Genomic DNA, 108835 nt, shown 5'->3' with positions numbered 1-108835 from the left:
AGAAGAAAAAAAATGTATAACATACCCTCAGCCTTAGATTAAATCGTCTGTGTCGATGCGTAACGCTTGTCTGGGTTGCGAAGCGTAAAGCAGTTGCCACAATCTGACAGGCAACATTTGAATATCAGAATTAGCATTTGTGATTCCCTTTAACCATACATCCTGTTAGGCAGAACACAGGGATTTTGACACACATAAAAGACATAAAATATACAAGTGGAAAACTGGCAGATATGTGTGATCAAACCATGAAAGCTTTAAAGCCCTGGAATGTATTTTGAGAGAAAATGTTAATCTTCAATGCCTTACAATTTCCATAAGCACAGCTTGCTTACTTAGTTATGTGTAAAATTTAGGCAGATCTATTGACAGAAATGGAATAACATGTATAATATACAATACAAACCTTAATGGTGTGTAAAGACCTTACATAATAAACCAATATGTTTTTATTACTTTAGAATGAGCAGTTTTTATCTACCTACACCGCAGGTGCACTTACATGAAAATCGCCGCCATGTTTGTACAGTAGCCCTAAACCAGATTGATCTCACGGCAAAATGTGTTATAGTCACGAAATATTTGATTAATTTATTCGTGTCCATGGCACAAACTTCTGTTTTTTTCGTGCAAGATTTCTATAAATAGTTTTTTTGTGTCCGGGCACGACTTTTTTTTTAAACATTTTATGTATTGATTTCTTATTGCTTTTCCTATTTTCTTACCATTGTCACTTGGGGTTGGGGGTAAAATCACTTTTTGTTACATTTACCCAAACCCCAGCTCCAGGTGAGAATAGTTTTAAAAGCGGAAGAAAAACATGTGACACGAAAAAGACATTTGTGCTCAAGGCACGAAAATGCTGAATTTCGTGCCATGGACACGAATAAATTAATCAAATTTTTTGTGACTATAACACGACTTTCTGTGAGATCATGTTGCCTTAGGAGCACGTTGTCTCAGAGGATGACTTGTTTGTCCTGCGGCGGCTAGTGTAGCTTTACTATGGCCCTGTCCCAAATGGCACACTCCGGACTTGTGGTACTCCTCAGAGTCCACACTTTGATGACATCATGTAGTGCAGACTTTAGAGACCCTTGAAGTCCACATGGGTGCACCGGAGTCGTATTTTAGGACAGACTCGAGCACCATGCTGGAAATAGGAAGAGAAGTGGCCCCTCAGTGTGAACTCCTTCCTTCCGTCGTCTGATGGGTTGGTTAAGTGTAAGGCCTGCTGCAGTGCGGGCTTTGCCGAAGACCGCATCAAGGGGGCAAAGGGGGCGCTGATGAGCACACTACGAAGCAAATAAATGACAGATGGGACCATAGATATGTATAAAGGCTAGATGTCACCTGCGCTGCTGGCCAATTGAGTGGAACGTCCGCATTTGGCGGCCATCTTACCACAGGCAACTCGCTCACTCGTAGCATTGAGTTTAATGGTGCAGGTACTTTTAAATGACCATAACTTGCTTAATTTTCTACCTATTTTCAAACGGTTTGGTTTGTTATACACGTCAAAGATGTACCCATGACACTGTATACTTACAATAAAAAAAATTCCATGAAACATGTTAAAGCATCCAGAATTATAGCCACGTTAATAACGTTTGTAAGAAACCAAACCGCTTGAAAATTGTTAGAAAATTGAGCAAGTTATGGTCATTTAAAAATACCTTCACCATTAAACTCAATGCTATGAGTGAGCGAGCCGCCTGTGGCAAAATGGCCGCCAGGTGATGACGTTAGAGACTCCGCCGTAAGACATCTAGCCTTTATACATATCTATGGATGGGACACCCTACGGACTCGTAGACTAAGCGAGCCCATGCAATTTAAGGCCACAAGACCAAAAGTCCACATGAAGTGCGCCATTTGGGACAGGGCATGTGACCTTTGGACTGAGCCGTTGGGTGCAATTCACAGTCTGACCACTAAATGCCGCTAAAACTCCCTGATTGCACCTTTAAATTCGGCATTAAAGATTTTTTACAACAACAATGGATTTTCTTTGGAAGATGAATTTCATGAGGTCTCATTCCTTACTATGATTATTTTTATGGTTTTGGTCCAACTTTACCCCAAAACAATGCATTCCAGTGTAGGCCACATAATTGAATATTGTTCTGGAATTACAGTATCTAAACAGATTTGAGTGAAAGAGACCCTTTGGATCTGGCAAATGATCTGATGCAATAGTGATGTAACACTGTTGTGGAGGAAGTGTCGACTGATTTTGTGTGAGGGGGAGAATTATACCAAGATCATATGGCACTGAATTTATGATCAGCTCTGATGCTGAAGGTTTTTTCGAGGTTACTGCGTCATATAGCCACAGGTAAAGGAGGTCGGGGAGTGCATTATGACTGGAGAAAGAAATCGTTGAATATTTCATGAAATGCGCTCTTAAAAAAGAGACAAAAATGTCAGCCGAGACCCTCAGAGTCTGAGCTATGACAGTTGTGTTTCTTGCTCCATCTGATGTCTATTTAAAAACTAAGGAAGTATTATAAGCTAAACTATATTGAAAACATAAAATGTTGAATTGCTAGACAAGGCTATTTTTTTCCCAATTGTATTAGTCACAAAAGTATATTAAAAACAAATTGATCCTAAAATTATAGGCTTTGAAAAGGTCCTAATATGTACCGTTTAGGTACAGATATGTATACATTTGCTACCAATATGTATATCTGATGTGATGCATTAATATGTACTCTAGGTGCAAATGTGTACATTTTGAAAGGCTGCTGCCCCAGTGACAGCTAGGTACCATTTTTTGATATTTTTTCTGAAAGTGTATGCAAAATTGTCCTATACATCTTCTATAAAATAGCTGACCCGCTTCCAGATCTATTTTATCAACTGACACTGCAAGAGTCTGATGTCGCAACCGCTCAGAGTGACGGGCGTCTGCATCCTGCCAAACTGTCCTCCTCCTTATCACCTTAACAGCTGATGAGTGATGCCATCCATTGCTGCGATACGACTTTATCCCCCAATGGATCACCGCTCATGACACACCATCCTTCAGCTTTATAAGATATAGAGAGTGGCTGGATCCAGACTGACACCACGAGTATGAAGTTGCCAATTTGACATACAAAGAGTGGAAATATCTGGACTGTGTTAAATGATTGTAACCTCCAGTCGGGGACATGGCATTTGTTTCACTTCAGAGAGCCTGAAATCTGTCCTCTGACATACAGCAAAGCCTGGGACTAGGTAATGTACAGATGCTTACAGACATGTTTTTATATATTATCTCAAAAGGCAGTCTGTTTTTTCCAACAGACCATCAGATCCGGGACAGGCCCCATGGGACGGTGTGGTTGCAGAGAAGCTGTACATTGACACATGTGTAAAAAGCTCCCTGCCAAGGGGCATTTCTGTCACACCTGGTACTGCAAGTTCCCTCAGTGATGTTGGCAGAGCTTTTATTACTTTTATTAGATTCCTCACCATCTCCAGCTGTACACCATGAGGCATTGGGGGGGGGGGGTATCACAGTTTTAATGGTATTTCACATTATCTAAATTGAAGGTAGTATTTGAATTCCCACTATGACATGCAGTTGGATGCGAAGTCAAGTGTGGCATGTTTACTTGTTACGCAATACAAATATGGTGGAGGTGTTTTAACCATTTTCATCTTAGAATTTCCGCAACGTGTTAGTTTTGGCATATTAAAAGTTTTCTTGAGTTGGCCTGAGAGGTTTGTTCAGCTAGCAGTTGACACAGCATATCCTGGAGAGCAATGCGATTATGTTATCAACCAGAGGAAAGATTTTCAAGACTTGGTTTGACAAAGCCTTGCCTGAAGGTTTTATAAGTTATGGATAGATTTGGTTGATTGGTTGAGCAATGTTATGCAGTTGCTATCCAGGGTGGGTTGATAGATAGCCAGATAGATAAAGAGACAGACTAATGGAAAGACACAGACAGACTGACCAACGAAAAGAGACAGATAAAAATAGGAAAGAGGTAGACAGACTGACTGACAGAATGAGAAAGACTGACTGATGGACAGAGACAGACAGACAGATTTAAGTCAGTCAGACAAATGGCAAAGAGGCAGGCGGACAGACTGATGGAGAAAGGGAGATAAACGGATGGAAAGAGGCAGACAGACAGACTGGTGGAAATAAACAGACAGACAGACAGACTGATGATAAAAGACAGACAGACAGACAGTCAGACTGATGATAAAAGTCAGACAGACAGACAGACATACTGATGGAAATGAACAAACAGACGGACAGACTCATGAAAAAGACTGAAAGACTGACAAACTGGTGGAAATAAACAAACAGACAGACAGACAGACAGACAGACAGATGATAAAAGACAGAAAGACAGACAGACAGACAGACTGATGGAAATAAACAAACAGACAGACAGACAGACAGACTGATAATAAAAGACAGACAGGTAGACAGACAGACAGACTGATAGACAGACAGACAGACTGGTGGAAATAAACAAACTAACAGACTGATGATAACAAACAAACAGACAGACAGACAGATTCATGATAAAAGGCAGACTGACAGACAGACAGACTCATGATAAAAGACAGACAGACAGACAGACTGGTGGAAATAAACAAACAAACAGACTGATGATAACAAATAAACAAACAAACAGACAGACAGACAGACAGACAGACAGACATGTGATAAAAGACAGACAGGCAGATTGAAAGGTAGACAGACATACTGGTGGAAAAAACAGACAGACAGACTGATAGACAGACAGACATACTGGTGGAAATAAACAAACAGACAGACAGACTGATGATGATAAAAGACAGACAGGCAGACTGACAGACAGACTCATGATAAAAGACAGACAGACAGACAGACAGACAGGCAGGCAGACAGACAGACAGACAGACTGATGGAAATAAACAAACAGACTGATGATAACAAACAAACAGACAGGCAGACTCATGATAAAAGACAGACAGGCAGACTGACAGACAGACTCATGATAAAAGACAGACAGACAGACAGGCAGGCAGACAGACTGGTGGAAATTAACAGACAGACAGACAGACAGACAGACAGACTGATGATAAAAGACAGGCAGGCAGACAGACAGACATACTGACTCATGATAAAAGACAGACAGGCAGGCAGGCAGACAGACAGACAGACAGAGAGACATACTGGTGTAAATAAACAAACAAACAGACAGACAGACAGACAGACAGGCTCATGATAAAAGACAGACAGGCAGACTGACAGACAGACTCATGATAAAAGACAGACAGACAGACAGACAGACAGACAGACAGGCAGGCAGGCAGACAGACAGACAGACAGACTCGTGGAAATAAACAAACAGACTGATGATAACAAACAAACAGACATACAGACTCATGATAAAAGACAGACAGGCAGACTGACAGACAGACTCATGATAAAAGACAGACAGACAGACATACTGATGGAAATAAACAAACAAACAGACAGACAGACAGACAGACAGACAGACAGACAGACAGACAGACTGGTGGAAATAAACAAACAGACTCATGATAAAAGACAGACAGGCAGACTGACAGACAGACTCATGATAAAAGACAGACAGACAGACAGGCAGGCAGGCAGACAGACAGACAGACTGGTGGAAATAAACAAACAGACTCATGATAAAAGACAGACAGGCAGACTGACAGACAGACTCATGATAAAAGACAGACAGACAGACAGGCAGGCAGGCAGACAGACAGACAGACAGACTGGTGGAAATAAACAAACAGACTCATGATAAAAGACAGACAGGCAGACTGACAGACAGACTCATGATAAAAAACAAACAAACAGACAGACAGACAGGCTCATGATAAAAGACAGACAGGCAGACTGACAGATAGACTCATGATAAAAGACAGACAGACAGACAGACAGACAGACTGGTGGAAATAAACAAACAAACAGACTGATGATAACAAACAAACAGACAGATAGACTCATGATAAAAAACAGACAGGCAGATTGACAGACAGACAGGTGGAAATTAACAAACAAACAGACAGACAGACAGACTGATGATAAAAGACAGACAGGCAGACTGACAGACAGACTGGTGGAAATAAACAAACAGACAGAAAGACTGATTAGAAAAGACAAACAGACAGACTGAGAATAAACAGATAGATAGACAGACTAATGATAATAGTCAGACAGACAGGCAGACATACTGACAGACTGGTGGAAATAAACAACAGACAGATAGATTGAAAGAGCTGCTTCACTGTAGCCTGGTAAGTAATTGAAAGTTTTGGTTTAAACAAATGCAAATATTACATTTGTTTTTAAATGTTTATTTTTTTAAATGCTACCCCACAGATTTATTGTATATGATGACTTTGTAACTCTGGATATGATGAGATGAGAACCTTTTTTTAAGAAATGCTTTTCAAACAACTCACTGCGCTGTCCGAGTGCATAAACGTTTCGGCTCTTCACGCGTTTGTAATTTTTTTATCTCTTGTTTGTTACAAACAAAGTATTTTTAGAGTACAATAGTACTTTTAGAGTACATTTTTGTAAATTATTCTTTGAGATAATACTGATCATGTAGGCTATCCATTTACAGCAATTAAAAGACTGCTATTACTTCCATGACTGAAATAAAATTATTTTTAAAGAGAACCAAAGGTTTTAATACAAAAATAACAATTTCAATACAAATAAAAAAGCAATTTTTTAACATCAATCTTAAACTGGTGGTCTTCTTCCTCCACTTAGTTTTTCAGTTCACAAATTCCTCCATCTAAATAAGCAATCGGCACGGTGCCAGCGCAACTGGCTTTTAGAAGGGATGGGAGATGAGACTCTCGTTGGTTTATTGCACGTTAAACCCAAAACACACCCATTACTCATTACAAGAACAGGAACAACCCTTTTAGACCATGCGCTAAGATCATAAAAATATGGCCCATCGACTGAATGAGACTGACTAATGGAAATAAACAAAGACAGACAGATAGACTGATAGCAAAGAGACACACAGACTGAAAAAAAACAGATGGGTGGTAAAGAGACAGACAGATTGGTATACGAGACATAAAGCCACAGAGACAGACAAGCTAGTTAGATCTCTGAATGCTAGAAACAATCACAACCACATGAAACTCAATAACGACTCCACATGATAATAATGAGTCCACACAATTCCAATCTTATTTTTGGAGTTAACGTCATGCATTTATTTCCAGCACTACCAGCAAAACTTAGGAGTATTGCACAGTCCCTTGAAATAACTGCCTTGAGCAATATAAAATCAGCAAATACAGTGGATATGACCGTATACGTAAACATTGATATGATGTTACATACCCCCATACAGTTTGATATATTGAGTGTAAACCGAAGTGCTATTTTACAGGAGTGTGTATATTTCTGCCTAAGAATGAAACGGTTTTAGGTATTAAAGGTGCAGTGTGTAAATTTTAAAGGGATCTCTTGACAGAAATGCAAAATAATATACAAAACTATATTATCAAATGTGTATAAAGACCTTTTATAATGAACCGTTATGTGTTTATTACCTTAGAATGAGATGTTTTTTTCTACATACACAGAGGGTCCCCTTACATGGAAGTCGCCATTTTGGGCCGCCATGTTTCTACAGAAGCCCTTAACGGACAAACTTTTTTTATTAAGTTGTCTCCGACGATGACATGTTTGTCCGGTGGTGGCTACAGTAGCTTCTCTATGTGTTTCAAAAGCCAGGGGTGAGCAGTGGACTGAGCCGTTGGTTGCAATTCACAACCTCACCACTAGATGCCACTAAAATTTACACACTGCACCTTTAACGGTTTTGTCTTATCTGCACCACATCTAAGAACAAATTCAACATGATTCTAATGCAAAAATACATGGAAGGAAGAAAAGATCAGTGTTATACAGGCAGTAAGTTCAAAACCTGATCATTAACATATTGTCTTGCCTTTAAATAACCACAAAAGAGAATGTTTTTGGAAGATCTATTTGAATCATTACACATCTACAGGAGTTACATTTATTCCAGACCCAGAAATATTTAATAAATCAATCTTTTAATATTCAAGAACTTTGCCCTAAAATATAAAAAATGTATTTAACCAATTCTAGTTTAATATTTTGCAAATATCAGGTTGATAATAAAACTTTAATTATTGTAATGCACTATTCACACATTTAAGCACATTTTATCCATCAATATCATTTTTTTCCTAGTAGTGCCTTGTTTTTAGGTTGTTTTCAGGCCTCTTTGAACCTTCCCAGTGGCCTAGGCAGTAATCCATCCTTAAAGCAATGGGAATAAATATGCATACAATATCCTGTATATATATTGTATGAAATATATTTATAGACTTTGTATAGTATCTATATAGCATTTTTCTCTTTTAATCTCTATATTCTCACTATATTTAGATTTTGTGATGACAGACATTAGATGTGAAATTAGATGATGCAACCATTGATCTCACGTTGATCCTGCAAGCTGACAATTTGAATACGACTAATGCCAAAAACACTATAAGCAAACAGTGTGGTGCATTTCTCTGTTAAAGGGTAAACATGTTTTTGTCCATCTTGGTCACAAAAACAAAAGCGTACAGCTTCTAAAACCTCAATTCTGAAGTGGTGACAGATGTACTAAGGTTCAAGCGTCATTGGAGGGAGAATCCGGTCATGGCTTGTACGTTCTTTGAATGTCTTTTTGCTTTTACTCTCGTGGTGTCGGGCAATAAGTTCTGAGCACCCGTGTCTCTTAAAACCGGACCTAGACAGTTTCCTCTAGCCCATCTTGAAGTCTTAGGCATTGGGGCAGTGGTTAGAGAGGCAGACGGATGTGCATGGCTGAGCTGTTGGGCCTGGCGGCCAAGATGTAAATGGCGCTTTGCCTTAGGAAGTTGTCCCAGGTAAACGGTCTAAAACACACAAAGAGGGGCATAACAGAGTTAACAGAGAGCCACAATGTATCGACACACAGCAACACATACTTGACGTGTTGGTTCAACTTAATAAAATTAACTTGCATGGTTGCATAAAAATGTTATGTTCATTCAACTTAAAAAAATATTAGTTGGCACTACAATTGTTTGAGTCAACTAATACTTTTAAAATTTTAAAGCAACCAGATAGCTTACTTTTTTATGTCGAACCAACAAATCTCTTTTACAGGGTATTTTTATATTGGCAATATGGCCTTCAACCTGATTTGTCCAATGAGATCATAACTTTTAGTGTTAATAAATTAAGCTGTATAATTTATACTCTATACACTAACATGGGAGCACTTTTATATATTTCCCTTATAAACACGCCCATAGGGATATTTCCTTTATAAAGCCAATTTTCCGAAGCTGGTCCCATTTTTAGGCTTTACTATCCTTGTGCTGACATTTGGTCCCAACACACATATTAAAACGTGAAACACACTAACCTGTTGTCATTTTCCATGGCTTTATCTCTGCTTCTCTCACTGCTGGAGCTCGCTGGACTGCTCTCAGATATTGGTCCTACATGACTGATGCTGTAGATGAGAAAAGAAAGATGAAATACAGACTCTTGAGCACATGGGGTTTTACACTTGGTTTTCAAACTCTTCATCTATGATACTTCAAAACTCACAGATGGTACATAACCTGAGGACAACACTTTGGCTGATGTTTTTTTTTACAGATTACAGTTGGGATAAAGGGACAGTATCAAGTACTGGATTTTGAAATAACTAAATTGGCTAGGTGAAGACTGGATGAACAACATTCTGAATCAAAAAATTGTTTTCCTTTTAATTTATAAACTATAATTGGATTAATATTGTAAAACAACAACAACAACAACAAAACGAGAATAAATAATATTTTGGTGCTATTTTTAAAGGTGTAATGCATAATTTAAATACTTTCTTTAGCTATATATGCAAGAACATTTAGGGCTCTCTGTACTGTATGCAAATATATACACTAAATACAGTGGCGGCTTGTGACTGCTCATCTGAGGGGCGCAAATTCAAACGCGTCTACAGCAGGCACTTACAGTATTTTGACAAAACACATGATGCACACACAATCTCTCAAAGCGCAGAACACATTATGACCCACACACATGACGGGCTACATACATATTGTGACGAACTTCGCACCGAGCGCCCTCGAAAAAATAAGTCACCGGCCGCCACTGACTGCATATATACTGTATTTTGTTTAGCGTGAACTGAAATGATTTGACTAATTTCACCCAACTTTGCAATTTAAAATTGCAAATTTGTTAGGTAAAGTGTACTACAGCCATAACCAGTACATTAAAAAACAAACAAAACATCTATATAACATCATATTTATGCATGTGGTAGACACATTTATCCAAAGCATTTCACAGTGCATTACACGGTATACATTTTACCAGTATATGTGTACCCTGGGATTAAATCTGATGACCTTTAGTGCTGCTACTGGACTTTAAAAAAAGATTTGATGGTTCAACTCTTTTCCCGCCATTGACAAGTTATCTCGTCAATAAAGAGAAAACATTTCCCTGCCAATGACGCTTTACTGACGAGTTTTTATGGTAATCTGTAATCATGCTATTATCCACTAGATGGCACTCTTACCCAATTTATAAAAAACTGAAACAAAAACTAATTTAAAAACATTTTAAACTCTGTGTATGTTTTTGATAATAGTTCTGAACCTAATCTCTAACAAAATTCTTTTACAAAAATGCATTTACTTCAGCTTTTTTTATCAAAATTGGGTATTTTTAAAGAAACCTACCCATATTTAAGAGGTTATAAAAAAGAACAAATGAAGATAGGATGAAACGTTTTTTTCCCGTTTTGTCTGTTTGTTTGACAGCTGAGGGTCTGTTCTTTTACTTGATATATTTTATATACTTATAGAAGAAAATTTTCCTGGAATGCATTTTGTGAAATGGCTGGCTGGAAATGAGTCAAGTAAGTTACTTGGTTGCCTTAAAATTTTAAGTGAATTCAACTTAATTATTTAACTTAATATTACTTGACTCAACTATTTTTACACAACTTTTTTGAGATAAATAAAATGTTTAAGTTTCTAAAGCAACTTTTTTTCAGTGTGGGTGATTATATAATGATAGGTCAATAAAAAATAACTTTCTTACTTAGTATTTTTGTAAAAATAATGATATATAATGATAGGTCAATAAAAATGACTTTCTTACTTAGTATTTTTTACTAAAAATATCTAAAAAATTTTAAATTAAGATGTATTTTCTTAATGAGCAAAATGACCTAAGAAAATAAGTCTAGTATTTAGACAAAAATATGAAATTTAAGCGAATTCGTGCTTAAAACAAGCAAAAAAATCTGCCAATGGAATAAGAACATTTTTCTTGAATTAAGTGTTTATGAAAAAAGTAAACTTATTTTAAGAAAAAAAAATCTTATGCCATTGGTAGATTTTTTTTATTTAAGAAAATTAAATAAAATTTATATTTAATTAAAAAATTTTCTTAATTTAAGAATTTTTAGAAATTTTTACTGAAAACAAGTCAAATAAACTCAAGAAAGTCATTTTTTGCAGTGTACATTTGGTGTCCCAAGTCATTTTTGTTTTCTTTGCTTCTTTCAAATGGTTTTATTTTTTATATATTTTTTTGTTATGTTAATAGATTGGAACTGATTGTCATAGATCAAGATGTTAAGGCCATAACAATTTAATATTTTCTGTCTTTTATAGCTAAAAATTCTTATGTTACATACTGTCAACACTGTTACTCTAACTGGATTGACACTATGGAAATTATTATTTTCAGCTTTTTAACAGAAAATGTTATATTGTTATGGACTGTAACATTTTGCAAGCCATGATAATAAGTACAGAATATTTTAAATAATTAAAAATATAACCATAAAAAACAGGAAAAAATACTTTGTACATCAAGGGGCAGTTTCTCAGGGTTTAGATTAAGCCAGGACTTGGCCTTAGTTATTTTAGGAAATTTAAAGAGTTTTTAAAAAACATACCTTACAAAAACCTTTACTTTTGTGCATCTTGAGACAAAACAATGGTAATATGTTAAGATATGTCAGTGCAAATTGTTTTTTAGTTAAAACAGCTCAAACATGCATTTTAATCTGGGACTAGACTTAAGCCCTGTCCAGGAAACCGCCCCCAAATGTAAAATTATATATTCACCCTAATGCAATGTTCTACCAATTGAGCTACAGGAACATAAACAAAGCTCCTCTCTCCTCCAGAACTGGAGCTGCTATGATCTATGACCTCTATCTGCTTTGATCTCAATGCCTCGGTTGATTTTAATGAGCGTAAATTAGACCGAAAGCTTAGCCAAGCCACGAACACATCCATACATCCACACGTACCCGTGAACTCATTTAACCTGCTGTGCCCCTTTAAGCTGATGAGAAACATTCTTAAGGCTTTCCCTGAGATGAATAAAAGCCCTTCTTTTGATCCAGATAATAAGAGGGCAGTGTCTAATCTAATACAGCTCCAGCAGACAAAAGAAACACCATTTTAGAGAAGAATGGCCATCAAAAAAGCCTTTAACTAACCAGTTTGGATTACTGCTTAGATATTGTTAAACTTTGATTCTTTGGCCCCTGTTCTGGTACACACAGAATGAACTGAAATATTGAAATGATATGAAATGATAATGATTTCAATGGTGATGATGTTACAAAGAAGTGTGATGTTTCTTGGAAAACCCATGCTGATGAAGTAACTTACCCCACATTGCAAGGGAAACACAATCCTGTAAGCCTGCAGCGTGAATTGTTGGTGGATATGGGATGAACAATGGAAAAAAACAATAAAGAATGGAGGATGATGTCAACACAAAGACTGTCCTTTACACACAAACATACAGTTACTGCACAGTACAGGTCAAAAATAGCCATATATTCTTAACGCAGGGCCGGCGTCAAGGGGGGTTCATTCGCGGGCTGTGCCCCCCCAAACAGGTTGCTGTGCCCCCCTACACAGTTTTTTATTAATTTAATATATATCAAGAATAATTAAAATAAATTAAACATTAAACATTGAAGGTTTCATGACTTTTAATGTAATCAAATGAAGAAGATATAGTTGATATATGTTTTCTTTAATTAAATTAGACCAGTTTCTCTGATTGGTTGTATTGCAGCGTCTCATGCCTCTTTATGTCTTTAGCATATTTGTTACTTTATGGATTTTATGGATAGTGTAAAATATGGATATTAGAACATTTAGAACGAACCGGCACCGCCTGCTCCATCTGACTTCATGCAAACACCGATTGGCTCAAACTCGGAGATTAAAGGTCGAGGTGGAATTTTCAAATCTACAGGACACTGTTTAAAGGAAGTTTAATGTTCGTACACGCCGGGGCTTTTAGGACGCGGTGTGCGCTGCGCTATGAAACCCATTCATTTTAGTGGCTTGCGCCGCGCGAGGGCGGTTTGTTGTTGCGTCGAGCCAAGCGTGAGCGCCGCGGTCAAAGTTCTAAATAGTTTAACTTTTGCGCATAGTTTGTGATCTTCTGCACTTTATACGGAAAATGAGCTGACAGTCTGTATCAGTTGTATGAGTGTGTGCTTGCACTGTATTTGTTGTTTTAATGCCTTGTTTTTGCAAGTTATTGTTGCTAATTGCGTGCCCCCCCCCCGTTGGAAGCCACGTGCCCCCCTGTTAGTTATGGTCTGGTGCCGGCTCTGTGTTAAAGATACATTCACACGGGGCGAAAGCTTTAACGCTTGACGGAAGACTTGTCTGAAGCGTGGCCAACAGCCAATCACAGTGGCCGTAACACATGCTCCGGTCTTCCATAAATGTAATTGGCTGGCTCTGCCTAGGTTATTTGCAATGGCAATCTGATTGGGTGACGCACACGTTGCCGCTTAAAAAGTTGAGAAATGTTCAACTTCTGCCGTGAGCAACGGCAGTGACGCGGCGCCGACGGATCCACAATTCAGTTCAGCAACGCATGACGTCACCCATTAGAAGTGAATGGGAAGCGTTAACGCTTACGCCCTGTTATTTATGCAAATATTACATTAAGACTGTTGATTGGCTGTTGGCCATCCTTCAGACAACCCTTCCGTCAAGCGTTATAGCTTTCGCCTCGTGTGAATTCTGAATTACGATTTAACCATCAAAATGTGTTTTCTCAAACTCTGTCCTTATCCTGTTTAAACCGTATATCTGAAAACGTTTTCCTCTTCCAGGCCACAGATGGGTTGCCCCGGTGGTTATATCATCAACTGTGCGTTATGCATTAATTCAGAGTCAGAACTGACAGCAAATTCAGTGCCTAAATGATTCATATTCCCTCTGCAGGGCTTCAGAATGCAAAGTTAGCCTTTAATTCGTGAGCGGAGATGTGAGATGCATACTAATGAAGTGAGAGCAGTTAGTATTGGCTGCCTATGAAATGCCCAGCTCGCTTGATCCGATTTATTACTCCCGGAGGCCAAACAAATTGGACAACTTACCGAAAAAATTGTAAGGATTTATTTGAAGTCATTGTTTATTATGCAACTGGCTATGGTCCTTATATTTAACCCTTAAGTAAATGATAGACTCACCTGACATTGCAAGACTGTGAGTCTTTGTTCATCTTGTGAAACCAGGAGGTTTGGGCCCGTTTGGCTTCTCCAACAGTGATGATTCCATCCTTGTCCTGATCCAGACTCTGAAAAACAGCTCGCGCCCGGTCCCTCTCCTTCGCTGTGAGAATTCTTACCAGCGAATTCTGGATAAAAAACAGAATAACGACCATAAATGCAAGCTGGATTTCGGGAAAGGCTTGACTGGTGTAATGATTCCGAATGGTGGACAAGATAACAGACCTTTACTATGACCTACACGTCTACATCAGGAAATACAATAAAGGTTCATAAGAAAGAAAAATCAGATATAAGATTCTCTAGACATTATTTCTCCAAGACATTAAGAATAAATGGAGAATAAAATTCCTCAGACACCACGAAACAAAATTTTATGGATTCAAATGGAAAACCACCGCATACATTTGTCTAAAATGGATGCATTGAAAAACAAGCTATGTCCCAGTTCACCTCAGTGCGAAATTTTTGCAGGACTGAAAGTGACTCATGGTAAAGAAAGTCAGACCACTCGATCTGGCCCTTTTTCTCTGGATCTAGAGCTGCAAACTGGGCCAGCACCTCCTCTTCCTCCTCATCAGTCAAATCTCTGTCAAAGAGCTGCTTGGTCACAAAGTGCCTGTATTGCAGGAGTTCATCTGATACCAGGCATGATTCTGAACACAAAGTAGGCGAGAGGGAAGTCAGGGCGTCATCGATCAATGGAAATAAGACAAAGGCGTAATTACAGAACTGAAATGAGAAATTAGCAAAGCTTTAATTAGCTACCTTACTTTACAAAGACAGTATATTCAAACCATGATCCTGATATAAACACCTGGAATGATCTTGCACTGCTTGAAAGTCTCCATTAGACTGTACATCTCCTCTTCTGTGAGCAGCAAGTTCACATTATCCTGAAAGATAAGAGACAAAAGACTTTCAGTTTGATGTAGGCACAGAAAAAAGCGAATCACTTTAAAGAGAATATTGCATAGCAGTGCTTCCCTTGATAGCTTATTCCAGTAAAATGGCTATTTTGTGGGATAAAATGACTTTCAGATCTTTGTGAAAGCTATTACTTATTCTATTGCAGAAATGTATTTTTAGATCAGCGTGTAAAAAGTAGAGCTCTCAATTAAACATTAAAATATTACAATTTATATTTCAATAATTGCCAGATATATCAATATAGAATTGTATAAATAGAAAAATGTATAAAATAAGTATTTGACACATCATTTTTATCAGTATGGGGATTTCAAAGTGGGCTATTGACAAAAAACCTCCACCAGATGTAGCCATCAAGCCAAATATCGAATTCAGAACATTTAAGTATACAACTTAAGTCATAATAAACACTGTGAAACCACACAGGGAATAAGCATTGAACACATGAAGAGAACAAGATGCAAAATGACATAGAAAAGATTACAAAGATCTTGAGAGAATTCTTTGCTTTTACCCATGATGAAGTCTTTCCTGTGTGCCTCCTGGGTAATTAGAAGCCTTTATAGGCCATCAATTAGGACTAAACCAGCTGATATTAATTAGTACTGATAGGGGGCAGGGTTTCTCTCTCAATACTGACAGATTTCAGGTGATCTCCTGGCTTTCTATGCCATTTTGCACCTTGTTCTCTTCATGTGTTCAATGCTTATTCCCTGTGTCGTTTCACATTATTAATTATGACTCAACTTGTATACTTAAAGGACAAGTTTGGTATTTTACACTTAAAGCCCTGTTTTCAGATTGTTTATGATGAAATAGAACGGTTTTGCCTGAAATTTGGACATATGATGCTGGCCCGAGAATTTTCGGGTGTTTGTTGTATCTCCATTAACCTCTACAATGGCTGCATATGTGCACTGGAACAATCCTTCCTAAAATGCATTAAACTTTTGTTTACAAAGACATGAAACTCGCCAAGTGGTCAGGGGTGTTCACTGACATGCTCACACAAAAATCGATGCTTTCCAACAGGTTTTATCATAGTTTTTGTACAACTCCATTGACTTGTATTAGATGTGCTGTGAGGTACGGTATTACTCCGCACCGGGAACGTTGTTTGTATTCTTGCAATTGTCAAAGGTGGATTATCGCCACCAACTGGGCTGGAGTGTCTATTATTCAAGCTCTCAACGGAAGAATGTATGTGTGTGAGGCGTTTGGAAAAATAGGTCCACAAGTTTACAACGAATGCTAAAACACCTGTTGGAAAGCATCTTTTGCAGCGATTTTTGTGTGAGCATATCAGTGAACACCCCTGACCACTGGGTGAGTTTCACGTCTTTGTAAACGAAAGTTTAATGCATTTTAGGAAGGATTGTTCCAGTACACCTATTCAGCCATTGTAGAGGCGGGAGGTGACACAACAAAAACCGAAAACTCTCGGGCCAGACATGTCCAAATTTCAGTCAAAACCGTTCTATTTCATCATAAACAATTTGAAAACAGCGCTTTAAGTGTAAAATACCGAACTTGTACTTTGTATGTTATGATTTCTTTGTATGAATTCAATATTTGGCTTGATGGCTAAACTTGCATTTGTTGCAGCAATGGGCTCGCACTGCTCACGCAACCAACATATAAAACAGACATCAGTTTGCGTGGCTCTGTGTGTCTCATAAACAGAACTGTGTCGCGTGGCATCAGACATCACTTTTGGCCATTACTGTATAATTTTACCAAAAATATCATTTTGGATTGAACGGCTCCTTTAAATTGACAGCTGTGAAATGAAAAGATCAAGTGTCCATCTTGCACAAAGCCTTTGAAACATTCTCTCTTTAGAAACAGTAATAATCTCTGAATTACAGATAAAGATCAACCTTCCAATAAAGGACCCTAATGAGAGACAGGCCACAGAGACCAAACGTTGACTGCTTCTTTCATATCAAATGCAGTATGATATATATTTTACTGGTTCAAGCTTTGCTTGCAAACGACAGCTTTTATAATCCAGTATCCGAGGGAGAAGCTGTGTTTTCAATCAGCTGTTCCCAGCTTGATGAGAATTCATGTGAACACAAGAGCAGATGGGAGGCTGCATCTCAGAGCTACTGTACATCCATTGCCTGTCAGTGTCTCATATGGCTATGGGTTGTGTACCACAGCCGAGAGTGTTAATTTAAATGAGAATGGAATTTAGTCTCACATCCATTGTTTATTTGAAACCTGTTCTCTGAAGACATGGGTCAAAATAGCCAGAATTAAAAACAGACGATACAGACAATACTGGGATTCGTTGTAGTCTCTAGAGCCAGAAACATACTCTGTGTTCTGATAATGCTTATTGGACGATGGTATCGCAGGAATGAGCCCAGTCCCGATGCTTTTACTAGTGACTATCCAGCTGATGTACATTCCCTGTTGGATAAGAAAGTGTTGATAATGTATGGCTAGTGCAGCAATCTCTATAGGGCAGTAAACGTTTGCTCGTATCTCTATCAGAGTGGAAATGGCGATCTGTCGGATTATCAACCTTCATGGGCCCTTGCCGGTATACTTCCAATAAACTGGATGTTGTCACTGTGTGCTGTCATATTTGCTTATATGACAGTAAGGCTATATTTAGAATAATACTCAGCTTTAATTGCAGTATATAGTAAGTATTGTATATTGGACAGAGAATGTAAATTTTCTATATTTGAAGAGTTTCGTTGCAAAACGAGATAAATCCATTTTTTACATTTTTGTCAAAACATGTTTATTATTATGTTGTCATGTTATTATTTTGTTTTATGGTGCTACTTAGCTGTATTTTTTAAGTTATGAAGGTTTTAAATCAAAACAAACCAACTGCAGTTGCATTGAAATTAATTGGAATGCACAACCAAAAAACGCGATTTCTGAACAATTAAAAAAACGGTAATTATCTCGTTTTGCAATGAAACTCTTCATTTATACTTCATTTGTACCTGTTGAATGCTTTATTTTGATTGGTTGAGAAATGGTCCACGGGTGTTGATTATTTTACTGTAAAACGCACACCTAACCTGTCAAAAACAACTATTATTTGAAAATAATGCACAATGACTTCGCGTCGTGCCGCATAACCATTTTGGGTGTGCATTATTTGTTAAAAATGGTTTTGGCACTAATATGAACTCTTTAGGGAAGAAATGCACCAACTAAGACTGCTATGGACCATGTTATGACCATTATTTCTTGTATGCCTTTGTGTTCTTCATACAACAGAGAATGTTGCAAAGGATACTGTATCTCACAATGCAATGTGCTTTATTTTGATCTCTATTTTGATTACGTACACCAGTATTGTGTTTTTACCCATATTTCTGTCTGATTTTTCATAAATAATGTATATGAAAGCAATAAAGCACTTTTAAATGTAGTATATAGATATAGATATGTTGTGGAGCACAGTTTTCTGTAAAATAAGAACAATTTTATCCATTTACTCCAAAGTATGTGAGTAGAGGACGCTTTTAAATTCAGGCATGCCCAATTTGCAAAAATACTAATTATACTGCATAGCATGTTTGTTCAAATTCCAAAAGAATATAATTCCACACAAAATCCGAAAGATGAAGCCAGCACAAATTCAGTGAGAAGCACAGTTGGATTCGTCATAAAATAGACCGGCAGCTGTTTCGGCACAATAAAGCCTTGCTGGGTGACATTTCCAATCCACAAAACATCCCAAGATGTCAGAGCACACTTTAACAAGGGGGAAAATTTCACATATTATGTCCACAGTATTGCAAGACAGGGTCGGCTGATAGGACAAAACATGGCTGTGTATAGCAAATCCATTCCTATACACAGATTATTCCTATTGATTTTGTGTCCCAACCAGAATTTGTAATTGGTCCAGTGTGAAAAAGATAGATTTGAAAAGGAAATAAAGTGGCAAATTGAGAGCAGGTGGCAAGCGAGGAGTGAAAATTGGAAAATCAGGAATGGAGAAAACATCAGAAAATCAGAATACATAAACAAGGGAAAGGAATTTTATGTTACATTCCCTCACCTAAATTTTTCATTGTGATGTCCATGATGTTCCCAATTATCAGTGATTGTTTTTCTGAATGATATCAAAATTGTTTATCCCCACACCAGGTGCCTGTCATATTGGTTCAAGCTCCTTTATGGGGTTTTTAGTGCAGAAAGGCTGCCTGTAATCATCTCAATTGTTCACAGCTAATCACAGTGATAATTTAATTAACTGGACAGCGTTGCCGGTGACAACAAATACCAAAATCAGTTTGACAACCTGCCCTGGATTATTAAAATTAATTTTCCACCATGGTCTTCCCGCTAAAGCCCTTTGATGTGAAATTTCATGCCTGTGTTTTCAATACCTCTGCCATAACCCTCATGTTTGTCCCAATGCAAAGTAATACACTAGAAGATATTGGATGGTATTACATGATTTGAGAAGGAATTTAAACATCTGTTTTCCTCGAATTTTATACAGCATTTTAAATCTCATGTCAATATATGTATTCCTTAAAGGGACATTCCACTTTTTTTGAAAATATGCTCATTTCCAATATGCCAGGACTTTGCTGCCGTAATATGGATGCAGCAGGCGTAGTGATATTACGCACTGCCCGAAAATAGTCCCCTTGGTTACTTTCAATAGCAGGGGACTATTTTCGGGCAGTGCGTAATATCACTACGCCTGCTGCAGCTATGTTACATCACATGCACATGGAGAGGCACCAGCAGGGACAAAAATAAACACTCAGCAAACAAAAAAGAGCTTTAGCAAGTTAACAATTTGCCAGTATTTTGTACAAAATTGTAAAATCAACATATCTTTTTATATTACTTTAACTTAAGAAATTAAGTTAAACAATTTCAACTTGTTTTATAAGTTATGTCAACTTACCGCAAGTCAAAACTTAAAATAGTAGGTTGAATTGACTTGTAAAACCAAGCTGTTTTATCTTCATTCTGCACTTTTGTGTAATTTTATTATGAACTGAAACACAATACACAGTTCATATCAAATTGTAAGAGCATACAAAATGTCTGCTAAAGGAAACATCTGATTCAACAACTTTTCCATTAATAAACACTTCCAGAGGTCCGTGTAAGTCCTCACATTAAGTCATGTAATAGAAAATATGAGAAACAAAATCACATTGGGGTTTGCATAAACCTCTACATGTACATACTAAAAGATAGGAAAGAAATAGTTATTTAACGAACCTTTAAATTAAAGGCAGAGGCGGACACTACTTGAGTACTTTGAGTAAATTTTCCAAGCATCTGTGCTTTATCAGAATGTTTGTCTTGGGAAAAAATTTACTTTACTTTACTAAAAAATATTCACTATATTCTAAAGCATAGAATCATACTGTGTATTCCTTTTATATTGCATATTAAAATTAATTTAATACTCAAATACATAAAAATTGTGTACTTTTACTGTACATTCTTGAGTAAAAGTGCAAAAGTACTTTTACTTAAGTAAAAGAAAAAAAATACTAGATGTTTAATGTACTTAAATATTAAATATAAACCAAAAACTTGAAATTATGAAATGTAGTGGAGTAAAAATTATGATAATATGCTTTGGAATGTATGTTTTCCAAAGAAAAACACTGATAAAATACAAATACTTAAGTATTTTTACTTTCTACATAAAAGTAAAATTTTAAGTAGTGTCCACCTCTGCTTATCTTAGGAATAGTTTACTCCAAAATTAAATTTTTATCATAAATCACTTACCCCTGTGTCGTTTCAAACCCGTAAGTCCTTTGATCTTCTTCAAAATAACTTTTTAGATTTTTTAATAAAAACGTGAGGTTTTTGACTGTCCCATAGACTGACGAACAAGTTCACGCCATGACCTCCTGACATTAGCCTCTTTCACACAGTAATTCTGGTAAATTACCATGAATTTACCAGAATGAATTTACCAGTAAATACAAAAATGTGCTGTTCACACATGCAGTGACGTTCCGTCTTTTTACCAGTTAGACATCATTCACACATCAGTATCAAATACTGGTAAACTCGGAGAGAAAGCGGAAGTTACCTGTGGCGCACGGCCGGCGAGCTCCGTCCGTGTCGTATTTGTAAACGGCGGGTTATGACTTAATATCCACGGTCCGTATTTTCTTGTTTTCACATCTGTGGCAAACGGTCGCGAAGTTGCTCGTGACCAAACAACATTGCGTAAGGCAGCGTCAAACGGAACCTGCGCGTTTGCACATTAGGCTTCACAGATGGTGTGCTAAGGACGTCGGCAATTTGGCAATTAGATGGTAAGCTGTTTTAAACAACTTTGGTGAAGAAATGTGGATGTTAACTTCAGCTGTGCTCGACTTTTAAGCAACATGTGTGTGGAAACGTCCGTAAACAGTCTGGGGGAAACCGCATCACCTGTATAAAAAACTTTCTGATTGGCCCGATCTGTCAGCACGGTCTGACGTCGTCCGTTCTAAATGCCGGTAATGCTATATTTTTCGTTCACACACAGCGCTTACCGGTAAATTACCGTTAATCTTACAACCTGTCTTACTGGTAAATTGGGAGCACTGATTTACCGGAAAGGTTCTGTTCACACATGACATGTTAACTGCAATTTACCAGTAAATTACCAGTAAAGACTGTATGTGTGAAAGGGACTATTGTCTGCTTGTAAACGCGCCAACGATGAAAACAATTTTTTTGAAAAAAGTCATTATTTTCGCTTTCTTCTTTGTTTTTCACAAAAGTGTGCTCATTGCTCTTTCATCAAAACTATCTAAAAATGTATCCCGAAGACGATCAAAGGACTTACAGGTTTGGAACAACATGGGGGTCTTACCATGGGTTAGATTTGGGGTTTGGGTTAGGATGTCACTTTAACTATTGCTTTATATAATTTTTTTCCAGACTTTTAAAACAATTGTTGGGTTAGAGTTGGGTTTGGATGTCATTTTATGTTACAGCAAGTCGTTCTAACCCCAAACCCCAAAAATGGTTTGAAAATAGGAAAAACAATAACCAATAGGTAACCAATACATGAAACTGACACAGAAAAAAAAGTCTGTGGTGCAGACACGGAAAAATGCAGAGATCCGTGACAATGACCAGGATAAATGAGCAAAATTCGTGAGATCAGGTTGGAAAAGGGCTTAGGACTAGCCTCAAGCATTGTCTGTGAAACCAGAGGAAAATTTCAGGGGGTATTTCAAGTAAACAATTTAGGTCGAGGGGGTCCGGCTTACAAAAATGCTTGAAAACCCCTGCTTTGGAGAAACAGCAATTGTTCTTCAATGGCACTGCATGTTTTAAAGAGTGTATTTGTGACAGGAGCAGTTTCACCAAGAGGCAAAAAGTGATTCATCTCACATATAGTGTACTGCATTTTACACAATACAGGCCCATTTGCAAAGAAAAAGTAAGAGTTTTTTTGCCCAGTTAATTTTCTCAATTCACACACCATTGGCAGGTGTGGAAACGCAGCAGGCGGTAGCGAGGTCAAAGTGAGAAAACCAGACGTGCAAGCTGCGATCGAGTCCTCCGAGGAATTGCGCTCCAGACACTGACAACAACAAGTGCCTTGCGTATTATTTAGACTGAGAGATGTTTCCACAGCTGTTAATACAACATGAACTAAAACCCATTTGTGAGTCTAGCCAGTGCATCAGGAATGTGTGTTTGCAACAGGCCCTGACCATATTCAGTGTTACCAAAAATCTCACGCTCTCCAAACGGGCAAACGAACGATTAAAGCAGCCTGCACGAGTGAGATAAGCTCTCTACTTAACTCTGAAGGACGCTTGCACGCTTTGACAGGCCACTCTGTAATTTTAGTCCCAGACACTTGTAACATCGAGCTGAGAATTGGCACTTTGAACAGAGCACCGACCCTCTGGCGTAACACAATCATCTTGACAGACTCATCTCATTGGTGACCTTTGGATAGTGCTCGTGTATTGAAAGGATCTGAGGGTACGTGCAAAGCGCAGGAGTCTATATATTTGGTGGGTATAATTGAAGCGCTATATCACCAGTATCGTTGCTGGGCGGGGATATTAAAGTCAACAGGAAATAAATAACGGACCCTATTCTTAATAAACATGGGTGGTTTTTTTGTGCGTGATTCATCAATGCATGTTATTGTAAAGAAAAAAAATCTTTCATAATCTGCCATCGAAATGTAATAACGTTTTTAGCCTTTGAAATTACATTTCTTCACCAATATAACCATACAGACGAGAAAGAAATTATATAAGCCAATGACATCACTTGTGTGTATATGTATTTTTTGGTGAGGGTTAAGAAACTCACGCAGTAATAGCAGCTCCAGCCGCTGGTGGTGTGAGCAGATTCTCTCATCTCCTGCAGGGCTTCTGTACTCAGGTAACCCATCTCCCGCAGACAGCCGTCATGAAAAACCCGCGTACACATCCGGCAGGGGAACAGATCATCGGCTGTCCAAACCTCACACACGTCGCACATCTCATCGTTGACGGGCTGATCAGAAAACAGACACAAATTATTCTCCACATAGCAACGGGACCGTTATCGATCGGGTGAGAACACCCGTGAATCACAGAGATTCGGACAAAGACTTCAATAATCAACATCCATTCTTCTCTACATTAGTTCCCTTCCATTAAAGGTCACCAAATTTAGTAATCTCACTTGACATTCAGTACTCATTTAGAGTCTCCCATGGAGCATCTGCATGCGGTTTACTTTCATGTCATGATATGTGGATGTCATGCAGGTTTGATGAATGTCATGTAATATAATGATCCCCAGTAAAATATTAAATATTATTTTAGGTGTTACAGGATTTAATTTGCGAAATAGAATGGAAGTGGTCAACCAATGTTGCTTTTAAAGTCCAAAACAATGCTTTATTTTTATATTTAAGTACCGATATTATATTTACACAAAGTTAATCTTAATGTTTGCACATTTATTTATTTGGAATATTTGAGATAATTGTTAAAGAGCCCTTATTATGCTGCTAAAAATACTGTTTTTTTTTTTGCGTATTTGGTGTAATGCACGTGGTTCGCGTGGTTTATGGTTAAATAAAAACACAGTGGGCTCTATTATACACCCGCCGCAATGCAGCGAAATGTGCGACGCAAGTGTCTTTTTCTAGTTTCAACCCGGCGCAATTATCATTTTCATGTTAAGCGCCACATTGTTTAAATAGCAAACGCATTTGCGCCCAATTTTGCACCCATGGGCGATCTGGTCTGAAAACGAGGTGCACTGAAAAAAATGATTCATTCAATTTACTCAATCTTTTTAAGGTAAGTGGTTGCAATCAATTTATTTAAGCTACATTTAAACAAAAAAATTAGTAAAATTAAATTAAAGTAAAAACTTTTGTTTAAATCTAGCTTAAATAAATTGATTGCAACCACTTACCTTAAAAATTGAGTAAATTGAATGAATAATTTTTTTCAGTGTGTTCAGGTGCATTGTTGGCGTGTTGCTATTTTGAGACTACGCCATTGACCAACAAAAATATGTTTTTTTATTTAAAGAGCGCATTAGTAATATGCGCCTATTAACGGGACGACAACGGGGGACGACAATGCTTTTAAATATTAAAGGATTGAATGTAAAAGACTATTATTGAGTCTCTTGGACATAAATGAGGACCGATTATAAGACGTTAGAAGGCGTAAAGAGCTGCTTCACCTGTAGCCTGGTAAGTAAACCAATGCTTAGCTTTAAACAAATGCATCTGTTTTTAAATGTTTTTTTTAAATGCTACCTCACGGATTTATTGAATATGATGACGCTGTACCTGTGGATATGATAAGATGAGAAACATTTTTAAGTAATGCTTTTTAAAAAATCCATGGCGCTGTCCGAGTGCTGAAACAGCTCTCCGCACGTTTGTAAATTCTTCTTATCTCTTGTTTGTATTTTCAGAGTACAAACCTTTTCTTGCATATTTGCTAATTATTTTATGAGATTACAATGATTATGTAGGATATTAATACATTTACAGCAATTAAAAGCCTGCTATTTTTACTTCTATTACTGAAAGAAAACGGCGTTTAAATGTTTTAATAAAAACTTAAAATTTTAATAAAAATGAAAACAACACAATTTTATTACATTATTCTTAAACTGGTGATCTTCTTCCTCCGCTAATTTTTCAGTTTACAAATTCTGCTTTCTAAATAGAGATTAGGCATGGCACCAGGCGCAAATAGATTTTAAAGGGGATGAGAGCTGAGACTCTCATTGGTTTATTGCACGTTACGGCCAAAACACACCCATTACTCATTATGGGGAATATGACCAACCCTTTTAGGCGCAAAAGGGTTGGCGCATAAACCATTTTTCCCGTCGTTAAATTAGCAAAAGTTACCGTGCGCTTAAGACAATGTGCTTAGATCGTTAAAATAGGGCCCATTATCTTCCACCTACCATACATTATTGTTGCGCCTCTATGCTCCGCATTACTGAAACGCATAAATTTCTACAAAGCTTATCAGTCTAAAAGCGTGGTTGCTCCAATTGGCCGGCTATTCAGTGCATTGTGATTGGCCTGTTTAACACACAGTTGAGTGATGGTCATGCTTTTGTTGTTTAGAGACCCACCAATCTGTGGCATTTATCGGCAGACCTAATATTAAAGAATCAATAACCAATTAAGTAGAAAAGTAAAATATTTATCAAACCGATTATCTGTCTGTAAATAAAATAGGGCCATTTAGTGCGTTCGACTTTAATTTAACAATCTAAACCTACTACTGTATAACAAGTGCTTAGGCAACGCCTGTGGATAACTAATGATATAATCTACATCTAGCAGATTTTTGTGCTGTCTCACTCCAAGCTGATCATGACTGTGATACGCACACGACAGCTTATGTAAACTAAAGAGAGTAATTGACAACCTGCCACATTAACTCAGGTTTAAGACATATTATATAGGCACAGACACACTGTGAGAATCCTTTTCATCACCTTTATTTAAAAAAAGCAATCCTTTGGGTGTCATGAGTACCTTATGCGCTGTACATTGTCAGAAAATGGTCAATAAATGATCCCTAGTTGTCAAAAAAGTCAATTGGTCCTAAGATGTGTGGTAAATAGGTGCTTATTATGAACTCTTTAGGTGCAAAGGGTACTGCCCCAGTGACAGCTAGGGACAAATTTTGACCATTTTATTCTGGCAGCGTATTGTAAGTATTCCACCAGCAAAAATGTAATACTTCAAGACCAATATTAAATATTAAAGGGGATCAAATCTAATAAAAGCCTTAAACAATCGTTTTTAAAATCACTTCACAGAAAGCATCACTATTTAGCATATTAATCTAATGAAATGAAAAGCACAGCTTTACTTAATCCAATTCAAATCGTTCATGGCTATGGCACCAGGCAACCAGGGATCAAAAATACCTTTTCCGAAAAATCTAGGCAAAAAAATCTTTACTTGCGAAGGCAGCAGGCACACTCAGTCTTTGCTAATCAAACTGTGACATCTGTCTCTGAGAAGAGTGTGCATTATGATATAAATGAGGGAGAGGTGCTGTATCAGATTCTGGTTTTTAGTTACTACGCTCTAAAAAAATCCTGGGGCCTCATTTATCAAGCGTGCGTATGCACAGAAGTGTGCGTTAAGTGTGCATAGGAACAGTTTTATGCAAAGTGTAGAATTGATCAAATTGCACCAATATGTAGAAATGTGTGTAAGTATTCACACACCTCGGAGCATGTGTACGCAGAGGTAGAATAGCGATACTACACAAGACCGTCCATCCCCAGCGTTAAAGGAACACTTTGTCTATTTATTATCCACCCCCATGTGTTAAAAATGATTACTGTTAATAAAGTAACTGCAAATCAGTGTTGAAGTTAATAAATTAAATTAGTGTCTAACCCTATATAAGAAAGCTCCGTCAAATGCTTGACACATGCTTATCTTGCATTATTGGAAGACTTGGCAAATCATCCATTCCGTCGGGAGCGCGTTTTCAAAGATCGCGCCGATGATGCTGGCTATATGCGTCTGTCCAAGGAAAGTTCTGTCATTGTCTGTCCTCCTACAGTTGCACTGATTTCACGTCGGTGTGCTGTGACACGTTTTTTTTTTTTTTTTTTTTTGCTGATAATTTATTGTGAAACCACTTTTTTATTTTTAGAAGTGTTCTCATACCCAACTGAATTAAACTCACTGGTAAAATGTTCCCATGCAGATTTGTTTTCTTTTGTTAGTCATTCCTCCCTCACTAACTGAACCAAACAGTATGTGTTATTAGGATTTATACAACAGTTCTTTCTGGTTCTCGAATCTGATTGGCTAAGAGCTATGCGATATTGTACTGATAACGGCACAGTAACCGCTTCACTTTCGTATCATTCCGCCACCTAGTGAATGGAGGTCCTAAACAGGCTCATCTCTGAATGGAAAAACACAGACGCCCTGTTTTTAAACACTCTCCGTGTGTCTCATTAGTTTACTAGCTCATAAATCAGTCTGTGAATCCCCAATCGGAAGTTATTATTCCGGCAAAGATCAGCGCTCTTGGATGTTACGTTAAAGTTAATGGGAGAAATGTCTTGTCACATCGTGTGGACGATTAACACTTGGAAAGAGGAATGTAAACACATTTTTTTCTGGAGCTATATCTCTTATCAGAACGCGAAAACACCGTGGAACTGCAGGTAAGCACCGCAGCTTTTAAATGTGGACATTGATCATTTATTTAATCGCGACGTGACTATTAAAACATGTTATGAGATATCGCCACTGGTATATTTATAAGCAGCATGCAAAAACATCTCTCTGACACTTATAAAAAACAGTTTTATATAGTACTGACAAGAACGAAGTCTAATAATAACCGAGTGCTCGTATCGCGTTAAGATGAAATGGTAAACCAATAGTAACATTATAGAAGTATAGTTTTATTAACTTTTACCTTGCGCCAAAACAATAACAACACAAAAGACACTAAATATGAATAAGAAAACAAGTAATAGTTTCATCATGATACCAAAAACTGCTGATTTGATCAAATTTTTGACCATCAGGCCAACATGATAGCCAGGGTATCTCTGTCAGAGATGTAGCACAGAGAGGGCGGTGGTCAGCGGGGCGAGTGAACACTGACGTCCGCTCATGCTTTGGTTCTCATACGTACCGAATCTCACTAAGCAAACGTTCAAACAGGCGCTATCTTTACTAATCGACTGTAGATTTAAATATAATACATATATATTCTCGACTGAACTAATCTTAAAACTACACTTTGTGACCAAGAAATTGTAATATTTAAAATCAGCGAATACGTCCATTGAGTTAATATGAGATTCAAAGCAGCCGAAAGTGTTACCTGTCATTCTGGCCGCCCTCAAATCTGTGGCGGAAGAAGTAGTTCTCAAACAAAGAGGCTTTTAAAATTACTCCGTTGTTGTTTTCTAGTTTTCGTTTTTCAAACGTGTGCCGTCGAACTGTTGTATAAAAGCAATATCGCTCTCGGGGTCGTGTGATATAGCTTTATATCATCACGGCTGTGATTAGGCCAGAGGCACGAGGCCATAGGCCTCACAATCCTACTCGAGCGATATTGCTTAATTAACCTCATTCACCAGTAACTCAATTTCTGTGTCTGTAAAGTTCCTCTTTTTCACTCTCTTTGCCATCATTGCGATGAGGGAAAAAGCACAACCACGTGACTTATAACGGGAGGTGTTGTCACCATATATGGTTCATTGGAGGCGTTTCGGAATGCAAATGACCATGAACGTGCACGAGCATGGTTCTTAAGAAAACATGGGATTTATCATCAAGGATTACTTACTGATGTGCGTACGAACCCCGTGCGCACGTTTGATAAATCCTGATTTCTTTGTACTTAGGCACATTCTAAATTTCATTCGTAGGTACAAATATAGAACATTTTCTACGCAATGTTGATATTATTTAAAGTGCACCTATTTCATTGCTTAAAACAACGTTATTTTGTGCATTTGGTATAATACAATGTGTTTGCGTGGTTTATGGTTCAAAAACACATTATTTTCCATCTACCGTAAATATTTGTAGCTCTAGATTTCATTCTCTTCCTGAAACGGACTGATTTGGTATAAAACGCACGGATTAGAAAAGCTCTGTGTCCCTGATTGGCCAGCTAATCTGTAGGTTGTGATTGGCCTGAATACCTCTGACGTCAGCCGGAAATGTGACGCTCCTTACCACGTTTGAAAGATTCGCTCACAATGCAATGCTAACAGCAGTTAACTTACAGGTTGTTACGGCGGGAGGAAATATGATAATGTTGGTCTTTACTACATCACCAATCCCAGGAAATAAACTGTTGCCTACAATCCGTGTGTTTGTTGTAGTCCAAGAAAAAAGATTTACGTTGAAAACAATAACTTGCATCATCGTTTACTTTGGGGTTTGTATCTTTTGCATATCATTCACATATACTAATACACACTTACACATCAAAAGAAATGTAAAATAATGAATCGGACAATAGGTGCCCTTTAAACAGCCATTTATGAGCACAATTTATTCATATTACACTTTTAAGCAAATATTTCAAAAACTCACAGTGTACACAGTGGTCCCCAAGCTTATTGAATCATTGACAGCAAAAAAAAATTCTCGTCCATGTTTGGTCACCTGGGATTTTGTTATGGAGATAAAAATTAGGATCGATAGTTTTGGTAATTATTAATTATTGTTATATTAGTGTGATTTTGTGTTTATTTCTCTATGGCATCTGTGAGCGTTTGGACCAAGAAGCGGTGTATGACATCAGACTTAACATGCAGATAGTTGATTATTAAAAGGACACTCAAAATATGCTCATTTTCCAGCTCCCCTAGAGTTAAACACTTGATTTTTACCGTTTTGGAATCCATTCAGCTGATCTCCGGGTCTGGCGCTACCACTTTTAGCATAGCTTAGCATAATCCCTTGAATCTGATTAGACCATTAGCATCGCGCTAAAAAATAACCAAAGACTTTCAATATTTTTCCTATTTAAAACTTGACTCTTTTGTAGTTACATCAAGTACTAAGACCGACGGAAAATTAAAAGTTGCGATTTTCTAGGCAGATATGTGCGTAACAGTGCGTAACAGAGTCCTGCAACGGGTCGGGTACCCGCGGGTACCCGCATAAAACTGTCTCCAACGGGTGGATTGTGACATTCCTAAAATTCACGGGCGAGGCCGCGGGCGGATAATTAACTCCGCGCGGGCGGGTAGTAGTGCAAATGAAAATATGTGCAAAATTTGTATGTCTAAGGATGTGCACACCAAACTTTGAAACACGGCTGTTTTTTCAGCCAAGCGCTTTTTAGCTGTGATACTTAAGCTGTGAGCCGGTTGGTTGATGTGATACTTGTCCCGCCCTTCCTCCACTGTGATTGGACGGCCGTGTGACAACTGACAACTGACATTGACGAGCGGAGCATTTCACCCAAACTTTAATCTCTTTCAACTCTCGACGCTCAGCGCCGAGCGCGGAAAAAACGCTGACCGCCAGCTTAATCATGTCACCACCACTACAACAGTGCGCGACCAGTTTGTTGTTTCTTCTCGTAGCCTATAGTTGGAGCGAGCGTTGCAGGACTCTGGCATAAAGTTTTGCTGTTGATAGCCGGAAGCTGAACGTCTTCTCTTAGAAAGCATTTCGAGACGAGACTTAGGAGCACAGCAGGGGTTGTGTAGGTAGGTTGTTCTTTTTCTTGTTTTTTTATTAATATGTCTATTTCTGTATAGTTATCAGGTCCCATTTGTGCCGATAGGCTACTTAAATGGCACAAAACAGAGCGCACTTTAGCATGTTTCATTAGCCTATTCATGACGCTGTTGTGATGTTGAGAGAGGTACGAGATAAAAAATAAAGTACTTTAATTGGAATGATTTTAGCGTGTGTGATTTATGCGGGTACGGGTCGGGTAACGGGCCAAATATTAACAGGTCCGGGCGGGTGCGGATTTAATTTTGATATTATCACGGGTGACGGGTCGGATCTGGTGCTGAACTTTGCGGGTACGGACGGACACGGGTCTCCAAAAATGGACCCGTGCAGGACTCTGGTGCGTAATATCATTTGGTTATTTTTGAGCGTGATGCTAATGGTCTAATCAGATTGAATGGATTATGCTAAGCTATGCTAAAAGTGCTAGCGCCAGACCCGTAGATCAGCTGCATGGATTCCAAAACGGTAAAAATCAAATGTGTCCCTTTAACATTATATTAACCAATTTATTTATTTATGACAGTACAGTTTTTTGAAATTCTCAAAAAAAAACACACAAACTCACGAAACCATCCCAAAATGCATTTCATTTCACCTGCTCTTGAGCTTTATAACTGCAGAGAGAGAGAGAGAGAGTGGCTCTTCTCTTATCTCACTATTAGGACCGACGAGCTTCAGTGACCCCAATTAATTTGAGACTGAACCTGGACGCCACAGTCGGGTTTCTCCTGCACAGGCGACCCGCTGCCCACGCACTGTCAACAAACCTGAGCTGCCATTTAGTCTGAACCGAGATCAGCCTACCTAACTCAAAATCTTGACATTTTCTAGGGTACGTGAGTCATAAAGCGTCTCTCAGCTCTACAACACAATGAACTGAAGAAAGAGGCAAACTTGTTTTTATGAGTATAGATTTCAGTTGAGTCATCCACTTTCATGTATTTTTAGCTATTTTATGTTCGAAATGACAGGATGGGAAGGTCAAGAGAGGTTTTGTTTTGAGTATTAGGACTGCTGCTATATCACCTCATAAAATAAAGTATAAGAGACTTAATGGCTTTTTAAGGATGGTTAATACTTATAAGTTAATTTATTTTGACAGAGTCTGTGGTAATACACATAGTATTATACATCTACAATTTTGAACTGTTTATAAATGATTATACCACGGGGCTGTTGAATGCTTTATTCTGATTGGTTGAGAAATGTTCCAAAGGTGTTGATTTTTTTTCTGAAAACGCGCACCTAACCTGTCGAATGTTTTAAAATAACCACCAAAGAAATGTTTGTAGTAACCGTGGTTTAAGCGAAATAATTGACTCCAGTCCTTTGAATTATTAAAAAATAATGTACACCCAAGTATGCATTATTTTCTAATAATTCAACGGCCAGTCATCAATTATTCCTTACATATGACACGAAGGTGTGAACAATGCTATGAGTTAGGTTGGGCTACCTTTTCTCTGACCAATGTTCACACTATTTACTTCACTTGGTGACTGGTGACCGGATGGGCATGTCCAGCAACACAAGAAAGTTTAACTGTATGCAAATTAATTTGAGTTTGGTCAATTAAAGTGAATCTTCCTCTATTTCTCAACTACCCATCTAAGATCAATTTGACAGTTAAGATATTTTTCTGCATATATTACCTGTTCTCTTTGCCCAAGTGGAACATCTACTGGCTGGTCGTCGTTGACGTCTCTCTTCGGCCGCACAAACGCTGGAGGAGTGAGTTGATGTGACTTCTTTAGGTCCTCTGGCTCCACCCCCTTCCCATCTCGGAGACGCCCCCAAGCCTCCTGATTGGCCTTATTCTCCTCTTTAGATGGGGCCGAGGCCTGCTGAGTAGATAAAGATCCTGTCTTGTCCTTTTCTTTCTGTTCAGCATGATCTGTGTTAGGCTGATGAGATCCCTCTGCAGATCCATCTCCATTCTCAGTCACAATCTCTTCGGTGTGACCTGCAGAGGCTTGAGGCGCTCGGTCCTTCAAACCTTGTTGAAAGGCTGACACCACCGCGTTGCACTTCTGCACCTTCTCCACCTGCTGTTTCTTGGACATCAGCACACCCATGGCTGCAATGGAGCAATAAATGAGATAGTAAAGGATAAGTCCATTTTCTTAAAAAAAAAAAATCTCACCACCTTGTCATCCAAAATGTTGATGTATTTCTTCGTTAAGTCGAGAAGAAATTATGTTTTTTGAGGAAAACATTCCAGGATTTTTCTATTTTTAATGGACTTTAATGGACACCAACACTTAACACTTAACTCAACACAACAGTTTTTTTCAACTGAGTTTCAAAGGACTCTAAACAATCACAAACAAGGCATAAGGGTCTTATCTAGCGAAACGATTGTCATTTTTGACATAAAAATATGCACTTTTAAACCACAACTTCTCATCTGTCTCCGGTCCTGTGATATGCCAACACGCGACCTCATGTAATTGCGTAGTGACGTAGAAAGGTCAACATGTTACATATATGAAACGCACATTTGCAGACCATTTTAAACAATAAACTGACACAAAGACATTAATTAGTATCATTCCACATACAACAACATTGGAACGATCCTCTTTCTCCACACTTGTAAACACTGGGTCTGTAGTTTCGCATACATCATCCGTGACCTCTTGACGTGATGACGTATTGCTTGAGGTCGCACTTGGCGCATCGCAGGACCGGAGAAGTTGTGGTTTAAAAGTGCATATTTTTATTTTTATTGTCAAAAATGACAATTGTTTCACTAGATAAGACCCTTATGCCTCGTTTGGGATCGTTTAGAGTCCTTTGAAACTTCGTTGAAAAAAACTGTTAAGTGTTGAGTTAAGTGTTAAGTGTTGGTGTCCATTAAAGTCCATAAAAATGAGAAAAATCTTGGAATGTTTTCCTCTAAAAACATAATTTATTCTCGACTGAACAAAGAAAGACATCAACATTTTGAATGACATGGTGGCGAGTAAATTATCTGGATTTTTTTTAAGAAAATGTACTAATCCTTTAAATCAATGTCAATCCATCAAGAATAGAGCCCACACGCTTAAGCTTTAAATTACAGATTACATAAATATATTGCTATTGCCTTGGTGTCTGTGCCCTACAGAATTACACAACAAGATATAAAGCTTACATTAAGACCCATTTGTTTGACTCTGGCTCTAAATCACATCGCAACATAACACACGCCTACAAGGCGATTTTTTTAAACCAGCGAATGTGTTGAAAACGCCTTTCTAACATGATCCTCAGATATCACCAGACACACGATTCGTATGATTGATCACAAAATACCTTTGATCACAAAATGACCAAAAAATCACAGATCATCAATCATAGCTAATGCCACATGTGATTGCAGTGTAAACAGGGAGCAGAACCAATTCAGAAATGATGAATTACAAGATTTTGTGAATCAAAACCGGAGTTGTGCGAGAGTGACAATACATATTCGATTGCTGAATTTGAACTGAGGTAGCAAATAAGACATAATTTAAAGTTGTACATTTTAAAGGTCCAGTGTGTGTTTTTATAGTAGTTTTAAACATAGGTTCAAAAGGACCCTAAACATTAAAGGATTAGTCCATTTTCTTAAAAGAAAAATCCAGATAGTTTACTCACCACCATGTCATCCAAAATGTTGATGTCTTTCTTTGTTCAGTCCAGAAGAAATTATGTTTTTTGAGGAAAACATTGCAGGATTTTTCTCATTTTAATGGACTTTGGTAGACACCAACAATTAATACTTAACTCAACACTTAACAGTTTTTTCAACGGCGTTTCAAAGGACTATAAACGATCCCAAACGAGGCACAAGGGTCCCATCCAGCAAAACGACCGTCACCCTTGACAACAAAAACAACAAATATACACCTTTAAAGCACAACTTCTCGTCTAGATACGGTCGTGATGCGCCAGCTGACCCCACTCAATACGTCATGACGTCAAGAGGTCACAGAGGACGAACGCGAAACTCCGCCCCAGTGTTTACAAGTTTTGATAAAGAGGACCGTTCCTACATTGCTGTATGTCAACTGATACTAATTAATGGCTTTGTGTCAGTTTATTGTTTAAAATGGTCCGCAAATGTGCGTTTTATACATGTAACACGTGACCTCCCTACGTCACTACACATTTACGTTAGGTCGCGCTGGACCGGACCTAGACAAAAAGTTGAGGTTTAAAAGAGCATATTTTCTATCTTTCCTGTCAAAAATGACAATCGTTTCGCTAGACAAGACACCCACGCCTCGTCTGGGATCGCTCATAGTCCTTTGAAACTCCGTTGAAAAAAACTGTTATGTGTTGAGTTAAGCGTTAAGTGTTGGTGTCCATTAAAGTCCACTAAAATGAGAAAAATCCTGCAATGCTTTCCCCAAAAAACACAACTTCCTCTCGACCGAACAAAGAAAGACATCAACATTTTGGACGACATGCTGGCGAGCAAACCATCTGGATGAAAATGGAATATTCCTTTAAGGCCTGTGATGGGACATTTTATAAGACTTTTTAACAATGTAAAATAAATCTTTGGTGTCCCCAGAGTACATATTTGAAGTTTTAGCTTAAAATACCATATAGATATTTTATTAAAGCATTTTAAATCACCACTTTGTATGTGTGAGCAAAAATGTGCCGGTTTTGGGTGTGTCCTTTAAAATGCAAATGAGTTGATCTCTGCACTGAATGGCAGTGTCGTTCTGACATGAGGAGCCAGATTTCAATGACCTATTTTTTAACATGCTTGCAGAGAAGGATTTACCAAAACTAAGTTTACTGGGTTACTCTTTGACACATTTTCTAGGTTGACTGAAGCACTGTGGACCCAATTATAGCACTTAAACATAGTAAAGTCAGATTTTCATGAAATGTCCCCTTTAAAGCGACCATTTTGAGTGGCTCCTTCACCTAAAATTTGGCAATAGTTTTAAGTTAACCTCACAGTCTGGAATTTGATGAGAAGCTGTGCAGAATGATAAAATCATTGGCAAAAATTATTTCATCATTGATCCGTATTGGTGGATGTGAGAGACTGTAAGTTTTGAATGCTTTTATCTTCTAAATACAATTTTTTTGTTTAATGTTTTAGAGCTCACTAGTTTATAGTTATCCAAGAACTGGAATCACGCACTGAAAATAGTGGGTGTGGCTTATGTTTTTCTCTGCGAATTGATTGGATATAGAAAAGTAGGCATTTCATTCAGAAATTGAACTGGCACCAGACTGACGGTACATTCACACGGGGCGTAAGCATTAATGGTGACGTCATGCGTTGGCGAACTGAATTGTGGATCCGTCTGTGCCGCGTCAGTGCCGTTGCTCGCGACAGAAGTTGAAAATTTCTCAAATTATTAAGCGGCAACGCGTGCGTCAGCCAATCAGATCGCCTTCTGCAAATAAACTAGGCAGAGCCAGCCAATTACATTTATGGAAGATCGAAGATCATGTGTTGCGGCCACTGTGATTGGCTGTTGGCCATGTTTCAGACAAGCCTTCCGTCAAGCATTAACGCTTTCGGCCCGGTGTGAATGTACCGTGACAGTTGGAGGAGGTGGAGTTAACGAATGACCTGTCCAAGCCGTCTAGCTGATGTCATCAAAGAACAATCGCCACAAGACGGCAGAAGTATATTTTCAGATTTTTAAGTTTTTGAGGGAAAGTTAAGAAAAAAACTCTTTCACCGCCAGCGTTTTTTAAAAAAGTTGCCAGCCAGCGCCAGCGTTTTTCATGATTTTCACAAACGTTTAATGCCTTCCAGAAAATGTTCTTTTTCAAATATATAAAAATACAATATATCAAATGAAAGAACAGACCCTCTGCTTTCAAACAAAAAAAACCCGTTTCATCCTACCTTTTCATAGAGATCCCATTCAGAGCGATCTTTAAAACAGACACGGACATGCAGCAGCTTGCCATAGGGCAATACTTCCCTTGCCACCTAGTGGATAATAGCGGTATTGCGGAAAGACGGAAATAATCGTCATTGTGACATCACAAGAAGAGCCAAATTTTAATGACCTAGTTTTTCACATGTTTGCAGGGAATGGTTTACAAAAAAAGTAACTAGGTCGATCTATTCACATTTTCTAGGTTGATAGAAGCACTGGGGACCCAATTATAGCACTGACAAAAGTCAGATTTTCATGATATGTCCCATTTAAGGCTAACATATTCACACTAAGGGCCTAAAAACGTCAGTTTTGTTTTCATGGGGACTTTAATACTTTTCATTTGTGAACGATGGTGGAAGAACGCTGAAGCACTGTTTCACTGGGTTTAACAAATTCTTGTGTTGGACATCAAGCTGTGATTCAGCCTGTCCAAAGCAGAAGTCAAATAAACTTGAATGCTAGCTCGATCTGTTCATCCCTTAATCGGTGTAATGGTGCAAAACCTCTTCAAATGTTGTTCCATCATCTTCTAAATGCAAGGCGAGTGCAAATACACAGCACACATATTGCCTTCCACCAATTCAAACCTTCAAACCATCAACCTAACTCTGACCATAAGGCTCTGACCAACACCTCCCTCCCTCCCTCTCTCTCTCTCATTGCTGTTATCCCTGTAGGCACAGATCTGTTAAATCACTCCTCAACTTGGCCCATCTTTCTTCTTACCGTCGTAAACGGAAATGCCTACGAAGAAATACGACGTAGATTTTTTACCTAAGGGAGGGGTTCCAGTGGACCAATCACAGCGCTTGTGGTCCGAATAGAACGGATGCATTGTTAAAATTTTGCTAAGATGCGCGTCAGGCTACGCAGACCAACGCATAGCCTGTGGCGGAGAACCTACACACACCTATAAATTACACTTTAGTCTTATCCCATCAAAGACTGGAAGTGGCATATAGATTATTGCTGTAATTACTTTTTGCTTAGCCATGTCACTCAGCGTGTGTTGCTGCAGGGCGGATGCCTCATCATCTGGCTGAGAGAGGTGTGGTTTAATGATTTGTCACTGAATTAATGCATATAATTTCTGCAAGGTCTCTATAGGCAACAAATACACTCACTTAAAGGATTATTAGGAACACTTGTTCAATTTCTCATTAATGCAATTATCTAATCAACCAATCACATGGCAGTTGCTTCAATGCATTTAGGGGTGTGGTCCTGGTCAAGACAATCTCCTGAACTCCAAACTGAATGTCACAATAGGAAAGAAAGGTGATTTAAGCAGTTTTGAGCGTGGCATGGTTGTTGGTGCCAGACGGGCCGGTCTGAGTATTTCACAATCTGCTCAGTTACTGGGATTTTACAAAGAATGGTGTGAAAAGGGAAAAACATCCAGTATGAAGCAGTCCTGTGGGCGAAAATGCCTTGTTAATGCTTGAGGTCAGAGAAGAATGGGCCAACTGATTCAAGCTTTTCAACTTTGACTGAAATAACAACCGAGGTATGCAGCAAAGCATTTGTGAAGCCACAACACGCAAAACCTTGAGGCGTATGGGCTACAACAGCAGAAGACCCCACCGGGTACCACTCATCTCCACTACAAATAGGAATAAGAGGCTACAATTTGCACAAGCTCACTAAATTGGACAGTTGAAGACTGAAAAAATGTTGCCTGGTCTGATGAGTCTCGATTTCTGTCGAGACATTCAGATGGTAGAGTCAGAATTTGGCGTAAACAGAATGAGAACATGGATCCATCATGCCTTGTTAGCACTGTGCAGGCTGGTGCTGGTGTAATGGTGTGGGGGATGTTTTCTTGGCAAACTTTAGGCCCCTTACTGGCAATTGGGCATCGTTTAAATGCCACGACCTACCTGAGCATTGTTTCTGACCATGTCCATCCCTTTATGACCACCATGTACCCATCCTCTGATGTCTACTTTCAGCAGGATAATGCACCATGTCACAAAGCTCAAATCATTTCAAATTGGTTTCTTGAACATGACAATAAGTTCACTGTACTAAAATGGCCCCCACAGTCACCAGATCTCAACCCAATAGAGCATCTTTGGGATGTGGTGGAACGGGAGCTTCGTGCCCTGGATGTGCATACCCGACTGCAAGATGCTATCTTATCAATATGAGCCAAGATTTCTAAAGAATGCTTTCAGCACCTTGTTGATTCAATGCCATGTAGAATTAAGGCAGTTCTGAAGGCGAAAGGGGGTCAAACACAGTATTAGTATGGTGTTCCTAATAATTCCTTAGGTGAGTGTATATGTGACCTAGTCTGTGAAAACCCAGCAATTGCTGTTGTCTACATAAAATCCTAAAATATATTCAGTGAAAAAATAACCTTGATTTCTTTAATATTGACTGAGTAAGGTTGACATAAATCAAACTTTTTAACTTAAAAATATTACAAACAACGTAAGTTGCTCTGGATAAAAGTATCTGCCAAATGCATAGAAAGTAGAAAAGTAAGCTGCATTGCCACTAAAGTGCACGTAAATCTGAAATCTGACTCGGACGGAAAGTGGAATATACCGGTGCGCCCAGGATCAAGTTTGTTCCTCAAAAGCATTTATTGAATCAGTCTGGGAAAGTGTAAACGTAATTTTGCTTCCCGGCAGACCTGCGCACCCTGACGCCTGAAAATTGTCTAGAGATCAGACAATCAGATTGAAATTGACGGTTATATGCAGCTATTTGGTATGCAATATGCATCAGACAGTCTAGGGCGAAAACAATAACCGTTACTTAGACATTCCCCGTGAACAGTCTATGAATACATATCAATGAATGAAGGTCCTCGGAGGCATTTGATAAGAGAGAGGTCATACCGGGTCACCTTTAAGAGAATAAAATAAAGATAAAAATAAGATCTCTGGCTTTTATTGATAAAGACTGAAAGCCTCATGATGATAACTCTACAAGCGCTCCAAGTGTGCACATAATCTGTAGTAATATGATAAAGGTGAATGTGAAACATTTCAAATGACTTTTGTAGGCGAAAATATAATTGTTTTTAATTTGTAAATCTAAAATTATATTTAAAAATATATATTTTTGAAATGCATAACTTTAATACTGTTTAAAAATCATCTCAGGGTGAAGCATCAAAAAGCTGCTTAATAAAATCACAAGAGGGTGATTTTGCAAATTCTAGCCAAGGGTCACATGTTGAAATGCTTAATTTATTATTTAAAAAAGTTTAATAAATAATTAAATAAATGCATTATTATTATTATTATTATTATTATTATTATTCATAATAATATTATTGTAAATGTGGAAAATATCAATAAAAAATAGGTGTGTTTTTATTTTTATATTTTGGTCAATATAGCTTGAATTAATGTCCTTCTGAAAACATTCATATAGTAGTATAGCATGTGCACTTTTACTCTATTTTCTTAAACATATAAAAATTACAAATGTGCTTTTTCAGTAACAGTTGTGCTACTATAAGATGTTTTTTGACATTTTGCAATTTCAAAGTAGAGACATTTTTCTATTCCCAATCAGTATTTGACACCTCAAGGAAAGCAAATAAATGATTTTCATTAAGAAACTCTGCATACACAGCATACAGTCCATTGATTTAAACTTAAAACTAAATCATTTGATCTTATAGCGATGAGTCTAAAGATTTTGGGATGCATCTTTGTGCTCACTGAAGGATGCACCTAGTCAGCACTTTCACCAAAATAAATAAGCTTTTCTCGAAAACTTTAAAGGAGTCACTGACAGCTCATGAGCTGCTCGACCTTCCTGACGAATTGCACTGTAAAAGAAATTTGCTGTAGTCTTTATCTTGACAGAAACAAACTACACTTTCAGAAATAAAGGTACAAATGTTGTCACTGGGACAGTAGGTACACCTTTGTACCCAAAGAGTGCATATTAGTACTTCAAAGGTACATACTCAGTTTAAAGTATTTGTAAACCACATTCACACAGACCTCTGGTCCCAGAAAATACCCGTAAAATTGCCAGACAAGCGTCTGTGTGAACAAAAACTCGTTCCGTTAATCTTCTGGGATCGTTGCCGGAAAGAGGACCTAGTAAGATACGCGGGTAACCCTCTGTGTGAACAAGAAGCCGCAAGAATGCCGTAATGGGCGTGTCGAAGTGAGGACGCGCGCGTCATCATCACAACAAAAGTTATGGTTCAGCTCCTTACAACGAGAGATAACATGCATATACACATTCACCACGAGAAATGTTGCAAACTAGATTGAAGCAGTTATCAGGAAATGATAAATGAGACGCATAAACAATGACGCAGGTGCCGTAGTAAGGACGCGCGTGTCATGGCAACATAAAGTTGGTTCAACTTGTTAAAATGAGGGATTTACAACATTCACGACGAGAAATGTCAGCAAATTGGACTGAAGCAGATATCAGGTAAGTTAGCTTATTACTTACTGCGTTGAAACGGAGATCATTCAGCAGCATAAAAGAATATCGCGTCACATGCTCAATTGAGCTATAATAAACGAAAATACCCGCGTGTCATCCCAACCAGATATATCGTTCAGCTCCTCAAAATGCGGGTTTTAAATGCATATAAACAATCACGATGAGAAATGTCTGAAAACTGTATTAAAGCAGAGATCAGGGAGCTTGTCAAATATCCACTCTGAAGCTGAGATCATTCACCAGAATAGAACTGTGCGTTCACGCGATCCTTTGTAGTCTTATCATAAACAAAAATGCACGCGAGTTGTTTCTGGAGAGAGAAATAATAAATAATATGCAAACTTCAGACGCTGCGTAGAAGAGAGGGCGGGACTTTCAACAGGTCACGTGTCTTTCCGGGACCGACCTCATGTCAGTGTGAATGAATAAAATATCAAATTCCAGGAAGCCTGTCCCGTGTATCTTATGGAATATCTGTGTGAAAAGGGCTTAATTGGTACATATTAGGACCTTTCTGCCCCAGTGACAGCTTTGTACCTTTATTTTTGTCAGTGACTTATATAACAACCTCATGCAAAGCCAGGGCCGGCCCTGGGCATAGGCGGAATAGGCAAATGCTAAGGGCATTAATTATTATTTTTTTAATATATGTATATAAACATTTAACTATAAATATTTAATTTTGCACAAGAAAACAGCAGTTATTAATTAATTATTAGTAGCATATAATCTCGGAAGATCGTGCTTGTTAAATAGCTCTGTGGCTATACTGCACTGAAGCGGCAGTTTAAAATATAAACCCAGAATTCAGCAAACGTCAAGAACAAGAAAACGGAAACAACAATCAGACAGAGACGCGGAATTTACATAATGTTACACAGACCATGTTTAAATTTCAATGTTTCTGCACAGAAATACCAACTTGTTCACTTTGTTTGGTATTAAGCTGCGCATTGGAGTGCTGGCCGCGGTGCTGAAGACGCGCTCGGACGGAGTACTGATGGCAGCACAGATATTTACGTGCAACCTATTGGAAACTATTATTCGTTATTATATAATTATTATTCGTTATTTTACTTTATTACTTCCACTTAAGAAGAGTGCTGCGCTTTTTATTTCAATATTTCTCTTTATATAAATACTATTTTGTACTTAAATCTATAATTTTTCATTATTTTACTAACCCAACTAACTCATCTGCGCTTTCCGATAGGTTGCACGTAAGGGGAAAAGTATAGCTTTCTTCCCCTTGAGAAGAGTTGTGCAATTTTAAACTTTTTTTAAAAAAATATCTCTTTACAAAAAAACTGTTTTCTTCTATTTAAAAGCTATAATTTCGTTATTTTACTAACCCAACTAATGACTCCTTCGCTTTCCAATAGATTGCAAGTAAATATGTGTGCATATGTGCCATCAGTACTCTGTCAGAGCGCGTCTTCAGCACCGCGAGGAGCAGACAGCACTCAAATGTGCAGCTTATTAATACCAGACAAAGTTCGTATTTCTGTCCAGAAACGTTTTAAAATTTAAACATGGTCCCTGTAACGTAATTTAAATCCGCGTCTCGGTCTGATTGTTGTTTCCGTTTTCTTGTTCTTGAATTCTGGGTTTATATTTTAAACTGCCGCTATAGTGCAGTATAGCCACAAAGCTATTTAACAATGAGCACAATCTCCCGAGACACTACAACATGCTATTAATAATTCATTAATAAGAGCTGTTTTATTGTACAAAATTAAATATTTTAAGTTAAATGTACAGTGTTAAAACATGTAAAAAAGACAAGATTTTAACAATGTCAAGATCAAATGCCTGAGTGACAGGGTATTGTGTGTATGTGTGCGTGTGTGTTTGTGAGTGTTTCCAAAATATTTTTTAAAATAAAGAAAAACAAGACAAAACTGTTCAGTTTGTTTCTGTGTAAGTTTATGAACAAAATGATTTGAACACAATTGTGATTCTGTGATTCTAAAGGGCACCAGATGAAATCTTGCCTAGGGCAGCAAATTGGCCAGTTAACCAGAAATCCTCATCAACCTTTATCTGGTTTTTCTTTCAGATTTTGGTTCCCAGAATGCTTTGCATGAGGCTGCTATTTTAGTTGAATTCTGTAAAGACAAAGACTTGTTAATGTTTAATGATCATAACTTAGCTGCCAGTAATACTGTAATTTCTACAGAAATGTTTTACAGTGTGGTGATGAAAGAGAAATTAAGTTGAGGACCATAAAACCAGGCATACTGCTGGGTGTCTCTCCATGACATGTGACATAGACTTAATGCAGCTGTTCACATAATTATCTTCAACAAATTTCTTTTTAATCTACATATTTGTTAAGTCCTAGCAGAGATGTTTCATTCTAATTCTCTTTCAAATAAACCAATTAAACTAAATTAGCTTTTTAACTAATGTGTCTGTTTAGTTAGACTTGGAGAGAGATCGACATATTGTGGTAAACAGAAAAACAGTAAAATATAGACAGCTCCAGAAACACATCAGCATTTCTTAGCTTCAAAAAGTAAAGACTGAGAAACCACAGTTAGGATAATTAGATATTTTTCACCATAAAAATAGATTAACATTTACTTTCAATATTGGGATGGCATGCCGTAACTGTGAGATATTTTATCTCAAAACTGAGGTTGAGACTTGGAGTTAATAGGCAATTTATTTAAAGACACCTGGGAAAGCATGGTATCTTATTATCATGCGGTATAAAGGATGTGTCTGCACAGATGTTTAGCAGAACAGTGTTGTGTTTTAGGAGATTTAGTTTATATACAGACGACTTTTTCACAAGTGTGCCCACTCATTCAGTCAAACGGTCGATGGAAAGCTAACTTGGCTTGCTGTCTTCGAAGGGGGCTTGAAAGCTCAAACCCCCACATAATGGAACTGCACGGAGAAAAGAATATGAGGATGAGAAGGGATGCTGGAAAAATTGTCGCTGGAAAGCATAGAGACTGCAATAATGATTGACAAGACTAAATGTTTAGGCTCCTCCCAAACCTATGTTTAGAACTTCATTTTAAATGTCTCTGTAACACGTATGACTGATCTGTAAGCAATAAAACTCTTTGACTTTGCAACTCGATATAATTTTAATGGTGTTTTAAAAAAAGATGCAACATTTACACAATTTTAAACTTATTTGCTGTAGTAAATAATCTTAAATTGTCAAAAACTGCAATTGTTTTGTAATGTTGTCTAAAAATTCACTTAATTTCCTATATAGCTCACTCTTTTATACCCATAATGCATTCTGATGTACAGTTATGACACTACCTTACCCATAATTTAATGTGGAAAGTGGAACATAAATTAACAGTGAACAATAAAGGGCCGTTCACAGTATAACATAACATAACAATAACTATAAAATATAGTTTTAAAAATCGTTCTATATTTAAGAGAAAAGCGGAGTTCACATCACAACTATAACGATAAAGATACAATGAACGATATCGTTGGAATCACTTTCTGGGCGATAAGCCATTGACAGCCAATTAAATCGAACTTCAAGTGCACGCGCATTTAAAATGACAGATGACAGTGGAGAAGCTTATGCTGCGGTCCATAACATAAAATTACCTCAGGTATCCAGTGAAGATGCAGTTGCTGTGAATTCACTACGTAATGCTTTTTTCTACTACACTGAATACGCCAAAAGGTAAGATATTCGATTACAGAAATGACTAGATTCGCTGTTTAGAGTTACGCAAATGTGGCATGTGTTGAGGACATCTGTGTTACCCGCTGTGTAAATAAAACAAGAACAGCATATTTATACATTTAAAGGCAGAGTAGGCAGTTTTAAGTCTAGAAAAAGTCTAAAACACTTTTTTACAAATTTGTTTAAACTGTCTTTATATACCAATACATAAGTTAAATGTAAGTACTTTGAAAAAGAGAGTATAAAAATTGAGGGTCTGTAGACCTCTCACGACTGTTTTAAACACAGCTAATTATTTCTTCTAAAGCCACGCCCCCAAAACACATGAACGCGCAAACTCCCTTTTAGCGATGAGAAACATTCACATGTTGAGAATTAGGAACACCATACCAGTTTTTTTCCAGACTTGCAGTTTGTGGCGGCAAATTCGCGACACGCATGTTCGTATGATTACCTTATTTTCCGGACTATAAGTCGCTCCGGAGTATAAGTCGCATCAGTCAAAAAATGCGTCATGAAGAGGAAAAAACATATACAAGTTGCACTGGACGATAAGTCGCATTTATTTAAAAAAATATTCTTTTTGGGGGCATTTTGTTTGTTAAGTCTTTGGGTGCGTCTCATTTCTCTGTCTTACCCCTTCCCCTTACCCCTACATCTCAGTTTTGCGCGTTCATGTGAGGCGAAGTGGCGTCTCAATTCTTCGTTTGATTGAGGGCTAGGGCCAAGGCGTAGGGATACACAGCCCTTGAAACGAAGTGTGATAAGGACCACACTTGAAAGAGAGGGGTAAACCTAAACGTAGGAATTTCTCAGGAGAGCCGGCATCAAGATGTTTTATGGCTGAACGTTGAACTGTCAAGGAGTCGCACAAATGAAAGTAACGTTATTTTCAGCAGTTTAATTATGATTATATTATGACATGTTTTATGATACTTTTAATAAAATGTTTAAGCGGTTTTAATTGTAATGTTTTTGTTTTGAATCGCTAGTTAAGACGCTAGCTAGCAGCTAAGTTATGCGCTATATGTTGAGCTAAGCAATCGATACCACACCTGAGACGACGGTATCTTCTTTGTTTGTGTCAACGCTTGTCTGTTTACGTAGTAGCCAGTTAGCGTCAAGGAAAGGTGACGCAAACGGTAACCGAGTGGTGTCTCATTTTTAGACGAATGATCTGTCTTACCTCTTCCCCTTCACTCGGTTTCGAGGGGCAAGGGGAAGACGAAGACAAAGGGGAAGGGGTAAGACAGAGAAATTTGATTGGCCCTTTCTCTGTTGTCTTTAAGTTAATATTTCAGTTAACAGTTTTTTCAGGAGTAGGCTACAGGAGCAACATATAGCGCCCTCTCGTGGCTGTAGACGGTAATATTTTTTTTTGGTTCCTGTTAGTCAGTATAAATTAATTTTGACATATAAGTCGCACCTGACTATAAGTCACAGGACCAACCAAACTATGAAAAAAAGGGTGACCGGAAAATACGGTAAATGCAACTAAAATGAGGTTCAGCGGAGCGCGTCGACTGATGCCAAGGATGTTTGTACAAAAACTGTCATGTGCGAGCGATACATTATTTTGACGGAATCTATTATTCTAATACAGAAGTTGAAAAAGACATTTAGGAATATACACAATAATCAAAATTCATGCCACATTTTCAAATTCAGTCTTGACAGATAAATTGTTTCTGCCTAAAATCTATTTTATGCTGTGTCTGGTTAAATCAAAGTGTTTACTGGATGATGTCAGTTTTCATACACCCACTACGATGCGCTTTACACCAGCTGGTTAAAAGTCATGAGAAAAATGGCAGCTCATGCATCTTTTGTTTGCAGATGCCACTTTTAAATTTCGTAAGTTTCAAAAGCATGCCAAATTCTCTCTACATTTTATTAGCTTCTTCCTCACGCAGCGAATTGTGTTGCTACATGGTGAATATTGCATGAGTGAGCAATATCAGTCTCTGTATGAGTGTGTCTGTATGTTACCCTTTGAAACACAATGCACCTGCAAGTTCAGGAGTCTTTGTTTTCCGTCTTGTATGTTTCACAAATTCAGTCGTTGCCGACCGGAATTCCAACACAGTGCCTTTCATCCTCTGTGCCTGCAGATAACTGTTGTGTGAATAGGAGGATGGCTACAAAGCTTTCTCTTTCCATGGGAATGCTTTCCATTGATGCGAATATTCCCAGAGCAGCAAAGGGCTGGAACTAATCACGCTAATGAGTTCACTCCAACCACCTTCAGTCAGTGAGCAGAATCACAAACTCCTACCCGAGACCAAGCGGACAAAATGTAAAAATAAAACAGCCAATGAGTAATAAAGTGATTAAGCTCATAATCACATCTCTTTTAGGTTTATCACTAGCACTGGTCTCGCTTTGTTTGTCCTGTACATACAAAACAATTCATTGCTCTCATTTTAACTTTGCACAGGTATCATTTTTTCCTAAAATTGCTTAGGGGACACAAGTGAGTGTTGACATAATGAAATAATGCTGATAGTATAGTTCAGGTCATTTGGTATAAAAAATAGAAATGTTTCTGTGTCTGAGAAAAGTTATGGTTTTGTGTCCTGTCTGACCTTGGACACTCTGTGACCCAAAAAATAAAGCATGCTGGCTAAACTGTGAGTAGAGAGAGTTTAAATTCCACTCGCACGCTGGCTTGTGGGCACAGAGGCGTCGCAATGTAGAGGAATTTGAATGTAAATGCCTCTGGAGAGGAGCCCCCACGTTGGCATTCAGTTCCTGTCAGGCACAGAGTTTGTGCCAGGCAATCTTCAGAGAGAAGCTGACAATAAGCACTGTGAGAAAGACAGGGAACAGGGAATATCTGCAGCGTTTCAAAGCTGATACTCATGGTGCATTGTGGGTAAGAGGGCGGACGGGAATAAACTGAGAACGGAAAGGTGAAGGATGCATTATTTCACTAAAGAAAAAGTTAATCCAGAAATTAAAATTCAAGTTATTTTGAATCTGTATGACTTTCTTTCTTCAAGCGAACACAAAAGAAGAAAATTTGAATGTGGCTGCCCTGGCTGCTTGTTTATATCCAGTTACACAATTTAATAGATAAATATAAAACTGCAATAAATGTGGAAAGTGCAAGATTTTTAAAGCCATGTGAGAGATTGTGAGTGTAAACAATTAATTGACATTTTTAATTTCAGTTTTCCCCAGAGCTATCGTACTGTAAGAATTATAGTAGTAAGTCAAACATACTATATTTGAGATACTTTTATAGAGCTTTTTAAAACTTTTTAGATATTTAAGCCTTCAAGCAATATTCACTGTAATATAAAAGAGCGCTGAGTACATGATATGAGTACATGACATGATATGAATTACATTTTTGTAATTTTCTGATGCTTTTTCTTATATCAAATATTTAAATTCTGGCTTTAATACATATAAAAACCAACATTAAATAAAAAATAATGCATTTAAAATTATTATCGGGTCACCACTGTCAATTATACTGTACCATTACCAATGCTGGATATTTTAGGACAATTATTGTTTCGAGCTTTGCAGAAGCGCTCTCTTCATGTATAGTTTTTTGACTAAAAGGGATACTCCAGCCAAATATCAAAATTACTGCATGATTAACTAAAATAGCAATATTCGTTTATAAAATTTTACCACAACTTCTCGTCTTGCACTAGTCGTGTAACGCACCAGCGCAACCTCATCTAAAACTTTATCACGTCAAAAGGTCACGGATGACGTATGCGAAACTACCGTCCCAGTGTTTACAAGTGTGGAGAAAGAAGACCGTTCTGAGGTTGTTCAGTATGTGAAATGATACTAATTAATGTCTTTGTGTCAGTTTATTGTTTAAAATGGTGCGCAAATGTACGTTTCATATATGTAACATGTGACCTTTTGACATTCTTAGGCAATTACATGAAATCGCGTTGGCGAGTAACATGACTGGTGTAAGATGAGTAGTTGTGCTTTAAAAGTGCATATGTTTTTATTTTTCTTAGACCCTTATCAGTCCCTCCAGAAAAACGCGATTGTGCGATCACGCGATATATTGCATAATCAGCCAAAGTCCGCATATTTATGCGGGGCTGAAATTTTTTCCAAATACGACGCACTTTCGCCGCATTAATTACATATTTCCGCGCACAAAATATGCGGGGGTTGCATGATTTTACTTCGTATTTGAAAGTTACTTCGTATTTATTTATTATGTCTTTATATTTAGAGTAATGAGTGCACTTTTCCTTCCAGCCATACAACTAACTGGCTTAGCGATATTTCCAGCAATCACAGGATGGCGTTGCTACACAAATTTGACGCTGTGAGAATGAAAGGGACATGTTCTTATATTGACCAAATTAAATGTGTTAATGTACCTTTCGCGCTCTATGGCAGGCAGGATGGACAGATAAATACTTGACATGTTTAATCTGAGTGATTTCATAAGTTATTTACGCCTGCCGGCTGTGCAAAACCGTTGCCCTGTTCCGCTACTTTGAATGGAAGCCAATGGAGGCGCTGCTTTTTTAACCCCCGAAAAGGGGCGGTGACGAAATTTACAGTCAAGTTCCCGGATGTGCCGGTAGTCCGTATCATAGAAGAACCGTTTTTAGTGCCATATAGCACCGGTGAAGCACCAGTGAAGCACCTGTGTAGAACCATATAGGAGCCATATAGAACCACTATAGCACCAAATATGGTTCTACATAGCACTATATGGTTCTACACAGGTGCTTCACTGGTGCTTCACCGGTGCTGTGTGGCACTGGAGATGGTTCTTCTGTGATTGCGAGCGGAGAACCACTTTTGGTGCTATATAGCACCATTTGTTTTTAGAGTGTGGTGTAAGATGAGTAGTTGTGCTTTAAAAGTGCATATTTTTTATTTTTCTTGCCAAAAATTACAATCGTTTCGCTATATTAGACCCTTATGCCTCGTTTGGGATCGTTTAGAGCCCTTTGAAGCTGCACTGAAACTGCAATTTTAAACTTCATTGAAACTGTAAACTGTTGGGGTCCAATAAAGTCTATTAAAATGTGAAATAAAATCCTGGAATGTTTTCCTCAAAAAACTTAAACGATTAAACAAAGAAAGAGATAAACATTTTGGGTGACATGGGGGTGGGTAAATTATCTGTATTTTTATAAGCATTTTCCAAATAAGCAGTGTTGTGCTAATATATAGGTATGCAGTTTTTTTTCTTGTTTAGTTTATAGTAAGATTGTTCAGGGCTCTGTTCGTTGCTTGCTATAGCTTTTTTTTGTTATATTACTAAGATGTTTGTTTATAACGCATTAATACTTAAGGAACGTACCAAAGCTATATGTATTTTCTAGCTGGGAGAATTATATGCATTCATGTGATCACCCCCTCGGAATTTCAGACACCCCCAGCGCTCGGCTGGCGCTGGCACTTAAAAGCTTTATAATGGTAGAAAAAAACAGGGATCAGGGAACAACTGACTTTAAACCTTAAAAAGTCTCTTAGGGGTTAATAAAGCTCTTTTGTGTGTAATATCCATATTTTAAATATTTAAAAACTATAATAACCAACTTCCGGTAACAACGCCATCATGGACTGGATTTAACGTACACTCTAAAAAAAAAAAACGGTGCTATATATAGCACCAAACTGTTGCTTTGGATCGTAACCATAGAAGAACCATTTTTAGTGCCATATAGCACCGGTGAAGCACCTGTGTAGCACCTGTGTAGAACCATATAGGGGCCATATAGCACCACTATAGCACCACATATGGTTCTACAAAGCACTATATGGTTCTACACAGGTGCTTCGCTGGTGCTTTACTGGTGCTATAAGGCACTAAAAATGGTTCTTCTATGATTACGAGTAAAGAACCACTTTTGATGCTATATAGCACCGTTTGTATTTAGAGTGTAGTGAGCGTTGGTTGTGCGGTGGTTTGCGTTAGTACAAGATGCCCTTGTTACCAAAAGCTAGTTATTATAGTTTATGAAGTTTTAAACATGTTTTTTGTACCTGCAGAAGACCTTTATTAACCCCTTTGAGCCATGTGGATTATTTCTTGTTAAGGATGGATGCACTTTTTTGGAGTATAATGTTGTTTCCTGTTTTCTACCATTATAAGATTGGAAGAGCATAAACATTTACTAAAATAATGTGTTCTTCTGAAAGATGATGGACATATGTATCTCGAATGGCTTGAGGGTGAATAAATCATGAGGTAATTTTGATATGGCTGAATACCTACAAAATATTACCTATACACATTGAACAACACAGTGAGCCAATATCTTATTAAGGTGCCTGAAAGCCATTACTATAATACAATACACTGTCAGAAAAAGGTCAAAATATGGTACTCTTTCAAAAAGTACAGCTTGTACAGCTTGGGGGTGCATATTAGTACCTCAATATTGATACCAAATGTATAAATATCTATGCAATATAATAGCACCCAGTGACAGCTGAGATACATATTTTAACAAATACATAAAAAAGCAATTTAAATACTCTACTATCAGATTTCAATTATCTATCTGTTGTATTTCCCCCGAGCCTGGTTAATGTGTTTCCCTGGTGAGCGCTAAAGATTGTTGAAAAAGTGATATATCAGAATAATGCATGTAATAACATCTAAAATATGTGTGAAAACAAGTAAGCACTATCATAACAACACCCCTTTCTGTTTACTTTAAATAGTAACACCCAGTGGTCGATGTTATCGTCACGCTTTGTTTCTTATTACTGTTGATATGTAAAATAAATAATTATCTGTACATTAGCCATCGTGTATCACTTCTGTGTGAATCAAATGGCAACTCAAGCCACCCTACTGACCACATACAGTAACACACTGCTCAGTCCTCGCGCCGTGACGTCATATGTGATGCACTACGTAGGGCTCTCATGAAGAGACACCGCAACTGATCTAGCAAACTTGCATCTGCAGTGCTGCCTTAAGAGCGCACATACAACTTCATTTGACGCAACTATGTGAATACAATAAGTTAGTGTCTAAAAAGGCAAAGGTGACATGGGTTGCACTGCGCGTTCATTATTGTACACCAGACGTGTCTCGTTGCAAAGTTATTTCAAGCATTTAAGCTGCCCGTTTAATGCTATTTATCTTAGATTTCAATGATGTAGCCTATGAACTCTCTCGCGCTCTCGTTGTAAGCCGTCTTTCAGCATTGACCTACATCGCAGGGGTGGAATATAGGCAACACGGGGTATTTTTCTACACACACAAACACACACAATTTATGCATGAATTACTCTTTTCATATTTATAGTACGTCCCTTACCAGCTATGCTTGCACAATATATGCATAGCCTAATAAAATTCAATGTTAATTAACATCATCCAACTGGCGTATTATCCTGTAACTAGCCTGTTCTATTGAGTGATGCAGTTGAGAGAAAACTAAGACAGACCTGGGATGAAATCGGGATTTGCTCCGGGACTTCAGACTCGATTTCTTCTGTTCCTCTTACGCACTGCAAACAGTCATTTCAAGGCTTCGCTTTCGTCAATGAAGGGTGTGCGTCTCTGACCGTAAGGGTTCAGCCTGGTGTTGTGTGAAATCTCCTCAAGCAAATATTCCGCAGTTCAAGAAAAACAACGTGGTTTAATGAAGCGCGAGTACAAAGGCGCGGAACCCTGGACAGCTCCAGTGCTGAATCCCTCACGCTGTCTAATGTATGACAACTAGTATCAGTTTACTCAAGGGTAAATGAAGAGAACCGTGGTAAAAGTTGTCTACTGCTTCATATGACTACTAGATTTGCAATGGTCCAGTCTTTTTTGAGCCTCTTCAGCGGAACTTGTTTTCAACCTGAAAATAAAGACGTTTCATTGGTCTGTTAAAAATGACGTTCGCACTCGAGATCCTCTGAGCCAATACATACAGTGTGGATGTGTACAGTTATATTACTGCAGGTTTGTAAATATTGACGATACATTTTTTCGCGATTTGGGGGTTTATTTATGCTTGCTGAGATGTTGATGCTATATATCGAGACAGTTGGGTTCCTGATGGGTGATATATAGAATACATTATGAGATATCTTATATAGATGTGTAGTTTATGGTTAATTAAACACTTTTTAAATGTCATTCAATACTTAATACAGCTTATACGTTCTTAATTTGTGAACCTTCAGCAAATTAAAACAAGCATTTAGAAAAAAATCCAGATAAGACTAGCATAAGTTGGTAGCTGGTTTTAGCTGATGTAAGATGGAAGTAGCTGGTTTAAGGTGGTCCTTCCAGCCTGGCAAAGCTCACCAGCTTCACTCTAAAAATGTCGGGGTATATTTGACCCATAATGGGTAAATATTAGACAGTACACACTGCTGGGTTAAAATTGACCAAATGCTGGGTTGTTTTAACCCAACTGCTGGGTTATTATACCCCATGGTTGCATAAAAACAACCCAACATTGGGTCATTCTTAACCAAGCATGGGGACATTTTAACACAGAATGTGTTCTGTCTAATATTTACCCATTATGGGTCAAAATAACTTAATTTTTAGCAATTTTTAGAATGCAGTCCAGCTAGACCAGCTTAAAAAGTGACCAAAACAAAGCTAGACCAGCTTGCTACACCAGCTAGAACCAACTTATGCTGGTCTGAGCTGGATTTTTCAGTAGGGATTGAAACAATGTAAAAAGGTAACATGCACAGATATTGAAACAATATAGCTAATATTGTAAATAATGACTTTTATTGAATTGTAATGTTGACAATTCACTTGAAAAAAATTTAAACTAACATTCAAACTCACTTTTTGAGAAAACAAATGTTTGTGACAACTAACATCGGCCAACGCTATATCTCATGAGAATTCGTACATATTTTACGAGCAGTTTGCTCATTCGTAGTAATTCATACGACCACATTCGTAAGTTTTTGTATGATTTGCCTTGACCTCTTTGACATTGGGGTTAGGTGCGGCGTTAGGGGTTTGTTGTCGTTGTTTTCATGAGAATCGTACGTTTTTTGCGCGATTAACTTCGTATGAATTCATACGAATTGGCCAACTTGTAAAATATGTACGAATGCTCATGAGATCAGGCTGAATCGGTCTTCCTTTTGCCAAAGATGACAATATAGGGACAGTCAAACAGGCATCCTCAGGTTAAAATTTACTTACAGTTTATTCAATTTTAGAAAAATACACTCTGTATTATTTTTAACCCAGCGTTAGGTCATAAAGGGTCGAGCCCAGCCATTAAAATGTTTATAATTGACCCAAAAATAGGTTAAAACAACCCAGCATTTTGGATTGAAACAACCCAGCGTATAGGTTACATTACAAACCAACGAGATGGGTTTGTCCCGTCCTGACCCAAATGCTGGGTTGAAAATAACCCAGCTTTTTTAAAGTATAGTCATGATAAATGTGCAGTTTACACATCAAAGCATATGTAATCCACATAGCCATATTTAATATGCAAAAACGGCAGACGTTTATCTAATAATAATCATGTACTGTAAATCCTTGCGGATTTACCAAATGTTGCTTGAATATTTAAAGATGTGAAGACCTCAATTTGTAAGTATAAATAATAACTGCGACCAACGAAAGATATATGGTGCTTTTTTCTGAATCAATATCCTGAATACAGTTTTATCAATATGAGTCTCTTTCAATCCTGCGTTGGCTGTTACGTTCAACACTTCCCAGTATGTGGTCCCAGCGCATGCTGGGTCAAATGGAGATGCATACATAATTAATGGTGAGGTAAATGCACATTGAACAATGGTTCCTTCAGGGACCACTATACCTTACTGTCAAAGGAAATGAAAGAGAAGATTGAGCTCTCATATATTAGACCCTGTGCCAAGCCAAACTTTCACTCAGCTATATATATTTGTGGTCTTCAACATGGAAAACAACAGGAAAAAGATGATTTCTTCAAATGAATGCCACTTTATCGATGTCAAAGGTGAATGGGGTGGTCAAAAACCACCAAGTATATGATATAAAACAGAAAAAAATACTAAATAATAATTGACAACACACTGTAAAAAATGCAGTGTTAGAAGTTAAAACAACTTTGTATTTGTTAAAAGCATAATGTTGATGAACATAAAGGGTAATTTTAAAAAATGAAAAAAAATTAACACTGTTGTTAAGTATAGTTTTTTGTTTGAAGTCACCATTAGTTTTGCTTTTAACATTGAATGTGCTACTGTAGCTATGTTTGTGGTCCACGGACTCAAACCACATTTCGGTACGAAATGGTGGGTTTTTCTTTTAGCCCACTCAGCAACTGCAAAATAAATCAGTAAATGCTAAAAAAACAAAAACAAAGAGCACCCACATCATTTATTTATGACGCAGTGCATGCTGGGAACCTAAGTGCTAGCGTGTGGACATTATGTTATCACATATAACCTGTGCAGATGTTGTACAATACAAAACATTACTGGAATGCCAACACAGTTAATAATAATTGTGAACAGAATGCTGTGAAATTACAGTAATTTCCATGTCCTTATGACCTGTTTACAGTATAGTACAGTTTGTTTATTTAATAGTAAAATTATTACTGTAAGTTATTAAAATACAGTAATTGCTGTAAATGTATAGCATTAAGTATCCACTAATATACTGTAAATTCACAGAATTTTACAGTAACACATTTTTATATACAATATAATTATTGAAAAGTGTGTTAGGATGAATATATTAAAACATCAAAGTATTGAATTCTGTTACTGTCATTTTTCTTTCAAAACATCTACAGTAACATTCACATTAACTTGCAGTTTGCCTGGTAGAATTGCAAAACGTCAACATGTTGTCTTGGCAAATGTTTTGCTTCAAAGCATGACATACAGTAGACATCACTATCGATATCTTGTTATGCTTGTTGACAAACCCCTACATCACATTCAACCTCAGATTGGACAAAACGACAGACTAAATGGTTCAAGGGCAGCCAAACTTTCAATTTCTCAACAAGCGCTCCGGCTCTCTTTAATATAGACGAATGTTCCTGACAGGAATACAGTCGCTGTGGAGCCAGGCTCAGTGCTTTCACAACGAAACGCATGGTATGCAACAGTTGCACCAGCTCCATCACCATTAGCAGCCCATCCACAGTGCGATCACTCGGCCATTAGCGCTCATTTGACGGGACTCTGGGGAGGAGCTGGGCATCGAGCTTTCTGCTAACAGTACGATGAATGAGGATGCAACACTATAACTGATACTAATAATGGAGGCTTGGCTTTGGTTGTTGACTGTATGTGCAATATGAATACCTATGAAATGCATATGGACCTGTGGTGTGGTGCTATGGTTTGTGGCTGTGCTCGTTTATTTATTTTTCATGCATTTGTCAGAAGCATTTATGCAAGGTGACTTACGGTAAATGTTATATATTTTTTTACACTTTTTATCAAACCCATGACATTTGCACTGCTGACACAATGCTCTAACAATACAGTTACAGGAGTGTTTTTGTGTGTGTTTATGTTCTTGATGTTGGTTATAGACAAATAAAATGTCTTTAAGTTTGCATTCATTGGGGTTCAAAAGTCAGACGGACAATCTGAGATTTAAAATTTAGTAAATGTAAGAATTTTGGTATATTGTATATATTATGGTATATAGTGCAGATTTGTATTTTGCACAATGACTGCTAAGCTGTAAGCAATTAGAATATAAAGAATAGAAAATATTACACTGCAGTACGATACAAATTTACATTGAAATGTTATGTGTACAAAGTAAAAACCCCTTCAAATCCTTTTAGGATTCATTTTAGATCAAGCAATGCCACTGTGAGGAATCAATAACTATTGGCATTCTGTCTTCACTGTATAGCTATACATGCAATAGGTATAATGAATAGGTATAATGTTTCAAACACTACGCAATATTGATTTTCAGGCAAAATGTGATATTGGGCATTTATCATTCTGTAGTATATTTGTGCACAATAATAAACTACAGTTATTACTTTCAGAGCTTCAGGCCACACCACTGTTTCAGGAAGATCCCTGCAATCCTACATTGGTCAAAATATGTACCCCAGCTGTCACTTCAAAAAGGTCCTTATATGTAGCTAGGTACAGATGGGTGATTCTCACGAAAACTTGATTTAAAAATGTCAAGCATGAAAATGTAAAAATTGCTTAAATTTACTTTTTTCCCCACCAGACATTGAAAAACAAAGTCTGGAGGAAATGGGAACATTAATTTAAAAACTTTTACTTATCATTTAACACTTTTTGTAACATATTTTAAAAAATTAGTCCTAAAAAATCTCATTACCGCAACAGTCAGAAAACATCAACACTGACATATTTTCAAAATGACATGACAAACCTGAAGGAACATAATTTGGAGATTAGGCACATGCATTTAAAATCAAATTATTATGCTTCTATTAATTTAATTAACATTTAAGAATCATCCGTTGCGGTAATGATAATCAAAATGTCATGTAAGCATTCGGAAAAGACAATATTTCAAATTAAATGTAAAAAAAATGATCTTACCTGGTAGCCATCTTGAAGTAACTGGTCCATGTGCTTGGTCACTCAAAATCAAACTTTATTAAAACTCTGTATGTGTGCTTAAACTGTTCTCAAAAAGTGTTGCGGAGGATGAGAACATCAGGCATGGACACATCATTTTCCTAATTTTTCTTCATTATTATTATACATGAATATTCAGTAAATATTTTTTCTGTCATCTAAAGTAGTCTAGCAAAACATCCATTAATTTTTTTTCTTAATATTTTGTGTTAATTTGATTAAATTACAACATAACGCATGTTCAAACACAGCCGGACACATTGCGGTAATGAGAATTTCAGCAGAAAATGAGATAAAATTTACAATTATAAATTCTTATGTTGAAATCACATTGTGCAAGGTAGAACACAGTATTGTGTTAATTCTGATGCTTTTTAATGTTACTATATTACACATTTTACAGCTAAAATCATTAGTGCCGTGGTGTTTCAATGGTTTCGTGAGAATCACCCAGATATGTGCCTTTGAGATACTAAAACGTAGTAATATGAACTTAATAGGTCAGGTGCTGTACTTTTGCATGCTGCAAAACATGCCAAAACCCATTTCATATCATCTAGCATAGCCTATAAAAGAGTTAAAGGTCTATTTTAGTCCACTGCTCCATGTATTTTTGACACCATTGATGTTATCTGTGACTATTAAAAAAGCTCTGACGGATAAAAAACACAGAAAGCTGAGATAAAACACAGTCTTTTGCACAGTCTACTGCATCTGAAATAAGTCAAAGATATAATTTATGTAAAAAAATAGCCAGCAGTGTTTGATGATTAACTTTGTTGTCATTTGCTGGTGTTATTTGGATTCTCCGTTTTCCATTTTTAGGCATCAGATGAAATAGTCTGCTTTACATTGATTGATCTCCAGTATTAGACTGCTGCAGGGGTATAAGTCTAGCACCATGAAGAAATCAGAGCAAAAGCCATGACGAAAAAATTAAAGAATTCTGATCTGGCACCCAGTGAGACCAGTGCTGTGAAAATCTCATGATTCTGATGCCAAGTTTGTTGCCTAGCAACTCCGTCTCTCCCTCTCTTTAGTCTCTTATAGTTCTGTCCCATTTGTGAAAGGAAAAGTTTGATCTAACAGTAAATGTAACTTTTCTTTAACTAAAACGTGTCTATTCAATTGCCTTAATTCTTTCTAATGTCAAATAACATTTGGTGTGTTAGATGTACCTATCTGGTTTCTATTTACTTCATCTTTGATGTATTATTATTCTTTTTTTAGGGCCTTTTATGCCTTTATTTGGATAGTGTTGTAGTAGAGAGTTGACTGGAAAGTGTTGGGTGGAGATAGGGGAGGACCACAGAGACGGGAATCGAACTCGGGTTGCTGTGAGCGCACTGGCACTATGTCGGTGCACTAACCACAGGACTATATTTAGTTTATTATATATATATATATATATATATATATATATATATATATATATATATATATATATATATATATATATATATATATATATATATATATATATATATTTAAGCAATGTCGCTCGAGTAGGAGTGTGATATGGCTCTATGTAGGCCGAGTGCCGGAGGCAATCACAGCCGTGATGATATAGAGCTATATCACACGACTCCGAGAGCGATATTGCTTTTATACAACAGTTCGACGGCACACGTTTGAAAAACGAAAACTAGAAAACAACAACGGAGTTATTTTAAAAGCCTCTTTGTTTGAGAACTACTTCTTCCACCACGGATTTGAGGGCGGCCAGAATGACAGGTAAAACTTTCGGCTGCTTTGAAGCTCATAACAACTCAATGGACGGAAAAGCCGTTACTTTATATTACCGTTTCTTGGTCACAAAGTGTAGTTTTAAGATTAGTTCAGTCGAGAATGTATATGTATTATATTTAAATCTGCAGTCGATTAGTAAAGATAGCGCCTGTTTGAACGTTTGCTTAGTGAGATTCGGTACGAATGAGAACCAAAGCATGAGCGGACATCAGTGTTCACTCGCCCCGCTGACCACCGCCCTCTCTGGGCTACATCTCTGACAGATATACCTTGGCTCTCATGTTGGCCTTGTTTGTTTATGATCGTCAAAATGAGATCAAATCAGCAGTATTTGGTGTCATGATCAAACTATTACTTGTTTTTTAATTCATATTTAGTGTCTTTTGTGTTGTTATTGTTTTGGCGCGAGGTAAAAGTTAATAAAACTACTTGTATAACGTTACTATTGCTTTCTCATTTATTCTTAACGTGATACGAGCACTCGATTATTATTATTATTAAACTTTGTTCTTGTCAGTACTATATAAAACGGTTTTTTATAAGTGTCAGAGAAATGTTTTTGCATGCTGCTTATAAATATACCAGTGGCGATCTCTCATAACATGTTTTAAGAGTCACGTCACGATAAACTAAATGATCAAGGTCCACATTTAAAAGCTGCGGTGCTTACCTGCAGTTCCACGGTGTTTTCGCGTTCGGATAAGAAAGATAGCTCCAGAAAAAAAACGAGTGTTTATATTCCTCTTTCCAAGTGTTAATCGTCCACACGATGTGACAAGACATTTCTCCCATTAACTGTAACGTAAGATCCAAGAGCGCTGATCTTTGACGGAATAATAACTTCCGATTGGGGATTCACAGACTGATTTATGAGCTAGTAAACTAATGAGACAAACGGAGAGTGATTCAAAACAGGGCGTCTGTGTTTTTCCATTCAGAGATGAGCCTGCTTAGGACCTCCATTCACTAGGTGGCGGAATGATACGAAAGGTGAAGCGGTTACAGTGCCGATATCAGCACAATATCGCATAGGTCTTAGCCAATCAGATTCGAGAACCAGAAAGAACTGTTGTATAAATATATATATATATATCACATATGTACTTCTAGGACCAGTAAGAGGTTAATTAAAAAAATCTTGATAGTAAGGTTCCATTTATTAACATTAGTTAAATTAGTTCAAATGAACTAACAATAAACAATAGAGCATAATCTTAAAGAAAAGTGCATAGCGCCATTAGATCAAATACTAATCCATATAAAGATTTTTGTAAGGAAACATTTTTATTTCAGGCTTTATAAATTGCGGTCGTGTTCATGAGAGAGTTGAGGTCAGACTGAAGGCTGACCTCTGACCCAATGTTACAATGTCGCTTCACCTCAAAAGACATTTAATAACTGTATGGATTAGTTTTTGATTGATAGCTGCACTTTTTGGAGTTGGGACACTATCCAATGCCATTAAAGCTGAAAAGAGCCAGGATATTATTTAATTATAACTATAATGGTGTTTGGCTTAAAGAATAAAGATATATCACCTAGCTTGAAGGTGAGTAAAATATGGACTAATTTTCATTTTGGGGTGAACTTTATTAAAACATTTATTTATACATTTTTTTAATCAAACATTAGCTAAAAACACAATGGCGTAATTAAAAGTGATCAGCTATACTGGTAGTAGCTAGCATTAACAAAGACAAAAAAAATGTGTTGGTCAGTGTTCATAATAATGCATTAAAGGGCACCTATTGTCCGATTCACAATTTTTCATTTCCTTTGGTGTAAGTGTGTATTAGTACATGTTAATGATATGCAAAAGGAACATACAAAAAAAGGAAACGATGACGCGAGTTATCGTCTCCAACGTAAATCTTTTTTCTTTGACTACAACAAACACACGGATTGAAGGTAACAGTTTACTTCCTGGGATTGGTGATGTAGTGAAGATTGACATTATCATAATTTCTCCCGCTTTGACTCACAGCCTGTAAGTTAACTCCTGTTAGCATTGCATTGTGAGCAAATCTTTTAAACATGATAAGGAGCGTCACATTTCCGGCTGAAGTCAAAGTTATTCAGGCCAATCACAATGTACAGATTAGCTGGCCAATCAGGGACTCAATCTTTTCAACTCGATGAGTTTTTTACAAAATTAGTTCATTTCAGGAAGAGAGTGAACTCTGAAGCTACAAAAATGTACGGTATGTGGAAAATAATGTGTTTTTGAACCATAAACCACACAAACACATTGAACCAAATACACAAAATAATGTTGTTTTAAGAAATGAAGTAGGTTAACTTTAACTAGGCTAATTTGTTATGTATGTGTGGTAGAGGATGAAGGTGAGATGACGGATGACAATATAAACATTAACATTAATGATAGAAGATGGCAAACATATAGACGTTTCATCGGATGCACGTACGATGACGCGATTATGCATCTGGTCGGAACTTTACTTCCGGTTTCAGTTTTTTTAATGGTCTGACTAGTTGCTAAATTGAACTTTTGAACAAATACCTCGTTGAAAATAACAAATGTTTTGGTTTCCTATAATCTACATGTTGTAATTTATTCTTAGCGGAGTTTACCGGAAGTTACGCTATGACCACGAAGGCCTTTGTTTATGTTGTTACTGCTAAAGAAGAACGGACATACAAGACGAGACACAGGTGAGGGACTGTGAAGGATCATGGGAAATAGAGTCAAGAGGGAGATGACTGGGAAAACAAAGGTAAACAGGCAGGGAGACAGTCAATATAAGGTGATTTATTAATCAATACAAGGTGCATTTAGCAATATAAGTGTTACAGTAACACTTATGTTGATAAATGCACCTTATATTGAAAGGGGTTATTGTTTTTCTAGTGGTGCACAACAAGACTTAAATAATAATAAAGATATTGTTAATAATAACAATATTATTAATAATGATAATATTCATTATAATCTTTTTAACGATAACAACAAATATTTTTATATATAGTAAAATATCCTGCATTATATTTACAAATGATTAAACCAAAAGCGTGAATTGATCAAATAAATTAAATTGTTTACCCAGAAGCTGTTGCAAAAAGATCCATCTAGCTATGTTTCTATGATCAAATAAATACATACATCCATATATACATAAACATACATAGCCACATGGTTCTTCATATACTGTACATAAAGTAAAGTGCCGTTTCCCAGCATCCTTGGAGTCAGGAAATGCTTCTCTGCTTGGCCAAATCAAATGGCACTGTAATAGCATTATGGCAGCAATGCTGAAATTTGATAGAGACAACAGCAATATAACCTCCTTTTCCTCTTCATCTCCCGATTTCTGCCAAAGCGGTTCAGTGTTTCAACAACTCTCGCTTTGACGGGGCGAGACTGAATTAACAAAGCTAAACGAATTTTCTATTAAGAGGTTATAGTCCAATGTCCAACGGAGAAACATTAAGTCAGTAAATAGATGATTCGATGATGGTTTTGTCATTGTTATTACTTCCCCGTGTTTGTCTTTATTAATTTGCACTAAGGAGATTTTAGCGTGTGACCATCTGTTTTCATAACCAGAGATAAATATGCGACACTAACCATTTATTAATGAGATTTAGATTTTTTTTGTATGATAAGGACATTTATAATACATCACGCACTCCTTCATGAGACAAAATATATAAATCATTCAATGTTTGTGCAGCTGATTAGATTTTGAGAGGTTATTTCATTTTAACCTCAGAATGACCTTGTCGTTTCTTGCCACTAACATGTTTTATAACTGTAATATTACAGCAACGCATCTTACTACCAAGTTTCTCAGTGCAACTGTTAATTCAACGACTGTCTTGGGACTGAAAAAAAACAAAGTTGTTTCGTGAGTGGGCGTGCGTCAATGACTCATTTCAGAGATAACAAGAGATTTTTTAAAATATTCACTTTTGCGCGCTGAGTAGCACATCATTTTCCTCAGAGTAATTGGGATCGGACTCAGTGAAATGTGATAATTAAGATCTGCTGTAAGCTTTAAAAATGGTCAAAAGACATAGACAAGGTATTGATTCATCCAAAAAGGTGGAAAAGGCTTAAATTGGCCATTTCCTCGAGCTGCTAGACCGCCTCACACGCATCGTCCTCCCCAGTTCAATCTGGCAAGGTGTTTTATTTGCACCTCTGCCGTTCATAAACTCTCCAGCGCCTATCTGCCGTACTTTTACCATCCGCAGTACATCAACAGCGGTGGGTCTGTCTGGAAGGATTTGATTGGATAGGTGACATAAACTGGATCTGTGAATGTATAACCTTGACTTGAGTGTAAATGAAGGACAGTTTGGTCAAGATAGCCTGACATTAAGGAAATGTGGAGCATTGAAAATCATTACAGGTCAGGCCTTGTCGTTGCCCTTAGCATGTGTGGTCATCTTAGCTGTTAGTTGAGAGCATAAGTTGTAAAAACACCTTTTTAATAGCGTCTAATGATCAACTTAAACCCAACGTATTAGAAAAACAAACACTTAAAGGAAAACATCATCACTCCTGACTCCTCCCCCACTCGCTCAAACTTCTGTCAATATTACTGCACCCAAGATCAAAGTGGTGCAAACTAAGAGGCTGTTTACACTTGGCATTAACATGTGTTTTCATTGATCGGATCACAAGTTTCGACCACTTTCAACCACATTCAAAGGTAGTCAAAACCCCTTTCAATCGGATTGCTTTTGCTTGCGTAAACGCACATGTGGTTGAATGTGTTCGAACAGCCACACGCGACCGCCTTCCCTCCGCCCATTTATCTAATCTGAGGTACTGAGCACAAGTTTTACGTCTTTTCTGACTTCTGACGAGAACAAACGGTGAACATAGCTATTTTTAGCCTTTCATTGATAAAACTAAAGCGGCTGATCTCCGTAGTTTCATTTTGAAAGCGTGTGAAAGTTGCGCGATCCTATTTCATAAATTGCGCAAAAAATTCAGAGAAAGCTCTAACATATAGCATGTTTACTTGCTAAATAAGCAGCGGACTCCGATATAATATTAGTTTGCGTCCATATAAACTCATAATTACTCCCGTTCGCGTTTAAATGACAGCGGAGAGACTCACCCACCGTCTCGACAGACCGCCCCCTCACAGTATTCGGGACAGAAGCGGTCGAATGTGGACAAAAGAGACGAATTTAAATACCAGGTGTAAACGTGATGTGTCTCTCTTAATACACATCTTAATACCAAGTGTAAACAGCCCTAAGTGCTCTTCCGCCATACAATATAGTTCTCTTTTTTATTCGCTTAAAAATCACCACATTTTGTTTTGTGCCAACACTTACTTGTGTAACTACTTATGTAACAGTCTTTAAATTGGGAAAACATGGAAGTGTTTGGTGGCTTCTAAATTCATCCCTGTTTGGATCCTAAGGAATGAATGGAGCTAGGCTAAATGCACATTCAACAAAGATTAGGTGCACACATTGAAAAAAGATAGGTATGTATTAATTAGTTGAGGTAAAAACATAGTCAAATTTTGAAAAAGGGTGGTGTTTTCCTTTAAAAGTCCATCAACATGATGAGAAATAACTAAAATAGCAGAATCCATTGTTGGAAAATTTTTATTTGAAATGTCACTTGATTTTTAGGTTCGGCTCACGTCCCATGCGTTTACATGGAGAGGGTGGGGTTTATGACCTATACTGCTGCCAGGCACCAGGGGGCGATTCAAATGTTTTGGCTTCACTTTTTTGTTGAGAGTAGTCTCAGCCCCAGACGCCACACCCACGGACCATTGGCTGAACAACTGATGCATACGGCACACTTTACTTTAACGGTCCACCTGGAAACAACACAAATCTGTTTAATTGAAGTAATCATGGTTCACAGCATAAAGTCTTAAAAAGATGTCTAATAGTTTAGCTTGAAGCCGTTCTAAAAGAGATATGTTTGACATTATAAACTGTTAATAAATTTGTTAAAATTGGCTGACACACAAGAAAAGTGACCAATCAATACCAAAAACAGAGCATTGCACCAGGGTAACATAGATATATAACAAAATCAACAAAGATTATGATTAGATTATGATCTGTTATTGTGGAGACATCTCCACGGCCCTTAACATGACACAGCACAATGAGAAACGTGATTGGTTGCCTTACGTGTCAATCAAATGGCCTTTTGGACGTTCGTTGGCCATTCAAAGCGGCCATGGTTCCCAGTTCCCAGACCTGGCTACGTAAGATAAGGTTGACAGAGACACCAGCAACATACAAGCTAAAGGAATTCAAACTGAAATGTATTTTTTCAGTATAATGAACTTAATTTCATGGTAATTGGTAAGAATGGGTTATTTGTATGAGTTTTTATGATCTCATCTATACATTTTTGTACAATTTGCTTTCAGCCCAGTGACACTGGGTTTAGGGGGTGGGGGGGGGGGGGTCATTAGTGCATTTCCTCATAATACTAAGTTACAGTTCATGGCCCATACAGCAAAAAAAATATATTTTCAAATATAATTTTAAATATGTTTCAAAATATACAAAAAATATATGTACTAAAATATATTTGGAAATATGTTTACAGAAATGTATTTTTCACCAATATAGTTTTTGGCCATTTTTAAATGTATTTAAAAAATAAATTTTTAATTATTAATATTCACGTCACATTAGAAGAAAAACTATGTATGTTACAACCCTTAAAATAACAGATTCAAATTAAATATATTTATATTTTTGTATCTAATACATTTTTTACTTTTTTTAATTTTATGCAAACTTTTCTATTTTAGACAAGAAAAAATATATTTTTGATGTATGTGTTGTAAAATTAGAAATGTATTTGTTGCCCATGAAAAACATTTTGAAATACATGTTTAAATGAAGGATAAAACTAAATATATTTTCAAATTTAAAAATATATTTAATTAAGCTTTAATTTTATACTAGCTTTAGCATATATTTATATAAATATATTTTTGGCCAACGAAATTTAGTTTTTGCGGTATGGGGGAGACCCAGGGAAGTGGAGCTACAAATTTGACCAAAAAACAAAGCATGAAAAACATCAGCAGTCCATGTGACTGTGAAGCCATATTGTATGAAGGGTTTGTGGGGAACAGACTGAATTTTACATCATTATAGATTATTATACCCTCCCTAATCCATAGCATCAAGCCAGCATCCAGAATCAAAAATGACAAAAAAGAATGTTGGTCAATAAAACGTTTTATTACAAGTTCAAGCAAGGAAAAAAATGGGTAATGACACATTTAAACAGAAAAAACTACACATATCAATGATACATTAAATATATCAGACAATAATATAAAATAAGAGATAATTTATTATAGCATGTTAAAATTGCCACTTTGTTGGTGTAAGCAAAAATTGTGCAGTTTTTGGGTGTGTCCTTTAAAATGCAAATGAGCTGATATCTGCACTAAATGGCAGTGCCGTGGTTGGATAGTGCTGATTTAGGGGAGGTATTATCCCCTTCTGACATCACAAGGGAGCCAAATTTCAATGAGCTATTTTTTCACATGCTTGCAGAGAATGGTTTACCAAAGTTACTCGGTTGATCTTTTTGCATTTTCAAGGACTAGTTAACTCAATTATAGCACTTAAACATGGAAAAAGTCAGATTTCTATGATATATCCCCTTTAGTCTATTTCTCACATAAAGCTGTCATGTGAATTTAGAGGACTCACGGCATGCAATTCATATGCAATTCAATAAGGTGCTTTTAAACTGATTTCGACTGTATCATGAAATAATTTTAATAAGATTCCCAAATATGGTAATATCGGAGGTGTATGAAATGCATTTTTTCCAGGATTTTAGATTAGTGCCTCCGGCTTATATGGCATGAAACATAGATACGCTGGATGATTTCACAACACACCCGCTTACCTAAAGGCAGACATGCAGTTTTCAGCTCTCATTTAAATGCACATGTATTTTTGGTTTCAGCCGCTGACATCAGATACGGCTGAAAGCTGTAAGCTTCTTTGGAGCCATCAAATGTCAGACGTTTGTTAAAATTCTGGAAGCGGCTTTCGCTCAAAACTGAATTTGTCGATTATGTTTTTTTCTGAATTGTGTTAAGGGAAGCAGAAGGTGGTGGTTTGAAACAAATCATTGACAAAAAGATTCACATCTTACCAGGCAGGATTTAGAAACAGACTAGAATACAGATGCCCCCGGACACAAGTGTGAGGTGACCAGTCTGTGTTTTAACCTTTAATATTGAATATGAATTGTAAAAAAGCCTTCAATCACGCAGATGTGAGCTAGTTAGAATGCCCTCCATGTACATTTGGGCATTTTGCATAAATATTATGCTGCCCACATCTTTAATTTATCATGACAGCACTTTGGGAAGATCACAATTTAAAAACGTTAAGTGCATAATGGAGTGAAATGCAAGAGGGTTGGGAAGGACATTTGAGAGACAGATGAAAACACTATCAAAAGTTTATGTCGATACTTCAGGTAGTTTACTGTAAGACACATCCATATCCAAGTTCAGCTAAAAGCATATCAGTCCATAACTATTCAATCCATTCAATCCTATTTGAATACATTATAAACAGAATATACCGCCATGCAGTAAAAAGACAGCTACATACCGCTGATCATTATAACTGACCACACCTCTTTAAATTTCATCAGATTGATATCACAAAAACAACACACCCTTGGTATTAGTGATATTATTGATACTATTATTGGGGTATCATTATTGTTTATATATATAATCGTACACACTCAGATGTACAAGACGGTACAAAAGTTGTCACTGGAGCGCTACATTTTCAAAAAGTGTACTATATTGAATGCTATCTCATGATAATTCGAACGCAATTTACGATAATTTGTATTAATTCATATGACCACATTTATACATTTTGGTACGATTTGCCTTGACCCCTGTGACGTTGTGGTTAGGGGTGGGGTTTCGTTATTGCTTTTTATGATAATCGTACACTTCTGCACAATTAACTTCGTACGAATTCATACGAATTAGCCAACTTGAAAATACGTACAAATTCCTGTGAGAACAGGCTCACATTTTTGCATTTTACAGATGTTTTCTGTTAACCACGGCTTCCGGTTTTTACAGTGAAAGTAATTTATTTTTACAGTGTGGCGTCTGGTTATTTTAGGCTTTGAAACAATATGTGAAAAGCGAAACTTGAATAAATGTGATTTGTTTTCCATGTGACAGTGGAAAACACATCTGACCCCAACGGTGAAAACACAATATACCAAATGAGTGGAAAATACGCAATTAAGCTGATCTCATTTCCACCTCCGCACATCCTCAGCAATTACACAGCGGATATCCCGGAGATGGCACGTCGGTATTTATCATATACTTCTTCACTTTGGTTATCTGACAGAGGGATTGAATGAAGACTGAATTTAATGGTTGCATTTTAACGCCACAGTATGCAAAGATGTGATTCAGGTGTCAGTCATGCATTAGTGTTCAAAACCGGCTAAAACAGACAAAACTCGAACCCGTGAGACGTAAACTGAAAAACTCTGGACTGTTGTGCGCTTGAGTTGAAATGACTTAATATATTATTAATGATTTTTGTGAATTCATGAATGAGGGTGTGTTGCTATTGAGGTTTTAAGAGGGGAAATGTTTATGGATCCTTGTAAAGAGAAAGCATCAGTCACTTATGAGCACTAAAAAATTTCTCCATGGAAAACATTTAAACATAAAGATACAAGAAAACTTGAAAAAGAATCACTGTTAAAAGCATCCACTTTGACATTAACATTTTACAGAATATGAACAATACTTTATAAAATAATAATGACTGTACTGTTGTACACTTACTGTGCATTGGATAAAAAAACATTTTGGCAAACCAAAAAGGCTTTTTGGCACTGTGTGAACAATTTCACCTTCATGGTGGCTGCCATCTTGATCACATGACCAATAAATGCAACAAAGGTGTTTTGCCCCTGTTGGTAGATGTTGTAAGTACAGCCTGATCTCACAAGAATTTGTACGTATTTTACAAGTGAATCGTACAAAAACATACGATTATAAAAAATAAAAAATGAAATTTACTCCAACACTAATGTCACAGGGGCAAAAATCATACAAACATGTAAAGATTTGGTCATACTGTATGAACAGACTGGTCTCACAGAAAGTCGTGTTATAGTCACGGAAAATTTGATCAATTTATTCATGTCCCAGGGTTCCCACACTTTAGTTAACTTCAAATTCAAGGACCTCTTAAGCACTTTCCAGGTCTAATACCCTCAAATTCAAGGACTAAAAGTGGGGACACATTTAAAGTGAGAGTAAGGTTACATTGTTTTACCTTTAAAGATACATTGTTACAGTTCCCTTTCGAGGAAACTTGCGCTGCGTCACTGTGGTGACACTTTTGGGACGCCTCCAGGGGTAAGTGCATCTGAAAGTGTATATCAAATTCAACTAATGGTGAGGCTTAATGAGAAAGACAGGGTGACGCGGGAGCCAGGAAGTATATCGCTATCTGAAATATTGAAAGACGGCGTTAAATGGAGGCGGGAAGTATGACAAGGGAGAAGCAGCGTCTCAATCCCTTCTCAGTGAACAACAGTTACATACGTAACCCGAGACGTCATGTGTCAAACACAACTATGCAAAAAAGCATTTTGGTATGAATCAACATTCGCATACAGAAGACATAAACATTTAAAGCGAACAGTTTAGCATGTGTGCTTAAAAACTCTAGAATTTTGATGATATTATCCTACACTATACAGGGAATAATATGGATTTTTTTCCAGAAAACTTCTTGCATAAAATAGATTCAAGCTCTTTCAATGACTTGTGACGTGTGTCTATGTATGTATATTTCCAAAAACTTCCCAGGGCCTTGAATTTTTTCCCCCAGATTCACAAACTTAGGATCTCAAGGACCGTGGGGACCGTGGGAACCCTGGTGTCCATGGCATGAAATTCAGCTTTTTTCCGTGCCTTGAGCACAAATGTCTATAAATAGTTTTTTCTTTCTCTTATCATTTTATGTATTGTTTTCTTATAGTTTTTTCCTATTTTCTTGCCATTGTCGCTTGGGGTTGGGGTTAGAATCACTTTCTTTTACATTTTTAGACATCCTAATCCAAACCCCAAATCTAACCCCAAACGACAATGATTTAAAAATAAGAAAAAACCGAGAAAACAATACATAAAATGACACAAAAAAGATAGTTGTGCCACGGACATGAAAAACTATTTATAGAAATGTGTGCGAGTATCACGAAAAAAGCTGAATTTCGTACCAAGGACACGAATAAACGGATCAAATTTTGGCGACTATAACATGATTTTCCATTAGATCATGTTGCGTATGAATTAAACCGAATTAGCCACCTTGTGAAATACGTTTGAATGGCCTGAGAGGGTGTTAAAATACACCCAGGGCCGTCCAGTCCAACAGGCAACAGAGGTGATTGCCTGGGGCCCCACGGCAAAAATAGGAACCTCCAAGCACAAAAATGATTTTGTCATTACACAAACCGCATAGAAGCAACCAGCTGGCAATATGCACTGCATGCGCAGGTACCTTATTGATTAATATAGGGATCATAAAAGCAGTAGGTGAAAAAACCCACGGGGTTTTAATAACAGGATAAACTCTCCACACAACAGTATAATGAAAAAAATACAAACCATCAGTATAAATAAATACATAAAAACAAGGCAAACTGGGCTAATTTGCATAATGTCAATGACACAATTGCACTTGCAGAGGTGTTAAAGGGATAGTTCACCCAAAAATGATAATTCTTTCATAATTTACTCACCCTCATGTTGTTACAAACACGTATGAATTTCTTTGTTCTGGTGAAAAAAAGAGGAAGGAAAAAGAATACTATGGAAGTCAGTGGGGTCCACGAACGATTTGGTTACAAACATTTCTCAAAATATCTCCCTTTGTGTTCATCAAAACAAAGAAATTAATACAGGTTTGTAACAACATGAGATGAGTAAATGATGACAGAATTTTCATTTTTGGGTGAACTATCCCTTTAAATATGTCTCATTGCACAGGCTGGGAAATGAAACATTTAGGATTATGGGTAATGTAGTATCATATAACAACATAATGTTCAAAGTGTCCATCACCCTTTTTAAATCAACCCACATGAAAAATAGTATAGTAGTGTTCAAAAACAGTATACAGAATACTATATCACCCTATAGTAATTATTCTGTATTACTATCCATGATATTTGTATTGATGTATACAGTACTGTAGTTCTGTTGTCACAGTTGTTGCACTATAACAATATATTGCACTTAATAAAAACTTCTAATAAAATGATAAATTGCCATTTTTGTGTGTTTTAATATCACTTTGTCAAATGGCAGTTCTATGACTATTCTTACACCAGTGGGGCCCATTTTCCTGGTCTCACCTCGGGCCCAATGTGTCATGGTCTTGCAAGACCTTTGTGCTAGATTCAGGTCTGAGTTCATATGGCAAGATCATGGCAGTACTGTGTTCTGTGTGGGGATACGTGGAGTCATATTGTGTGTGTGGTTTCCACGTGTTCCCAGTGTCTTGTCACTGTTATGGTCTTGTCAGACCTTTGTGTTAGATTCAGGTCTGATTCCATATGGCAAGATCATGGCAGTACTGTGTTTTGTGTGGGGACATGTGGAGTATCATTGTGTGTTTTGTCACTTTTACCCCACTCCCTTGTGTGCTCCCGTTTAATTAGGTAATGATAATGCCCTCTTGTTCTCTGTCTTGTGCTCGTACGTTTGTTGAGATTCCTTAGATACAGTGTGTTATTTCACGTCCTCCGTGTTTCCTGTATCTAGTTCTCATTTCTGTGTTATTTAGTATTCAGTATTGTTTCTTTGTTCAGTTATTCTCATTGTCATATGTTATCTGTTTTACTCCCTCGTGGGTGTTTTGGTTATGTCGTGTAAATAAATCTTCAGTTTATTTTACGTTTGTCTGCACTTGGGTTCTTTCCGCCAAACCTACCGTGACACTATGGCCCCATGGGCCGGCCCTGGATATATAAATGTTTCTCTTAGTGCTTTAAGATGAAAAGTTGAAGGCCGAAGTATGTTCCATTTTGTTTGTGACGGTCCAGGGCGTACATATGTCAAACATCTGCATACACGTACAAGTCAAATAAACTATGCTTTGCAAAGCTGTGCATTCAACCGTGTGCGTATGTTGAAATACACATAAAAACAGACTATATTCTGGACTTAGCCCTGCTTAAACTCAACACTAATCTGATAAATCTGATTTTAATCATTTTGAAATAAATCGGTGTGAGAAAACAGACATCCAGAGTGCTGTAGAGGATTAGGAAAAACGGGCCATTGTCTTACTGCTTGTCATGGCACATTCACCTGATCCTGTGATAGTGCATTGTTCTCGGGTTTGGTCCGTTTCCCAGAATAATACAAAAATAATCTTCTACTGTAAACATTCCAAGGAATTACATCATTTTTTGATCTCATCCGGAAGTTTCTTCAGAATATTATCTCTTTTCATTGATTTTTATCTATAAAATTGGAACTCAACCAGGATTTTTACCTCACAGCATGAATGCCCCTGGTTTGAGTCCCGGGCTCCGGCTGACCACTTTTGGACAGAGTTTGCATCTTTGCATGTTGCGTTTGGAAACAGAGATTCTGTGGGTGAGAGTGTGAACACCTTTCCTGAGTATTTCCCGGCTTTAGCCCAAGAAAGCTGGGATAGTCTCCAGTCACTCCCCTTTACCACAGCAGGCATTTGCGGTTCTTTACAGCGATGCCATTAAAAAATAGCAACTTTTTTGGTTCCTCAAAGAATCATTTAGTCAAAGATTATTTAAAGAACCATTTATTTTATATATTATAATCTAAAGAACCTTTATTCACCTTAAACAGAAACAGAAAGGTTCTTCAGATGTTAAAGTGCTTTAAAGAGCCATGGTATCGTGAAGCACCTTTATTTGTGTGCAGTAGGATGGATGGATGTTGTTTACAGCTGTGGATACAGAAACAGTTAGAAATTAAGATTAAACTGTTTATTTCCACATGATTAGACCAGTGACGGCCAGTAACTTCTCTTCAAAATTCAAAATATGTGTTCGGTGGGTCATGTGAACATATGTGCATAATGCGTCATGTCAAATTACGTGCCTGCTGCACATACGTCTAAAAGGTTTATGATAAAAGAGTTCACAAAATACTCGCAAGACCCTAACTTTACACTAAACTGATTACACATGAGATTAAGTGAGTTTCTGGCTAAATCTAGCATCTCTTTTATCATAAACTCCTTCGAAGCGTCTGCAGCAGGCACGTATTTTGACATTACCCATGATGCACATACACTCAACTAAAGGATTATTAGGAACACCTGTTCAATTTCTTATTAATGCAATTATCTAATCAACCAATCACACGGCAGTTGCTTCAATGCATTTAAGGGTGTGGTCCTGTTCAAGACAATCTCCTGAACTCCAAACTGAACGTCAGAATGGGAAAGAAAGGTGATTTAAGCAATTTTAAGCATGGCATGGTTGTTGGTGCCAGACGGGCCGGTCTGAGTATTTCACAATCTGCTCAGTTACTGGGATTTTCATGCAGAATTCTAGGGTTTACAAAGAATGGTGTGAAAAGGGAAAAACATTCAGTATGCAGCAGTTGTGTGGGCGAAAATGCCTTGTTGATGCTAGAGATCAGAGGCGAATGGGCCGACTGATTCAAGCTGATAGAAGAGCTACTTTGACTGAAGTAACCACTCGTTACAACCGAGGTATGCAGCAAAGCATTTGTGAAGCCACAACATGCACAACCTTGAGGTGGATGGGCTACAACAGCAGAAGACCCCACCGGGCACCACTCATCTCCGCTACAAATAGGAAAAAGAGGCTACAATTTTGGACAGTTCACCAAAATTGGACAGTTGAAGACATTCAGATGGTAAAGTCAGAATTTGGCGTAAACAGAATGAGAACATGGATCCATCATGCCTTGTTACCACTGTGCAGGTTGGTGGTGGTGTTATGGTGTGGGGGATGTTTTCGTGGCACACTTTAGGCCCCTTAGTGCCAATTGGGTATCGTTTAAATGCCACGGCCTACCCGAGCATTGTTTCTGACCATGTCCATCCCTTTTTGACCACCATGTACCCATCCTCTGATGGCTACTTCCAGCAGGATAATGCACCATTTCACAAAGCTCGAATCATTTCAAATTGGTTTCTTGAACATGACAATGAGTTCACTGTACTAAAATGGCCCCCACGGTCACCAGATCTCAACCCAATAGAGCATCTTTGGGATGTGGTGGAACGGGAGCTTCGTGCCCTGGATGTGCATCCCACAAATCTCCATCAACTGCAATATGGGCCAAAATACTTTCAGCATCTTGTTGAATCAATGCCACATAGAATTAAGGCAGTTCTGAAGGCGAAAGGGGGTCAAACACAGGATTAGTATGCTGTTCCTAATAATCCTTTAGGTGAGTGTAGGTTCACATGATGTGCCAAAAACATATTTTGACATGACAAGCACACACATGACAGGCTAAATACATGTTTCGCATCGTGCGCCCTTGAAAAAAAGTCACCGCCGACCACTGGATAAGACTCTAGAGAGACTTTAACTGCCAATAGAGTAATAATCTATTGATGTCTCACAAAGATTAAATGTCTTTTAATTTCCTAACATTTCAAACTTCCGTCTTTATTAGTGATGGTGTTTTGGAGCTGGCCTTGCCAAAGAAGATCAAATGACAAAGATTAAACAGCCAGCAGAAATCAGTGGCATGGGAATTCATTGTTTAATGGAAGGCAGAGAGCTACGTAATGTGAATGAAAAAGATATATGTGACAATGATTTCAATCATTGATTTTACAATGATTTCAATCTTGACATGACCTTACTCAAAAGTCAATATTAAAGATATCAAGGTTATATTTTTACAGATTTTATGTAGAAAACAGTAAATCACTGTATTTTCACAGAATGACTCATGATTTTAGGAGCTGTTATTGCAGAAATTGTATACAGCTGTACATGAAATATTAGTGAATATAGCTTTTCTGTATTCACTGGCACAATTTCTGAAAAAAAAAAATAGTCTACTGAGCTTTAAACATTCCCAAGGCCATAAAACCCATAAAACATGTCACACAAATACTGTCTTGAGAAGTAAATTGTACCTTTTGAATGATGTAACCCACCCTAAGGGAAGGTCTAAAATTAAACAAACCTCCATTTCCTATAAAGCGTGAACACAATGAAACTTTTATAATGGGTTATTCATGCTACAGTGCTTTTGACTAGGGGTGAAACAACTACATCTGTGTGTTTCTGATTGGTTGGGGATCGTTATATTGTTTCTTATTGTACTGCAATGCAATCTCTTTATGATTCCGGGAACCCAAACTATAAAGCAGTCATTATGTGGTCTGCAGGTTCACACGTATTTATTAACTCTTTCATCGGTACAGATTGTACAAGCATTTAATTCACTGCCATATTTTTTATTCGGTAAATCTATTTATTGATTAACATCTTTTCAGAAGAATACATTGACCTTGGCAAACCTCCTGCTTTGTTAAGTCAGTTTTGTGGACATAAACGTTTCATATTACTGTAACAGTATAGCATTACTGTGTGTACTTTTAAAAGCAATTTTCTCACAATTTATTTTCTGAATATTTTGAAATACAGCACACGTCAGGGTCTCGGCCTCTTCGGATAATATCATAAATTTCTGAGCCATTATTGATCTCTTGGCTTTGTCTCATGAAGTAAACTACAGTCAGAAAAGGGCTCTCGCTGTCTCTTGTCCCTGCTTTTGTGGAGTAGCTTGTGTAATGGCACCTGCTAGATAAAGACTTTCAGAAAACCACACTCGGTGTACTTTACCCATCACAGAGTAGACGCTCTGCTAATATGCAATCATCACTTTGCTTTTGTCCGATTTTGGGGGATAATGTCGGACAGTGCAGCTTTCTGCCCATCAACGTGGCACTTAGGGGAATTACAGGAGATGCTGGACCAATCAGACAATCCATTCAGCTGTCACGGGAAAGCACAGTTTCCATCAATACGTGTACATCAGCTAGATAAGACTTTTAAATACTAAATAGAGGGCTGAGCACTATATACCCTAGTGATGATCACTAACCTTTGCATTTGGAGATATGAACCAATTGTTATCATTCCAATATAGACATTTATTATATTTTTATAGGAAATATTAGAGAATGTTTAGTACTCAGTGTTGATCTTTGTATGGTGGTTTTGCCAATATTCAATAAGCAGAGTATCTTTATATGCGGTATGTGAGAGCGAGGGATGGAGGATGTAATTGGCCTGTGAAGAGATTTGTCATTTCCAGTGATACTTCTATCTAAATAATGAGGTCAAAATGTCAGAGCTATGACACGCCTCTTTTGCCAACATTCTGTGTTAAGGGTTAAAAATATTCTGAACAGTTATATTCTGGTGCCTCATTAAGATCGGTTGATGTTTTTACAGTCAATTAAAAGAGTAAGGCTGAACCTAAAACTAGGGAACGCTTCAACAGCCTTCAAACTGGCAGTTATTAGACCCCTCATTAAAAAGCAAAATCTTGACCAGGGAGACCTAACTAATTTTAGCCAATTTCAAATCTCCCTTTTCTTTCAAAAATATTGGAAAAATTGTGGCTAGACAACTGTGCACATTTTAGGGGAAAATAGGATGTATGAAAAATTATAATCAGGATTTAGGACCCACAATAGCCCAGAAACAGCGCTGCTTGGAGCTACAAATGACCTCATTTTAGCATCTTGATTGCTGGCAATCTCGCTACTCATATTACTGGACATCAGTGCAGCCTTTGACACAATAGATTATAACATTTTACTAAATCGACTAGAAAATGATGTCGGAATTTGTGGTCAGGTTTAGGTCCTATCTAACTGAACACTATCACTTTGTTTATGTAAATGAGGAAAAGTCTTGTTACTCTCAAGTTAAATATGGCATGCCACAAGGATCAGTTCTAGGCCCTATCCTCTTCTCATTTTACATGCTTCCTCTAGGAAACATTATTAGGAAACATAACATCAATTTTCATTGTTATGCTGATGATACCCAGCTTTACATTTCTTTGTAACCGGTGTACCACAGGTTTTCTTGGCTAACAGACTGTGTCAACAATATCAGAAAGTGGATGGCAAACAATTTACTTTTCCATAACTCCAATAAAACAGAGGTCAACTACTGATTATTGAACCAAATAGCTTCAAACTAAATAAGACAAAATACAACATCTGCTGGTTGCTATATTGTTAGGTCTTCAGCAGTCAAAACCTAGATGTGATCATGTATAGCATTTTTATCATTCGGGTTAGGGTTAATTCATTATTAAGAAAAATACTGGTCCTTATTCTTTACTTTTCACTGTGTGTTACAGTTACAAAAATGAATCCATTAACATAATTTTTATCTAACATTCAGGCTGTGTTATCTTTAGTTTGCGTTAAAAATTATAACAGTTGTTCTGGTATACTATGATAGACCAGACTGCCAAGCTCAAATTTCAAGCTATGCCTATGCTTTTGAATTAAACCCATGACTCTGGCATTGCCAGTGCCATTTTATACCAGTTGAACAACAGGAGTTGTTACCCATCTGGCACATATACACAGAATGACTGTCATGAATTTGTAAAATTATGTCGAAAGAGCATTGCGTTTACAACACCAAAGTTTACACTTGATTCCTAGGGTTCACATACTGAAATTTGTACATTGAATGCACTGTATGTCACTCTACAAAGGCATTTGTTAAATGCATTAAACCAAATGTTCATTCTGCCTCTCCTTGTGCTAACCGTAGATATTGATTTCTTATAAATAAAACAATGATTGATTGCACATCACCCTCAAGATGGATTGTAGGTCTATTATATCCTGACAAAGTGTACTTAGTGTACTTAGCTAGTTTATTGACCATCTAAAACATCTATGGCATGTGCATTGGGTTAATATAAAGCTTTTCATCTACATGAGGAATGCAAAATCCTACATCTATCTCCATACCATAAATGCAAAGGGAACATATCACAAAAAACAGACTTTCTTAATGTTTAAGTGCTATAATTGTGTCCCCAGTGCTTTTATCAACCTATAAAATGTGAAAAAGATCAACCGAGTAACTTAGTTTTGGTAAACCATTCTCTGCAAGCATGTTAAAAAATGGGCAATTGAAATTTGGCTCCCCTTGTGATGTCAGAATGGGATAATACCGCCCCTTAATCTGCACTATCCAACCATGCCACTGTCATTTAGTGCAGAGATCGGCTCATTTGCATTTAAAAGGTGACACCCAAAAATGGCACATTTTTGCTCACACCTACTAAGTGGCAATTTTAAACATGATAAATTATCTATATGGTATTTTGAGGTAAAACTTCACTATGGGCACACCAAAGATTTATTTGACATCTTAAAAAAAGTCTTGTGAAATGTCCTCTTTAAAATATAATGTTTCCTACCACAATATCTTTACTGAATGCTTTTTCATCTGCTGTCTCTATTTCCCATGAAGTCATGCCCTAGCTTTCTCTATGAAATATTAACATGATGCAGCCAGGGTTCATCTCTCATCTCTGGGACACAGCTTAGCTTCTCATTTCAGACTCGGTTTCAGACACAGCAACAACATTTTTCTGGTTGGAGGTGTATATATAGCAAACAATGACCCTGGGTTGCTGGGCTTTGAGCACAATGGCCAGAGATAACGGTCTTATATTTAGCTTCTACATATGTCATGTTTTGCCAAAAAGCAATGCAGATAAGAAATAAAAAACTTAAAGAGTAGTTCACCCAATAATGAAAATTCTGTCAACATTTTCTCACTCTTATGTTGTTATAAACCTGTATAAATTTCTTGCTTCTGTTGAACACAAAGGAAGATATTTTGAGGAATGTTTGTAAACCAGACAGATCATGAGCCCCATTCATTTCTATAATAGGAAGAAGGAATACTATGGAAGTAAATGGGGCTCATGAACGGATTATTAGCATCTTGATTTGCGATGCAATCTCGCTTCTCATATTACTAGACCTTAGTGCAGAATTTGACCCATTAGATTATAACATTTTACTAGATAGACTAGAAAATGATGTCGGCATTAGTGGTCAGGCACTAGCCTGATTTAGGTCCTATTTAACTGAACATTATCACTTTGATTATGTAAATTAGGAAAAGTCTTGTTACTTTCAGGTTAATTATGGCGTGCCACAGGGATCAGTTCTAGGCCCTATCCGCTTTCTCTAGGAAACATTATTAGGAAACATAACATCAATTTTCATTGTTATTCTGATGATACAAAGTTTTACATTTCCTTGTATCTGCTGAAACCCAGTGGTTTTCTAGACTAACAGACTGTGTCAGACAGACAATATCAGAAAGGTTACAGCCATTCCTCAAAATATCTTTCTTCGTGTTCATTAAAGCAAAGAAAATTATACAGGTATGTAACAACATGAGAGTGAGTAAATGATGACAGATTTTTTTGTGAACGTGAGCGTCTCTTTTATCATAAACAGTTTTGACGCGTGTGCAGCAGGCACTTCTTTTGACAAAACACATGCTTAACATGACGCAACAAACATATATTTTGAAAACACGAGCAACACACATGACACTCGAAAGAGCAGTCACCAGCCGCCACTGCCTATATTATAGTCAACAAAAATAATAATGCAGCGACACGAACAATTACTTAAAAGGGGTCAGACAGATTTTTATGTTGCCGATTATTTCCGGATGTTTTCAGCGGCGTTCCTATCTGAGCAATCTAGGCCAAACACATTCATCCACACCAGACTCAGTAAATCATATTACTCGTGCCAGGCACATAAAAAACCACTGAGGTCTTCTGGTACATCTTATTCCACTAAATATTTTGTTTAAGATAGATTGCATAGCTTCGTGATTTATTTCATGCACCTGCTGACAATTCCACAGAAGACAAAGAGGCTGTCGTGTATATTTAGTACGCAGTATAAGTAGGTGATCTTGGACACAGCCCCTGGTCTCCGGACCGGTGCGGTGCATTAGCACACAGAGCGCTGTGAATGATCTGACCCTACAGGCTACATCCATTAGCTGTAATGCGCTTCACTCGTCCATTTAGCCTGCTAACCTCCACCCCCACACGCTCGCCCGCTTTCTCCCTGCATTCCCTCACTCCAAACAGACTTATCATTCAGGAGAAAGAAAGAAAGAGCAGGGTAGGAGATTTCACCTCTTTATTCTCTACCAGGTCTGCCAGGCAGAGAACGACTGAAAGAGTGGGAGAAAAACGAACACAAAAATATACAGAGAGAAAGTTTGAGAAGCTACAGGGTTCAATACAACTCGCAAAGACAGTAAAGAAAGAAATAATAGAAGAGAGGGACAGGCAGGAATGCATGGATACGTTTAAACCCCGCCCCACAGGAAGATCTGCTAAATTTGAACACCTACAGTATCATTTAGAAAGGTCTACCTGTTTGTTTCTTAAATATTTGTCTAATTTAATAATGCTTTTATCTGCCTGTGAGAGTGCAGTATACCCCCAGATCTAAAAAGTCCAAATGTAATATTGAATTATATAACATAATATTGCCATCGATATCTTCCATTGGTGTAAAGTAAAGAAGCCAGTGTCCCGATACGGTGCTGACATCTTGAGTCTAGCAGTAGCGACTTCGGGACCCCGCCCTCGCTCTCGCAGAATGCGCATAGCACAGCTGTCAATCATAACTAAAAACAAACTTATTTTAAAAACAAACACTTGAATTTACATTCTGTAGAAAAAATCTACAGTAAATGATAGAAACCAGCTTCAGAAAAAAGATAATTGAAGTGTAATTAAATTGTTTAGTTGGACTCAAGTGCCATTGAATAACATGGGGGAGGCGGGGTTTATGACCTATACTAGGACCAGTCACTGGGGGGCAATCAAGACATTTTTGCTTAATTTTTTATAAAGTTGGTCAGTAATAAAAAGTATTGTTGCGTCTCTAGTTTCTCTTCCGTTTGTTTGATGACAAAGATGTTATGGACTACTAAACATTTTAAGTCAATGTGTTTGCTTGATCTCTGTGAATACAAACAAACTGTCTGTCTGTTTGCAGCAGAAAGAAAAAGAAAGAAAGATAAACAGTAGCTAATGTTTGCTTAGAGGTGTGCATTTTGTTATTCAGTGCAGTCATTTCATTTTAGCCAGGCTCACACTACAGATTAATCGGACCAAAAAATCCAGATTTTACCAGACTGATCTCACAAAAAGTCATGTTATAGTCACAAAAAATTTGGTTAATTTATTTGTGTCCATGGCATGAAATTCAGCTTTTTTCATGTCTTGAGCACGAATGTCTTTTTAGTGTCACTCGCACAAATTCCTATAAATAGTTTTTCATGTCCGTGGCACAGCTTTCTTTTTCGTATCATTTTATGTATTGTTTTCTCATTGTTTTTTTTTCCTATTTTCTTACTATTGTCACTTGGGGTTAGAATCACTTTCTGTTACATTTTTAGACATCCTTAACCAGTCCTTCCAGAAAAATGCTGAGTATTTTTGTGATTGTGATGGGCAAAAATCTTTGATCTTGAGGCACATTTTCTTTAAAAATGCGATGGAATATGCAGGATATTTATGCAATTTTATGCAATGAAATTGCGTGAACTTGCAAAAATTGCGTGAACTTGCAAAAACTGCAAGAACTTGCAAAAACTGTTTGTAGCCTTTGCAGCTTTTCAATGATGTTCACGTCACATAGTCACTTCATAATGTTAACCATGGCAACAGGGGACATGGTTGCGCTTGTGTGAAGTAAATGCAACATTTTTAACTTCTGCTAATATATATGTGATTTTTGCTACTAAAATGCGAGGTTTATGAAATCATGCAAGCCCCGCATATTTTGTGCGCAGAAATCTGCAATTTATGCTGCGAAGGTGCGCGAAGGTGCCCCTGCATAAATATGCGGGTGATTCTCACGAAACCATTGAAACACCACGGCACTAATGATTTTAGCTTTAAAATGTGTAATATAGTAACATTAAAAAGCATCAGAATTAACACAATACTGTGTTCTACCTTGCACAATGTGTGATTTCAACATAAGAATTTATAATTGTAAATTTTATCTCATTTTCTGTAAATTTAATCAAATTAACACAAAAATATTAAGAAAAAAAATAAATGGATGTTTTGCTAGACTACTTTAGATGACAGAAAAAATATTTACTGAATATTCATGTATAATAATAATGAAGAAAATTTTGGGAAATGATGTGTCCATGCCTGATGTTCTCATCCTCCGCAACACTTTTTGAGAACAGTTTAAGCACACATACAGAATTTTAATAAAGTCTGATTTTGAGTGAGCAAGCACATGGACCAGTTACTTCAAGATGGCTACCAGGTAAGATCATTTTTTTTAAGTTAATTTGAAATATTGTCTTGTCAGAATGCTTACACAACATTTTGATTATCATTACCGCAACAGATGCTTATTAAATGTTAATTTAATTAATAGAAGCATAATACTTTGATTTTAAATGCATGTGCAGAATCTCCAAATAATGTTCTTTCAGGTTTGTCATGTCATTTTGAAAATATGTCAGTGTTGATGTTTTCTGACTGTTGCGGTAATGAGATTTTTTAGGACTAATTTTTTAAATTATGTTACAAAAAGTGTTAAATGATAAGTACAAGTTTTTAAATTAATGTTCCCATTTACTCCAGACTTTGTTTTTCAATGTCTGGTGGGAAAAAAAGTAAATTTAAGCAATTTTTACATTTTCATGCTTGACATTTTTAAAACCAAGTTTTCGTGAGAATCACCCATGCGGACTTTGGCTGATTATGGGTTGAATCATGCAATCGAATAAACACGTTTTTTCGGAGGGACTGCCTAACCCAAACCTCAACTCTAACCCCAACTCCAGGCGAGAATAGTTTTAAAAGTGGAAGAAAAGCATGTAGAAACCAATACATAAAAGTACATCCTAACCCAAACCCCAAATCTAACCCCAAGTGACAATGATTTAAAAATAGGGGGAAAATGAGAAAACAATATGACATGAAAAAGAAATTCGTGCTGAGTGACCCGAAAAAGACATTCGTGCTAAAGGCACAAAAAAGCTGAATTTCGTTCCATGGACACAAATAAATTAATCAAATTCTTTGTGACTATAACACCACTTTCCGTGAGACCGTGTTGGATTTTTCCTTATTGAGATTCAGAGTCCTGGACCTTGATCGGTTCCGATGTTCGCCTCAGATTATCACATAACGTCATATCAAACCATTCCCAAGTCGGGATGATTACATCAGTATTTTTTACAATAGCCAATGAGAGATGGAGGTGGAAATGTATTTTTATTTTCTTTTATTAGGAGCAAAGAAATCCACACAATTTTCATGTTTAACATTCACAGTATTTTATGTAGAAAAATAACATCTCATCATTTACCGGCTCGGGGAAAACAACACACTAGCTATATACAGAAAAATATTTGTACAAAACGAATGATCAATTTCTCTTCATATAGACCAGAAGTATCTCCGCAATCTCTAAAAAAGCTTATATGACATGAAATGTACACTTTGACCCGCTACACCAAAGTGCACGTGTAGTAAACATACTACATTTACTATAGCATCTACTTCAGGATCAGTATTACTTAGCAGTCGGACATCAGGTTGAACCTTCTCATCTTCGTTTACTGTTTTCTATGTTTCTTTCCTGTAAGCAGAGAAAGCAGAACATTTTATGTGCTATATTGTAAACGGTCAGTTACAGTATATGTTAGATTGCATGTCTTGTGTAGTGTTGTACCGTTCAGTTTTCTAGACTTTTCCACTGGTCCTTTAATTATGGTTTCAATCAGGTCGCTGACCCAGGAACTCTCACTTGGAAACGGTGCGCAGAGTTTTAAGCCCTTCTTTGTGACAAACCTGTACAAATTTATGTATATTTCATTATTATATTGCACAATCCAACCACACAAGTCTGTTAATGATTTGCCGGTTTTCACTGTGTAATGTGACAAACACAGTGGCAGGAATTCTGCAGGCTCCATCTCCAGTCTGAATGGTGAATGATGTCACCACCTTTTGTGGGATTCGCCGGGTGCTGGTCGATAAACAGCAATCCACTGCCATATCACTTTGAGCTGTAGTTAAACAGTGCACAGAATGTTAACCATTACCAACATTACCTAATAAATATATATTATCTTTACGCCATGGGGTCTAAAAGTCTAAGACCGTGAGTGATAATGCTTATATATATATATTATATAAAAAATTATATAAAAAGCACAACGTGTACAAAATAGTGAAAGATTTAAATGACCGTATCAAATTTCAAGTGTTACCAAATTTTAATTGTGGTGTCAAACTTTTAGACCTCACACTTTGCTATTTTGGAACTACAACCTTACTGAGATACATTTTAGGAAACTAAACAGCTTAATGTGATTAAAGAACCTTAAAATCCATGCAATAAATCAATTTTGCTAAATTAGTTCAATTGCCATTGTGCCCATTACAAGTACAATACAATGCAATAATAGTTTTTTTTTGACTCACCTGTTGTACAGCACCATAGACTTGCGCTCAGAATAAGCAGGACACTTGCCCACAGTGTTACAAAGTTGGAGAACATCATTTTTTCGTCTCTTTCCTTGCGTTATCTCACCTCTGTTCAAAGATATGATCCTCGCTCTGTGCACGCTCTCTATTTATCCTCTTTACTCTAACTTTCACTTTCTGTCCTCTTTCAAGCAGCGATTTCCTGTAAATCCGTCCCTGTTGAAACCTCCTTTCACCTTTTGTTACCTGGAAAGGTATACCTGCCAAGCAGGGTCATTCATTCTCCGAAGGGAAAGTTTCAACTTGTCTCATGGGCTTTTGAAATGTGCTTATCAATGTCACTCGCTGATGGGAAACAAAACAAAGTGAAATTATAGACCTATTAGCGTATGCCATTTTCTGGATAGCTTGGAGAATCGGTTGCACATGCTGTACAGATGAAAACAAAAACTATTGATTTTGGCAGGTCTGCCTGATACCACCTTGACAGGACAGATTATGTCTGCTAAAGTTCACCCATTTTGGCCACCCTGCGCTGTGAAAGTTTATACAGGGTGTGTTCAATAAAAACATAAAAATCTATCAAAAAGTATTTAACATACTGTGCTTTATGACTTAGCGGATAATCGGATTAAATTTTATGATCGTTTATGCAGTAACTTGTAGATTGATAGATAGATATATAGATTGGTTGATCTAGATATGTAGTAATATATGATTTGTTAGCATGCAGTAAATTAGGACTGATTGTATGACTCATTTGTGTATTAACATAATATCATAGGCAGGAAATTCTGATCTCTTACATTGTTTGATCGACGAATGTACTATTATGAATATGTGTGTGTTTGTGAGTTCTGGGTGGATTCCAATATCGAAATTGCAAGAACATGTTTCTGCTATCAGCATGCTGCAAGACATCTATGCATGTTCATTTAAAAAGTGCAATGTAATGTTGATCGTGGCATAAAATATGCAGCTGCTTTATTCATGTTTTCCTGATATGTTTTCCATTTTAAATAGTAATACTGGTTAACTGGATTTCTTTAACAACAACAAAATGTGATGTTGCTTGCCAGTGCAGAAACAAGTTTAGGGTGGTTGCAATGCTTGGTAGCTCCTAGTGAATTATTCTCAAAATTCCTAGGTTCTTTTAACCCAATGGTTAGGTTTGTTAATATTTGGCACAACCATGGGTTGAAACAATGCAGCGTTTTGAAAGTCATATGATTAAGTCCCTCTTTTACTGTAAATCTATGGGATTGATTTGCCATGGATAAAACAAAAAAAATCGGACTCTAAAAAATGCTGTTATTTTTAGTCCAGCACTGGTTTAAAAAGGGACAAACCCAGCCGTTGGGTTAAAATAACCAAACATTTTGGTTTGAAATAACCCAACATTTTGGTTTGAAATAACCCAGGAAAATAACCCAATTTGTTTTAGAGTGTAGAAAATAATAGCAAAACCTCACAATCATTCATGTCCGCACAAACAATGCTGGGTAAATAATGGACAGAACACATGATGGGTTATTAAATAAACCTATACTGGGTTGTTTCAATGCAATTTTGGGTTGTTTCAACTTATGGCTGATTTAACAACAACAACCCATCCTTGGTTTATTTATCACCCAACATGTGTTCTGTCCCATATTTACCCATCATTGGGTTAAAAATAACCCAGCACAATTTTGAGCGTACTTACATATAAATTCAATATAAATATGCGTATTTAATTACGTATAAGAAATTACATTTACAAATGGTTAAATCTAATGCATGTTCGTCTTTTTTTAACTTGTTAGAATACGTCTTGGCTTAAGGTAGGGCCAGACCAAAATAGTTCTCAGGATTTTTTAACTCCTGTCATATTTTTCAAATATGTGGTCGGAGACCACAAACATGCTAAAAAATGTACAATTTACCAGTTTTGTTCCTATAGTGTGGGGATTGCCGCTATATGTACACCACACATCTTCAATGTCTCTTCTCCGCTGCCGGCCACAGCACCCCCTGTCATGGTCCCTGTCTCGTCTCCGTTGCCGGCCGCAGCGCCCCCTGTCTTGGCTCCTGTCTCGCCACCGCTTCCAGCTGCAGCGCCCCCTGTCTTGCCTCCTGTCGTGGTCTCGCTGCCTGCAGTGCCTCTTGTTGCGGCTTCCCAGCCCACTGCAGCACCCCCTGTTATCCTTGCCCCAGCACTGCCACAGTTTAACCCTTCTGGACCCGCCTCTCCCAAAGTCCCCCCAAGAGACCCGTCAAGTCAGCCCGGACTCCATCCTTGGCCATACCCCGGGGATCAAGGACTCACGCCCTTCCCACCCAGTCTGGACCACCGCCTATGAACTTTGTTATTCCCCCACCCCCCCTCCCTTGTTTGTTGTTTTTATTGTCCCACCCCAACCCATTTGTTGTTATTCATTGTTTGTCATTGTTATTATTTGTCATGTTTCATTGGGTTCTGTCATGTATGCAGTCTGTCATGTCCCGTCTTTAGTGTTTCCCCTGAGGAGCGTCTGGGAGTCGCTCCTTAAGGGGGGGGTTCTGTCAGGATCTTGTCTTGTATTACATCTAGTTCAGTGTGACAGGGTTCTGACAGTACCATGTTTTGTGTGGGAACACATGGCTATGCATTATTCATTATCAGGCCACGTGTTTTCCTTGTCCTGTCACTTTTTACCCACTCCCTTACCTGTTATTATTTTCACCTGTTCCCCTCATTAGTTCTCCTATTTAATGTCAGTGTGTTTGGTGTTCGTTGCTTGTCCATTGTATATATTCCTGTGAGTACTTTGTCTTCCAATATACCAAGTCTAGTTTTGTGCATTTGTAGTTAGTGTTCTGTGTTATGTTTTGAGTCTAGTCTAGTCAAATTTAATCAGTGTTTAGTTTATCTTGCTTGTGTTTCATTTTGCCCCCTCATGGGTTTTGTTTTTCTGTTTTGTAAATAAAGTCTAGTGTTTTTCCTTTTATTGTCTGCGCCTGGGTTCGTGTTCTCGACACCATGATTATTACGCCAGAATGAGAGTATAGTCCTAGCCATATATGCGTAGAAAATCGCAGCTTTTAATTTTCTGGCGGTCTTAGTACACAATGTAACTACAAAAGAGTCAAGTTTTAAATAGGAAAAATATCAAAACTCATTTTTTAGCGCAATGCTAATGGTCTAATCAGATTCAATGTATTGTGCTAAGCTATGCTAAAAGTGCTAGCGCCAGACGCGGAGATCAACTGAATGAATTCCAAAACGGTAAAAATCAAATGTTTAACTCTATGGGAGCTGGAAAATTAGCATATTTACAAAAAAAGTGGAGTGTCCCTTTAAGATCGGCACATACCAAAAATTATAAGGCTGAATTTGGGAAGATTTTCCCCCTTACGACAATTCTAAAGTCCCGATTGTCTTCGTGGTTGAACCGATTATCACAGACTATTTAAGATTTCCTGTGTTGTCTATCAAGACTTGCATTGTTTGTGAAAGGAAATTGAAGATGTATGCTGTGCTGTGACGACCACATAGCGTCAATCCACAAACTATAGGAACAACTGGTAAATTGTAGATGTTTGTGGTCTTTCACATTCTGAAAATAAGATTGGCATGGTCTTAGCTTAAGGGGGATAATCTGCACAATGTGTACCACGATGCGTACCGGGCTTTAAACGTACGTTCATGCCACATGGTAATTACAACATGAAGGAAGCATGTGTACCCTGCTGAAAAAAAACAATAAAACCATTACAGAAAATTCTAATGTTTTATTGGTTTTATTGGAAATTTTATTGGTTCTAATGGAATATGGCCCAAAACACACTACAGTGGCTTTGATGGTAAAAGCTAATGGTCCCTATTGGTATTTTAATGGAAACCATTCAAATTTTCTGTAATTGTTTTATTGTTTTTTTCAGCAGGGTACTGGGTTTGTCTGAGCGCTACAGCTTGTTCTCACAGAAGAACTTCCAGTATGTTATTATTGTCACCTGATGCACTTTCTGTGTTCTGCGATATTTAGCAAAAGCATTCAAATGAATTTTAATGTTGTAAGCTTTCAACATGAACAGCTTTGAGGTCACAGGTTGTCATCGCAAAATAACAGTAATTATCTACGAACGCAGCATAAAGCCACTAGAATTTTAGCTTTTTATTTCTTACAAAAAAACTATAACAATTATCACTATTTTGTGTACACATTTACTCAGAAAAAATGTATATCCTTTCATTATGTTTCAATGGCTGGCTTTAAATTATCTCTTACTTAACAGAGATATTTTCTGCATATTTCTGGCCTCTTCAGTGCAGCTGGAGTGTGAATCATATTATTTATAGACAAGCATTCGAAGTTGGCCATACTGTATTTCAGGCATGCATCAGCGTGCGAATGCTAAATATATGCTTGGAATGCACCCAGATCATCTCTGAAGACCTCAGACACGCGTTAATAGTGCTGAACGAAAGTTTGTGTTTTTAATAACAGCTCACGTCTAGATTAAAATCCTTATGAGGGTCACCCGCCAACCAGGTTTTCATTCTTTCATGTGATCTGAGAGTAGTCCTAATGAAGCATGAGAAGATCAGACTTTGATCCTCGGGCATGTTTCATTCGTATAATAACAGCTATATTCGCTATTCATTGATCAGTTCAGGGTTGTAAATGATAATTTCTCACTTCCGTTCTAGCTTCCATACTGGCAACAGCAACTTGAGGCCCGGACGTAATCAGGCTGCATTGTCTGATAAGGAAGAAAATCAAGGCTAATTCAAGCCTTTTGAAGTTCAGACGACAGTCTTTCGCTCGAGTTAAACCACAATCATACCTTTATGACACTTCTTCGGGGGCCATCATAAAAAATTTTATTTATAAGGAAGCAATTAACTATTTAGAAAGCCTGCATTACATAGCATAAAACAATGAATGTCGAGTAGCTTACTAGCTGGGAAAGTGCTGTTTTGCAACAATGCAAAATTATGAAAAGCAATTTTTGTAATTGACAAACATTTGCAAGGAACCAAGGTTTCGGATCCTAAGGTTTCCTTTTCCCCTCCAAATCATTTGGTGATGAAGTATTACATCATTCACCACTTATACAATGTGTTGTATAACATATCAGCAGTCTTATTCATCTACACATTTGTCGACTGTGTTTCACATGTCTCCAAGTGTTATGTAATGAAATATTTGTGGTTAGTAATTGGCCTAAATTTGTTTAACTTACAGGAGGCTGCAAAAACAAGATGCGTTCGGTTCAATTGAAAGTTAAACTCATTTTCTTCACGATGAAAGGCAAAGATCCACTTTCACCGCTTAGACTCGCCCACGTACGTCACAACGGCTCTTGTTCAAAGAGGAGGCTCGGGTTCGCTCTTCTTTAATAACAAAAAGTCGGGGCACTTCCCGCAGTCAGGCTGTACTTTTGCCAGATCTCTGTGGAATGGGTACAAGATAAACACATTGCAGAAATCTGTCGGGTTTGATTGGCATTGTTATGATGCCCTTAAGCTAAAGATTGCTATAATTGTTTCCTGTCTTTCACATGCAATACGCACACACATAAATCACTCATAGGAACATGTATGATGTATTTGTTTGCAAAAAACATTTGTATTATTCTATTATTTATCCCTTTGTCCATGCAACGTACAACACATTACATTTTTATCAGTATCAGTGTTTCTCTGCTGCTAACACAATGCTGTACCAATTAAGCTACAGGAACACTGTTATAAAGGCATGATGGTGTTTAAAGGTTTATGCACCATGCATAGAGATAAAACCTCTCAACTAGAGATAAATATTAACTAAACAAGTAATCTTTACTGATTGGAATCTGGCCGTCCCTGCAGAAATCCCCTTTTGACTGCCAGGTTAAATAATGCGGGGGTCATTTTTTTTTAAAGGCATGCCTGCTTGCCAAATATGCAGGATTTTCTTGATCTTTCGGTCCAGATAAGCAGTATATTCCCAGCACACTTAAGGTGTTTTTGAGATAAAATGGGTATTGAGAGTTTAACATTACGGTCTATGGGATGGTCGATAAAAGCGTGCTTAATGTTTGATCTTTTTCCTGTTTTGAATCGGTTCTCTATGTTTGTGCACTGAAGCTTTTTATAAAGAACCCATTCTATTGCAAGGACAAAGCACATGATGGAAACTCCCTAACGTTAATTTGTTTATGGTTGGGCATGGGTAATTTTTAAAATGACAGGTATTTCCCACTGCTGATGCATGAGATACAAGAGGCTAAAGTGCATCAATATAGTTCGTTTTATTTGATTTGTGTTATGTAAAAATTAGTGCTGGGCAAAGATTAATTGTGATTAATCGCATACAAAATAAAAGTGTATAAAATTGCTTGCATAATATATGTGTGTGTACTGTGTGTAATTATTATGTATATTTAACCACACACACATACATATATTCATTTTTAGAAATTTATTCAAAAATATATATTAATATGTAATATAGAATATATTAAAATATAAATAAATATATATACACGTAAATGTTTCTGTGAATGTGTGTGTATTTATATAAACATAATAATTACACACAGCACACACTCATATATTATGCCAAAAATTACTTTTATTTTATATGCGATTAATCACGATTAATCTTTGCCCAGCACTATGCATAAATATTTGCTATGCATAGACATGACAAGAAATATAACAAAGCAGACGACTGGAAATCACCAATCATTTTTTGTAGAGTTTCTGGTTTGGTTTTGGTTGCATTTTAATGCTACAATATATAACTAAAATAGAAAGCATAAAAAATGCATAAATATTTACTCTCCATTGATGTGACAAACAATATAACAAAGCAGACGACTGGAAATCACAGATCATTTTTTTTTTAGAGTTTTTGGTTTAGTGTGGTTTGGTTTTGGTTGCATTTTAATGCTACAATATATAACTAAAATAGAAAGCATAAAAAACGCATTAATATTTTCTTTGCATTGATGTGACAAACAATATAACAAAGCAGACGACTGGAAATCACCGATCATTTTTTTTTTAGAGTTTTTGGTTTGATTTGGTTTTGGTGGCATTTTAATGCTACAATATATGACAAAAACAGAAAGCATAAAAAATGCCTAAATATTTTCTTTGCATTGATGTGATGAGCAATATAACAAAGCAGACGACTGGAAATCACCGATCATTTTTTGTAGAGTTTTTGGTTTGATTTGGTTTTGTTGGCATTTTAACGCTACAATATATGACAAAAACAGAAAGCATAAAAATGTCTAAATATTTTCTTTGCATTGATGTGACAAGCAATATAACAAAGCAGACGACTGGAAATCACTGATTATTTTTTGTAGAGTTTCTGGTTTGGTTTTGGTTGCATTTTAAGGCTACAATATATAACTAAAATAGAAAGCAAAAAATGCATAAATATTTTCTTTGCATTGATGTGGCAAGCTATACAACAAACCAGGCCAATGGAAAGGAAATCACCGATCATTTTTTTGTAAAGTTTCTGGTTTGGTTTTGGTTGCATTTTAAAGGAACAGTATGTAGGATTGTGGCCAAAACTGATATTGCAATCACAAAACTTGTTGCTAAAACTGGTACTGCAATCACACAACTGGTGGCCAATACACAACATGACAACATAAACATCAGTTGAGGGCTGCAACTCCACTTTTTAAATGACAATATCCTGGCCGGACCACTGTTGTCAGTGATATAAGTATTTGAAATGAAAATGATTTCTTAATGTCTAGTGACATATCAGGGCCATTTTATGATTAATTAATATAAATTTCTTGCATACTGTTCCTTTAAGGCTACAATATATAACTAAAATAGAAAGCATAAAAAATGCATAAATATTTTCTTTGCATTGATGTGGCAAGCTATAACAACGCAGGCAAATTGAAGGGAAATCACTGCACCGCACCGAAATCATATTTTGTAGTGTTTCTGGTTTGGTTTTGGTTGTATTTTAACTCATACAGTATATAACAAAAACAGAAACATAAAAAATACAATTTAAGTTGAATTAAAATTCCTAACACCTAAAACTTTTTTTTAAATTATATCATACACAAAAAATCTTCGGTTGCACATGATTGAATTGGGTTTTCTTAATTTTTTTTTTTTAAGTTGTTGGATCTACGTAATTCAATTATGTACTCTAGTTCAACATGGTTGAATCAAGTTTTCTTAAAATTAAATTAATTTTAATTAATGATAAATTCATTTTAAGAAAACGTAATTCAGTCATGTGCAACCGATATCCACAAGTTTTTTTTTCAGTGAATTAACATAACAATTTCAACTTGTTTTTGTAAGTTATGTCAACATATCTCAAGTCAAAACTTAAAACATAGGTTGTTGCTTAAAGGCTGTTTTTATAGTGTGTACAGGGTCTATGCAATATATTTATGTTCACTTAATGTCTGTACTATTTTAGTCTTAACACAATAAAGGGAACTCGGACCAAATCTCACAGAATTTTACATAAAGTCCATATTTTAGTGTAAAATGAATTTGTGCCATAGATGCTATTTTTAAATTTTAAAAAGCCATTTATTTAGCCATAGCCTATATCAGATGTTTCATATTATTTATACAAATGTTTAAACAAACAAAAAATCCTTACAATATTGTTTTAATTGGTAATCAATCTGTTTTTATTTTCTATTGTATGTCCACAGCATCCATTTCTATTTAAATTACTTTAACAAAAATACACTGTAAAAATACATTGTTAGTTCAACTTAAACAAAAAAGTAAACTGGTTGCCTTACAAATTTTGTGTTAATTCAACTCAAAAATATTTTTAAATATAATTCTTAAAGTCAACTAATATTTTTAAGGCCAATCAATTAAAAATTGTAAGCATCCAGGTAACTTTTTTAAGTTGAACCAACAAATCATTTTCATTGAGTATTGCTTAATGGCATCATCCTCAAGGAATTTTTAGTGGGAAAACTAGAACAAATAGAAATCATAAAATATCTTTAGCTTATATTTTCATTCAGTTAAGTTCCACTATGTTTCACGTTCCATCTGAATTGTTTTCAGTTATTTTCTCCAGCGTTTACGGCCTGTCTGAAGCTTGATTTATGAACATTACACATGGTAGCATAGATGTTGAGTTCCTGCTTGTTATAGGCACATTTGTCTTCTGTCTTGTTTTTAAGAGATAAGAATGAAAAACATACGAGACGTGAGATTTCTGTTCCTTTAGTTACGCTATCTTCCAGTGGCTACATATGGGATACAAACATATGGGGGCGTTTTTTTCTTGTCCCAGACAAAAATGCATATTTGAGGCTGCTCTAATATAAAACACTAATATATATATATATATATATAAACCTTATATATATATATATGTAAGGTTTGTTTGTAAAAACTACTTAAATGTCCTAATATAACTAAGGCCAAGTCGGGGATAAATCTAAACCCTGTCTCCAAAAAAGTTTAATAAGTTAAAAAGTAAATTATCATTTTGTATTAGTGAACAAATGACCATTCTTAATGATAATTAAACATTAAACCTACTCAAAAAAAAATGTTGCACACTGTCTAATTTACTCAAATGAAACAAGTTAATACAACACAACTTATGTATTTTTTGTCTCAACCTAATTTTATCATGTTCAATCCACTTCAAAATTACATTAACTTAATAATTTTATGTTAGGACCACATGAATGATTTTTGTTGATATTACTATAACTGGGCTGTGGATCTGACATTTTTCTTTTAAAATAAATTTTGTGTCAACCTTGTAACAGTTGTACTTCAGTGCAAAAATGTCTAATAATAAAATAAACGTTTCTTGGTATTTTTCTGCTGTGTACCAAAAATAAACATTTTGGCTGAGGTTGAGATTCTGATTTGCACACAAAATGTTTTTGCACTGCACGTTAAACATGAATTATAGCAGTAGTAAGTCACAGAGATACACGCAGCCGGCTGGTTATCTGCTGACAGTTTAGCTTTTATCACACCTCTGCCCACAACCGGGGCGTGACTGGTAATCTGTAAACCAACAGGGCTCTGCTCGGTGTTGTTGTTCACAACCAAAGGATTTTAGACCACTGGCCATTCCTGAGCTGAATGCAGAGATAAATCATGACTTTTGCATGTGATGTCTAATGAGATTATAGTTATTTTAAATTAGTGAAAACCCAGCTAAAGTCTTTATTTTTTGAGTGATTTACTGCTCTATAAAATATAACCCTGATATCTTAAACATTGACTGAGTAAGGTCATGACAAAGATTGAAATGAATGAACTTTGATGCTCCAAATCTGATTTTTAGATTTACAAGACACATGGTCACATATTTTTGTCTCTCAAAGTAAAAACAGTGGGATATAAATCCAAAACAATTGTCCAAAATCTTCAGGCTAAGCACCATTTTTATGTGAAACAGTGCCCTCTATAGGCCAATAGTTGCACTGACAACCAAACAAAATAACCAAACATACATTTCAAATTGTACAAAATATTTAATTGATTTTCTCCCTTTCATAAATGATTTTTACATTTGTGATTAAAATGATTTTCACAGTCTCTAAATCAGTCAGACATCAATATGTTATTAAAAGCCATAATTTGGCTGTGAAAAAACCCTTACACACAAAAACTGCACCATGCAAAACAGAATACTTCTATTGCATCATAGCGAAATAAACCTGAGCACATGATGTTATTATTCCCCCATGCATTTCTCACAAAAATGAGATCGGTAAAAGTATTTAATCCATTAGTGAACTAAATATACAACGATAGAAGTAAGTAAATAAATAACAGTCGATGCACATTGAATGAATGCACATTTCATTTGACCCTGACACTTATTGCTAGTGAATAGACGGCAAATAACATTCAAGCAATGAGGTCAACAAAAATCATGAGAATAAAACAGACGTCTTACATAAAAACCCTAATGAATAGTTACAGTTCAATGCTGAAAATATTGATGCCCTCGAGCACACTTGTGCTTTGAATGTTTGAATAAAAGCCTTTCCAAGTTCAAACACGCCATTGCAACACTGTAGCCCTTCAAATAATAGCATACAATCTTTCCTATAATGACTTTGTATCACGGCAGTAATAAAGGCATGCACAAACCATCATCTCTCTTTCATTAGCTCTCTTTTCAATACAAACGCACCGACGCAATAAAAGGCTGACTGTTCGGTGGCTTGTTCAAAGTCTCGTAAAATATATCAATTTCAGTTTATCTCACATACTTTAAAACATCAAGAGACACTTTGGTCCAAATGAGTTCCGCTTAGATGCGAAAACAACTCTTGCGTTTTCGTTCACGTGTTTGGCAGTGGAGTTGAAAAAGGTGATCGGGCATCTCCGGCAAGATGGGCTTCTGGGAAACAAGGGCGAGGTGCTACCTCGAGTTTTGAGGGAGGAGTTTCTTAAACAGGCCTCCCACTGATATGTCCACCCTCATCACCATGGCAACTCCCAGCATCAGAAACACACTGCCCACGATAAAGCCAGATGCCTCAAACATCAATCTGCAGGAGAAAGATGCTTAGAGCTCAAATTTGCACAAAAATTCACAAGACTTTTTTAAAATGTGAAATAAATCTTTGGTGTCCCCAGAGTACATGTGAAGTTTAAGCTCAAAATACCTCACAGATAATTTATTATAGCATGTTAAAAAAGCATGTGTCCTTTTAAATGCAAATGATCTGATCTCTCCACTAAATGGCAGTGCCGGGGTTGGATAGTGCAGGTTAAGGGGCGGTATTATTATAATTAGATCCCCTTATGACATCACAAGGGGAGCCAAATCTGAATGAGCTATTTTTTCACATGCTTGTAGAGAGTGGTTTACCAAAACTAAGTTACTGGATTGATCGTTTTTACATTTTCTAGATTGATAGAAGCAATGGGGACACAATTATAGCACTTAAACATGGAAAAAGTCAGATTTTCATGATATGTCCCCTTTAAAGACCATTTTGTGAGAATATAACCTTGATATCTTTAATGTTGACTGGGTAAGGTCATGCCAAAGATTAAAATCAATGAATTAAATCAAACTTTGTTGCTCCTGATCTCATTTTTACATTATGAAACTTTGGGGATTTCAAACAGGGTCACTCGTAGTCTATAATAAACAATAGTCACATCTATATCTACTTCAGTATAGGACACTGTTAATGTTAATATTATAATGAGGTTAATTATCACAAGGTTTACATCGGCATCCAGTAAAGATGAACAAAACGTAATGTATAATCAGTCCTTCCAGAAAAACGCGTTTATGCGATCGCATGATTTAACGCATAATCAGCCAAAGTCCGCATATTTATGCGGGGATGCATTTTTTTTTTCAAATATGCCGCACTTTCGCAGCATAAATTGCAGATTTCCATGCGCAAAAAATGCAGGGCTTGCATGATTTCATAATTCACGCATTTCTGTAGCAAAAATCCCATATATCTCAGCAGAAAGTTGAAAAATGTTGCATTTATTTCACACAAGTGCAGCCATGTCCCATGCTCCAATGGAAATGTTATGAAGTGACGTAATTATGTGACTGAACATCATTGAAAAGCTGCAAAAGCTGAAAACAGTTTTTGCAAGTTCACGCAGCGACGCAGCGTTTGCAAGTTCACGCAGCGTTTGCAAGTTCACGCAGCGTTTGCAAGTTCACGCAGCGTTTGCAAGTTCACGCAGCGTTTGCAAGTTCACGCAGCGTTTGCAAGTTCACGCAGCGTTTGCAAGTTCACGCAGCGTTTGCAAGTTCACGCAGCGTTTGCAAGTTCACGCAGCGTTTGCAAGTTCACGCAGCTATTGCAAGTTCACGCAGCTTTTGCATGTTCACGCAGCTTTTGCATGTTCACGCAGCTTTTGCATGTTCACGCAGCTTTTGCATGTTCACGCAGCTTTTGCATGTTCACGCAGCTTTTGCATGTTCACGCAGCTTTTGCAAGTTCACGCAGTTTTTGCACGTTCCCGCAGTTTTTGCACGTTCCCGCAGCTTTTGCACGTTCCCGCAGCTTTTGCACGTTCCCGCAGTCTTTGCACGTTTCCGCAGTCTTTGCACGTTTCCACAATTTCATTGCATAAAATTGCATAAATATCCCACATATTCCATAACATTTTTTAAGAAAACGTGCCGCAAGATCAAGGATTTTTGCCCGCAACAATCACAAAAAAATACAGCGTTTCTCTGGAAGGACTGTATAATACACCGCTTGCACAAACAACAAAAGGTTAAATCTCCAAATCACAACTACTACCAACAAATGCTCATCCTGGTTCATTTCATCAGTAACTTAAAGTAAGAAGCAAAAGAACAAAAGCTAGTGAGAGAAACAAGTTTAATGGTAACACTTACTTTGGTGCAAACACTTTCCAGACCATAAGGTGCCTCCTAAGAATGGCTGCAGCACAAACCGACGCAAACACCTTAATGAAGCAAACAAGAAGAGATATTTCTTTAATAAGTAATATAGTAGCTTACAGCAATGTGTTGTTGTACAAATGCATGCTCCTGCAGAATGTAACTAGGTCAGGTCTTCACAGGTGTGCGTGCATTCGTGTGCGAGCATGAAGTCTTCTTGATTGTAATGAAAGCATTGTTTGGACCCACCTGCGCTCCATTTACAAACAGGTAGCGTGCGGTGAGCTGCAGGAGAGCCGAACTAAACTTCTGAGGGTTTTCTCTCAATCTCATTTCCATGACAGCATCCTCGCTCTCCTCCACTCCCGCTGAGCGTGTGGATCGAGTCCCACGCACCTCGCACACCAGAGGCCAAAACAGCAGCAGAGGACAGCCAACTGCAATTAACAGTAAAATGGCTTTATTCGCCAGGGTTCACGGATAATGTGGCATAGTTACACAAACATGTTGAATACTGGAGTAATTATGGTTTTTCAAAGGTATGCAAAAATCACATGCGGGTGATTCTCGCGAAATTAGACTTATGAAGTGTCATGAAACATTTTGATAAAAAAAGTAAATGCAAAGTAAGCGCTTTAAAATAAGAAACATACAGTTACAAACATCTCTTCATGTACCATTTTGCACATGATTTCGAATGACATCATACAAACCAATTTTGTTTTATTCCCCACATTTAAGGGGAACATTTTCATTACCGCAATGTGTCCATGACTGGATTTGGGTTCTTTGACATGGAAATATTTATAATTTAAAAATCTAAAAAATTAAATGCTGCAGTGCATTTTATACTATAAACATTTACAGTAAAGAAACATGTGGTATTTGGTGATCATTGGTAAATGTAGAGACAATAATAAGGAATATAAATGTGTCCAAGACCAATTTTCTCATCCTCCGCAACAATTTTCAATCATTGTTTAAGCCCTCAAGGAACTAACATTTTTAAAAAATGTTGAAAGGGACATAATTGACTGTGACACTCAAGATGGCTACCAGGTAAGCAGTTCTTATTTTTTCTCTCCAGATAAAAGTTAAAATTTTGTTTGTCATAGTACCTAGACAACTTTTTAGTTCTCATTACCGAAACATGAGTTTGTAAATGCATATATTTAATGTAATATCATGTTCCGGTAATGATAATTTTTGATAATGATAAATATGATAATAAAAATGATAATAAAAATGTAAATAATTCTATAGGAAATATTGTTTAAATCCTCTAAAAATAATGGTTATAGTAAGTTCAGATCTTAATCTTATATGTGCAAAAAATTGGCTTCAATGGCTTTTTAAAAAAATCTGATGCTGGACACCTTCTAAGTCTGGATTTAGTGAGAATCACCCATACATGTTTGTGTATATAAATAAATGTTTTTTCCGAATTGGAATTATAGGGCTATGACTGTTTGATATGCATTTTTACCCAAAAACACGACTGACAGAAAGCATGTTAAGTGTATCTCTATACTTATTCTAAGATCAAGCTTACCTGCAAAAATAATGTGAGAGGAAAAGGTGTTGAGGGTCACCAGTGAGGCGGGAAGCACGGTGCCTGTGTGACCTTGAGGAAAGCCCACAAACGCGGCACCCCACTGAATGGAGGGGAAGGTTGGGAGGTGTCCTGTGGCATGGAAAAACTGGGCAGCTGCCAGAGACCACGCAACCACAGGAACCCACGGCACACTGAAACCATCTGAAAAGATTCAGAGAATTGCTTTAGACTTAATGCACTCATGGGAACATGAACTTATGGGGCATAAGATTGTTTCTTACTGGAGAGTTTGTTCAGGCTGGACAAGTTGGTGCTGCAGGCGTGGATGTGCAACACAGCTCCAGCTTCCAGAAGTAGAAGAAGGAACGCCAGGGCCATTCCTTCGGCATGGAGCAGCAGCAAAACCAGTCCTAGAAGCCCGCAAAGCAGTACCAGGGGTGCGGAGTACACCGTCCCCAACCCGTAGGCTTCCACGGACGGTCTGTCATCTGCTTCACCTGCCTCCACTGCGCCATCTTCCAATGAGTGTCGGATACGCTGGTACAGCTGCGGTATGAGGTGGTGAAGTTCGGCCTGCGGACTGATGCCGGTGCTCGCTCTGTATTTTGGGGGTGGGAGCGACGGTCCACGAGAGTTCACTTGGGTCCGTGACTTGATGAACACGGTCATGGGGTCCACCCACAACAGTAGCAACCCAAGGCACAGCAGGCAGAAGATGGCACGTGGTAGTAACACATGGGCAAGGCCGATCAGTTCGGATAAGTTCCTGAAGGTGTCTTCAGGTGTGGCGCTGACTGCCCAATGTAACCCCATGCCAACACAGGCCAGGGGTAAGATGTAGCAGGCTGAAATCACAGTCACTCTGGAAGAGTTAAGGTTTCCGTAGTGTCTGAGCCAACGATGAAGAAGGCACGCCCATGCGACTAATGAGGCCACTGAGAGCACATAGTAAACGTTACGAAGTTGGCTGTCCTGTACACGTGATAGCGGGGAGAGAAAAGCGGAGGGCTGGCAGGTTCCCTGCTCCTCTCGGCAGTTGTGGAAAGAGAGGGAAAGGTAGAGTGATCCTACCAACACCCCCAACCAAACCAACAAGACGTTGGCTTCCCTTTTAACTACTGATGACGGTAATGCTGCTTGGCGCAGCAGAGGGGGCTTCTGGGTATCTGGTGGAGGGAGTGGCACCAAGAGTCCATCCCAGTTGAGTCGGAGAGGAACGTATACGCTCAACGTTAAAAGCAAGAAGGTCACCACATGACCTTCATAGATGACATAACTGTCTGACAGCAGCGAGGCGCAGCGCAAGAAAAGCACAAGCAGGGCCGGTGTGAGAAGGTTAGTGGGAGACAATCTACCTTTGGGAGAAACTCCATGAGTTCTCCAAAAAAACAAAACCTGTGATGAAAGTGTTGAAGCGCCCAAGCACCACGAAAGCTCTAAATGGCCCTGCATAAACAGCTGGACTGTAGCTACGGCTAGTCCTACCACCAATCCGGAGAAAATGGGCAACTTTAACAGGCCCTCCTGAATTACCAAATGGGACAACTCGGAAATGACGTAGCACAACATACAGCCAAGTCCCAAGATTAAGAGTCCAGCAGCCATTTTGAACGGGTTGAAACGGGCCCACGATGCTCTGCAGGTCTCTCGAACAGCTGTCAGATAGTTCTGCATGGAGACGACTAGCTCAGGGGAGGGGAGATGGCTTTCGTGGACAGTGGCCAGGTACTGAGAGGAAATGTTTGAGAAGTCAGCCCGCAGCCGAGAAAGACTATCCGGTGGGATGTCTTTGGCCATGTTAGAGTAGGTCTCCAGAAAGCGGTTTACCTAGACAGAAATTAAAGTTTGTGTTAGGCTCAGTGTAGAAATGTACATTATGTGAAAAATGATTCAAGTGGGATACATAAAAAAGATTTATTTATATAACTAAGCCTTAAACTCTTTTTCTATGCTGGGTAAGCAAATTTCCTCTAACCTGTCTGACGTTAATCCACAGCGCCTCCGCCTGGCTGAGACTCGTAGGTGCACTTTGTGAGCCGTTTTGAGGAAACAGTGGCAGGAGAACTTGGCCCACACTGCTAAAAGGAATGGGAACTCCCAATAGCAATGCTAATGTGGGTACCAAATCAGTCTGAGGAACGACATCGGGCTCTACCTACAGATACATAAACATGCTGTTTAGCTTATGAAGTTGCATACATATATGTAACCCTGTCTATGAAATCCAGGTTAAAGTATCATAATCTAATTATAAGATAAGGAGAACCAAAGTTTAATTTTAATATTTGATATGGTTTTAGTCAGTCAATATGAAAGATATCAAGATTACATTTTACAGAATGTTCTTTACATGATTGCTTTTATGTAGATTACAGTAAGATAGGATTTCACAGACTGGGTCACATATGGGTAAAACCTGCAAACATATATGCATACGGTGCCATATATTTTAGACATAATAAGGGTCTGAAACTTTTCAGAATATGCTATTTTTTTCTTCAGATTTGCAATATTTTGATTACATTTCAGCTTTAATGATGAAGGAAAATAGGGGGGAAAAAATGATTTCTGCTTTTTAAAGGAAAACACCACCGTTTTTCAACATTTTACTATGGTTTTACCTCAACTTAGACGAATTAATACATATCTATCTTTTTTCAATGTGTGCACTTAATCTTTGTACAGTGTGTCAAAAATGTGTTAGCATTTAGATTAGCCCTATTCATTCCTTAGGATCCAAACAGGGATGAATTTAGAAGCAACCAAACACTTCCATGTTTTTCCTATTTAAAGACTGATACATGAGTAGTTACACAAGTAAGTATGGTGGCACAAAATATGTGGTCACATTTGGTGGGGATTATATAGGATGCAATTTTCTGTTTAAAGAAGAAAAACGTTGCAGTGTTTGTATATACTAGCTGAGAACGATATATCTGTGTCCGCTGGTGATTTATTTATATGCTTTATTCAGTAGTAAAAACTTTTATGGTTGTGCATGTGAGATTGTTTGGGTGTCTGCCACATGAATAAACAAACAATGTGCTTAAAAGACTGTCTGAGAATCCATTTTTGCTGTGAAACTGGCGTATTGCGGCGGGACATTGAGCTAGGCCGAACGCTCTTAAAGGGGAAGCACACAAATCAGACTGTTTGAATCGGTGGATGAAAAACAGGGTGGAAAATGGTTATAAATTACTAAAATTTTTATGTTTTCTGGCAAAAAAAAAAAACTTTAGTAATATTATAAGTACACCTCAGGGAACATTTTTTTTTTTTTAAAACATGTCAGGACCCCTTTAAAAATTTCATGAAGGTGCCACTGGTTGCAAAAGGTTCAGTATAGATAAATCCTAACAGTTTATCTTTTACCTGCGATCCTGGAGCTGGAAACAATGATGAGGAGCTATAGAGAAACAGGGCAGCATCTGTCTCATTCTGGCTTTCTCCACCATGATCCCCAGTGTCTGTCATTCCATGATCCCCCATCACCACCAACAGCGTGTCATTCTTCAGACGCTTTATCACTGACCTGGGATCAGCATTTCAGTAGCAGCAGAAGAATACCATATTAATAATGCAAGAAAATGTCATTATATTCTAGCGGTTTTATTTGTTAGCTAACCTGATGACTCCATCCATCTGGGAGAGTTTCTCAGCCATGGCAGGGTGATCAGGGCCAAATCTGTGCCCACAGTGATCCACACCCAGGAAATGAGCGATCAACACATCCCAGTCATCCCCCTCCACTGTGGACAGCAAACAAGAAGCGTTACCCACTCATTCAGATGCCGTGTTTACAGCATAAACGTAAGGTATGCATGTTTGTTTAGGATTTAAACAAAGAAACCAAGCTGGTTTTAAACTGGTGAATAAAGCAAAGCTTACTGGTAGGATAGATGTTTTGGAGAATGCCGTTGTCCACGGTGTGCAGGTCTTTCACGTTGAAGGAGGGGAAAGGCAGAGATCTGTGAAACTTCTTGGGGAACAGACTCACCCACGTATCATCACCCATAAATACCACTCTCTTGCCTTGAAACAGACACAAAAGAAGAATGCATTAACATTTATGTATTTGGCAGATGCTTTTTTCAAAGCGGTGAACAGTGCATTGGAGGTAAACATTTTGCATCTGTCTGCATGTTCCCTGGGAATCAAACCCACAAACGTTATACTGCTAAAATAATTCCTATATATATATACACACACACACACACATCACTAGATCTAGCAACTCCAGCGTTATGGATGTGACATTTTTAGTCAAAAAATATTAAAATATAATTTATCAGAGAATGTATATATATATTGTACTATTTATTTATGTTTTAATAAAATGATACAGTTTATACTTAATATCACCAAAGTCTTTAAAAAATATTAGTCTATGCATGCGTTTTCTTTTTTAGATCAGGTAAATATCCAATGTGTTATGGATGTGAAGAAAAAGCTTTTGGGAGACCACATTGTAGGAATTCTGTGAATAAAAATTCACAAACAAGAACAAATAATAAATCAACACATTTTTGGGGTTTAGTTCTTTTAAAAAAAAATTTTTTTTCTTAATTTTCATGTGTGCATTTATGAGGAAAAACAGCAATATGGATGTGAAATTCCTCTGTTATGCACATGACAATTCTGAAATCTGTGCTTACTTAAAGGGATAGCGGAGGATTTTCTTTTTCCGGGTGGATCGTCGAGACTATTGGTCCCTCCTAGTTGTCAATCAGAAGTGTTGCCCAATTGCATTTTTTAAAAAAGTGGAGAAGGCGGTTCTTTTCTAAAATTCGAGAAAATCCTCCGCTACACCTTTAAAAAAATGTTTCAAAAACTTAAACTGAGAGACCTTGCATGGGTATTTAAGCCACCAACTATTGACATCTGAATTGTTGGTATGCCTAAAAACATTTGTGACCCTGGATCACAAATCCAGACATAAGGGTACATTTTTTAAATTTAGATTTAAATATCATCTGAAGCCTGAATAAATAAGCAATCCGTGGATGTATACGACAATAAATATATAATAATAAGAGATATAACCATTTAAAAATCAAGGGTGCAAAAAATTCTAAATATTGAAATTTAAGTCGCCTTTAAAGTTGCCCAAATAAAGTCCTTAGCAACACATATTACTAGTAATGATAAATCCATTTTGATATATTTATGGTAGAAAATTTGCTAAATATTTACAAATTTATAGACCATGATCTTTATTTAATATCATCATAATTTTGGCATTTAAAATTCGATAATTTTGACCCATACAATGTACTGTTGGCTGTTGCAACAAATGTACCCGTGCTACTTATGCCTGATTTTGTGGTCCATGGTCACATTTAGTTAAAACTTTATTTTTTAATGGAAATGCTCAAATCATTTCTTTTGGCAAAGAATATGTTTGAAATATAGTGGTATGTTTATTTTTTGCATGAATAATGTCCATTTTAGGACCATCAATTCTGCATTTATAATGCATTAGGGCATATTATATTATTTGTGTTTACTACAGATTTTTGTGTTTACAATGATTCACATCACAAAACTACTACAATGAATCAAATGCATTTAAATAGTATGGGACGATTACCGGTTTCACGATTAACCGCGATAAAATGTCCTGACGGTTAGTATTATCGTTTAAAATTTTATTATCATTACAACCGTGTTTGATTACCGTGATTTTGAAAACTCGCAATAAATCCTGTCCAGCCAGAATCAGTTTGACGCAGGCGCGCACATGCAACATAGTTTTTTGCACAAGAAGGCATTTAAGAAATAATGTATTGTATTCATTCATGGTAAACGTATTAGACAAATTTATTTATTTTTTTACCACAGAAATAATTTCAGGCACATGAAATATTTATTTGTTGTTTCAAAAATAAAACTTGTTCAAATGTTTTCAGTGTGTGTATCAGTTCTTTTTAAACATTTCCATCTCATTTTAACAAAACCATGATAATATTGATAATCGTGATAACTTTGGTAACTATAATCATGATATGAAATTTTCATACCGTCCCATCCCTAATAGTATACATAAGAAATAATTGACAAGGTGCCGTTGACTTATTCGATATAATGCACACCCAAGGTGGGGTTAATTCCAAATAATTCAAAGGACCAGAGTCAATTATTCCACGTATACCACAAAAATTGCTCTGGTGCCTATTTTTAAGACTTTTGACAGGTCAGGTGTGCATTACAGAAATAATATTTTAGCATTTTTACAGTAATGAGAATAAGTTTAGTTTTTGCATTATGCAAAAGAAAAGAAAATGAGGCATGCTGCAAAAATGTAATATTCCAAAACAATTCTTTCTTTTGATTTCTGGATGACACATGACCCACACATGTTTTCCCACAGGACCCCCGGTTTCACCCACAAGCTGTAAAGAAAAAAAGAAAAGAAAATTCACTCACCCACTTGACCCAACTGGTGCACCAGATTATCCTCCAAGATTGCATTGGAGGCAAAGTTGTTCCCCACGTCGATGAACGTGGGCAGCGAACCTGTAGTAAAGCCTTTGATCCTCTGCATCGTCGTGGTGGGGGGATCGGCCCGAAAGGTGTAGAGTCTCGCATGTGTAGGGTGCAACGATGCCATTTCATCTAACACGGGCAGTTTATTCTCAAACGGTCTGGGTGCCGTGTTCTCGGGATCGTAGCGGGTGAAATCAGCTTTGAGGGCGTCGATGATCAAGACCACGGCTCTGCGAAAGCGTGGCTCGCTCAGGCAGAAATCTCCCTTCACCTGGGCTCCTGGAGATAAGACGTCGGCACAGGTGCTGGTTCTGTTGACCTCCAGTCTGACCAGTAAAAATCCTCCCACAAACAAGAAGATGCCTACATAAAATACTGAGCAGACCCAGATGAGAGGAACCAGAACAGGAAGTCTCCTCATTCTAGAGAAAGGTGGAAAGGTGAAGAAGAGTGTGCATATGAACATTTCTGAGTTGAAGCTCCTCACATTGTCCAAAACTATATTTGAAGCCCACTACTATGAAATATTTTGATGCATAGCTTGTTGTTTAGCTCGTTTTAATGCTTATTTATTTAAAATCATCTTGAGTCTTGGTTGAGAAACACTTTGCTAGACAGACAGACAGATTCAAATGTACATATGATGCTGTCTGCCAAGTAATTCACTAGGTTTTGACATACTTGTTCTGTACTGTAAAAAGTGCTGCATACTAACTCAAAACATGAACACAACCAGCTAGGGTGGCATGGGGTTCAGTAGGACAATTTTTCCATTCATTTCATTGACAAAACCTTTCCCACTTTATCCTTTATGAGGTGAAAATATACGTGCCCCAGCCCTGACTACTACATACTCCCAATAATGCACTTAAAATGAAGACCGTAATGACAGGTAAGTGACTGCTGTTTCATTCATGTGTCTGCATGCTTAACGTTACAGTACTGACCTTGCTTTGCTGTGTTTGTCCTCTTTATCTCTCTTTCGGTAACAGAAACGTAAACAGCAGCACAAACACTGTGAGGAAACTAAAGCGACATCTGCCTGATATCCTATTAAAGCTTCACTGCTCCTCTACACTCGCTGACATGCAGCGGAATCGCATGTGAGTTTTGTTTAAATATTGTTCATCGCGCAGTCCGGTTTCCACTTCCGTTGACATGCGCAGTGAGTATGGAGCGCCAGGTAGCAAATTAAAAGTCACGTATTTACTGTTGCCAAAATAAAGGTCACGGAAACGGCTTGGTAGTAACGTCACGTGAATCTCACGAAGCAGCAGCTGGTCGAAGGACATTTCAAGGAAATGTGTCCCCCACATTAATAAGTTTAATAATAAATAATAATTAAGTTATGATTATAAATCTGTTTTTATATTATCCATCATGACATCATAAACTAAATACTTGATAATATACTTGAGAAAAAAAACGGAATTTCCTCGTTCTGTTAAATGAGTCATTTTACAAGACTTTTTTAAGATGTCAAATCTTAAAAATTTGATTTGGTGTCCCCATGTGAAGTTTTAGCTCAAAATACCATATAACTAATTTATTATAGGATGTTAAAATTGCCACTTTGTAGGTGTGAGCAAAAATGTGCCATTTTGGGTGTGTCCTTTTAAAAGGTACATTTCATGAAAATCTGACTTTTTCCACTAAGGCCTATAATTGGGTCTCCAGTGCTTTTATCAACCTAGAAAATGTGAAAAATATCAACCCAGTAACTTAGTTTTGGTAAACCATTCTCTGCAAGCATGTGAAAAAATAACAATTGAATTTCATCTCCCCTTGTGATGTCAGAAGGGGATAATACCACCCTTTAATCTGCACTATCCAACCACAGCACTGTCATTTAGTGTAGAGATCAGCTTATTTGCAAATAAAATGCAAAAACGGCACATTTTTGCTCTCACACACAAAGTGGCTATTATGTTGTAAAAAATTATCTATATGGTATTTTAAGCTAAAACTTCACATACATCAAATATTTATTTTACATTGTTAAAAAAGTCTTGTGAAATGTACCTTTTAAATGCAAATGAGCTGATCTCTGTCTCAAATGGCAGTGTCATGGTTGGATAATGCTGATTAAGGGCGGTATTATCCCCTTCTGACATCACAAGGGGAGCCAAATTTCAATTACCTATTTTTTCACATGCTGGCAGACAGTGGTTTACCAAAACTAAGTTACTGGGTTCATATTTTCTAGGTTGATAGAAGCACTGGGGACCCAATTATAGCACTTAAACATGGAGAAAGTCTGATTTTCATGAAATGTCCCCTTTAAACAGACA

General features: G+C 37.3%; 3 protein-coding genes across 4 annotated transcripts; all 3 read right to left on the bottom strand.

Annotated features, from left to right (window-relative positions):
- Nucleotides 1-7189: 7189 nt before the first annotated feature.
- Nucleotides 7190-53056, bottom strand: phf24 (PHD finger protein 24). 2 transcript variants are annotated; one of them, XM_055208782.2, is made up of 9 exons: nt 52669-53056; nt 32913-33337; nt 23838-24023; nt 15424-15502; nt 15060-15262; nt 14568-14734; nt 12733-12765; nt 9444-9533; nt 7190-8928 (listed from the first exon to the last, which is right to left on the bottom strand). In XM_055208782.2, exons 2-9 carry the CDS (start codon nt 33333-33335, stop codon nt 8832-8834), a joined length of 1278 nt encoding a protein of 425 aa, XP_055064757.2. In that variant the 5' UTR covers nt 33336-33337; nt 52669-53056; the 3' UTR covers nt 7190-8831. The 2 variants fall into 2 exon arrangements, with proteins under 2 accessions (XP_055064757.2, XP_055064758.2); XM_055208783.2 differs by lacking the exon at nt 12733-12765 and having other exon boundaries at nt 52669-53055.
- Nucleotides 53057-83932: 30876 nt separating this feature from the next.
- ccl19b (chemokine (C-C motif) ligand 19b) lies at nt 83933-85528 on the bottom strand. Its single transcript, XM_055208784.2, has 4 exons — nt 85155-85528; nt 84616-84736; nt 84400-84518; nt 83933-84306 (listed from the first exon to the last, which is right to left on the bottom strand). Exons 1-4 carry the CDS (start codon nt 85231-85233, stop codon nt 84284-84286), a joined length of 342 nt encoding a protein of 113 aa, XP_055064759.1. The 5' UTR covers nt 85234-85528; the 3' UTR covers nt 83933-84283.
- Nucleotides 85529-95613: 10085 nt separating this feature from the next.
- pigo (phosphatidylinositol glycan anchor biosynthesis, class O) lies at nt 95614-107767 on the bottom strand. Its single transcript, XM_055208786.2, has 11 exons — nt 107492-107767; nt 106485-106966; nt 103947-104090; nt 103684-103807; nt 103431-103590; nt 102034-102213; nt 100340-101885; nt 100056-100259; nt 98753-98940; nt 98498-98568; nt 95614-96662 (listed from the first exon to the last, which is right to left on the bottom strand). The coding sequence occupies exons 2-11, from the start codon at nt 106963-106965 to the stop codon at nt 96533-96535; spliced, it is 3228 nt and encodes a 1075-aa protein (XP_055064761.2). The 5' UTR covers nt 106966; nt 107492-107767; the 3' UTR covers nt 95614-96532.
- Nucleotides 107768-108835: the final 1068 nt, after the last annotated feature.

This window comes from Misgurnus anguillicaudatus, chromosome 12 (assembly GCF_027580225.2).
Source record: "Misgurnus anguillicaudatus chromosome 12, ASM2758022v2, whole genome shotgun sequence".
NCBI classification, from domain to species: domain Eukaryota; kingdom Metazoa; phylum Chordata; class Actinopteri; order Cypriniformes; family Cobitidae; genus Misgurnus; species Misgurnus anguillicaudatus.
The sequence above is the reverse complement of the archived record's forward strand: the minus strand, read 5'-3'. Positions and strand labels throughout refer to the sequence as shown.

What these genes read in the sequence shown, in the direction of transcription:
- pigo (XM_055208786.2), bottom strand. Translation starts at nt 106,965, where the DNA reads ATGAGGAGACTTCCTGTTCTGGTTCCTCTCATCTGGGTCTGCTCAGTA. An exon ending in GCACCAGTTGGGTCAAGTGG is followed by an intron (nt 104,091 to 106,484) that starts GTGAGTGAATTT and finishes GTCTGTTTCAAG; the next exon opens with GCAAGAGAGTGGTATTTATG. An exon ending in CAGATGGATGGAGTCATCAG is followed by an intron (nt 103,591 to 103,683) that starts GTTAGCTAACAA and finishes TGCTGATCCCAG; the next exon opens with GTCAGTGATAAAGCGTCTGA.
- ccl19b (XM_055208784.2), bottom strand. Translation starts at nt 85,233, where the DNA reads ATGATGTTCTCCAACTTTGTAACACTGTGGGCAAGTGTCCTGCTTATT. An exon ending in TCTATGGTGCTGTACAACAG is followed by an intron (nt 84,737 to 85,154) that starts GTGAGTCAAAAA and finishes GTTTAACTACAG; the next exon opens with CTCAAAGTGATATGGCAGTG. An exon ending in AAAGTCTAGAAAACTGAACG is followed by an intron (nt 84,307 to 84,399) that starts GTACAACACTAC and finishes CTCTGCTTACAG; the next exon opens with GAAAGAAACATAGAAAACAG.
- phf24 (XM_055208782.2), bottom strand. Translation starts at nt 33,335, where the DNA reads ATGGGTGTGCTGATGTCCAAGAAACAGCAGGTGGAGAAGGTGCAGAAG. An exon ending in CACTTGGGCAAAGAGAACAG is followed by an intron (nt 24,024 to 32,912) that starts GTAATATATGCA and finishes TTTTCTGATCAG; the next exon opens with CCCGTCAACGATGAGATGTG. An exon ending in TGCAAAAATTTCGCACTGAG is followed by an intron (nt 14,735 to 15,059) that starts GTGAACTGGGAC and finishes TTTTTTATCCAG; the next exon opens with AATTCGCTGGTAAGAATTCT.